This window comes from Rosa chinensis, chromosome 2 (genome assembly GCF_002994745.2).
Source record: "Rosa chinensis cultivar Old Blush chromosome 2, RchiOBHm-V2, whole genome shotgun sequence".
NCBI lineage: Eukaryota > Viridiplantae > Streptophyta > Magnoliopsida > Rosales > Rosaceae > Rosa > Rosa chinensis.
In genome coordinates this window covers 12,163,289-12,299,575 of record NC_037089.1, presented here as the reverse complement: position 1 = coordinate 12,299,575, position 136,287 = coordinate 12,163,289, and the positions used below count along the sequence as shown (strand labels likewise).

General features: G+C 39.6%; 11 protein-coding genes, 1 long non-coding RNA gene and 1 pseudogene across 15 annotated transcripts; 8 read left to right on the top strand and 5 right to left on the bottom strand.

The window, feature by feature from the left end:
- The first annotated feature begins 10,030 nt into the window (after positions 1-10,030).
- LOC112188971 lies at positions 10,031-12,195 on the top strand. Its single transcript, XR_002931660.2, has 4 exons — positions 10,031-10,223; positions 10,308-10,370; positions 11,222-11,304; positions 11,382-12,195. It is a non-coding gene; the product is annotated as an uncharacterized LOC112188971 (long non-coding RNA).
- A 16,401-nt stretch (positions 12,196-28,596) lies between these two features.
- Positions 28,597-33,179, bottom strand: LOC112183706 (probable methyltransferase PMT27). Its single transcript, XM_024322055.2, has 8 exons — positions 31,553-33,179; positions 31,304-31,453; positions 30,646-30,916; positions 30,440-30,550; positions 30,156-30,330; positions 29,794-30,066; positions 29,505-29,699; positions 28,597-29,010 (listed from the first exon to the last, which is right to left on the bottom strand). Exons 1-8 carry the CDS (start codon positions 33,008-33,010, stop codon positions 28,794-28,796), a joined length of 2,850 nt encoding a protein of 949 aa, XP_024177823.1. The 5' UTR covers positions 33,011-33,179; the 3' UTR covers positions 28,597-28,793.
- A 16,204-nt stretch (positions 33,180-49,383) lies between these two features.
- On the top strand, positions 49,384-53,632 carry LOC112185696 (protein SHORT INTERNODES). Of its 2 annotated transcripts, XM_024323972.2 has the most exons (3): positions 49,384-50,634; positions 51,210-51,593; positions 53,292-53,632. In XM_024323972.2, exons 1-3 carry the CDS (start codon positions 49,917-49,919, stop codon positions 53,357-53,359), a joined length of 1,170 nt encoding a protein of 389 aa, XP_024179740.1. In that variant the 5' UTR covers positions 49,384-49,916; the 3' UTR covers positions 53,360-53,632. The 2 variants fall into 2 exon arrangements, with proteins under 2 accessions (XP_024179740.1, XP_024179741.1); XM_024323973.2 differs by lacking the exon at positions 53,292-53,632 and having other exon boundaries at positions 49,385-50,634; positions 51,210-51,934.
- Positions 53,633-59,283: 5,651 nt separating this feature from the next.
- On the bottom strand, positions 59,284-65,141 carry LOC112185833. Its single transcript, XM_024324156.2, has 13 exons — positions 64,985-65,141; positions 64,732-64,890; positions 64,402-64,650; positions 64,192-64,311; positions 63,988-64,068; positions 63,499-63,594; positions 62,906-63,001; positions 62,483-62,536; positions 62,173-62,376; positions 61,964-62,089; positions 61,559-61,624; positions 60,775-61,074; positions 59,284-60,195 (listed from the first exon to the last, which is right to left on the bottom strand). The coding sequence occupies exons 1-13, from the start codon at positions 65,045-65,047 to the stop codon at positions 59,725-59,727; spliced, it is 2,085 nt and encodes a 694-aa protein (XP_024179924.1). The 5' UTR covers positions 65,048-65,141; the 3' UTR covers positions 59,284-59,724.
- A 913-nt stretch (positions 65,142-66,054) lies between these two features.
- Positions 66,055-72,461, bottom strand: LOC112185834 (protein MICRORCHIDIA 2). The gene is made up of 17 exons (XM_024324158.2): positions 72,108-72,461; positions 71,965-71,999; positions 71,814-71,892; positions 71,643-71,732; positions 71,028-71,103; positions 70,604-70,682; positions 70,374-70,502; positions 69,475-69,573; positions 69,120-69,227; positions 68,886-69,035; positions 68,592-68,684; positions 68,176-68,227; positions 67,983-68,094; positions 67,292-67,421; positions 66,633-66,721; positions 66,455-66,497; positions 66,055-66,322 (listed from the first exon to the last, which is right to left on the bottom strand). Exons 1-17 carry the CDS (start codon positions 72,385-72,387, stop codon positions 66,200-66,202), a joined length of 1,767 nt encoding a protein of 588 aa, XP_024179926.1. The 5' UTR covers positions 72,388-72,461; the 3' UTR covers positions 66,055-66,199.
- Positions 72,462-73,104: 643 nt separating this feature from the next.
- Positions 73,105-75,255, top strand: LOC112185836 (protein WALLS ARE THIN 1). The gene is made up of 6 exons (XM_024324161.2): positions 73,105-73,463; positions 73,599-73,661; positions 73,763-73,879; positions 74,112-74,529; positions 74,716-74,867; positions 74,958-75,255. Exons 1-6 carry the CDS (start codon positions 73,222-73,224, stop codon positions 75,118-75,120), a joined length of 1,155 nt encoding a protein of 384 aa, XP_024179929.1. The 5' UTR covers positions 73,105-73,221; the 3' UTR covers positions 75,121-75,255.
- Positions 75,256-88,575: 13,320 nt separating this feature from the next.
- Positions 88,576-95,985, top strand: LOC112183704 (protein WALLS ARE THIN 1). 2 transcript variants are annotated; one of them, XM_040514145.1, is made up of 7 exons: positions 88,576-88,708; positions 94,118-94,185; positions 94,305-94,367; positions 94,454-94,570; positions 94,821-95,232; positions 95,386-95,537; positions 95,641-95,985. In XM_040514145.1, the coding sequence occupies exons 1-7, from the start codon at positions 88,598-88,600 to the stop codon at positions 95,837-95,839; spliced, it is 1,122 nt and encodes a 373-aa protein (XP_040370079.1). In that variant the 5' UTR covers positions 88,576-88,597; the 3' UTR covers positions 95,840-95,985. The 2 variants fall into 2 exon arrangements, with proteins under 2 accessions (XP_040370079.1, XP_040370080.1); XM_040514146.1 differs by having other exon boundaries at positions 95,611-95,707.
- A 461-nt stretch (positions 95,986-96,446) lies between these two features.
- On the top strand, positions 96,447-98,437 carry LOC112183703 (annotated as a pseudogene).
- A 949-nt stretch (positions 98,438-99,386) lies between these two features.
- LOC112187690 (protein RTE1-HOMOLOG) lies at positions 99,387-101,631 on the top strand. Of its 2 annotated transcripts, none has more exons than XM_024326576.2 (3): positions 99,387-99,539; positions 100,264-100,548; positions 100,938-101,631. In XM_024326576.2, exons 2-3 carry the CDS (start codon positions 100,279-100,281, stop codon positions 101,349-101,351), a joined length of 684 nt encoding a protein of 227 aa, XP_024182344.1. In that variant the 5' UTR covers positions 99,387-99,539; positions 100,264-100,278; the 3' UTR covers positions 101,352-101,631. The 2 variants fall into 2 exon arrangements, with proteins under 2 accessions (XP_024182344.1, XP_024182345.1); XM_024326577.2 differs by having other exon boundaries at positions 99,388-99,539; positions 100,261-100,548.
- A 4,009-nt stretch (positions 101,632-105,640) lies between these two features.
- Positions 105,641-107,725, top strand: LOC112186870 (thioredoxin H-type). The gene is made up of 3 exons (XM_024325415.2): positions 105,641-105,816; positions 107,127-107,249; positions 107,356-107,725. Exons 1-3 carry the CDS (start codon positions 105,727-105,729, stop codon positions 107,497-107,499), a joined length of 357 nt encoding a protein of 118 aa, XP_024181183.1. The 5' UTR covers positions 105,641-105,726; the 3' UTR covers positions 107,500-107,725.
- A 254-nt stretch (positions 107,726-107,979) lies between these two features.
- On the bottom strand, positions 107,980-113,696 carry LOC112186869 (beta-galactosidase 3). The gene is made up of 19 exons (XM_024325414.2): positions 113,301-113,696; positions 113,058-113,153; positions 112,836-112,948; positions 112,631-112,697; positions 112,446-112,538; positions 112,102-112,245; positions 111,818-111,906; positions 111,614-111,719; positions 111,437-111,524; positions 110,995-111,113; positions 110,751-110,915; positions 110,415-110,593; positions 110,097-110,206; positions 109,902-110,011; positions 109,650-109,760; positions 109,453-109,566; positions 109,166-109,368; positions 108,726-109,062; positions 107,980-108,629 (listed from the first exon to the last, which is right to left on the bottom strand). The coding sequence occupies exons 1-19, from the start codon at positions 113,472-113,474 to the stop codon at positions 108,483-108,485; spliced, it is 2,565 nt and encodes an 854-aa protein (XP_024181182.1). The 5' UTR covers positions 113,475-113,696; the 3' UTR covers positions 107,980-108,482.
- Positions 113,697-126,083: 12,387 nt separating this feature from the next.
- LOC112188663 (ribosomal RNA small subunit methyltransferase, mitochondrial) lies at positions 126,084-127,580 on the top strand. The gene is made up of 2 exons (XM_024327826.2): positions 126,084-126,566; positions 126,654-127,580. Exons 1-2 carry the CDS (start codon positions 126,174-126,176, stop codon positions 127,374-127,376), a joined length of 1,116 nt encoding a protein of 371 aa, XP_024183594.1. The 5' UTR covers positions 126,084-126,173; the 3' UTR covers positions 127,377-127,580.
- A 166-nt stretch (positions 127,581-127,746) lies between these two features.
- Positions 127,747-132,889, bottom strand: LOC112188662 (3-epi-6-deoxocathasterone 23-monooxygenase CYP90C1). The gene is made up of 9 exons (XM_024327825.2): positions 132,390-132,889; positions 130,996-131,326; positions 130,704-130,853; positions 130,302-130,571; positions 129,111-129,200; positions 128,940-129,018; positions 128,607-128,713; positions 128,342-128,472; positions 127,747-128,233 (listed from the first exon to the last, which is right to left on the bottom strand). Exons 1-9 carry the CDS (start codon positions 132,647-132,649, stop codon positions 128,143-128,145), a joined length of 1,509 nt encoding a protein of 502 aa, XP_024183593.1. The 5' UTR covers positions 132,650-132,889; the 3' UTR covers positions 127,747-128,142.
- Between the last annotated feature and the right edge of the window lie 3,398 nt (positions 132,890-136,287).

Here is a 136,287-nt window from a genome sequence, read left to right as displayed (position 1 = left end):
CAAAGCAATGGCATCGGCGGCTTTCAAGTAGGGACTCCTCAAGGGGCCATTCCTCTATCACCTCAACTACAATCATCCAAATGCGGTGTATGACCACGCTATGAGTGAAGCGGTCATTCATGCCCAAGCAGAATTCATCACATATGGAGAAACCCCACCGCCACCAGCAACACCAACAAACTTAACACAACCCTCCTCCAGTCATCAGGAGACCGCTGGCAAGACCCCTGCCGCGCCGCTAATTGACAAGAAGAGGGAGTGGCAACAGGGCCACTACCAAGACAAGCGGCAAAAGGACCAACACTACAACAAGGGCAACCGCCCGTCCCATAGGGATAACCACAACAAACAAACGGAATCCTCTCAGCGGTATGCAGTGTTTACAGTCCTCACAGCCTCATATGAGGAAATATACAATCAGTGCAAGGATCAGATCCCACCGCCACCCCCGGGAAGATACCCAAAAACGGGAAAACCAAGAAACACTGGCAGGTGGTGTAAATACCACGAGGACAGCAGTCACAATACCAACAGCTGCAATGCTCTCAAAACGGCCATTGAGACCTTGTACCGTGACGGTAAGATGGAGCAATTCAAGGTGCGCCAACCACCACCTGTGATCGCCAACGTTGAGCCCTTAGGGCGCATCAACACCATTGACGGCGGGGCTCCGATCACCAGCATGTCTCACAGGGCAAGGAAGGGCTATGCACGGGCTAATCACCCAAAAGAAGTCTGCAACATCCGCTACGAAAGATCCGCCAAACTCCCAAAGTCTGGTTGGGAGCCCATTACCTTCTCAAAGGAGGAGGAACGCGGAGTGCATCTACCCCATGACGACCCATTCTTGGTCGACGCCATTCTCCACAGATGGTCAGTGGGGAGAATCCTGGTGGATAGCGGGTCCGCTGTCAACGTCATATTCAGCGGTTGCTACAACCACCTCAAGCGGAACAGGAAACTACTCCAGGATCATGAGCCATTGCTCAGCTTTTCCGGTGACGTCACGCAACCGCTGGGTTCTGACTACATGCGGCTGACCATTGGCACTAGCCCATGTATGGCGGAGATACATATAGAGTTCATAATTGTTGAATGTCTCAGCTCGTATAACGCCATCATTGGCCGACCGGCACTCAACAAGCTCAAATGCATCATCGCCGGGTACATGCTTCTCATGAAGTTCCCCACACCCAACGGCACGGGCTGTGTGAGGGGAAGTTAGCAGTTGGCACGCGAATGTTATTCAGCGACTATAGCACGGTCAATGCACCGCCATGAAATCCTGACGGTGGGAACCCAGGCACTGCCACCAAATATCTTCAAGGACCCTAGGGATGACGAGAAGAAATATGTAAAAAAGGAGCCAGTCAACCCAGAAACATCATTGAAGGTTGTCTGCATCTCAGACGAGCACCCTGAGCGGATAGTCCGCATAGGCGCCCAATTAGACCCAGAGGTAGCTGCGGAACTCACTCAATTCCTACGTGACAATGCTGTCGTCTTTGCATGGTCATACGCAGACATGCCAGGTATCTCCCCGGAAATCATCACGCACAAGTTGAGCATCAAACCGTCCTTCTATCCTATCAAACAGAAGCGGAGGGCCTTTGATGAAGAAAAGTACCGTGCAATTGGAGAGGAAGTTGCCAAGCTCCAGGGCATTGGGTTCATCCGCCAATTCATCTATCCCCAGTGGATTTCCAACCTGGTTATGGTCAAGAAGCCCAGCGGAAAGTGGCGGATGTGTGTCGACTTCAAAAATCTTAACAAGGCATGCCCAAAGGATAGTTTCCCACTACCCCGCATTGATCAACTGGTTGATGCAACCGCCGGACATGAGCTCCTTAGCATGATGGACGCTTTTTCCGGCTATAATCAGATCAAGATGCATCCCGGCGACAGGGAATGCACCACTTTCACCACCGACAAGGGCCTATACTGCTACAATGTTATGCCTTTCGGTCTGAAGAACGCCGGCGCAACTTATCAACGACTAATGAATGCCATGTTCGCAAAACATCTCGGAAAAATAATCGAGGTCTACGTGGACGACATGTTGGTCAAGAGCATAAAAGCAGCGGACATGTGGCAAACCTCAGAATCATAATAACCATTCTCTTGGCCTACGGTATGCGCCTCAACCCAGAAAAATGTTTCTTTGGCGTCACCGCCAGCAAGTTTCTGGGTTACATCGTCAGCGAACGAGGCATCGAGGCTAACCCGGACAAGGTACAAGCCATCCTCGACATGAAGAACCCTGAGTGGAAGATACACGTCCAGAGCCTCCAGGGCAAGTTAACCGCCCTTTCTCGATTCATCTCCAGACTCACTGACAAGTGTGCCCCATTTTTCAAAGTCCTCAAAACTACTCACAAGAAAGTCATCAACTGGAACCCAGAGTGTCAGGCGGCGTTCCAGGGCTTGAAAGAATACCTGGCGGCAGTCCCACTCCTTTCCATTCCTGTGCAAGGAGAAACACTGTACATATACCTAGCGGTATCGGTATCAGCAGTAAGCTGCGCCATTGTCCGGCGTGAAGGCCAGGAGGAACTCCCAGTGTTCTACGCCGGCAGAGGTATGAACGGAGCAGAAACAAGATACCCTCCCTTAGAGCAACTCGCTCTCGCACTCATCGTGGCCGCCAGACACCTCCGCCAGTACTTTCAGGCCCACACAATCCATGTATTAACCAGTCAACCGCTGAGACAGGTAATCCTGAGCACTCCAGGCTCCTCAGCAAGTGGGCCATCGAGCTCAGTGAGTTCGACATTGATTACAAACCAAGAACCGCCATGAAGGGCCAGGCTGTGACAGACTTCATTGCTGAACTCACCGAGTGTCAACTCGAACCCAGCAGGGAGAGAGAACCCGGAACGGAGATGGTGATTGCTGAAGAGCCGGCTCCCCAGCAGTCAAACTGGAACCTGCATGTGGACGGCTCCGCTAGCGCCAAGGCTAGCGGCGCCGGAGTCATCTTAACATGACTTGGGGGGATGAACGCGGAATACGCGTTGAAATTCAACTTCAAAGCTTCAAACAACATGGCGGAGTATGAAGCACTCATCGCCGGCCTACTCCTCGCCATTGACTCAGGGGGCGACAGTGTCAACATCTTCAGCGACTCTCAATTAGTCGTTAACCAGGTCAACGACAGCTTCCAGGCGAATGACCAACAGTTAGCGGCATACTTAGGGTACGCCAAGACACTGCTCAAAAAATTCAAATTTCACACCATCACACAAATCCCCAGGGAAAAGAACGCCAAGGCTGATTCACTGGCAAGACTGGCAACCGCTCAGCCACATCAAAGTCCAGCAGACACAAGAGTTGAGTGTCTTGACAGGCCCAGTATTACAAAAACCCTGGCGGAGATCTTCAACATTGAGGTCAATCCCAGCTGGATGGACGAGATTATCGAGTACAAGCGCAACGGGACATTGCCAGAGGACAAAGTCAAAGCGCAACAGCTCAAGTGGAGGGCAACCCGGTACAACATCCAAAATGGCAAGCTTTACCGACAGGGATTCACCCACCCCAACCTCCATTGTTTAACCCCAGAAGAGGGAAAGGTCGTGCTGGCAATGATACACTACGGAGAATGCGGAAACCACTCGGGCGCCAGATCCTTGGCCAATCGCACAATGCGACAAGGCTACTTTTGGCCTACACTCGGTGATGACGCCCGACGGATATCGAGATCTTGCCACAAATGGCAACAATATGCTGGCCTCCCACATGCACTGGCGGAACCACTGTCAATCATCATCGGTCCATGGGTTCACTCAACGTGGGGCCTGGACTTGATGGGAAAATTCCAAACCGCCAAAGGCCAGTTCAAATACATCATTGTTGCTATCGACTACAACAGCAAGTGGATAGAGGCAGAGCCACTGACGGCAATAACTACAGCCAAGGTAATTCACTTCCTCTGGAAGAACATCTACTGCCGCTATGGTGTCCCACATACAATCATTATAGACAATGGCACACAGTTCAACAATAAGGAGCTCATATCTTTCGCCGCCAACCTTGGCACCAAAATGAGGTTTGCATCTGTCGCTCACCCCCAAACCAACGGCCAAGTCGAAGCAGCAAACAAGATAATCAAGAAGCTGCTAAAAAAGAAACTCGACAACGCCAAGGGTTTATGGGCGAAGAAGCTTCCGGAAGTTCTATGGGCCATCAGGACGACCCCAACTTCTGCCACTGGCGAAACTCCTTTTTGTATGATGTTCGGAACTGAGGCTGTCCTACCTGTCGAGGTAACCCAACCTACAGCTAGGGTCGAAGGCTACTACCCAGAAACCAATAGCGATGGCATCAACCTTGACAAAGACCTCCTAGAGGAAAGACGACACAAAGCCCATTTGCACAATCTGCAAAACAAGCAGCGGATATCGCGTTTCTACAACACCAGGGTCAAAGCCCGGAACCTCCAATTGGGGGACTGGGTAATGAAGTAAGTAATTCCACCGCCAACAAAACTCCGCCTAACTTGGGAAGGACCATACAAAATTATGGAAGTCGTTAGCCCCGGCACTTTCTACTTAATGGACAAGGCTGGCGTCACAACGACCCGCCCTTGGAATACCGAACACCTTCGGTATTACTACAAATAGTCATGCCGCTACCCAAGAGCATCTCGACTTAGCTAAATTTTTGTTCAACATTTAGCTAAGAGAAGCTACCCAACGGGTACTACCCCACTTTTGTAAAACGCTGATCAGTCAGCTATCAATGAAACGAGGAATTATTCAAACCATTGTTACCAAGTCTGGCACTGAGAGCAACTGGTAACGCCAGCAATAGTCAGCGGACCACGTTCGCTACATCGTGCATTTGGACCAATCTTAATTCCTTTAATGTTTCATTGATTGACAAAAGAAAACTCAAGTCAAGACTCTAACGGTACAAGCATATCATGACAACAAAATTTCCAAATGTCACTTCATATACGTAGGGCTGGGACTCCCCACCCAAAAAATATTCATTACAAAAAAAAAGAAAAAAAAATTTACGCCTCAGCGGCTACAAACAAGGGGGAACTCAACATCAACATCAAAGGTTGGCACGACTGCCATCAGCGTCTTCACCTTCGGCATGCGGCGGCGGATGTAGGCGGCTTGTTTGGTCAGACCCTCGAGCGGTGGGACTGGGAGTCTCTATAGTGCCATCCGCCCGGGTATGGGCAGCCAGAAATCCAGCACGAGACACCTCCGACTGAGTGGGAGGAGGGGTCAGCTGCGAACCATCCGCCGGACGCGCGCTGCTTACCCCACTACCCGAGCAAGCACAGTCAACCTGAGAGGGGGCCGTACCCTTTGCCGGCGGAGTATTCTTAGCTGGCGGCACGGCAAGCATGGACGTCTTCGCCCAATCAATGGCGCCTTTCTGCCTCAACATCTCTACGTTGGCAACGACACCAGCCTTCGCCGCCTCAGTCAGCGCCTTCTCATATTCCGTCGACTGCTTGAATGCCTCCACAGCGGCAGCCGCAGTACAACTTCCCTCAGCTCCCAGGCGAGCGACTTCACCCTCCAAACTCTTCACCTCAGCCAGTCTGGCGGCAGACTCCCGCTGAAGGATCTCAACCTCCTTATCCTTGGCAGCCACCCGATCTTGCAGCAGGGACACATCTTGCTCCAGCTTGGAGACATGATTATTCAGCTCCAGGTCTCGCTCAACGGCGACGGCCAACTTGCCACGGGCATCTGCTGCGTCACAGTTAGCCTTGGTCAGGCGCGGCTCCACGTCCGCCAGCCTGTCCTGGGCCGCCCCCAGCTCCCTCTGAAGACCCGTCACCTCCTCCCTGAGCTCCCGCTCGACCCGAGGCTGTTTCGACGCCACCAAGAACATCTCGTGCAGTCCAACAGAGAGATGCCCAAAGGCCGTGCTGAAGGGCGATTGGTCAACGGCGGTTGAGCGTACAATCCCCTCCAGGCCGCCGAACCCAAGCCGCTCGCAGAGGTGGTAAAGAAAATCCCGCTCACCAACATTCAAGAACTCTGTGTACGCGGCGAAAGAGTCCAGGTCGCTCGCGGGCCCCTCTCTCTCCGCATCCACGGGAGCCTTAAGCGGAGCCTGTCGTGCCCTCTTCTGCTGGCTGGCCCCAATGGTTTCCACATCATCCTCCTCTTCCCCGCCAGAGTCATTTTGACGGCGCTTTCGCTGAAGCACCCGTGTGCTTCCAGTGGGAGCAGGCCTTGATCCCCTCAGCGGCGGCTCCAACCCCGCAATGGTGACGGTCTCCGCCGGCCGCACCGCTTTCTCCTTGTGTGCCCCACGCAGGGTGGCAGGCGCCCTCTCTTTCAGTAGCACAGCCCCACTAGCCGTACCAGTCCCCGCCTGAACGACGGGCGAGCCGTCGCTACCAAGATGAGAGTGGTGCGGCATAGGTAGCACCATGGGAACCTCGGACTGACTTAGCGCCAGTGTTTCCGGATCAACAACCGTCTGCTGAGCCGCCAGCCCGGAGGAGTACATGCTCGCCAAAAAATCATCGATCTCAGCACGATCCATGGCTTTAGCAAAGGCGTCCCGGCTCACTTTGTTACCCGGCGGAGTTTCTAGAAAAAAAACAACGACTTAGCCTGGGGCAAACTTAACTAAGGCATACTGTGGCGGAAACTACTTACCAACGGCACGAGTCAATTGTTGATCAACCAACAACTCCCAACCAGTGAGAAGGCGAAGGTCCAGAAGATTGTGATTCCGCCAACAGCCTCTGATACGTGCCACGCGACACTCTTCGTCACGAGTCAGGTTATAGCACAGGCCCGCTACAAAAAAAAAAAAAAAAACGTGAAGTAACCTTTAGTACAAACTACAAGGACTCACAATAAAAATCACCAACTTTGGTCAGCAGAGACCGACACAACCTCGGATAGGCTGAAACTCCGACTTAATCCTAAACGTCGGTTCCCCCTCATTGGATCCCGCTTGGTATTCCCACCCCGCCGTGGCAACACAGAAGGTACCCCGCCAATAGGACATGGAATCCTTCATATTCTCAACAAGCTTGGGCGCCCCCTAGCGGCGACTCAAGTTCACCTGCCCTCGGCAACCTTGGCGCTTCACGTACACTAGCTCGTAGAAGTGTAACACCTCCGCCACAGTTGGCCCCTCACAACCAGACAAGTGCCATAAAGAGTTCAGCGCCATCATCAAACGCCACATGTTGGGACAAATCTGCCCAAACGCAAGGCCAAACTCGCACACCAGAATTTGGAGATTTGGCAATAGTGGAAACGACACTCCTTGGCGGAAGATCGCCTCGTGCACGGTGGCATGCCCCGCTGGCAAGATCGAAGCCTTTTCATCCGACGTCGGAGGGCGCAACTTCACTACACCTGGCAACCGAAATATCCACTTCAACCGGTTGACGGCAGCAACGGTCATCGGCCCTCCTGCTTCGTCGACAGGTGTGCCGTCACGGAGGACCCACGCTGACTCAGTATCCTCCCCATCCAACTCTCCCCCGTCAGCGGAGCAGCTAGCAGCATTATTACTCGCCAACCGCTCCTCACGCCTATTTCGGGCAGCGACAGCCTCCCCCGCCCTAGAACTCTCTGGACGAGAAGCACGGCCCATTGCTACTTCCCCGGGTATGGTTTGTAGCGGCTCGATCTCTAGCGGTTCTGGCAGTGAGGTTCCTGCAGGGGCAGACGGACGCAACGAGTCAATAAAAATTCTATCCGCCACGCTGAACGACACGTTAGACCCGGAGTCCTCACTGCTTGAAATTTCTACGACGTTAGCCATCCCAAACCCTAAAACCCAAATCAGTCAATTCACACAAAATCTAACCTATCCCTGTGTCAGTTGCATCAAAGAACATCAACAACAAGTACCCAGAAAATTCCAAAACAGGAACAAAACGCACACTCAACCCAGATTCGACCATCTACCAAATCCCTAAACACCAACTCTCTGCCAAACACCGTAAACCTACCCCCAAACTTCACTTTACACACTCGGAACACACCAGGGGAGAACATATCATACCCCAAAACAAAAACAGCAAAACCCAGAAACTGGCAGTAAACAACACAGATCCAATGAAACAGGAGTGGGATTCGAGATACCAACCTCAACACAAACTCTGGTCCGATCGAGAGCGCCTGTCTTCACCGGTGAAGATTTCGTCCCCCCAAGTTCGATAACTCCACAGAATCGTGATAGTCTTCTTCACAAATCGCAGACGAACAGAGCTTGAAGACAACGACTCCGGTTTGAAGTTTTCGCAAAAGTGTCAAATCTCGCTAAATTCCCCCCCCCCCTTTTTTATGTCAACATCAAAGAATTCTAGGCCGTCCGCTAAAAAACGACATTATGCACCAGCCGTACACGTGTCCCACGTCTGCACTTACTCTCCGGATTAACCGAGGCGACGCCTCGGTTACAAAATCCATAATTACTTGCATTAATGGCGAGAAGACGGGCAGCCTGAGGAGACACGCCTCCACAAGCTAACCCTTTAGAAGCCAGCCACGTATCGACCACCTTCAGACGAAGCTTCTAATGGAAATAACTGGCAGAAGGAAAGATCACCAAAGGGACGAAGTCTCCGCTAAGCGAAACTCCGCTAGCGGAACTTCTCCCTTGTCACCTTCCAAGGGACGAAGTCTCCGCTAAGCGAAACTGCGCTAGCGGAACTTCTCCCTTGTCACCTTCCAAGGGACGAAGTCTCCACTAAGCGCAACTCCGCTAGCGGAACTTCTCCCTTGTCACCTTCCAAGGGACGAAGTCTCCGCTAAGCGCAACTCCGCTAGCGGAACTTCTCCCTTGTCACCTTCCAATGGACGAAGTCTCCGCTAAGCGCAACTCTGCTAGCGGAACTTCTCCCTTGTCATTTTCCAAGGGACGAAGTCTCCGCTAAGCAAAACTCTACTAGCGGAACTTCTCCCTTGTCACCTTCCAAGGGACGAAGTCTACGCTAAGCAAAACTCCTATAGCGGAACTTCTCCCTTGTCACCTTCCAAGGGATGAAGTCTCCACTAAGCGAAACTCCGCTAGCAGAACTTCTCCCTTATCACCCTGCAAGTGAGGCAGCTTCCGCCACCCGACATACCTTAGGCGAAACTCCCTTCTGTTGAACAAAAATTGCACACGGTGAGCGTAAATGTCACCCAACATAATTTCACTTGTATTCATTAAAAGAATAGAGTTTTAATTAATTCGGGTTCGACCGATTCAAGACAGAATGTGTCTTTTAATTACAATCCCCATTACAAGGAAACACCCTTTGATTCCTATTATGAAGAAACCAATTGTAGGGATGTGTGTGTTTGTTTATTTTTATGGCTGCACCCGGATGTCTGAATGGGTTGCCTACGTACCCTGGGAGAGGGATCAAGCCATTCGTAGTTCAAGATTTCCAATGGGTGAATGACCCATTGGAGGGTATGGCTTTTTGGAATAGGAATAGTGTTTGGACGAATTTGGTGTGAATGAACCAGGGATTCGATTTGTTTTGGATTTGTTTGGAAATGCTATGACGTTTTCTGGTGTTTGGCAGAATTTGACTGATGAGGTCAGGGATTCGGGTTGGATGAACCAGGGAGTCAGAAATTTTGTTTGGACTTGCGGTTGCATCTAGTGGGTCGCTAGATTGCCTACATACCCTATAAAGGGATCAAACCGTTGTAGTTCTTGAATTTGTATTTCTGGTGTTGGGAGAATTTTTGTGTCGACAGATGTACACATGTATATATATTTTTTGAATCCGTCGAATATATTTCTTCTGCAGACGCAGGAATTTAATTTGGGCACCCCGATCTGTTGAATATTTTACTGGGCCGTGTGAATGGGCTTTTGTGTTGTTGATAACAAATTTAGCTGGGCCCAAACATCAGGATAAACTGTTCGAGAATGGGCTTCCGCAATTCAGCAATATGACACCCATCCTTTTTATGTCCACCCCCAATTTTAAACCCGGTGGGTCTCCCACAAGTCTGAAACTCCAGCCCAATAAAAGGAGCCCAATCTGTGTATCCTAAAGAACGGCTTCAGGCCACGCAACAGCTCCTTGTCCTCGTCCAAATCGATTTGATAAGGCTGAGAGAAACCAGGCGTGATCATATGCTTGAGCTAGAAATCGAATTGGAGATGGGCACTAGCTACTTTAATCCGACCTGGAGAAGGAGCCTTGATGTCCGACTCCATACAAATAGGGAACTGATCATCTTGATTCTACAGTGTTCAACAGAGACTCGAACTGGGTAAGACTCCTAACCTTCCCCATCTCTTCTCACTGGTCTTCGATAGAATACTGACAAAATCCCCAATGTCTTTTGCTGCTGTAGGTTCAAAGCTTGGCCGATCTTGATTTGCATGCAAAAGCAAAACTGGGTTGACTTCTCAATCTGGTACGACTGCCTCTGTGCCCATTCAAGCAATCGCTTGTTGTTTTACTTTCTTGTTGACCATGCACCACCGCAACATAAACCATGTTTTTGTCTTCTTCTTGATTGAAAGACAAGCACGGTTAAGCATTGTATTCCTGAGTTGTATTCGATACCAATAGCATTGATTCTTGTACTCTTTTTTCTTTTGATGGCAATCACCTTTTGTACATCACCGCTTCGAAGATTGACCTTGCTGCATTTGTGTTTGATCGTTGCCACCATGTCCTACTTTGATCGTCACCACCATTCACTACCGCTTCACCCATCAAACTTATATTTGGCAGCCTTTGTCTTCTTTGCTTATGACATAAAGCAAATTCAAGCTTGAATAAATGAAGCCATGTTTTTGGCTTTTTGTTAGCATGATTCCAGAAACAAAGAAAAACAATTAAGTTATGTTTGCTCCTAGCTTGCATCCACGGTTTCAAAGTAGCATATAATTAAAGTTTGCCATCATTTGTCTTCTAGCTAATGCATATTCAAACAATTTATGTCTTGACTTCAAGTGGTCTTCCTACTGATCACTCATAGCTTTAAAGAGACCAATTAATTAAACATGCCTTCATTTGTCTCTATACGTAAAAAAAAATGAGATTAGCCCCATCTTGTTATTCGCTTGCTGTACACATCACCACGTCAATATTGCTAACCAATTAACTGGACCTGCTACCACAGCACCGCTTCACCACCGCATACCAGCTTTATAATCAAGCTTGCCTCTTTTGTCTTGTTTGTTAACTAAATTACTACTTTCGTGGACAAAGAAAGAAGTTCAATTAATTAACAAATGTTTTTTTTTATTTGGTGTGCAGACTCGGTTGCTTCGCTACTGCTCAATTTCACTTCACCACTGCCTCTGTATTCAAGGGGCAGATCGACTTGTTTAGTTGACACAGTGAGTCTAAAATCTTTGAGCGAATGTCATTCTGAGCCTACGACTTTAAATTCCTCTAAACTCCCTTCTGTTTGCAGGCTGCAGAGAAGATCGGAACCAAAGATTAAGGGTGAGGCTCTTATTGATTTGCTTGTTACGGTTGGTGTTTAGCTTGGTAGGAGTTTAGTGTTTGTATTTCTGGTTTTGAAAGTGGTGGAAGAAGAAAGGCAGAAGCAGGGGATTGCTGAATTTGCAGGGAGCGAAGATGGCATTTTGTGCAGACTGTTCTTTTTCTTCTTTTTTAGCGTCGGAACTTGCCGTTCATGAACGACTTTATGTTCCTGTGCTAGGAATTGCAGCAGCTAAGTGCGTTGAGACTCCGGCCGTTCATGAACGACCATATATGTCTCAACGGAGGAGAAAATCACCATGAAGTTGGCCGTTCATGAACGACCATGTATTTCTTGATAACTTAAGAGAGACTCAACAAAAGAAAGAAGGTTGTTCATGAACAGCCTATCTTTTGTTGACAGCAAGCATTCCGGACGATGTATTTCTCTCTGGGTACAGCAAGGATGCGTAGTATACCTGAGCGTCGTCTTTGGAGCTTGAATGGTTGCCGGATCTGCTTTGATTTTGGCAGAACTTTAGCTTCTTGCTTGATGATTTTTTTCTACTCTCTCTCTCCGTGTGTGTCTCTGTGTGTATTTCTTTCCATGTTATTGTCCTTTTATAATAGTATAGCTGCTCCTCAGATAACTTTGCCTTCCGCAGGACTTGTAACTTTGAAATTTGAATGACAAACTTTGAATTTTGGATAACAAGCTTATCTTGTATTTTGACCAGCAACAATCCCGAGTTTGCTTCACGTTTGAAGTCTTTTTCAAAGCTAGTAAACTTTGACTGTCAGCATATCTCTTTTACTTCATTTTGAATGGCCTATTTTCCGTTTGAAATAGTCAAGGCTGTAACAACATATACAAACCTATCCATGTGGGATTTTGAATGTAATTCATTGCAAATGTATTTCTTTTTTTCTTTTCTACGGCAACCAAATATATATGCAGCAACCAACCTCCTTTTTTTTAGTTCAACAGTTGATCACAACTGCTTTTTTTTATATCTCAACACCTTCCCATCTTGCAAACTGCGTATTTTGCTGAGCACAACACCACTCACTAAGATACCGCAAAGCACGTCCCCGCGACGTTGCTTCCTGCTTACTACCAGCGGGGGGATTTCCGCCAGCTGCGGCTCCCGAGGCAACGCCTCATTCTGTCGACGACCGCCACGCGGCGTTACGGCAGATTACGTCCCTCCGGGGCACGGGGACTTGTTAACAGTCTACGACGGCCCTGATCAGGCACGTTGACCCCAATCACTTGGGTACTAAAGATTGGGCTCGCTACCCAACACCCTCTGCTCCGTGCAGCTCCCCCTCAACAAACAATTTACCGACCATCCAGAGGTCCATCTTAGCCGGGGAGCGGGGGACTCCCTGGGGGGCCTAGCAGGGGTCCACCCGAAAGGGTATAAAGCGTTTGCTCAGTAAATCCATGGCTGACAACGCACTGACGCTAATTATGCTGTTGCAAGTCTAGCGGAAGGTAACGCTTCAAACCGCTGAGCAACTCCCCAACCAAGATTGCCCTCCTTGACTAAGGACTTGGGGGACTTGTACCTACTTATGTGCATTTGCAAGCATAATTAGCTATAATGAGCTATGCTCATAGTACCGCCAGAGGTACAGACTCCCGCCAAAGGAGTGACCTACAAATACACAGCCAGGCGAGCTACCGCCTGAGCCTCGAATCGCCCCCAGATCACTGCCAACGCGCCGCCGCGCGCCATGCCAAGAGGGCCTCAGAAGCTCCTAACACTGGGAATCGAAGCACATCAGCCGCACATCGAAAACAAGGAGGAGATCAGCCTTCTTCTCATCTATAAAAAGTTCTCTTCTCTCTCCTCATTAATTACGTATTGACTACTCATTTATTGTTAAGCCGTCTATATGCATCGACTAACTTAGGCATCGGAGAAGTGAAGACCGCCCAACGCGGTCTCCCTCTGACCCTGTCTTTCATTTGAGAGCTAGCGAAGATCATCAAGTCCTCAGAGTAGCGGTCCGCCCACCGGACCCGCGTTAATTGAAAGTTCGGCTACCGCCGGACTTTGAGCATTAACAGCCTCCATCATTCTACTTCTGTGGACTGTATTGTGTGACAAAATTTTAGTGTCTGCCATTTAAAGAGATGGAAGATACATTATGTGCATTGTAGGGTGCAGAAATTAAGAATAGTCGGATTTTTCTTTATATGCTCCTATTTTAAGTTTTTTTTTTTTTTTATCAAAGAAGAACTTCATTAATAATGAACTTGTTACAACGAGTTTTGGGCAACATCTCTAACATAAAAATAGCTACTAGACTTCACACTGGAACTCTAATACTCTATAAAGACTGACTGAAAGACCCAAAAGGCCCTGACTCTAAAAAAGCCATTTTGCCATACGGTGAGCAATTTTGGTGCCATCGCGTTTCACAAAATGACAACTACAAACTTAAACAAGACTAAGAGAAAACTTGCACAACAACTATATGGCAAAGACAACATGCACAGGAACAGTGAATCCTTGACATTCAACTTTGTCAACACTAACTCGCCACCCAGGGTCCACCGGACCTACCCTTGATCGACCAAGCCTACACTCGTTGTGACTTCGAACCCGACCAAAGTGAATTGCTGGGTCGTCAGACCTGGGACTAAAGTAAACCCAACACTGTCACCACCTTAATGTCAACACCGTCAATCCACTACTGCTCCAAATCGCCATCGCCTCGGACCCGAAACCAGACAGGGCCAACCCACTAGAAGGCCAAGGATGATTGTCTATGCCACAGCCAAACTTTTTCACCATCGCTGCTGACCCAACTCCAGAACATGAACGACCCTCCAAACGGCCAAAGAGAAGATTGTCTTTGCCACAACCTGCAATGCGCCCAAACCAACCGCTAATACCTAACATACCTTGGAAATGATTTATTACTAACAAAACAAAACCAAATTAAAACCGAGCCCACCCATCCTCATCCCCGCCATTGCCGACTTACCATCAACAGCCCTCTGCCATCAGAATCGCCTGACCACCACCCTCCACCCTCTGCCACTAAGACCAGCATTACCCCGGCACATACCTAATACAGCTTCCACCGACTTCCCCTTGCCACTGTCGCACACCCACCAATGTCCAGTCACCACCTCCATCTCTCTACTATTCAGTTGGACCAACACAGTTGATCGCTTGCAATCCCCTAAACCTGCTGCTCCTCTGCAGGCACTCCCTGCCCCGCACTCTATCAACCCAGATGTCCAACCCACCAGATCGGGTCTGGGAAGACGCACAACAGCAACCCAGAACAGCGCAGTCGAAAAACCCTCGCCTCTGACCTCGTTGGATCCGGCAACCACCGAATGTCGACCCTTCACCCCTATCGTGCCACCACTCCCATCCCACTGGCAACAGCAGCTCGATGCACCTACTCCACAAGACCCTGCTGCACCAGATCGGGTCTGATCCACAAAGGCTGAACTCAGCCTCCCTAGGATGACAAGCAACGCAAGGACAACAGTCCCCGTACCTTCCTGTCTGACAATGACACCCATAGGGCTCCCCACTAGACTGATCTTGAAAGACTTTTGAGAAGCGGCAGACACCTAGGGTTTTTTTACGTAAGTGGTTAGGATTTTGGTTTCCTATTTTAAGTTTTTTTTTAATCTTATTACAATATATTACTTATGAAATATTGGAAGAAACTAAATAAGTAGTATATCCTTTCAGTCCACCAACATCATGTTGAAGACCACCTATGTTAAGGGCTCTAATTAAATTACCAAATGTGTATTGAATTCTTATATGAAGATGCCCAACATGTTGAAATAACCAATGAAAAATATAGCTAGTAGATAACCAAACGAGTTGAGTTTAGTGATAAATAGATATGTTGCTAAGTTTAGGTGTGCCAGTTAGAGATTAGGGTATAGGGTTTAGAAATTTAGATATGAAATCAAATGAAAATCAATTATTATATCATTTGAATGTGTCTTGTTACATTGTTGTACACTTGGTTTTCATGAAAATTTCATTTATAACCTACCTAGTTGAGATGAATCATACAACTTGATTAATTATAGTTATGTAAAGAGTTTTGCTATTGGAACCTCAAAATTTACTCACTTAACCTCTATGCTTTTTGCATCTCTTATCAAATTTTCAAATACTAAATTTACTCAATTTACTCACTAAACCTCACTAAAGTTCCTCAAATAACCTCACTCATATAATTTTTGCAAATTATTATCTTTTAAAATAAAATATTTAGTCTTTTCAATTATTTAAGTACTCTATAAATCTTAATTACATATACATTTCTTAATCAAACAACATGCATAAATCTCTTTTCCAATAAAATAAAATAAAACCAAACACAAGATATTGAGTTTCAAGAATTAATTTCTAATCAATAAGAAAATAATATGAACTATTCTATTTTTTTTAATATTTTTTTTCTATTTAAGCTGTGCAAAAAAGATATATGAAGAAATCATTTTTTTAATGTTTATTTTTTTCTCTATTTTTTGTACCTCATGATTAATTATTTAAATATTTTTTTAGTTTTTTTTATTGCTAGCTAGCTCTCTCTTTTTTTCCTTTTTATTTTGCAAATATAATAGATAGACTTAGATTTAGGTCATAAATCATAATAGGATTTATTTTGTTTTTCCTCACCGTTATGCGTTTAACATATATATCATACATTTTTATGTCACATGATCTTACTCATATTTTTTATTCTTATTGAATATATATGAAAGTTTTAATGAGTATCTAGTGAAATTGGAAAATGAAAATAGATAAGGAAAATAATAAAGAATGCAATCTAATATTATTGAATTGGAAAGTCTACATAAAATAAATATAATATTTGTTTGGTATCATTATTGTCCTTAATAGTCATTTTATAATAGGTTATATATGTCATTTTATAATTGGTAATAGAGTGAGGTCAAGTGAGCAAATTTAGAGGTCCCAATAGAAACACTCTTATGTAAATCTTTGATTTTCTCCAAATGTCTCATATATATAATTGTACTTGTACATCTCTTTGGAATGGTGGTCTAATAATACAACGATCGGATTGTTCCATTGACAAAACATCCGTTTTTCTACAATTTGAACAGATGGAACTGCCTCAGTAACAATATTGTGAATTGTTGGAATCTATACTGTGTGTTCCCATTTTAATTTTTATATGATTATCAATAATAAAATAACTTAATATGAAATATTGGAAGAAATTAAGATTTTTAATAAGATTTTTATAATTAATTCAGCTATCTTCGAGAATTCACCACATCTAGTTAAAACTAAGCACCTTTAAAGGGGACAAAACGAGGGTTTAATACCTTTTTTTTTTTTACCATTTTAACGGTTACAAGACTCTTCGATAAAATAGGCTTCCTAAGCTAATACATTATATCATAATTTCTTTGGTAGGGAAGAAGATAGAATGTTTAATGCATTTTCATCTATATGTATTATTCTGTTGAAGAAAATCAAGTTTGTGTGCCTTATCAAACTAGGAATAGTTCCATAATTGTAATAGGAGAGAATGTTCTAGAATTTCTAGTCCTATTCGGAATAGTTTTCCTTGTAATGCTAGAACATGTACTTTGTAATACCTATATATAGGGCTCCTATTCTCAAGATTGAATACACAATTCTCTTATCAATTTCTCTCTAATTCTCTCATTCTTAAATACGTTATCAGCACGAGCCCTATGTTAGCATTGAAGCCACCCTCAAGTGCAAGAGGTACAAGTTATAGAATAGGGGATTAAGTAAGGATGTCGAACCCACGAGGATTGGTAAATCTTTTCCTAGCTAGGGAAAACCTAAGGAAAAACTAGAAGAATATGCAAATGTACAATCACAAACAAAGGCTCACAAGTGAACCAAAGTTCATGGTGAGTATGTGCAAGATGGTGTGTAGAGATTTGATTTTGACTTTGAGATTGGTTTCTATTCAAATTGAAACAATGAAAGCAAGTACTATAAACTAAGCTAAACTAAACAAGTTGTTATCAAATGGATAGGAGTTAGGGCATCGGGTTTCACCTTTTGCCTCCCTTGCAAGCATTAAAGCAATTGAATATGAATGATGCAAAGCTAATTGTCCAACTACCCTCTTAGCATCCGGATAGGACTACTAAGGCTTAAACCCCTTTCATTTTATTAACTCTAACCAGATAAGTCTAGAGCTAACTACCTAGAGACAAATTCAATTACCGGATAGGTCTCAATCATTTGCCCCTAAATGCATAAAGCTTAGAGTTTTGGTAACCAAGCAAGCAAACCAATCCTATCTCTAGGTGATTTAGCTCACTACCCTCACATGCACACATGGTGTGCTTTCATGCTCCCTTTTTGCCTAAAGGTAATCAATCTCTAGGAAAAACTTCATGTCATGGCAAACACATAACTCAAATTGATTAGGTCTAAGTAATGCATTCAACTATTGACTTAGCATGTGAGAATGACAATATGAATTTGCATCAATTTATAAACAAAAGCATCAATCCAATGAAGCTTGGCTAGGGCTTTCAACTAGTTCACTACTCACACATAGCTAGATACACAAGCTTCAACATTCTATTAAACATCAAATACATAAAGAGATAGGGAGTAAAGGGTGACTATTGATGATGCCGGAAGAAGTGGTGGAGATGGGTCTCCAAGAACATGATGTGGTGGTAGTCACCTCCTTCTCCTTGCTCCAAGCTCTTGATATTGGTAAGAATAGTGAAATTTGGAATCTCTAAGGTGAGTTGTGGTGTTGAGTGGTGGAGGAAATGGAGGATGTAGTGGTGGAAATGGAGGTTTTAGAGGTGGAGATGGTGGTTTTAGTGGTGGAAATGGTGGTGTCTTCTCTAGAGAGAAAATGGATCTTGGATAGGATGAAGATGATTGAATGGAGTCAAGAAATGCTGAAGAATTCGTCTTTGGCCTCTCTTTGATCAGCTATTTGTGTCCTCTATGGTCCCAAAGTGTGCAAGAGATGCTCTGACACCATTGTCCCCCAAATGGTCCCAAATTGGCAAGGTGACAAAAGGACAAGGTGTAGGGAGATATTTGAATTCAAGTGATGGGAAATTCTCACCACCTTGGTCCTCCTTTGCTGGAGAAAAGACCCTCCATGAGTGGCGGCTCGTCAGAAAAGTTTGTCGGAAAAGTCGCTGGAAAAGTCGATTTGCAATTTTCTTCCAATCTCTGTGTCTTCTTCCCCTAGCTTCAAATCTCCGCATTTCAAGCCTCAAATAGTCATTTCATTCTCAATGCAAGGTTTCCTACAAATAAAAGGAAATGGATTAAAAAGGGCAAAATAGCATGGAAGACAAATCAATTTTCATAATTATGGGACACAATTGCATAAGTAATTTGTGACTCAACACCCTAACCACAAGAAAAAAAAAACCAAAGAGAAAATCTTCAAAGCCGCTGCTGCCTCCACTTGCCGTGCCGCACACCCTTGCAGCCTTCTTAGACCGCCCCTACACCTCTGCTTCCCCTGCAGCATCACTGCACGCCCGCTGCCCCTGCAGCACCACCGCACTCCTGTTGCATCATTCTCCTCACGTTCCTGTGCATATCAGTCCATTTACAAGCCCCGAAAAGTCTAGTTTGGAATCTCTGATCAAAATCCTTTCTTCATCAAACTTGTTCACCTCTGTCTCTTCTATCTGACCTCCAAATTTTAGCCCTTTTGGAGTTGTTTTGAGACCTGTACACCAATAGAAGTGGAAGCTGTTCAGAAGAGAATCTGCTCCGAATTTCAACAAGTAAGTTTTAAATTAAAGTTTTTGCTTTTGAAATTTAAATTTCTTCTTCTTTTTCCTCAGAGACTTGCAACCTCCCTTCTTCTACATGCCACCTTTCTTATAACGTAGGTTCGATTCTTGAAAGCGGAATATTGGGGATTCACACTATACGAACTAAGAGCGTTCGTGAGCATCGAAATTGTACTTACATAAGTATTTGCAAGCATAATTAGTTATAATGAGCCACGCTCATGATACAGCTGGCGGTACCAACTACCGCCAACTGTGTGACCTACAGAAACACAGCCAAACAGGCTACCGCCTGAGCCCCGGCTCACCCCCAGATCACATGCGCCACGCCAAGTTAGCATCAGAAGCTTCAGAAGCTGGGAATTGAAGCACATCAGTCCCACATCGAAAGAATGGAAGAGCTGAGCCTCTTCCCACCTATAAAAGGTTCTCTCCTCTCTCCTCATTAATTAGGCATTTACTACTCACCTATTGTTACTCTGTCAATATAAATACATTGATTAACTTAGGCATCGGAGAAGAGAAGACCGCCCAACGCAGTCTCCCTCTGATGCCCTTTGTATTTCACTTGACAGGTAGCAGAAGTCATCACGTCATTTGAGTAGCGGTCCATCAGACCAGCGTTAGTAAAGATTAGGCTACCGCCCAATCTTAAACATTGACATTGGCAGAACCTCTCCCTTTTCATCTTGCAAGCAAGACAGTCTCCGCTAAGCGCAACACCGCTAGCGAAACTTCTCCCTTTTCATCTTGCAAGAGAGACAGTCTCTGCTAAGCGCAACACCGCTAGCAGAACTTCTCCCTTTTCATCTTGCAAGCGAGACAGTCTCTGCTAAGTGCAACACCGCTAGCGGAACTGCTCCCTTAACATCTTGCAAGCGAGGTAGTCTCCGCAAAGCGCAACTCCGCTAGCGGAACTGCTCCCTTTTCATCTTGCAAGTGAGACAGTATCTGCTAAGCGCAACTTTGCTAGCGAAACTTCTCCCTTTTCATCTTGCAAGTGACGCAGTCTCGGCTAAGCCCAACTCCTCTAGCGGAACTTCTCCCTTTTCGTCTTGCAAGCGAGGCAGTCTCCGCTAAGCTCAACTCTTCTAGCGGAACTTCTCCCTTTTCATCTTGCAACGGAGAGCAACTCCGCTCACTGGACCACCACCAAGTTTGTCCCAGCGACACTGCTTGCCGCTTACTATCAGCAGAGGGACTGCCGCCAACAACGATTCCCGAGGCAACGCCTCGTCTTGATGACGACCGCTACGCAGCATTACAGTCAGGCTACGTCCCTCTGGGACACGGGGACACGTCAATAGTCTACGACAGCCCTGATCAGGCACTGACCCCCGCCACTCGGGTACCAAAGTTTGGGCTCGATACCCAACACCCTCTACTCAGTGCAGCTCCCCTCAACAAACAATATAAGGACCAAACGGAGGTCTATCTTAGCCGGGGAGTGGGGAACTCCCTGGGGGGCTTAACAGGGGCCCACCCGAAAGGGTACAAAGCGTTTGCTCAGTAAGTCCATGGTTGACAACGCACTGACGCTAATTATGCTTTTGCAAGTCTAGCGGAAGTAACGCTTCGAACCGCTAGGCAACTCCCCAACCAAGATTGCCCTCCTTGACTGGGGACTTGGGGGACTTGTACTTACATAAGCATTTGCAAGCATAATTAGCAATAATGAGTCACGCTCATGATACAGCCAGCAGTACCAACTATCGCCAACTGTGTGACCTACGGAAACACAGCCAAACAGGCTACCGCCTGAGCCCGGCTCACCCCCAGATCACCGCTGACGAGCCGCCACGCGCCTCGCCAAGTTAGCATCAGAAGCTCCAGAAGCTGGGAATTGAAGCACATCAGTCCCACATCGAAAACATGAAAGAGCTCAGCCTCTTCCCCACCTATAAATGGTTCTCTCCTCTCTCCTCATTAATTAGGCATTTACTACTCACCTATTATTACTCTGTCAATATAAATACATTGACTAACTTAGGTATCGGAGAAGAGAAGACCGCCCAACGCAGTCTCCCTCTGACGCCCTTTGTATTTCACTTGACAGGTAGCGAAAGTCATTTGAGTAGCGGTCAGCCCATCGGACCAGCATTAGTAAAGATTAGGTTACCGCCCAATCTTAAACATTAACAAAAATATCACGGACTAAGAGTGTTCGTAAGACTTCGGACTAAGAGCGTCCATAAGCATCGATTTATGACCATATAAACATCATTGTTTCGGTCTAATCCAGTTATTCTTGGAAATCGATTTCTTGGTAGCATAAGGTCGAAAATCTTATTTATTAGTTTTCGTGGAAGCATTGACTCCGAAACTAACTTGTTCTTGTTTCATCTTTCAAGATGTCAAACACGAACAAACTCGATTTTGTTCCATTGGATTATGCAGGCAAAGGATATTTAGACTGGGCCATTGATATGGAGACCCATCTTACTGCCCAAGATTTATTGCATAAAATCCAAGAGCTTTGTCCTACTGCAACAGCTCCAGACCCTCAAACTGAGAGAGATAATTTCATGGAACTTTTTTTTTTAATAAACAGAGGAAAAGCCTAGACGGCTCACCCCCTATTGAATTTTATTTCGAAGAAAAGTACAAAAAGGAGGAGGGGACATAAAACCCAAAACTCTTCCAAAGAAAACAATTGGAAGAGAAAACAAATGATAAATACAAGAAGAAAGCGTAACTAACGAACACAAAAATTAGGCAACCCCAAGGAGTCTTTCCGACAGTGGGAACGAATAAGATCTGGGGCTATGTCCCACCATGTTAAACCAGTAGAAGAGAGACCCATGTTAGCAAGAGCATCTACAACTTGGTTGCCCTCACGATAGATGTGTGAAGAACGAAAATGCATCTGAGAGATACGATGCAAACAATTATGCCACTCAATTCGTCGCTACCAAGGTACTAAGTGAGGAGAATGAAGGAATGAAAGGACAAGAGCCGAGTCCACTTCTAACCATATATATTTCCAGTCCCGGACCCAAGCTAACTCAATAGCCTTGATGACTGCCATAACCTCCGCTACCACAGAGCTTGGAATATTAAGATTAGAGCAAAAGGCACCCATTATACCACCTCTGAAATCTCTAAAGATGCCACCATAACCCGCACGACCCGAAGAGCTACTCCAAGCACTGTCAATGTTAATCTTTACCCAACCAAGAAATTGAGGATGCCAATTAACTTCGACAATCCGTGGAGCCCTACGAGGCTTGCAGGACACAGGAAACTTCTTCAAAATAGTAAGATCTTGAACAAAATTGTACATGCAACCAAAACCAAGTCTATCGGAGGAGCTAACTTGCCCTTTAATTAATCTCCAAGCATTATTCATGTTGGCCTGCACACCATCAAACTTAGCTCGGTTTCGAAAATGCCAAATGGGCCATAATAAAGCCACAAAAGCGATGAGCCATAGCTCACTTACCTTCATGAAACGTCACATGGATAGTGACCTCCAATTTGATTTCATAAATGAGGATAGCGCCATAAAGCTTTGGCAAGCGCTTCGTGAATAGTATGGCAATGTTCGTGACTCCATCCTTCCGAATACAGAAGCAGAATGGAAATATCTTCGCTTCTCTGAATTTGACACAGTCATGCAATTTTATTCGGAAGCCCTCCACATCAGAGCAATGATGCGTCTCTGTGGAAAGACTATCACAGAAGACCAATTGATTGAGAAAACCCTCAATACCTTCACTGTCTATGCTATGAGGTCCTCTGATTTATTCCGGACTCATGTAAATGCTAGCGGATCACAAGTTTTCAACAGCTTATTGAAGCTATGGTCACTGCTGAAAGACATGGCAATGAGCTTGTGAAAAGAGAAATTGATAGGCTTCAAGATAGCCATCAAGAGCATCATCCTATGGCTAGAGAAAGTCACCATCGACGTCATGATCCATGCGATTGAAATGCTCATGAAGGTAATCGCCCAAGGCAACAATCGCACGACCGTAGGAGGCGTGATTTTGAGGGACGAAGGGTTGGAAACCATGGAGCCAACGTTGGCCATGGTCATCACTTTCAAACGCCACCGGTCTTAGGGACCATGCATATTGTGCCAATGCGCCTCAATCAAGGGAGAATCCTCTTTATGGTGTCTATTTATGATATGGAACGTCTAATCAATAGACCTGAATTTGCAATGTACCTAAGAAGGTAGCCGCATTATGGTGATCAAGACATCGAGTTCAAAAAGACTTTAAATCTGGCAATGAAGACAAAATGCCTCAGATTTTTATTCAGAATAGTCTTTTATTTTTCCAAGAATTATGTAATAGTAATTATGCCTTAATCAATAAAATGACTTATTAGATTCACTCTTTCTCACCAGGCCCATCCAATTGAGTATGATGTCTAGGTAACTAGTTTGAGATTAGTGGTACTTAAGTGAGCCTCGATCCACTGACATCTCTTCCTGCTTTCCTTGTCATATTTAATTGGAGTTACCCAACGGATTGAGTGACTACGATTTGTTAAAGTTTGATTTTCTTTTGGATTAGATTTTGGTCACGAAACTTTGATGTAATCATTGGCTATTTTATTAATAAAATATCGATTTATTTTATCTTATGTCGTGGACATATTTTTTTTAACTTTATTACTTTAAAGATATAAGAGCCAATGGTTTTCATGTGGAAACACATTGTGAGAATGGACAAGAGTTCATTTGTATCACCTCTAATGACTACAGACATAAAAGAGTCTTAAAGAAACTTATGTGTCGATCTAGTGGGTTGCATGCAACCACTATTAGAATAATTGAATCCAATCATGTTATGAGAGATAATTTATGGGAGTCCGACACATATAGGCTTTGGCATGACCGTTTAGGACATCCAGGTCGTGATATGATGATCCGTATATTAAAGACTTCACACGGACATCCATTTTTCAGAACGAAAAGAAGTAAAAATCGAATTTTGTACTCCAAAGGAGCCTCTGCACCTCACCGAGCCGTTCACCCCCAAAATCGGCCTTCATGTGCCGGCGCCGCGGTCCCCCTGCGGCCTAAGAGTGGCCTTGACGCCACCACTCTTTCAACTCCAAATCCTACGTACTCCTAAAGTCAATTGTGACTTCGTGACTCAACCAAAATCCTCATTGGTTGTTTCTAAAACCCATCATTAGTTCTGCAAAGCCTGCTCTTTAGCAAAATTAGGATCGAGACCATCCTTTGCAAAGGACACTACAGAAAATATATCATTCGTACAAAGAATCCAAGGTGATATTTGTGGACCTATTCAACCACCTTGCGGACCATTTAGATATTTTATGGTGTTGGTTGACGCATTGACACGCTGGTCACATGTCATGCTATTGTCCACAAGGAACGTTGCATTTGCTAAACTCCTCGCCCGAATTATTAAGTTAAGGGCTCGATCACCACCCTGATCATCCTAGTAAGTCTATAAGACTAGACAATGCTGGGGAGTTTACATCAAAACTTTTGATGATTATTGCATGTCCATTGGGATTGAAGTTGAACATCATGTTCCTCATGTTCACACCCAAAATGGTCTCGTAAAAGTCGCCATTAAACTACTACAAATGGTCGCTAGAGCATTGGTAATCCGCACCAATCTCCCTATTTCTACTTGGGGCTATGCAATATTGCATGCAGCTGTGCTTATTCGTCTGAGGCCCATTGCCACTCAACCCTTCTCTGCGTCCCAGATGGTGATTGGGTATGAGCCTGATGTCTCACATTTATGCATATTTGGGTGTGCAGTTTATGTGCCAAATGCGCTGCCACAGCGCACCAAAATGGGTCCTCAACAACGATTAGGTGTTTATGTTAGATATGATTCTCCAACGATTATCCGCTACTTAGAACCCTTGACAGGCGATCTCTTTACCGCTAGATTTGCTGATTGTCACTTTGATGAGATAGTCTTCCCGTTGTTAGGGGGAGATAAGAACATAAATGTTCAACAGGAATTGTCGTGGTCTGTCCCCACTATGTCTCATCTTAATCCCTGAACCGCACAATCCGAAATTGAAGTGCGGAGAATTCTTGATCTTCAGAACGTAGCAGAATAGATGCCTAATGCATTTTTTGATATCGCTAAAGTGACGAGATCACATATACCTGCTGCAAACGTGCCTGTAAGGATTGATGTCCCTAAAACTAGAGGACATGACGGCATCTCAAAGGCACCTGAGTATGGCGCCAGCGTCCCCTCCCATGGTGATGTTGTCGCTCGGCCACGGCTCCTGCCAGGAAGCGCTGGAGGCTCATAGGTTTGATGGATTCTAGCCAAAGAAAGAAAGCGAGTTTGGCACAAAATAATCCATTAATCATCGATGTAAATAATCCATCTCATGACGATATTCCGGATTATGGTTATGTCCAAGAGACATCATTGGGGGTCGCTCTAATGTCAGTACCAATTCCAGAGAATAGAAAGATCTCCATGAATTGCACTAGTGTACATGAGATGATGGATAGACATTCTATGGCTATTGATGATGCATTTACATATCATGTTGCAAAGGGAATTATAGAATATGATGATATCGAACCTCTCTCTGTCGAAGAATGTCAACGAAGAGCGGATTGGCCTAACTAGAAAGATGTGATCCAGGCTTAATTGGATTCACTAGCAAAGAGACAGGTATTTAGGCCTATAACGTAGACACCCCCAAATGTAAAACCTATTGGCCATCTTTGTTAGAAATCATAATGAGAAAAATGAGGTGGTTAGATATAAAGCCCGCCTCATGGCGCAAGGATTCTCACAACGCCTTGGAATCGACTACGAGGAGATGTACTCTCCCGTAATGGACGTTATAACGTTCAGCTACCTTGTCAGTTTGGTAGTTTCCGAAAAAGTTGACATGCAGCTTATGGATGTGGTTACAGCATATCTCTATGGGGATCTAGATTCAGAGATATCTATGAAGGTTCCAGATGGACTTCAATTACCCAAATCAAGTGACTCTAAACCACGGAGCGCGTATTCAATAAGATTAAAACGCTCACTATATGGGTTAAAACAATCAGGACGGATGTGGTATAACCGTCTAAATGACTACTTGACTAGGAAGGGAATATTAACAATGAAATATGCCCATGCATGTTCATTAAAAGAACAAGTTCCGGATTTGCAATCGTAGCAGTTTATGTCGATGACATGAACCTAATTGGAACTCTAGATGAGTTAAAGGAAACTGCTAAATACTTGAGATCCGAATTTGAGATGAAAGATTTGGGAAAACACGGTTTTGTCTCGGTTTAGAACTCGAGCACCGTAGTGATGGAATTTTAATCCATCAGTCTGCATATACTCAGAGAATTCTAAGGCGCTTTAATGAAGATAAAGCAAAGCTTGTGAATACTCCCATGATTGGTAGTAGTCTTGAGCTCGGAAAAGATCTGTTTCGTCCAAGGGATGAGGACGAAGAATTATTAGAGGCCGAAGTGTCCTATTTAAGTGCAATAGGCGCATTATTGTACTTAGCTCAATGCACAAGACCGGACACTTCATTTGCAGTGAACTTGTTAGCTCGACATAGCTCTGCGCCAACACGCCGCCATTGGATTGGTGTAAAGACAATTTTTCGATTCCTAAGATATACGATTGATATGGGCCTATTTTATCCCTATAGAGAGAAAAGGAATGACGAAAAATTGGGATCAGATCCCAAGAGGAAAAGTGCCACCGTCAATTGCATGACCGCAAACCAAGGTGCCGCCGCCGTCCATGGTGGCCGGTGTTCTCTTCCTCCCCTCCATCAAAACAACAATGATGTTTTGATGAGTTTTGCTGATGCAGGGTACCTCTCTGACCCTCACAAAGGTCGCTCCCAAACGGGTTATGTCTTTACCATGGGAAGCACTGCGATATCTTGGAGGTCTACAAAACAGACCCTTATTGCTACTTCCTCAAATCATGCAAAGATTATTGCTCTACATGAAGCCGTGCGTGAATGTATATGGCTAAGGTCTGTAATTAGACATATTCAAGGAAGTTGTGGTTTGAAGTCTACCACGGATGAAACTACATGCATTTATGAGGATAATGCAGCTTGTATTGAGCAAATGAAGTTGGGTTTCATCAAGGGCGACAACACCAAACATATATCGCCTAAGTTCTTTTACAATCAGCAACAACAATCGCTTCTAAAGATTGAAGTGAACCAAATCTGATCAGAGGATAATGTAGCAAACTTATTTACTAAGTCGTTACCTAAATCCACCTTCGAGAAATATGTGAAGAGCATCGGATTGAGAAAGTAATCCGAATTCCCACAATTGTAGCAATCAGGGGGAGATATCGACATCAGGGGGAGTTATGATGTCTACATGTTCGATCTCGAAGAGTGAAGGACGTGTTGTACTCTTTTTCTCCTCCTCGAGCTTGTTTTTGTCCCACAGAGTTTTTCACTCAAGCAAGGTTTTTAATAAGGCAACAGATAAAACATCACCACCAAGTTTGAGCCGCACAAAGGGGAGTGTTGAAGGAAATCAAGTTTGTGTGACTTATCAAACTAGGAATAGTTCCATAATTGTAATATGAGAGAATGTTATAGAATTCCTAGTCCTATTCGGAATAGTTTTCCTTGTAATGCTAGAATATGTACTTTGTAATCCCTATATATAGGGCTCCTATTCTCAATATTGAATACACAATTCTCTCATCAATTTCTCTCGAATTCTCTCATTCTTAAACATATTCTTCCTTTTCAGTAGCAATATGTTGGAGTTTATAATGGACATATAGTACACTTCTAAAACTAAGAAATTGCTGGAGCTAATTACTAATGTACCCACCCCTACCATCTAATTGTAATATTTTTATTGAGGTCAAAAATTCATTGAATTTGAAGGTATAAAATTTGCCAAACACTAAGAAAACTTGAAATGTTTTCATGAGGCCAGAGTACATCCAGACGATCGAAACTAGTAGTCACAACAAAAATGACAGGGAAGATTCCATGCATTAGTGTGAGTCTTTACAAAAAAAGTTTCAACTCTATTATAAGTTTATCATCCTCAGGAAATGGAAGCTTAGTTTCTTTCCCTAAGACATGTAGAACAAACAGAAACCTGGGGAAGTTTAAGCATTTTGCAAGCTTACCAAACTCGTTGTTGATCAAAAGCTACATTTGTTTGTACATATAGGAATACATTTCTTATACAAAGGGTTAAGTGCTTAGTCTACATTATTATGCATCTCAAAATTGTTATAGACTCGAAAATATCGACCCTTTCTTTCACTGCCGTAAATACTTCCATTGTAATTACATATATCATGAATTGAAAAATCACCCCAAATTTTGTGACTGAAAAGTGACAAATGAATAGATATGCTTCTTTGAATTTGGAAGTGTACGTTTTCAATGATTACATATATCACAGAATTCCGTGCAATTAACAACGTACATGAACAAATATTACACCTATCATGTTCAATTCACCTATCATGTTCAATTCAGTTGTTTAGCAAAACAAGATTGTGAACACAATTAACACAGTGCTAGAAAATAGATGTAACTTCACCAGTTATGGCCTACAAAACTTTTAAGGATCGTAACAACATATATATAAGAGCCGAGCTCTCTTTCTCTTGTAAATTGAGGTTAAGAAGTATCTGCCGATGTGGTTGGCCGCCAATTGCCTTTCTGTGCACTAAGCATCCCTTCTTGGTTTTTGGAGAAGGTTAAGTGAACCTCCCAGTGCAGGGACTTCAACAAGTTCTCAACCTCCCCAATTGCGTTGGATTCATCGCGGACGATCAATTTGCCTCCCGGCCTGACAATCCGATCAATTTCTGCCATTACCGGAGGAAGTCTGCACCTGTGAAAATTCGACCATACAGCTACAACTAGGTTAAAATGTACTTGGAAAGATAATCATGCAGTAAGAAAGAGCTTAATTACGCATAAGGGTAGTGTTCTCTTGTTAGGCAATCTCGGACGACATAAGAGGATTGTGACTCTAAATAACAAATTAAGGAATCCAAGAGTGGAGCAATGGGGTACATTGATTTTAATTAAAATTGCAAACTTCGTAGTAAACAGTAATGTGGTTGACGAACTGTCCCGAGAAGCATTCAAAAAAATAAGACTACTAAAGTACTAATTGTCTAATTCACAGGCCTGTCCATGTCGAATTTCATAAGCTTTTACACTCCCCCTACCGATAGACGCCGCTTAATGGTACAAAATTCCAATCTGGCAACTTAAGCATTTTATGTTATATATCAAAAAGACTGTGTGGCAAGATATAACATATATCCCAGTTAACCATGAAATTATAACAATAATATTGTAACGATCGATTAGTTATACCTCTTTTTGAGCGAAGAAAAGAGATGATCTGCATGGAGGAGGTCATAGGTTCTTGGGTAGGTGCTAAAAGATTCACACCAATCATGATAAATTCCAAAAAGACCACGTTCATAGATGATGGGGAGAGTATCTGCAGAATCTACATTCACCACATTCATCACCCAGACCTTAAGATCCTTGAGAGCGGCGGCAAACCTGCACTTTGTATAAATTTTTCGGTAGTTTTAGTCACCACTTAATTAATTAGTCGAGTTCATAGAATTATGTATGATCAAGATCAATTGCGTACCCTCCATAAACCGCTCTCATATCCATGACATTTCTGACTCCGGACCAATTGATACCCAAACTTTTCATGTAACTGTTGTTGATCACACGTTTCCAGTGTTCATAATCTCTTGCAAAATCTTGGGGTGCTGGTTTTCCATAAATACCCATCCGGGAGCTGTTTAACCAGTAAGGAGGAGTTTCCAGTCGATTAGGCCAGTTCTCTGGCCATTGAGTCCCTCTCTCAGATTTGTCAACAGGAACCCTGTGCATACATGCCTGCAGAGGTACATACCTGAAAATGTATATATTTCATTAGCAATTAGTTAATACAATGAACAAGTAATTAGGTGAATAATTGTCTGAACTTTATTAGTTAACAACCAGGCAGCATTGGGATCATCATCGGTTTTGCACATAGGAGGTTGCTTTTGCTTTCTTTGTTCGTAGCATTGGTTCGAGGTTGGCTTGCGGTAGATGGCAGCCGCAACTAAATTTACTTTGTTGTTCTTGATCGTAATAAGGTCCCAACACATAGACTTTGTTAAGGCAGTCATTTCTACGTATAAAATCAAAACATATATAGAAGTACATTTGTCAGCATGCAGTAATGCTAGAAATATATCACCAAATTTGTTCATCGAATTTGGTTGTTATCCTATGCATACCTTTCCATATTTTTTTATCTTCGTCAAGCTTCCCATAAACAGGAGTGGCTGACCAAATGAAGTAACCCCCAGGCCTTAAAACACGATTCAACTCCAAAAGAAGCATTCCCCCTACATATTACTTGCAATTTAAGAAAGACTTTTCATGCTTAATCATAACATAATTGAAGGCAATTACTAAACCACGTAATTATGATGGACAGAACCTTCGAGGTGCCAAGGCACTCTGCAACGTGCACAGTGGACGGCATCAAAGACCCTGCTGGGGAAGGGCAGCCTCTGAGTACCCATGACTGCTGAAATGGCTGGAATACCCCTTTCCAGGGCAAACTGAACTTGAGCTTCATGCTCATCTTTGGGTGCAAAAGACATTGTAAGAACATCTCTGTCAAAGAGATAACCCCCAAAGCTCGCAACACCACACCCAACGTCCAGTATAACTCGAGTGTGCTTTCCCCATGCGAGATTCGGTACTGCCTGCATCAATAAACAACATTAATCATCCGTTTCTTAACAATTGAACATAATTTTTATGCTCCACAAAATATAGGTTTTTCCTCAATCTATAACATTCGCCAAGTTTTTCCTTAATGTGAATACAAGATGCTCGATAATGTGTTTAAGAGTTTGAAGTATACAGCAACTTATTTTTCAGCGACTTGAACAAAGATCCTGAATCCAACAGTACTAGAGAGACAATTACACTTACTGTTCCACACTCCACACACTACTTAACCAGTAAAGGCTACAATTACCGTAATAATCACTCAACTCCTTGATGAATGAGATAGCTAAAACTCCAATTCCTTACGTTCAAAATACAGTAACGTTGCTGTTTCATTTTGTTAAACATGAGATACTTACGTTTTGAAGGAAATCAATGTAGAGGAGAGCGCCATGTATGAATTGGGTCCCACCACCAGGAAAAGTCAAAAACTCACCGGACACCTTAACCCAGTTCTGGTGTCCCTTCACCTCCGCCAGCAATGTGTGCGGTACATTGTGATACCATATCTGCCGGACCACAGCTAAAAAAGTTACACACTCGCACATCAAACCCTAACTTTAAAGTCAAGTTACTCAACCATCCAAATCCAACGGTTACATACGCACCTTGTCTCTGCTTTTCGGCCACTGGATAGACGTCTTGTAACCCTCCGGATGTGGAACCAGGCAAGTGGGACCCTCCTGCGGACAATGCCTCTCTCGATGCTGGAAGTGTTTGGTAGAACGCAGCTTCTTTATAGCCTTCTCATTGTCCAAACAAGGTATATAATCAGGACCTGTAGTCACATTGCAAAGCTGCCACGTGTACCCGTAGATGCTATCTTGACCCTCCTTTTCGTCCTTGCGCCTCTCCTTCTCGTTCTCCGACTGATCCGCTTGAGTCCTCCACGACTTCTTCGACTCCTTTGACTCTTTCGGAATGCCCGAGCTGTCCCCGCCGTTGAGTAGCGTTTCGCCCGAGTTGGACTCGGTGCCCTTATTGTTTTGATCAGCTGCTGCATTACCTTTCTTTCGCTGAGGGTAAGATTCTTCTTGTTGCTGTTGTTGTTGTTGTTGTTGTTCTCCTTGGTTTTTCTTTTGTTGATTCTGGTCAGGTATAGTTGGTAGCGTTGTGACATGGTTTGTCTCGTCGGTGTATTGTTGCGGTTTTTGTTGGTCATGATGCTCTTGTTCCTGACTATGTTGTTGATGCTGATTCTCCTGCTGCTGCTGCTGTTGTTGTTGATTTGACGAGCCTTGAATATTATTCTGGGACTCCTGTGAATTTTCATTTCTTTCAACACCTAGCGACTGCTCTTCTTGTTGTTGTTGTTGGTGCTGGTGCTTTTGTGGTTGCTGCTGCTGCTGTTGTTGTTGTTGTTGCATCTGAGTTTGATCTGCATTCCCCGGTTTTTTGTCCTGAAAAGCTTGAGCATTATTATTTTGCTTGCTATTATCGGAATTTGTTTCTGCAGGTTGCTCTTGAGGTTTGCTTTCTACGTCTATTTGATCATTTCCACCGCTCTGGCCGCCGTTATTGTTTTTTTGTTGGTGGTTTTTCTCGTCAGGTTGATCATCAGCAGTGATGATCTTCTCTTGTGTGGCGGTTTGTTCAGCTTGTTGGTTTTCAGGTATAGTGGTTTCCTCAGATAACTGTGCTTGGTTAAGCTCTTGCTGCTTCTGATCCTCTTTCTGTTCTTCAGCTGCATCTTGCTCTTGTTTTTCTCTGGACGTCTTTCCCTCGTTGATAGCAGCAGCATCCGATTTGTTAGGCCCATCATCATTTTTTATGGCATCGTCCGGAAGATCACCGGGATTGTCTTCAAATGCCTTGGGTTTCTCATTGTTATTATTGTTATTCTCAGCGGCTTGTGTATTGTTTTCATCCGAGGAGGCAGTGGAAGTGACGGTGTTGGTTCGAGCCGTGGTGGTTTGTGTTGAAACTCCAGCGCTGGAGTAATTCATCATCCACACACCAACCACACACAGTGCTATGAATCCCATTACCATCACGGTTGATGTGTAAGAGCTTGAAGAAGACGACCGCTTGTTACTGCTACTGCGCGACCTATTCCCCAACGCCATTGTGCTCTCTCTGAAGTGTTTCTATGAAAGAGAGAGTGAAGATGAACAAACGAAGAGAGAGTAGGGTTTGATCAGTTATGGTTTTTGGGAATAATCTAATTGTTATCCTATGTGAGGGAAAGAAAGAGTAGAGAAGAGAAATTTTGGCTATTTAGTTTGTGGTGGAAGAAGAAAGTAGTGAAATTGGTAGAGCTTTAGAGACAAAGAGACGTATTCCAAGTTGGAATGTCTCAAGATCCGAAGGAGTAGGAAAAGGGTAGTTGTCACTGCCATGCATGTGGAGGACTTGATTGTCGAAACACGACCATTTCCCATGCAATGCGGGTGGTGGGCTTTATTCTTATTGTCCTTACATGAGGTCAACTTTGAGTTGGGCCTTGGGTTTGTAGCCCGTCTGATAAAGGTTAATGTTTAATGTACTTTGGTAAATTGGATCTTATATATTCGTCTATTAATTGAAACTCGCTGTATAGGCAATTAGATAGACACACACGTATACACTGCACTGCAGGTCAAATTGAAGATCTGAAGTATCTGGTTTTTATGTTTTAGTCACTATTTGGAGGGATGAAAGTCTCATTTAAGGTCAAAATAAAATTTGAAGGCAGAAAAAGTGTTACATCATTTGAGGAGATAAATAAAAGAAAATTAAGTGCGTCTCACGTCATCTAAACACGAGTTTTTATAATAATCGAGAATCCTTGTCCAAATCGATATTAGCTAGATCCCTTGGTCTATCAAAATTGCGTTTGTATTTTTCCACTTAAAACCCCTTAATGACAAACAATAGACCAATGTTATTGGAAAAGACTCCCTACAAATTAAGCTAAGATTCATCCAGAGTTAAAGTCCCCGACGTAAGTGGAGGTGTTACTAGCTCTATCACTGAAGCTATAAAGCCTCAAAACAGTTGCTCAATCCTTCACATGATGTTACCCCGATTGCATGCGTCATGCGATGTTTGATTAACAGGATACTAAATACATCTTAAACAGAATACATGCATTTAACCTGAAATATAGAGAGAAAATGATCGAATAGATTGAAGATGCCATTTAATTTGCCAGCTGAGTAGTCAAGGTACGTAGGTATGCACATCTTTCAGGTCCCATTTATATCAGAGAAAGCTTTTTTTTTTTTCCTTAAAGACACACCATGCTTGCTTGAATGAAATCAAGTACTCCCTCCAGGCCCGTCCTTAACACACATAGGTAGCCTCGTGATCTCCTTAGGCTATTGCTATAGCTTAGGAAGTTAGGATAAGAGAGTTAAAGAGGCAGTGACTGGCAACGACGACCATACCTCCCCGGACCCCAATATTCAAAAGGCCACAAAGCTTTCTGAAACCCTAGCTAGGGCTACATGGGCGCTAAAATTCCAGTCCATGAGCGCTAAGCTAGCCATAGACTTGCGTTTGCATATGATTACTTACACATGCATGCATCCCAGGTGACAGCACCACCTTTAAGTTGTAAGGGGTCCTAGTTCATTTTCAGCCAGTTCTCTCTCGGCCAGTTAATCATTTAGAGCTAGCTAGCTAGTTAGTCCCGCCAGAACTCGACCACCTTCACGAGCTTCGCTGAAGTAGTACTAGCTAGCTAGTTTAGGTCTTTTTACTTTGGTTGATTGGGCGGAGAAGTTTTTGACCGACAGTAATGAAGCTTGCTTAGGGTCAGCAACATTTAGAAAGAGTCTAATCTTTTCCATTAAGCTAACGCAAAAACACTGGATTTTCCATTAGAAAGGTGACTTCTAGTTATGTTTATGAGGGGCAGGAAGTTAGTTATTTATTTATTGATCAATTTTCTTCACGTTATTGAGACTATTTCAAAGTATGTCATGTTTGTTGATAAAGAAATAAATGCCATAACTCGATAGATTGAGTTATGATAGTCATAGATTGTGTTATTATAGTAGCTTCTAAAAAGAGTGTTATATATTTGGTTAGAAGAAGCTTGTGTGTTGTGCTCTTCTATTTATGTTAATAACATATGAAGACCTAGCTCCCTCTTCAAAATATATGTGTGTGTGTGTTGTTGTTGTTGTTGTTACATGAGTTTATTCAACTAGGAAAAGGAGAATCAGTTGGTTGTGCAACCCTTTGACTTGAATTCAAGCATCTCGAGCAACACGTACTGTTCTGAGAGCATTTAAATTTGATCAACATTGTCGTTGCTTACTTGCTTCTCTCTTTGAAGGTCAAGCCCTAGCCTAGTAAAGATTTACAACATACATGTCCGAGGACCTGAAGAAAAATGATAAATGGTAGCACGTCTGCTGATCGAGGATTATTGTAAGAATAAAGATTTCAACGATGCTTGATTTAACTTTATACTTCTTTGAACTCAAAGACAAAAAATACAAGGAGTGAATCAAAGGGAAAAGGGTAGCTAGCTGTAGAATTTATACCATCCATGATTCTTTGCATAAAGAAGTAAAGAACTATCTGCAAGACGAAAGGAGTTTGATATATGGTTGTATGATAGTGAAACCTATTATAAAATAATCTAAAGGGGGTGTTGTGCCAAAAATTTATAAAATAAAAGGATGCATGGCGAAAGTTTGATGTTGCCATATTACTATTTTGGGCGGTGCATCACTTTCACCATGCCACTGAGAAGGATATATTGGATGGTATTTATGCTCTGCTTGTCCAATCGAGGCAACTTCAAAATGATGAAAGTTCCATAGGGGCACTTGCACCATGTTACCAACATGATCATCCTTTTTCTCTTCTTTTTTTTTTATCTCAAATAGCAATAATACTACAATTGGAATTATATCAGCATACGAAATTTTAATCGCTAAAAAAATCTGGAACTACTGCAAGAAGGTGTATAAAAAAGATTTGAGGTTTCAAATATATCGATCACATTAATGAAAGTATTTTATCCTCTGGCGTCTTTGTACCACATCAAAGAAACAAGTTTGTCAACTTTTTCTTATATCACTGCATGATTAATTTTAAGCATATTATAGGGTTGAAAACTTTGTTACACATACACTCCCATCTCATGAAGGCTTCCCTCGATTGTTAGGTTTAGAACGTTATTTTTATTTTTTTCTAATATGAAACAATGCATGTAGTATAGTTTAGTACTATGAGTTCAGTTTTTTCGATGACAGAAATAAATACAAGAAACTTTAAAAACAAAACTTCTACTATGAATTCAGTTGGGTTCTTAAATTAGAACAATTTTTAGTGGCTTACTTTATACAAGAATAAAAATCACAACAAAAACTTTTATGATTAGAGGTCTCAAATTGGGTTAGGCAAAGCTCAAGTGGCAAATGTGGCCCTTTTGTACACAATAATTGCAGCGTCCGTACATAAAGTTTAAGATAAACCATGTTTAATTAATTAATCACGAGCAACTTTAGAACTATGTTAATCAAAAGAGATTCTCTCTTTCTGCGGGGCAAGTGTGTCTCCATATTTGCTTGCATGAGCTTGGGGTTAGAGGGAACCCTTATTCTTTACATCCTTTCAGTCTCTTCATACATATCTTTCGTAGCTAAAGCCTAAAGCTTTGGGTGTCAAGCACAACCTTATAGAAAAAGCAACATATATGCTATGTTGTTCGAAACTTCAAATCCATATTTTGGTCGGAGAGGGTAGACTTTAGTAAAAGTTCTAACCTTGGGGATTCAAGGACTAATGTAGAGGAAACCATAACTTTTCTATAAAAAGTCTTGTGTAGTTGGAAAAACAATCGCAGTTTTGTTTGGAATTAAGCTGGCACACGCTTATGAATTCAGACTTAGATGACATTTGAGTATAATTAAAAAACGAAGACCCAAGCTAAATGCTGTCATGCATGCAAGCAAAAGAATATTTATCCATAATAGGTTTTGAATGAAGAATTCTAATGGACCCCTGTTGATTTACCAATCTGACTTCTACCGATACTAATACTTCAACATCCACAACACATAAAAAGAAGCACAAAATAACTAAAATTATAATTTTATATGAAGAGAAATGAAGATTGTAGGTGATTGTTCTCGATGATAATGGTTGTAGAGCATGAAACCGACCCTTATTTCCGAAGAATAAAGGACCTCTCTCTGGACCAACAAAACAAAATTGTCTGGAATTGTTGATCAAATCTGAGGAAATTAAAAATGTGTTAAAGGTGGATTTTTTTTTTTTTCCAGTTTATATGCAGCCATGTTTTAATATCAGTGCCCACCAATGGGGTTCAAATTAAATACTTCATCATTTCATGTATATATGCACAGTTGATATAAAACAATGGATGTCCAATCATGGGGCTCCGACGTAGGTCATAATAGTACGTACCCAGGGACGTAGCTACGGCAAAGGCTGTATGGGCTACAACCCAACCTTTATTTAGTCCAAAATACCTTCAAGTAGGGATAGATATGTAATAGCCCAGCAAAAAAAAAAATTTATTTGCTTGGAGTTGTTGTAGACGATGTGCTGGTACATTCCATGTAGCTTTTTCCTTTTTTCCCTTCACTTTGGCTCTTCCCCTCTCCCCTCTTGGCTTAATGAAGTATTTTGTAGATCAATATAGCTTTCATCAAATGGTTCAACTTCTGGGCACCATTCGCCTTTTTCATTCTCTGAGATATTTTACTACTTATAAATGTCAAGTATACTCGCCAATTACAGTCCCCCCATGTTCTACCATTCTTTATTTCTTTCTTAATACTTTGTGTTTTCATTTTCTCAGTATCGTTTATATCAAATGGTGATTCTTTTTATGCTTCTTAGTTTTTTGGTGTTTAGATGAATTTGTTATGGCTATGTTATGTATATAAATTTGAGTGTTCTTATTTTGTGGCACTTATTATGCACTAATTTGGATTCTAAATTGGAGGCATTGATATTATGTAGGTTTGGCTATAGAGACATCAAAAAAAAGTTTTTGGGCTTCGCCCAAAAAAATTGCCACAATAAATTTAGCCCACCCCATTTTCGAATTCTAGCTACGTCCCTGTACATACCATGGCTTAAAACTAATAGTTGAGTTTGGGGTCCTTTATTCTTGTGTTTTTTGGAAAATTCTTAGTTGGTAAACGTATGAAAGTTGCATGTGATGATTTTGGAAGTGTTGGAGAGTGACTTTGAAATTTATTTTGACTACGATTTAGATTGGCTACCTAATCTTAGACTTTAATTCTCTTGATCAGACTACTTGTTAAAAAGTTTTCCTCTTATCCTCGGAGATAATTAGATTTTGGTTCGTTTTGCTATTTCGCGTGTTATGTTTTCAATTTTGCAAATGTTATCCGTATGTTTTAATTTATGTCCTCTCTGTAAATATATTTCTCATTCAAAAACTAGCTTGTTGATTTTCAAGGTAAATTATGTAATTAAAAGCTAGAAGTGCTCATAGAATTAGGTTGAGTGAATCTACTACATTGACAAAGGAGATCCAAAACTCAAATGTTTTGGTGAATAGTAAATAGATAAAAATTTGTTGGAGAAAAAACTCACATATCAACAAATTTAAGCCTTGCAAAATAATCCGCTTACCTTGTCAAATGAGTTTGTGTTGGAAACTCTTTACTTGGTCTCGAAATCATAACTAGACATTATTCATCCAATTATTGTCTCAAATAACTTATATATCGTCTGTAAATGACGTGTACAACCTAACTTATTTCTCGAAATCATAACTGGACTTTATTCATTCAATTATTGTCTCAAATAACTTATATATCTTGCGTAAATGACGTGTACAACCTAACTTATTTCTTATACAAAATTTATTTACACGTATGGCGAAATGTGTAACTTCTACACTTATCGTTGCCCAATTAATCTTTGGTTTGATGCTCAAGTTTTAGCTTTACATTCCTGATCTCGTATACTTGACATTATCTGTTCGGCTCGACCCTTCAAGTCGGTGATTGATCATTAAGTCTCCTTAGAAATTATTATCCAAAAGAAAAGGCTTTAATTGATGCCTTTAATCTCTGTAGTCTACATATAATTATTTCACATGACACTGTCAAGTGTCAACCACAATTAGTCCATTCTGATGTAAATAGTGATAGTCTAGTGCAACACATAGGTACCAAGATGGGCAAGACAATTAATGTGCCTTAGGCCTTAGCTAGCTAAGTTAATTAGTACTTTAGGCATTAGCTAGGTTTAATTTTTATAGTGTGGGGATGAACATTGATATAACAATATAACAACCACATGTATATCTGTGACATAACCCCTTCGATCCTCCTAGCTAGCGATGGACTCACGGAGTTGTTTCATCTAAGGACGACCAAGAATTTTTGTGGGACTATGAGTTGTCACTTGTGCCTAAGATTTACTGAAGTCGCTGTTACTTAGGGCATCATGAAACTAAGCACTTTAAACTTTATCCCTAAGGTCAGAGACGCAAAGTGAAAATGACTGATCGAAGCTTTAATTGGAGGGACATATATATAGTTATTATGAATATGAAATTGTGTTTCTGTAATGGATGATATGAACACCTAAATAATTGATAATCGGTGATGCTCGACAAACATACATATCAGCTGTATTTTTCAACAATAAATTTAGTCAAAATTTGGAATCAATATTTTAATGTCCCGTTGGCTGAAGCAACTGGAGATTCAAACACGAAATCTCATATGTAGGGTTGATGTTATTCACTACTAAATCTACTAAATATAGAACTTTGAATTTCATACTTGCTAGTGATGTCAATGATTAACTTAAAATTTCCGTCATACATTAAGTTGTTTTGGGCTTAAGATGAAGTTGCTTCGGTTTTTGACCTTGATAGAGTAATTTCTTGGTGTTTATCATACCCTTCTACATGGTATATTCCATCGAATATTAATTGTTGTGTGTTTAAATTTTAATAAAACCTAGACTTTGAGAGGGAAACCCTAAACCCAAAAAATTGATATATTGATTCACGTAGCATAAACGTACTCTTAACTTGAAATGGAAAATGCAAACATGATTTCATTGAGCTGATTTTGAACTGCCACGGACGTCTGATAACATAGAGCATCTATTGACTATTATTAGCTTCTATTATTAATCGATAACAAAAAAAAAAAAAAAAAAAAGCTTCATGCTATTAGCAAAGTAGGCAGAATTTTAAAACCCAATTATAGTGGTCCTCTGGTACTATTGGTGTGAAAACAGTTTTAGTTAGGCAACCACGTAATTTCTGCTGATAATTGTGTGCTGATTATTAACAAACGTGAATTAGATGACACTTAACTGTTTAATGAATTTTGTCCTTTAAAATCCTAGGCCAAGTTTTAATTAGTTAGGTACAAATCTTACCTTATGATCGTAGAAAATATACGCATGTAGTTAATGTATGTCCATATTAAAAATAAAATAAAAAACTTTAAAATCATGATCCTTATAATTTCTACTGGTAATTGCTTGTTGATCATTAACAGGCATGAATTATACGACACTTAACTATCTAATGAAGCTTTTCCTTTAAAACCCTAGGCCTAACTTTTGACTAGATACGTAGAAACAAATCTTACCTTGTGAAAATGTACGCAGTTAATATATGTCATATTCATAAAAAAATAAAAATAAAAAACACCTTTGAACTCGTGATCCTTGTAAATATATATGCCGGTAATTGCGTGCTTATCATTAACAAGCGTGAATTAGACGACATTTAACTATCTAATGAAGTTTTTCCTTTAAAACCCCTAGGCCTAACTTTTGATTAGGTAGCTACAAATCTTACCTTGTGATCGTAGAAAATGTAAGCAATTAATATATGTCATATTAAAAAAAAAAAAACTTTAAAATCGTGATCCTTATAATTTCAGCTGGTAATTGTGTGTTGATCATTAACAAGCGTGAATTAGACAACACTTAACTATCTAATGGAGCACTTCCTCTAAAACCCTAGGCCTAACTTTGGATTGGGTAAGAACAAATCTTACCTTGTGATCGTGGAAAACATACGCAATTAATATATGTCATATCGAAAACAAAAAAACTTTACAATTGCGAACTGTATAATTTATGCTGGTAATTGTGTGCTGATCATTAACAAGCGTGAATTAGAGGACACTTAACTATCTAATGAAGCTTTTCCTTTAAAACCCTAGGCCTAACTTTTGAATAGGTACGTAAGAACAAATCTTACCTTGTGATTGTGAAAAATATATGCAGTTAATATATTTCATATTCAAAAAAAAGAAAACAAAAACTTTAAAATCGTGATCATTATAATTTCTGCTGGTAATTACGTGTTGATTATTAACAAGCGTGAATTAGATGACACTTAACTATCTAATGAAGCTTTGTCTTTAAAACCCTAGGCCTAACTTTTGATTGGCTAGGAACAGATCTTACCTTGTGATCATGGAAAATGTACGCAATTAATATATGTTAATGTTTAAAAAAAAAAATCTAAAATCGTGATCCTTATAAATATTTATGTTAGTAATTACGTGTTGATCATTAACAAATGTGAGTTAGAAGACACCTGACTATTTATTGAAGTTTTTCCTTCAGAAACCTAGGCCTAACTTTTTATTAGCCAGGTAGGAACAAAATCTTAAAATAAATTGAGCACTTGAAAAAGACAAATATCAATTTGGTGTATAGACAACAATATCATCTAAAACATCTAAAACTTACTATAATGTTCTTTTATTTATTTATTATTACATTGGAAGATAATTGAATTAATTCTAAACGTATTCTCATTTCTCAATCATCCCTCATCACTTGAAGTAATTCTAAATGCGTCTTTTCATAAAGATTTTGTTACATGATTGTTAGAGTTACGTTAAGAGATGGTGGGTTTTGAAAATAACGACATTCGGAGCCTCATTTTAGCACTCGATTAACAATGTAGTATCTCATATCAAAAAATGAAATATCTTTCCGACTTAGTCAACTTAGTTATGGGACCAAATGTCTAGTCGACTATTCCAGTCACACTTCAACAGTAGCACATCCCTTTGAACACAGAAAAGATATGAGAGAAAGATATGGGGACCCAAATTGAGTTCAACATCATCCACTAGTTATGAGCTTTGGGGACAAGCAGCTCAGAGTCCCAGCTGATCTGAAAAGATCACTGAAAACGAATCGAGAAGGAATGTGTTTGGGTTGGCCAGAGCAAGAGGTTGGGACTCAGATCTCTCTGGACCTCCATATATTATCGTCAGGCGGCAACCAAATCTTTTGGGCATTTTTTTGACTTCCCCCCGGATCACATGGGATAGATTTCACATACTTATTGCTATGACACTGACTTTATCCCCCTGTCTCTTTCTATCTCAAATGGGGAAGAAGAAGAAGTAATTAGCAACCTAGAAGTAATTAGGGTTTCTTCTAATCTGTGCAGTGCAGGTTGAATGAAAAAGAAAGCCAGCTTGCCCAAAAATGGAAGTTGGATAACAACAATTCTGAATAAGACTAGTCTATTGTTAGTTAACTTTGGGATTTGGGGTATTGGTTTTTTTTTTTTCCTGGGGTATACCTTTACATTCCCTTGCCTATCTTAGCTTAGCTCCCATTTAAAAAAAAGAAAAGAAAAACAGATCGGAATGGGAGCGCAGCCAGCGACGTTTTCATTTTCACCAATAAACTAACTGGATGAAAAATTATTAATACAAACGCGTTTTTGTAAAGAGCGACTGAAGAAGAAACAGAAACACAGAGAGCTACAGAAGAAAGGAAAAAGTTCCTCTCTCACTGTTCTGTTCTGTTCTGTTCGACTCGTATTATTCATATAATGGAGAGAGAGAGAGAGCCATAAAGTTGATCCAGTTGCTAAGGTGGTAGTCAACCATGGGAACAAACGCAGGGCTCGAGAATGACAGAGAGACAGAGCAGAGAGAAAGAGAGAGAGGGAGAGAGGAGAAGGTACAACAATTATTGGGACTCGCACACTTGCTTCAATTCCCACCACACAAACCCAAAAACAAAATCCATTGGAACAAGCAACAAGAACTATATGCCCCTTTTTTCTTAATTATATATTTTGGGTTATATACTCTGCAGACTCTTCCATTCCGGTATGTATGCGCGTGGCACAGAAAGAGTACAGTGAGAGATCTTCAACTAGATTTATGCTAGCTAGATTTCTTTTTAGATTTTTTTTTCTTTTAAATTTCGTTTGACTCGCGAAAATAAAATCAATTTCTAAGAAAATTTTATGGGAAAGACAAATAAATTTTCCACTACATTTCATTTCCACTGTTTGGAAACATTAGGAAAGCAACGGAAAAATATATGTTTATTTCCATTTTAGTGTTTGGTTTGTGTAAGAAAGTGAAACTGAATTATACTATGTTTTATTTATATCCTCGTATATTAAAACACAAATCATAAATTTTCAAAATAAAATTATTAACAACAATTTTTAACAAGGATATAAATGTATTATTATCATGTAATTAATGCACATTTAATGCTGTAAAAGTGAGAAGGTAAATGAATCATTTAGAGGATGAGAGAATTCATTTTCCCTCATATTTTCCCTTCTCAAATGAAAGTTGTTCATTTCCTTATTGACACCAAACATAAGAAAAGAATACATTTCCTTTCCCAAACCCTCAATTCTATAAACCAAATGAGACCTTAAGGTCGGTGAGCTGTGATATGTTAGTAAGTTATAATTTAAACATTGTAAATGTCATGGGTTCGATTCTCACTGATATACATAAGGATGTGGTGGGCTAAGGTTTAAAAAAAAAAAAAAAGGCCTTAAGGAAGCAAATGAAAATCACAAAATAGAATCTTAGTTATCTTTCTTGAACATAACCAAAATCAATAGAAACATCTATCATAATTTCTCTTGAATGTGTTTGAACAATAAAATCTTAATTACCATTTATTGAGCATATTACAGATAAACAAACTTTGTTTTACATAGCAATTAACAGACATATATGTTTGGAACCATTCTGTGCCTCTAGTTCACGTGCTTATCTATTAGTTCGGTTAGGTTTAGCCGTTTAGGGTAGTTTTATGTTTATCAACCATGATTTTGACAATTTTGTGGGTGAGAAGTAAAAAAAGCAGATAATTCGAAATACCACTTGGAGAGGTAAATTCGTGGCTCAACTTATTTGACTACCTACTTTTGACAAATTTGATTTAATTCATGTTTAGCTAGTCTTTGAAGTATCTTTTACTTACGAAATTCCAACTATAATAAGTAAGCATGTATTGTTTTAAGACTCTTAAAGATGCTCTAATAGAAAAAATCAGAAAAAAGTAATTCGTAGTAGTTAAACAACTGTAATAAGAAAAAGTTGACAACGACCCTTAATTAGAAAACCTTTTTATTCCCCTCATTTTCACTTCTTATCTTCACTCATGTATGGCATGGCAATAGGAGTTATGCATTTTTTTAGTTTTCTTGACGTTATAATATAAGAATACATATGAGAATATTAGAGAGATGGGCCTCTTAAATGTGACTAGATTGTAACCTAGCCCGGGTGCAAGCAATAAATTAATTGGTCCAGCTCCCAGAAACTTCAGTAGGAACAATCCCACATCAGAAATTTAGTCAACACCGACCTCTTTCAATTCAAAAGCTTCAAGTAAGGCGCTATCAGACGGCTTCTCAATGAGCACCGAAATCCAATTTCTGAAGCAGCACGTACTGTTTTGGCTTTGAAGGAGGAAGAAGAAGAAGAGGAAGAAGAAGAAGGAAGGAAGAAGAAGAAGAGGAAGAGGAGGAAGGGTGGTCCAGATTTCTATCGCCAATATTCATCAGCGGCTCTTCAACCTGTGACAGAAAAAATCTAGTAGGATGGAGACGGTGAATCGACCGGTTTGTACTGAATAAGAACCATGAGAGGTCAATGTCCAATTTGACCTTATAAAAGATTATACTTTGGGAGAAAATAATTCGCTATTTTCGCAAACTGACGAAGATGCCATTCACTTTCAGATGACGTGGCTTGATGTGACTGGGTGCAGTCAATCGAGTGTGTTATCTGTATGACCAAATTCGTCACGCAAATCAAAAACATGGAGCAAATATAGAAAAATAGTTAGGCGGAATAATGTCTGTTTTTTACTCTTATATGATGTTGTTTTGTCCACGTGTAATTAAGCTTAAAACTTTAGGTGAATTTTAAGTGTAAATGATTATAGTAATTTGCTCGCGATTATTTGGTGTAGTAGTGTAATTCTCTGTTTTTTTTTTTTTTTTTTTTTAACATTAGGGAGGTCTTTAGTTAAATTCCAAGAGTTGAGAATAATCAATTGTTGTGTGATAGAAAATAATAGGGTTTCTGAGTAATTAGTCGATTAGGTTGGTTAGGGGTTAGGTCCGCTTGACTCATGGATGTCATCGGTGATGACAAACCTGTAACGGAGGTTGTTAATAGGGAGGAGAGTGAGGAACTTATGTTCACCACCAGTCATGCCCGTCTTATGTGATCTTGATTTATGAAATAAAATGCTTTTTTATTCTAAAAAAAAAAAATTCCATTAAACTACTTACTACAATTACTGAAACAAGAGTGAAGAGTCAAATGTGATTACGAAGATAAATATATATTTTTTTTGAAATAACAAAGATAAATGTTATTGATCAATGGAGTTGTATATTCTCAAAGCTCGTTTATATTATAATTTGTTATGTTCTCAATAATCTTATATTTATTAATTTACGATCGAGTTTCTATACATGTGACAGTGAACTTATTCATTTTTGCATTATAAAAGTAGTACAAAACATTGTTGAGTATATTTTGAAGAACTCGAAAGGAAATGAAATTTTTTAATTTTTTTTTAATATATGAAGTTCATCATCAGGAGAGAAATGAAAACATATATGTACGTATGTAAGATTGTAAGGGCAACTGTGACCTGTTGGTAAGTTATAATTCCAACATTATAAATGTGATGAGTTCGATTTTCACTAACATATGTAAGGGTGGGGTGAGCTAAGAGTATTTAAAAAAAATACATATATGTACGTAGAAATTATTTTTCAAAGTAATTTGGCACTATATCTTTGACAATCATACTTTTTTAGCAGCTTTTGATTAGTTTAACTCTCAATACATGCTCTTGTTAGAAACCTCTATTTTTACCTTGAATTTCTAAAGAAAACGCATCTAAAGATTAAAATTTGTAAATAGGACAAAAATAGGAAAGGAAGTGTAAAAACTACTCCTGTTTATGTTTGCATCTCATTAACGACATTGAATTATTAGATGTATGAATTTTTTGTGCAAGAATCATTGTATCATATTTTTTACCCTTTCAATCTTTGACGCAGTGTTGATGCTGTCGGATCACATTGATATTAACATGTGGTTTTTAGCTCATTGATGGGAAGTATCGATCATGCATGCAAAAGACCGTAAAAGAGTGAGTGATGCTGCTAGCAACTTGGGGTAGTGCTACAATCTTATAAAATTACTTGTCCAGGGAACTTGTACTTAGCCATTCGTGTCCCACTAAACTTGCCATATCATCATCCGGACTCGTGACTAGAGTTTTGGTTTAGTGAATAGGATATTTTTTTGTTTTCTTTGTTACTGACATACTGTGCATAGAATCGAAATTTTTTATTGTAATGAAGTTCTCTATATTTCCTTATGACATGGGCTAGTCGTGCCCACGGAGGCAGAAATCATGGATGAGAGTCTGGACTCTAGATGCGAGCAAAGGCAATTAGATGTGAGCAAAGGCAAGGAAGTGATTGCCGGCACTCTTGAGAGTGCCTTTGAGGAGGGTATTGTGCGAGAACATGAATAGATTATGGTTAGTTTGTTTTAGAGCTTTTCCTAATAGTGTCAAGTAACTATTTTTTTAGACTTATTTTTATGGTGATGTTGCATTTTAGGTTGTTTTAGGGCTATGTAAGAATGACTCATTCTTGTCATATTCCAGATTTTGGATGAGCTATTTTTTTTGTATTGTTACATACATATTATTAATAATAAATTGACACCCACTCCCAGTTACTAAACTCAATCAACAAATTGCATTACTAAACGCAACGCTCGCTATGAGATATTAATAATATCTTCGTGTGGAATAATCCTAACAAATAATCTCTACGGTATAATAAAAATTTTGTGACGCTTTAAAGTGAGTAAAATTCCCAATGTCTATTAACAATAAATGTTCGTCAAGTTACGAGGAAATGGATCAAAGGCTACTTGAATTATCCAAAAGCTTTATGAATTCCATATTTATATTTTTAACCAATTGACAAACTAACAAGATGAGCTACTCATGATCCACCATCCAAGTCAGATCTTGAAAGATTTTCTTGTTGGTTCTATATTAATTTTAGAATTTCTTGATTACCCCTAATTGTATTACAATTTAATTTTTATTTGCAATAGATATTTATTTGAATCCATTCAGTTGGCTTCATGCCACTTTTCATGTGACCATCACTAAAGAGAATCAAAGGTAACAGTCAAGTTGTGCAAACAACTTTTCTACGTAATTCTCAATTGTTAAGTGTAACTAATTAACAACTATCATATCATATGTAATTCTAATAAGCGTAATTTTGTAATCAAACGTACGGCATTTATACATATAAGTGAAGTAAATATAAAGGCAAAGAGTAAACATGAGTTGAAAGAAAATGTTATATGTACTCTTCTAAACCCACTCGATTGAAGTTGGTCGAAAATTCTTCTATGCACTAGCATAGATGTAAATGGGCCGGATTTTGATTCCGACCCGCTTCAGATCTGTGGTTATTGGACTGGTTTGGATAGAAAATTTTGATTCGTTGATTCGTAAATGATTCGAATCCGTTAACCCGTTTATTTAATGGATCAAATACGAATTTAGGTAGATCCGATCCATTAATGATCCGGCCTGTTTTCGTAATAATAAAATATTATTTTTTATTAATATATTAATATTTTTTTAAAATATAAAATATAAAATATTTTATATTTCAAATACAAATTTTTTACAGAAATCTAAGGGACAGTCCATCACCCAAGATTCTAAGAAGTATTAAGAATTTTGATAATGTAATTCTACATTTGGTAATACTTTTCATATTGTTTTAATATTTTATTAATATCTTATGAGGTATCATGATATAAATTTAATATTACTATTTAGAATTATAAACGGGTCGGATTAGCGGATCGAGTATCGGTTAATCTAGCGGATACAGATTTGGATCGAGCTATAAATGATCCGTCGGGTTAACGGAGTGAGTTTGAATCAATTTTTTTTTTTAAATAAACGGATTTGGATTTTGGTAGATCCGATCTAAATCCGGTCCATTTACAGGTCTAGCAGTGTAAGTGATCAAGCATCTATTAGGTGATTTCAATTGTTAATATTTGTGACCAATAATTTTTTTTATAATAAAAAAGTACACTTTATGTTATCAAGCTGTTTATTTATGTTAATGTAAGTGCATATTAATGTTTTGAATCCTTTCTTTCTTAAAATTAACTCAAACGATAAAAGAATTGAATACAAGCCTAGTTAAAACTTAAAAGGGGTTTAAGACTTCAAGGTGAAATTGCAAAAACCCTACGGTGGGCAAGTGAGCCGAAAGACGAAACAACCTCTGAGTGAAAGAGTCAACTCCACAACATGGTCCCCCAATATCTCTTAATCCTCCAATTAAAAAAGCTTTGGGTAATTAGTTTAAAAATTAAACCCCGTAATTAAAATAAAACACAAATTCGAAAAAGAGTACGGGAAGGTGGCGCTGTGTTCCCTCCTTATTTTACCCTAAATAGATGTGTCTGCATTTTCTAGAAATACGACAAAATACCCCCTCCATTTCACTGCCCAAATCTCTCTACGTCCATAAACTAACAATTAATTTGCAGCTAAACAATAATTTAGCCTTGCTGACTTGGTTAATGCTTCACTGGATAACTATGGACGGTGCTCTTTCTTATATGATAAATTTTGGAGGGAAGTAACAATCCGATTTACCGAATTACCCTCGTAAAGACACACGCCCGTAGAACAGTGGTGGAGAATTTGCTTTACAGCTAAACCATGGTGTAATTTTTTTTTTTTAAATTTTTTTTAACCAAACAAAAGGATAAACAATTTTTGCCTCATGTGAAGTGAAAAGAAAAGGTAGAATAAAAAGCGTGGGATGATCTTTCAAAAAAAAAAAGCGTGGTATAAAAAAAAAAAAAAAAAAAGAGGGGGGGGGGGGGGGGGGGTGGTGTGGTTTTAATTTATTTACGCGTCGAGAATAAATGGGGTGAATATTAATAGAAATAGTGACATTAAAGAAAAGTGGCGGGTTTTCCGGTGCAAAAGGACGAAGGGAGGCAAAAAGCTGGCGCCATTACACGTGGCGTGGGCATTGACCGTTAGATGAGCATGCGAATTTAACAGTGATAGATGGGTCGTTTTTTTTTTTTTTTTTTGGAGATGAGATTATGACATCCATAGCGAAAACGAAAAGAGAAAGTGAGTGTGAGAGAGAGAGAGAGAGAGAAGAAGAAGAGGAAGGTGTTTTGTTATACAGTCAGAGACACAAGAAAGAAAGAAAGGCAGTGCTTCTCTGCTCTGAGAGAGCTAAAAAGCTCATCAACACCTGCAGAGAAATCAGAGAGAGAGAGAGAGAGGGACTTAAATTTTGGTGGTGGTGCAGGAAGAGAGAGAGAAGGCATGGCGGCGTTGCAGAGGGAGATGTAAATTCCAAGTCTTTAATGCTACTATTATCAATCTTCGAAGAAAATAAACAAGACTTAAAAGCCGCGAGTGCGAGATTCATTAACGACGCAGTAACCAACTGAGCTACAACATCTGTCTCGCAATTACAGCACACAGACACAAACTCACATGCTGTTGTTGTAAGCTAGTTAGAAAATTGTGGAAGGAAAGATATTTGAAATCGAGGGAGATCAGTGAGGGCGTGGAATTGAGCAGAGAGAGGAGGGCGTCGTCTGATATGGATTTTCGGTTACAATTGGGGGCCGGGGAAGAGAAGCAATGGCTGGATTTTTCTCATTAGGCGGAGGAGGAGGAGGAGGTCGGAGCAGTCACAACCCAGAAAGCCGGAATCAGAATCAACCGGAATCAAGTGAAATTCCGCCAGAGACGTTGTTTTGGTACAAGAATGAAGAGGGCATGCCGTTCAAAGGAAGCTTCGAGCTATGGCAGCACCAGCAGCAGCAACTCCAGCATCACCAGCACCAGCAGCACCAGCTCCAGCAGCTCCAGCTCCAGCAAGATCTGTACGCCTCAGCAGCTGCTCTAGGCGTCGGTCCCAGCAGCATCAACGTCTCCGATGAGTCGTCGTCGCGGCCCTTCATGATGATGAGACCCTCCTCGTCCGGCGGCGGGGGAGGAGGAGGTGGAGGTGGATCGACGTCCGGGAGCACGGTCAGCTGTCAAGACTGCGGCAACCAAGCCAAGAAAGATTGCGTGCACATGCGGTGCAGGACGTGCTGCAAGAGCCGAGGGTTCGACTGCGCGACCCACGTGAAGAGCACGTGGGTTCCGGCGTCGAAACGCCGGGAGAGGCAGCAGCAGCACCTCACGGCGCTGCAGCAACAGCAACAGCAACACACTCAACAAGAAGTTCAAGTGATCCGCGGAGGCGGAGAGAATCCGAAGAGGCTGAGAGAGAATAGTAACAACAATCCGAATAATCCGAGCTCCAATTCTTCTCTGGGCGCCTGCACTCGCATTATCACAAACACGTCAGGTACTACTACTGTAACCAACTGTTTGTTTTTCTTTGTTTAACTGATGAGATCGGGTGGAGCGGAGCAAGGAATATAAGAGAGATGCATATACAGACAGAATTTTTCTCTGAAAGGGTTTTTGGAAGGTAGTGCAGTGTGACTGAGTGAGTGATCAATAAAACCCCCAACAACTACTGAGAGAGATCATATCTATTGCGTGTGAAGAGAAGAAATCGACCTCCATTATAGTAAAACACCATTCCCATCAGCTTTTCTGTCTTTCTTTCTTATCATTCCTTTACCTTTTCCAAAACACTGTTGTTCAGTCTTCCTGACGATTCGTTTCACAGTGAGCTGAGGAAGAAAGAAACAACAAAACTATATAATTCGCATCAAAACTATATAATTTCTTGGGCCTCCCTCTTGATTTCTGTGTTCATGTGTGTTTCGCGTTGCCTGCTTTTGGGTTTTTTGTGTCCTTTCGTGCAATAAACAAATATACGATTTCTCTCTTTGTTTATTTATTTTAGAAAAATAATATTTATGTTGTACAAATCTAACTAATGTATGGTGCTGGTAAAATACATGAATGTAGGGTTGGAAGTGGGGAATTTTCCAGCAGAAGTGACTTCTCCCGCAGTGTTTCGCTGCGTGAGAGTAAGCTCCATCGACGATGACGAAGATCAGTACGCATATCAGACGGCTGTGAACATCGCCGGCCACGTGTTCAAGGGAATTCTCTACAACCAAGGCCCCGATACTAACTATAATATGAGTACAGCTGGTGAGAGCTCGTCTGGTGGTGGAGGAGGCGGAGGCGGAGGCGGAGGTGGTGGAGGAGTCATTCAACCCCTTAATCTCATCAATGCGGCGCCCACGACAGTTGGCAGTGGCGGTGTAACAGTGGCAGCCGCTTCAGGTTCTGGGACGTTAATGGATCCTAATTCTCTATACCCGGTTAACCCATTCATGGCTTCGGGTACGCAATTCTTCCTACCACCAAGATCTTGATGGTCATTTGATTGATCAAAACAAACAACATTCTTCTTCATGGTCCTCTTCTTCTTGACTAGTAGCTACTAGTACTACGACGATCAAGTCGTCGTCTCATATTATGCCTTGTAGTGGGATATGACACTCACCCATTTGAACTAGAATAGGAGTAGAGAGAAAGAAAGGAAACTGAGGTAGAGTTTGAGAGAGGAAAATGATGCGGAACGTGTTTGTTTTGTTGACAATTTCCGATCCAAGTTAGCTGCTTAATTATTTAGTTCAAACATGATTATGATCATTATTAATTATTCTTCTTCAGTCGTGCAATTATTTTCTTGTTAGCCTAAAAGCTTTCTTTTGCTTTCTTTATAAGTACTTTGTTTTTGTTGAGTGTTGAATTGTGGTGTGTTTTCCTCTCTTGGATTGAATTCCATTATACTTTTTGGTTGGTTTTGAACTTAGGAAGCTGCTTTTTTCCTTATTGCCCGTATATATGTTTGCTGGTTTGAAAAATTGGAAGCAAACTTTTGCTCAAGTATATAAAGTCTTTTGTTCACAATTTTCAAGTTCAAAAGGTGGAATCAAGTCTATCTCATAGTTCAGTATCTTTCGCCATTAATTTTTAATCGTAAATTACATAGATGTGACTTTCATGTCAAAACTGGAAATATTGGTTAGCCCTCATCTACTGCCACGGTTTAATGCATATCTGCATTCTGCAGGAAGGTATAGTTGAAGAAATGCTTCAACTTTTAGGATTTTGCACACTTTTCTAAATATATTTTCCCATAATATAAACTTTTGCTGTTGCAGCTTACTGCATGAAAACTTAGGAACCGTGAACAGACCAGAAAATTGAAGGCGAAATTGTGTCTGCATTTTTTGTTTCAGTTCCTGATAGATATCTTTTCTTATGAATGCATTAGTTGTTAATGTTTTCTTTTGAACATTTTACTTCAACCATGCTTATTAATCTAAATTGTAATCTCTGGTCATATATCACAGGATTTAGTACCAAAATAACATTAAGGTGGGTTGGGGTCAAATTATTGAAGTTATGAAAGCTAAACAAATGCTATACTACTGTAAACATGCAAGCCTTTTATAAATGTTCTAGTTTGAGTAAACTTTTATTTATCTTAAATTTTTTGACCTGATCTATGTTTGAGATAGTGTAAATAGCCAAGTCTGTCCTATCATCATTTTTCAACTTTTCCCTAATTTCCTTAACTGACTGAATAAAATGATTGTATATTTGTATGCATTATTGAAATTGTATATGGAAACCTGAAGAGTCAAGATGCTTTTTGCAAGCCTGTCTATTTTTGCCTAACTATTCCTAATGGAGGCTGGGGGTTTCATTTGACTGATTAACTGTAATTAGGTTTGGGTCAATGCATGGCTCAATATCTGTCTACTTGTTGTATATTATAAGAGACATTTAGAAATATATACAGTTTATTACTAGAAATTAAGTACCTTCTATGATGATGATTGATTATAAGGAATCTTGGTGCAATTTTGCTTTCCTACTCATTTCTGAGCATGAAATCCTAACTTACCTACCTTTTGATTAGAAGAGGCAACAGTGGATATGCAACTTCTTTCTTTGAATAAATATTAGTCATCAATAAATTTTGATCTAATGGTGGTTGGCATGAATTTTCATGCACATTGGTAATAGGAGATCATAGCTGGAATTTGCGCTTGAGATCTGCACTTCCACAAACACCAACATGCGAACAGTTTTGAGTATATGGGCAATCATACAAAACTTGTAGCATTGCTAATCCTCACAAGAAACTTGTATTCGGAAAATTTAAGTGACTTGTCGTGGTGGTATAGGCTAGAACCAACATGTCTCTGTGTGCTAGGGTTTTGTAACTGGAGTGTGGTTGCTCTTTGAGATCTTAGGAAAATGTATATATACATATACTTAAGGTGTTTGTCTTCCTCATTTTTCTTTCATTTGATTATAATGGCTTTTATATATGAGCTCCCATATATGAGTGCTTGGCAGGATAGGTAAGAATTGGTTAGCAAGAATTGTAGTGGGAATATCTGCATCTAAAAACCAGGAAGAGTGTCTGGAATTATTTTTCACCTTATATGACATGTCCCTATCAGAATAATTGAATATTGAATATATAATTGGTTATATGAGAAACACTCTTCCCTTGATTAGTTGGTCTTCATTTGGTTTGTTTCTTGTAAAGTCTTTTAGGTGATAAATAATGATTTCTACTCGAGTTATCTGATAATTGAAATGGTAATTGATTTCCTGTGCATTTATATGGAATTGTCTTTACGAGTAAGTAAACGAGGACCATCAAGCGGTAACTCAATTCATAGATTGCTGTTGATGTCAAGATAATGTAGAAATTACTTGGGTTAACATGTTTTTCAGCCGTTGATTGATGCATATCTCACCAGCTTGAGTGCATTTTTTTGCATGCGATTCAGAATCCATTTTGTCCGTTTAACTTTACTTCACCATGCTCTGTGTTGTAGTACAAATCTTTTGTCCGATTAATTGCGTTTTGGCTCTCCTGGATGATATCATATGTGTTGCTTTTTCATTTTTTGAACTTGTATAGTGAAAAATGCTAGATTTGCTATTTCGATTTCATAGATTTGTTCTTCTAAAAAAGAAAAAAAAGATAGAAAAAAAAAAGATTTCATAAATTTGTTTAACAAATAATGTGTCAGCGTTTATATGCATATTTTTGGTCGACAATTGTCACATTATAAACTTGATCAATCTTATAGTGAAATTAGGTGGCAGTTGTTTCCAGCACCTAATAACAGCTTGAATAGAAAGCAAAATGTGTTGCTACAGGGATGCCATGTGATGCAGCTGTTTCACAATGGCTTCTTTCCCTAGAAGAACCAAATTAAACACAGATTTATTGTTGGGATTCCATAGGTAAAAAAAGCTTAAATGACAACTGGTAAAGTCTAAAACCCAAAACCAAATTTATTTCTTGGCTGGTGTTGGTAAAAAGATCTTATCACAATTAAGACTGATACTGGCAAAAGAAATTGAATTGAAAAGAGAAAAACAAAAAGGGTGGAAAATCATCCATTCCCAATGCAAAAAAATTATTGAGGCTACTTTACCAGAAATAATGATGATGAATATGACGCCCATATTTTTTGGCTCGAAAAACTTCCACTCAGAATCATGTTTCCTTGAGCAGCTAGCTAGCCAGCACAAAATAATATTCCAATTCCTAGAAATGTACTTGTCGGGAATTGAATCATCCATCCATCCATCCGTCCATCCGTCAATTCATTTTCTTTTGTTACTTTGGGAATCATCATCAACTGTCTTCGAATCTCCATTGTGCTTCTGTCGGTGCCTAATTACCCTCCCATCAAAGTTTTACTACCATTCAAGCACATCCCCCACATATATTGGTTGGTTTTAGTTGGTCCAATTTTTTATCATGATTGTGTTAAAGTAATTCCTCATTGACTAGGTATATTTGGACTATGAACATTGTATATGTAGGTGTAGAAGCGCCTTATAATTTGTTTTCTAAAGCAGGTTTTGTAAGGACGAATTCAATCGTGAACTAGATATGGCGAGCACTCTTTCCTTTGAAAAACTAATCCAAGTGTCTCTAATGTACCCTAGCTCAAATTTTGACTGATTTAGAAGTTTAGACATGCATGAAATGTAACAAGAAAATGCAATTGCCATCGAGTCCAACTATATAAACGGTAGGTTATTGGCACCGCAACACGGTGGAGAGATTGCAAAAACTTGCGACGTCATCCCATAATGTCAAAAGAAACAATAAATCACTAAACAAATAGCTTCTGGATTATCAGTGCACTTACCTAACTAAGGTTAATTTTTAATCATGCTTCTTCTGAACCAATTTAATCCTACCAGGGGCCTATGGTATGCAGCGTTACACAACTGCATCAAAATGTTCATATCTCAGATTCTCAAGTGTGCCTATAATTAGTCAGACTCTTCCAATGCTGTCATCACATCGCACGTCTGGGCTACAAGATGTAGATTATGTTCTTGACTCCCATGCAACAGTGAGCAATCCTACCTCAGCATAGTCAGAATTGTTCCTGAAACCAGCAGACCTCATCAGCTTAGCCAGTGGGCAATGTATTTTTATATAAATAGATCCATATGAATGAGCTAGGTTTCTGCAATGTCTTTTTTTGCAGAGAGGCACTGTTTGGATTTTTCTTTATTTTTCCAGAAAAAACACAGACGGGTTGCCTAGCTATTAAGCCACAGGCACCGCGACCAATGAGGCATGCATTCAAAGAGAGCAAGCTAGCATAGCCCCCTCTAGGGTTTGTTATGGTAATTACCATAACATTAGGGCAATAGGAAGCAGGCGGGTTCGGCATGATTTTCCCAGCTCTAGGGTTTTTAGGGTTGTAGAGCTTAGAGTGAGCCCAAGAGAGACATGATGTTTTTTTTTTTTTTTTCCCTGCGTGGTGTGGGTATTATTGTAATCGTGGTCCCAAGTTACGAAGCAATCTTATTGGACAATCGCCTCTGCTTTGCTGCAGAAAGTTTTGCTTTACTTGACTACTCTAGCTGTTGAGCTGTTCCATTCCAAGCCCTATTTTTTTCTGGCTTCTGAGAGCGAAAGGAGTAGATGAAGCAAAATTGGGTTTATCCCTAAGTTGAAAGCAGCCTGAAAAAGAAGGTAGCTCTGCAACTGAAAAAGGAGGGGTTAGGGAGGAGCTGTGACTTTTGAGGCACATATTTATTTTCGTAGAGACGAAAGCTTTGTTTTATCATCTCATGAATCGTCTCTTCAATGGCCCAGTAAATATTCTTCTGGTTGTAACATCTCCAGACCAAGCCTTTACTTTTAGTTGATTCATATCCCACCAAGGAATTTCAAATTATTACTGTTCTCTCATCGGATATCTTACAAGAAATATATTGTATCAGGACTCAGTCACATGCTCAGGGACGAATGAAAAAGAAAAAGAAAAAAAAAATGTTGCTCAAAATATCAGGTTAAATTGGTTCTGAAGCTTCTCTCATTATGCAGACTATTACCGCAAAATTCAGAAATTGGATTTTTTTTGTTTTTAGATTCTCAGATCAAATGCAAAGATCAGGTGAGCTTATTTTTCATTTTCACTACCGAATAATTATGGATTCTAAAATGCAGTTATGAAAGTGAAACTTAATTTCTTATAGAAAAATGCTGGATCCCAAAAATAATTACCAAATTTTGTGGCAGCTGACATGTAATCACAAATTTTCATCTTGTCATTATATTAAATTAAATAATTTACATATTCAATTAAAAAGATGTTTTTAGATAGAAAAGGTTCTCTCCACCATCGTCTCCTACTCTCCCTCCTTCTCTTTTGTGCAGATGTTCGTGCCATGGCTGTAGAATAACAAAGCAGCCTCATATTTTATGGGGAGTGAAATCCACACTTTCCATTTTACAATCTATACTCCATGTTTCTTTTTTTTTAGTAACTTATATTTTGTGTTTACTAACTTAAATTTTATCTTTTTATGAGAATTTTGAACAAAAAATGAAATAGGGGAGTGAAATCTTCACTCCCCTATTTTTTATGTTCTTTATTTCAACTCTATTATTCCAATAGAACAAGGAGACGCAGCAAAACTTGGATTGTTAGGGCATTTGAAGATCGATCTTGGGTAGATGAACAAACGAATAGATCCCCTCCCGCTTCCTTTATCTTCCTGGTTTCTTCTTTATCCCTTTCAGGCTTTCAAGATCGTATTATCAAAATCAAATCATCAATATTCTAATTCACTAGATCCTTTTTTTTTTTTTTGAGTAAAAGAGGTCATCCCATTATGTAATTCAGCAAGCAATACAAAAACGATTCACCCCTATGGGGTCAACAGAAAGAACCGTTCCGTAGAAACTACTACAAAGTCACTCCTAACTAAAAGAGCAAACAAACTAGTAATCTCCTAGCACACCCACCTTTTAGGATTAAGCCCAAACAAAGAAAAGCAGAGCCCCGAAGAAGATTAAAAAACCCCAATGGGGACGATGAGGTCTCTCTTTTCTTTGCGATCTCTCCCGCTCAATGAAAGAAAAAAAAAGGCCGCCCATCATTCACAAATGAATGAAGGCCCAAAACTAAATTAAAATTTAAAGACAAAACTACTGCTCTGGCCCAAAACAGAACCCTAGCAGCCCAACACCAGGCCCAACTAAAACACCTAGGGCAAACCCTAGATGAGACTGCAGTCAAGCCGCCGCCGCCATACACCACTCCGAAGTTTGACACCGGCACAACCACCATCACTGATAGCATCTTCCTGAAGACCACCACCCATACCAGCAAGAAACCTGGACAGAAACGGATCCCATTCTAGCATAAGATAACGAACCCCACCACCATACTCGAAGCCCAAAGTCGGCCTGTCATCCACCTCTGCCGGCAAAGAAGAATCGAGAGCACCACCGATCCTGTTGTCCTCCAACAGAAACGATCGATCCCAGCCATGCCAGAGAGCGCTACCATCAGCCGGAAAACTCAGCCTCTTGTAGTCCAAATTCCATATCCGAGCAGATCCATCAGCTCCCCAACATGATCCAGACACTACAGCCCAGGACTGCTGTTGACACCAAGCGCCGCCATTTGTTTCCCCCACGAGCACACCTCTGTAGAGCCGGTCAAACACTATATCACCATCACTTCTGCCATCAGAAGCTTGAGAGAGAGATTTAGGCAGATTTCGACGGAGGAGCCCGTCTTCACCACCACAGTTTGGACCATAGAAGGAGGCAAAGCCATCCTTCCAGATCGAAAGTACACTGCCTCCACCAGCAAAGAGAGGAAGCGGAGGAGAAAGCTCTCTTTCGAGAGTCATGGATTGTTAAGGATTTAGTGACAAAGTATTTGCGCTCCTAATTCACTAGATCCTTAGTTTTGGGTATTTTATTTTAATAAGGATAAATTCGGAACACACTTAAAATTTTATGAGTTTTGATTGAGCTGCTCCACCACAACGTGGTATGTTTGTCCTATGTAAGAATCTCTCCACCTGAAAACATGATAATTCCAAATCAATCAAATTTTAATTGTTAGATCTCAGATGCGTAAATTTGATGTGATCATCTAAAATAAAATTCCAATCAAATTGATTGAATTGAAAAGACAGATATAATATTGATGTGTTGTAGAAAGATTTTTCTTTGAGTTTTGGGGTCTTTATTAATTAAATATATTTCTGAAAACAAAAATTTAATATGTAAAAAATATAAAGTGTGTCAATCTAATGATGTAGAATGTGCCACATCATTCGGTATTAAATTTGATTGAGATTTTTGAGATCTCTCGCATCACTGGTTCAGCCGGCAAAATGCTCCACCCAAAAAAAAAATGAAAAAAAGAAGATATAAAGGACACATTTTGCTAACGAAACCATTCAGCGGCAAAATCCTCATCTATAAAATTTTGGGACACCCTTTTTAGACGAATGAATTCTCGGAAGCCTCTTAAGAAAAAATTAAAAGCGGACACTATTCAGCTTACGAATGAATAGTCAATAAGAGTCTGTCCTCGGGACAAAATAGCCAGACCTGAAGCACAAAAACATATTCTGACAACGTGAAGAACAAAGCCGGTAAATAGTACAAATACATATTCTACAATGCTATCCAACTGCATTGTATGCACTTTCATAAACCCAAACTAAGATGATCAATTCCAGAGTAAGGAATCAAGCATTTCGACGATAAGCAGCACACTTACGATAAAGGTGGCATAGTCGAAGTGAACACAGAATACTGTAATTATATACCAAAATTTTCTATATTTCCCGTAAGTCTAAATATGCTGTTACATGAAAAATCTGACGAGTAAATGAACGGTACAGTTCTCTATCACAGCGAACATAGGGAAGCAACTAAAGCTAGTGTACGGCAGCTTGTAATATCCTTCATACCCAGAAGATGGGAAATCCTTGATGAGATGCTGTTCCCATGTTTAAACGATATACCCCTCCACCAGCTTATGCCCATTCTGAATTTGTTTATCGAAAGAAGAAACAATGAACTCGTCTAGCTTTCATCAGGGCTGTGGCAGTCTTCAGATGAATTACTAGTATGAAAGCACAACTACTTTCACCGACCAGATGGACGAGGTTTGCCCTTTATGGAGTTCAGGTGTTGGGTGACAAATATGACTCCCATCACAAGTATGAGGACACCAACTAGTATGCTAAAAAAGAGGGCCCCTGGTTGCCTGGTCTGAACAAAACCATACACCCCAGTTGAGGTCACGAGAATAAGGTCAGTGAGCCCGTCGTTTGAGAAGTCCTCAGCAATCAGGGCATGGGTAGGTGGTGCTGGAAGCTCAAGGGAGGTTAAAATACTTCCTCCAGGTGATATCAAGATAGCCTCTTGCTCTCCAGCTGCAAGGATCACTTCCTGATTGTCATGGACACGCAAGGAGAATGCCTTCAGTGTAGGGACCACCACAGCAGCTTCCATCATCCCCGCTGGAGATGGAAGATTTGACCATGTAGCACCCGTTAACAGATGCCAATTCCAAACAGCACCGTGCCCGTGCAAGCCAGGTGAGTAGGATGTTACCTGAGAGAAATAGAACTTTTAGGATGCCAATTCCGCATGAGAAAACATTATTCTGTACCTTGCAGGCTAACAAATGAATTTTTCAAGTGATCCCTGTGGAGGCCATTTGATTTATTGAGATTTATAATCATCCGAATCCATCTTAAAAGAAATTCATAATAGGCATAATAAATGGTGACACATTGGAGATCAATGAAAATTTAAAATACAACCCAAAATTTTCCCACCATTATGAAGAGTCCAGCTACTGTTGGAACAATATGACTATCATAATGGTCAAACAAGTATTTGCTCAGATGAACGAAAATTTAGAATACACCCGACTTTTGTCCCACCATTGAAGATTCTAGCTAGTTTTGGAGCAATATGACTATCATAATGGTGAAACAAATATTTACTCAGAACAACAGAAATTTAGAATACACCCCCACTTTTGTCCCAATTTGGTCAAACAAGTATTTGGTCAGATTGTGTCTTCAAATGAGAACTGAAGTGACCTTGATTAGGTAATCCAAACAAAGATCCATTTCAAGATGACCATAGCAAGAATACAAAAAGAACCTAGAGTAGCATGCATACCTCACCACGATTTGTCAAAAAGACAACATCACCATGGCTTCCCTTGCGGTGCCTATGGCCATCATTTCTTGGGATGAGAATTGGCGTTGCTACTTCCAATGAAGCCAAATCAGGAGCTCGACCATAGCTTCTAGAATAATCTCCATGTTGGAATAAGTTAAAAACTGAATGATGACATATAGAAGCATTAAATAGTTGCTCTCGCACAGGTACACCAGAGGTTGCAACAGCCCAACAAGGACGTAGCACTTCCATGGATCCACTAACAACAGTCTGCTCAGCGCCATTTCCACCAACAGCCTGAAGAGAAGAAACATATTATCTCACACTTATCACAGAGATTTCAGCCATAAGAAAATATACTTCAAATATGTAGTCACCATATAATTGCTTTTCATATGCAACACAATTTATTCCTGTGTATGCTTTATGGTGCTCCACATCCACTTAAAAACATCAACAGCTCAGATATGGACTCTGAAATTTATAAATGTGGGGGCAATTGACTCTGTAAACTAGCATTTTTCTTGGTTGTTGCAATCACTTATCGTAGAATGTCTACAATTTTGCTTTGGAATCAATATTATCCATATAATTGCAGGGCATAATTAAATAGAGTAATATGAAATATTACTTGGCATGCTCTATGTACATCAAAGAACCTCAGAAGAAAGACACCAAATCCTAACATCCAGTGAGCAATTCACATTCATTTTTTTGGCTGTTCAAAACAAATTAGAGTAATTGACAAGAGACCAACAATGGAAAGAAAAGAAATGTGCACCTGGACATGATCTAGAACTCCATCACCATTTACATCTGCATGAAGACCAGCTTCTTGAAGATTAAGCTGCAGAGATCAATAAATATTTTGCATTACACCCTGAGCTAGTTAATGCCGGTATTACATAAACTTTCTACAACCCAAGCATCGTTTAACCAAAGAAGCAATATCCAATTGTCAGATATAAGCAGGAAAGGTGTACCTAAAATCAACAAAGGATATCCAATTAAATAAAAAAAAAACAGAAAATCAATAAAATAACAACTGAAGGACTGAGCACATTAAGGGTATTATAGGTACAATAAAACAAAGAAAGTTGTGTTTATGGGTATTAGACCATACTATTAAAGTATTAAACGTTGAATGTGGCACTACAAATGAAACTTGTGTGGGGTTTTGGTTTACCTTGCAAAGAGTGCGACCAGATGCTAAGTGAACAGCTTCTATTCCTTCTTTTTGATGAGCCACAACCACATTAGGGACCCACCAAAGTTGAGTGTGATTTGTGATGGTAGGGATGTATGGATGTGGCTGCATCGCAAAATAAACAGCTTAAAAAGGAAGTTCGTATATACAAGCAACCCATTCCGCACAAGAGGGTTCACAAATCTCACCTTCTTGGATTTTGCTGAACCAGCGTACTGGGCAGCTTTTCCAATTATGTTTGAAATCTTTTTTGTCGAGTCCTTTCCAGGAGGATGATTTTCTTCAGGCTTATGGAAAGGGTAGTTGATACTCTTTCCAGCTGATTTCTTCAATGTTTTCCTTTTGTGCCTCCGAAAGTGTGCAAGTTTCAACAAAGTATCTTCTCTTCTATCCTGATAATGACATGTAAATTCACAAACCAGTCACGCCATCAGCAAAAATACAGTAAGCTGAACAAGGGTGAAATCAATAGGATAAAAGACAGCGTTGTTAAAATACCCAATGATGTGGCATAACTCCGAGGATTGATTCTCTGAATTCCCTACATGCAAACTACAATTTAGCATGTATCAGGATGCTTATCTCACAGAAATATAACAACAATTCTATATGAAATGAATTCAGTCCAAACAAGAAAGAACCCAAAATATTTATAGACCAAGATGAATAATCATCCTGAAATAAGATGTGTTGTGGGTGTTCATGCTCGAGATCCAACTCTCTGTGTGTGTGGAGAGAAGGGAAGAGAGAGAGGGAGGAGGAAGAGAGAGAGAGAGAGAGAGAGAGAGAGAGAGAGAGAGAGAGAGAGAGGGGGGGGGGGGTTGGAAGCATATTCAGATCTGTCACAAATTAGAATTCAAACAAATAATGAAATTTTATGCTTCACAATACTCAGAAGGCATGAAGAGATTCACAACATACTTCTCCTGGATGACGACTGTTCAAAGCCTGAACATCAAGTTTGTAGTTGTGCTGCGGAATCAACTGTGATGCATCTGAAGAATGTGCTTCAATATTCTAAACAACCAAATAACAGGATCAGATACTTGGCAAAAAGATGCTTAAAGAGCTCAAATAATCATAAGGTGAAATATATTCCACAAATTTTGTAAAGGCACTTTATCCTTTGGAGTTTTCCTATATTTAAGATATATAATTTCCCATTAGAGGGATAAAATTCTGAGGAGGAGCTGAAGGATCTACACATTGAAGCTTAAATTATAACGGTTGCTTAGTTACTACTTAAAACCAAACACATACTAAACATAGTTCCAACTTTTTTACATTCAATAATTCTCCATGAGACTATGACTTACTCATATGAGATCCAAGTTGTAGAGATAATAATTGAAGAAAGAAAGGAGGTAGAAAGACCTATCCTCACAAGACATAAATAGTACTAGAACTCCAGAAGGAGCAGAGACTCCCTAGTTCAACATTCCTTTAGCTATAACATTACGAAGGAAAATGCCAAAACAAAAAGTATATAAACACAAAGTAATAAGATAACTGACCTCATTCTTTCTAGTCCATCTAATTTTGCCAGAACCACCGGCAAAAGCATATAGTGCAAAATGGCGTAAATCCACAGTTCCTGAATTTTCAGATGCCTAAGAATGAGAGAGAAAAATGAAATCAACAAAATATTCTACAATTAATAAAAAGCACCCAGCTCGTATTATTGGTACATGTATAGCTCAATCTATTTTAGGGGACTAAAGAGCTGGGGGCCCAAAAAATGAAAAATAGGCACATGCCACTTAAAGTGAGGAGCAGACAGTAAGCAAACTACTGAAATACAAAAAGCACAGCTCATGTATTTAGAGGCCAATAAGGGAAAGGAACATGTATATTGATATTCCTTAAATCAAGAAGAAAATGGTCAAGTAATTGGAAAAGTACCAAAATCACATTATCTACACTAATCACAACATCAATACTGAAAAAAAAAAAAAAAAAATTAATAAACACTTCCATGCAAAATCAAAAATATATTTTTTTACCTCCTTTTCAGTTAGATTTCTTCTATGCTGGTCAGCACTTTTCTCTGCCATCCCAATTTCTTCAAAGGGATCTAAGGAAATCTGCAAAAGGCAAAGTAAATTATTTCTACGAGAATCAAGAACTGATCAATTTTTGACAATTCATAGTCATCTTGATGAACAACTACAAAGAAGAGTATGATGAAAACAAAGTCGGCAACATACATGAGGCTGCATTTCCATCCTTCCGCCAACAATCACCAATCCAGAATCCCCATGCTTCAGAGTGTAATTGGTTATCGAAATGGCAATCTCCCTATGGTGAGCATTATGCGGAAAATCCTCCTACAAAATGCCAATAAGAGCACACATGTAAATAAACATCATCATCATATAACAGATAGTCAAGGTATGAACAAAGTTGCAGGTACAAACCTGCAAATTAACATCCCACAGCCTTTTGAGATTAGAATCGAAGCACATTACAGACCAGCCCGACGTAACAACCACCAAAACCTGCCTGGCTATCTGCCCTGGCCTCACTTTCTCTATAACTCCGGTGGCCATCGCCACCGCACGCCTGCCGGAGGAAATTCGGATTTTATCTGGCAAAAGGCTGACCTCAGCAAGAACACGAGCACTACTGAATCCCTCATCCACACGCCTACTATGAGGCTCCAGAATCTAACAGTGAATAGAGGTTATCAGTGACAGTGAAGCGTCGTAGTTGTTATGAGATTAGGTTAAAGAGTGAGAGAGTGAGACCTGGATTTTGGCGTCGTGTGTGGCGACGAGGACTTCTTTCTTGCCGTCGCCGTTGAGATCGGCGACGATCGGCGGGGGGAGGCGGTCGGCTTCGTACTTGATGGGGTAGTCATCGGTGAGGTGCATCCATGCCTCTCTGAAGGAGAAGTCGCCCTCGTGCTGAGAAATTTTACAGGAGGCAAAAGTCAATCGGAGAGAATTGAAGAAGATAGAAATGAAAAAGTCGGTGAGGGAGTTAGGGTTTTGGGCGGACCTGTAGAGAGAAGAAGATAGCGAAAGCGGAGAGCATGAGAATGGCCAAATCTCGCTTCCTCATCTTGAACGCTCCAGTGACAACTCGCAGAGCCAAAGCTGCTCTCTGTCTTGAGACTAGGACTTAAAAGAGTCTTATAGACCGTCGTCCAGTCCTCAAACGACAACACCTTCTAGCTGCCACGTTGATTAATGCGAAAGGCAAGACACGTCATTACAGATTGAGGACGATTATTTTATTTATTTATGATCGGGTGGAGTTGAAAGTCACTTCAATTACGTTAGCGAGTTAATAAATACACCCATTCAGCTGCAGCAAGCACACAATTTCAAAGGCTACTCAATCCTGCTGTTGGCCACAAAATGATAGGAGTTAAGACTCAAAAGCTCTAGACAATTGGTACCACACCTGGTGATTATTTTTTATGTGAGCTTAAAATATATATATATATATATATATATATATATCATGAACTAATGAAGACAGAATTTCTCAGCTCAGATTTCTTTCGCAGAAGATGAACATGAACTAATGAAGGTACCTTGTTTCAGAACTTGTTTCCAAATTCCAATCCCAGCTCAGTTCTAATCCCAGCTCAGATCTCTCTTGCTCTAAAATTGTGGATGAAGCAGAGAGAGGTAGGGCGGAGGCTAGTCGGCTATCTCGAAGCCATTGTTGGATAACTTGGATTGCTGAAAGAAAGCGGAGTAGAGAGAGTTTTAATTTTGAGAAATGATTTAACGGGTTCCAATGGGACTAGCGGGTTTAGCACGACCCGACCCGTTAATTTGCGGGTTTTTGGCGTGCAGGCTTTTTTCAGCACGGATTAATAATTGGACAGGTTCGTGCAGGCTTTTAGCGTGCGGGTTTTGTGCGGGTTAGCGGGTAACGGGTTCAAATGTCAGGCCTATATATATGTGAAACTTTAAGTCTGAGATGTTATTTTTTATTTTTCCACATATAGTTATAACGGCGATTGACCAAAATTTTCTACGTCAATTACTCCCAAAGTAAACATCACTTATGAGCATCATTTTTTGCAGTTTCTGTAGAGTTAAGCAAGCAGGGGAGGATGGAAGCCGAGGCATGGAATCGCATTATATTAATAGCGACTGTCTGGTCTATCTACACGCTAGGATGAGAACTGTTAGATGAGGTTCACTCTCTGTTACGGTTACAAAAAGTTACAGTTGACAATTTTCGGATCATGATCGGTTAGGCATTGGTCTGGGCACTACGATGCTGCGTTGCCTTTTGCTTCCTCTTGATCTCTAGATATGCTGCAAGTTGATCCTTCTTCCTTTTGGCAAACTCTAGCTCCTTCTTTAGGTTGTTAATCTGTTTTATTCCCGAAACAAAAAGCAAAACCAAGTATCGCATTAGACAATTGACTCGAAGAATATGCTGTTCTTATTACCAACTGGAAACCATGAAACAAAAAGATGTGATTCGGCTGCAAGTTATACATACCGTCTGCTTCAACTCATCCTCCTTCTTCACATGTTCCTCATACCTGTAGCAAAGGGATTTTCTTGGGTTCAATGCAACAACAACAAAAGCAAAGGTCCTAAACTTCCATCAAAACCTGCCTGGTGAAGCTAGAGGTGTTCGTAATAAGGATCTGTTCAGAATAAAATTAACTGCATACCTCATGAAGAGTTGTATATTTTCCTCACATATCTCCTCAACTGACATGCCCTCTGTATTGCCATCAGACATCACTACTTCTTGTGGACTCTGCAACGGTATTCAACAATGCTAAGCATTCTGAACTTTAGGAAAATTAAAAACAAGAACAATAATTCTGAAAATCAGAGTGCTTAAAAGGGCAAGGTCTGTTGTTGGTCCATTGCCGATTTTACATGGCATTATTAATTAAAAAATAAAATACAAAATAAAAAGTGCTCATTTGAACATGAATGTGGTAAGACCTGCTGCCATGCTAAACCTTCAAGTGGCTATGCCCATGTACTCAATTTTTAAGGATATCAAGTGATAATTGGTTGCCAACACACTGGATAAATATTCTTGTTTTCATTACTTAAAAAGTAGAGTTGTTTCAACTAAAACTTGTTTCAGCACATTGAAAAACCTGACAATTAGTCATAGACAAAATGAACACCAGCAACTCATCAACAAAATTGTCTCAACCATTTGAACCATCCATGGCAAGAACCATGAATGTCTCTGACCTAAGTTGATTGTATAGATTCAGATAACCAGGGGTAAGACACTATCAGGAATGAAATCTTTGTATTGTTTACATGCTGGCAAATAATTTTGAAAACCAGTTCAGTGTCCACTTACATGCTGCCCATCACTCGTATCGACATCAATAGGTGTTGGTCCCCCAGAAGATTTAACAGCACGTTCCCTGTGCAGCTTAAGCTCACTAGGAATAAGAGGTTGATAGCCCACAAAGTGACAATGGCATTTCCTGTCTTGTCCAGAAAATTCCAGTAGTCAACGAAGTGTAAAGATGCATCATAAAAATATGTCAGGAAATCACATCACAGAAAGGAAGGAACAGCACTAAACGCGTGTGTGTGGCACTAAAACGTGTGTGTGTGTAAAGATGCATCATAAGATTGTACACATGTTTCTGATGCATGACCTACTTCATTCATACATCTGATGCTTGAATCGAAAAGGGATACCACATTTTGCTTCCACAAGCCAGTCGTTTCATGTATGTATAGACCTTAGTGGCATCAAGCTCCAACTCTTGGAATTGAAGTTTCTTTCCTTGGATCACTTTAAAATGGATGAAGGCTCCATTAACCTTTTTTTTTCTTTTTTCTTTTCTGTTTAACTCAACACTCACAGCTTCTTTTTAGAGGATAATTTATTGACCAGTGTATTTTACTCATTTATTTATTTATTTTATTTAAGTTGGGATCCTCAACAATGAGAAGACGAGAGTGGATGCCACATTCAGGAGGCTATCACAAGCTTTTCCAGACATAGTAAAATCCAAAATTTTGAAGTTTTAACTCACCAATAATCCATTACCATTTGTTTCAGCCTAGTTTCGAGACGGATAAACAATGACGATCTCTCAAAGTCCTGCTTATCATGTGCTGGCTCTATAAAGTTTGCTTCAAGAATTCCTGTGATATGTACATTTACGCAATAAGGAACTGAATGCTCAGAAGCATCTACAGTGTGAACGCAGAGTAAAAGAATCATACCAATAACACCATTCCCTTTCGATGAACCATCAGCGGTGACCTTCCAGAAGGGCTGCAAAATGGTGAACAAACTCACTGCATTAGTAAACTAAACGGAAATTCACTGGTCTGCAGTTACAAAATCCAGAGCATTGTTATCATGTTTCCATCTTGGGACTTTAATAAACAGATTCAGTCTTTGTAGTAAATATGTTTATTGAAGTCCCAAGATGGAAACATGATAAATTCTGTGCGACTGATATTTAAATTCTGGATATTGATTTTCATGAATCAGAATGGCATTCACTACCAATCACATGGTACCAGCCTAAACCTTCAAAACCTCCCATACATACATGATTCAAGAAATATTAATTTCCAGTGTGAACAACAACAAACAAATAAAGAGAAAGCTTACTTCAGCACTATCAACATACCCTGATGAGGCGATTTTTATGGTACACATTGAATCCACTAACTGCAAGATCAGGTGCCTCTTTTGCGAATCCAATGGTTGTTTCCACTGAAACCTTTAACCAGAAAATCAAATCTTTAAAATTCCTTATTTGTTTATCTTTTCAAAATAATAAAATTTGCAATGTCTTCTATTCCGACACTTAAGAGTACAGGCTTTATAACCTCAAGTACACACACACACACATTTCTATATTGCATGGAAGAAGAAAGAAACTAGCAAGGATTGATGCATCTCTCTGAACTATGAACCTTACCTCTTTTGACATGGTAGCTAGCTGAGGCCTATATGTTATCACTTTTACATGTATCAAGTCATCTTGAATATCATATTGCTGTACAGATTTTCCCCTTATAATGACTTGGAAGTTTGTGAATTTTCTGAGGTACAGAATGGAAGCATATGCCTGAGCAAAAGAATAACTATTAGAATCATCTTAACCAACAAATGATGCTGAACAAAGAATAAGAACTTATTGTGATAAATTTACCCTCAATGAATAGCGGAGACGATATGACACATGGTTTTGTAGGTCAACTGTTTTTTTGTTTAACTTGGTCAAATTCCCATGGTTAGCTTCATCTCTCAACCGTATATCCTATGTCAAAGATCAACAAAGAGCCACAAATACTATCAGAGAGTCAACAAAAAGATAAAATGCTTTCAATCTAAGTCATAGTCACAGACTATCTGTGATTTCACGACAGGTTTACTCCCTCCAACCTTTGAAATTGAAAGTATCATATCCATTGTTAACATTCATCTGCTAATTTTGCAACCCGAGATCCAGCTAATATAGTATACCACTATACTCCCTCCAACCTTTTTCAATTTAGATAACATACCTCATCATCATCATCAAAACTCAATTCATATACGCCTTCATCATTTAGCCACAAGTTGTATATGATTATTTTTGTTCCATGAGCTCCAATGTCCTCAAACTGGCAAAATACATATAAGAAAAAAAAACATAAATAAAAATAAACTGTCTAGAGAGATTTTGAAAGTGACCTAAAAAAAGAAAGCAGTGTCATATGAAAGGCTATTAAATTATTTTGGTTAAGCAGATTGCACTGTATGAATGCTATTGTGGGTGAAGAACTCAGCTGATGGAATCATGGCCAGTTGGAGAAGTTAGTATAGGCACTAATAGGATGGCCTTCCAAAGGTTAGATATTAACAACTATCCCTCAAATAAGAGGAAAATGAGCATATGTTTCTCCTGCAATAACACAATGGGACTGTTCATTTAATGTATCAACTACTATTGTGGTTGAAGAAGAACAGGAGCTGATGGCATCATGACACATTGGACAAGTTAAAGGCACTAATTGGATGGTCTTAGAAATGTTAGATATTTACAACTATTCCCTCAAAGGATATCAGAGTAACAGGAAGATGAGCGTAGGTTCTCCCTGCAATACCACAATGGGATTGTTCCTATCCGTTCTAATCTCTTAAGGAAACATGAGCCTGCAGTGAATGGGCAACTAATTATGCAAGAAACAACACGATAAATCTACAACATATGTAAATGACCCCTTCTAATTACTATATAAGAGTAGACGCTCCACATTTTTCAACTGGAGTTGGTTTGAGTCATCAACCTTATTTCGGTGATGAATACAAAATATTAGCAGGATTTTAGAAGAAAAAAGATGAGGGAAAAAAAAATCTCTCACTATAATTTCCAATGAAAACAACTGTATAATATCTATGAAAAGCATAAAATTTAACATACCTGTTGCAAGAGATCTTCCTTTGATCCAAAGGGTGACCATTCAAGGATTGTTTTCAAATTAGAAGACCAGTCATCCTGTGAGCTATAAATTATTGGTTGAACCCAATTTCCAGAGATGTCAAAATCAATCTGCAATTGAAACCAAACTGAAGTGTGAATTGCGGATACAGATTTATATTCAAGGTTTAAGAAGGGAAAAAGAAGCTTAATTTTAATAAGCAAAAAAATACCATTGGAACAATAACATCATCCTGCCCAGTTCTCCGTAGGAACGTATAAGATAAAAGTCCAATACTCTGGGTAGCTTTGCTAAAAGACAGTTGTAAGAGCAAAAGAAGTCATAAAACACTCAAATTATTCATAAAAGAGGTCTATTACTTTGAAATGATGATATGTTTATGCATTATTCTACGTAAAAACTTTTAGCAAATGCAAATATGCATGAGGGGGGCCTATTACCAATTGTTCTCAAGTTAAATTAAAGCTTTCGAACCTTCAGTGTTAGAAGGCTCGATGTGCTGATCAACAAAGTTAGGCATAAGGTTGTGAAGATGTGTGGATGTAGCAGAAAGAAATATAGTAAAGGTTGGGGGATTGATTGCCTCAGCCCTCAGGTACACTTCAGATTTGGAAGAAAACAGAAACTTAAAATACCTTCCATGAGTTGCACAACTGAAAACGATGGCATCAGCACCTAGTCTCATAGTACTTGTCTTGAATCCATTACCATCTGAAAACAAATATACTTGTCACATTTCAAGGCGAACACAAACATACAAATGACTTGAATGACCCACAAATAGAAAAGTTTATAATCATGAACTAAACCTAGAATGCATTAAGCATGTTTTACCAAGAAGATAATCACGAGGACCTCTACAGCATTATAAAACAAAATTATTTGTAGGTTACACAATTGGGGTTAACACTTGTGCTTCCAAACCCTCTTTGACACTAGAAACCTCATTCAATTAAAGCTGAAATGTTTTCAATGTTACACTTGTACCCAACATCTCATTATATAGTCAAAAAGTGCGGTTGGATGAATTTCTCCTCAGTTTAGACTCTAGAGAGCAAGGGTACTGTTTTAGATTTGGCATCATCTCTCCAGCAGAAACAAAAGAAATGCAAAAACGTAGCTTGATATGAGGTTGCTTGAACATAAGTCCAACAACAAGAATCACTTTGTTGAAAATAAACACATAATGCAAACGACACTCTATCAAACTAAGCTCACGGCTAATAAAACAAGAAGTTCGTTGTGATTACATTGCCCGATGGTTGTGTTTGACTTCTTTGTAGAATAACCCAAGCTCATGCATTTGCGGAGACCTTCCGGATTCATCCCACCCCCATCATCTGCACAAAAACCATTCCATTTCAAATCTCCTCACACTTCTAAACAAGCCGCATCTGGCAATTAACACAACGAAACCATACCTCGGAAAAGTAATGCCGGAGAGTTGTCTTTCTTGAGATCAATCTTATCCACACTGACAAAAGTTGCCCCATTTTGTATCTAAATTAAAGTTTAAAGATTAGTTTCTTATCTTCATTCATATTCAGAAGCATGCAATGCATAAAAGCCTACCTCATCAACACCATTGTCCAACAGCTCAGCAATGGCTGCAAATAACAAGTTCATAAATAAAATTTAAAAAAAATTGAAAATTGAAAATTGGGCAGGTTTCCTAAAACCAATTTCCCTAATAAAGCAAAACCTTAAGGCTTTACCTCCAAAAGCCCACTTATGCGAAGTAGCATTGGAATGAAGAAACTTGGGATGGACTCGCGCGTGTTCCAATTGCCCTTTCGCCAGAGACGGCCGCTTGGAGGGGCCCACAACATAGTCGCCGGCTTTCCAGAAGCTACGTGAGGTTAGGGTTTGCTGCCCGACGGGCTCCGCCGGCGGAATTTTCTTCGTGATGTTCGGCGTCGCGGCGGCGTTCTCGTCGTCGCTGCTGTCGAGCTCTACCGGAGCGGCGGGAGCTCCCTTCGATTTCTGGGTCGACATTTCAAAAAGGGTCTTAAACTTCTAATCACAGTAACGCAGCACATTTCAGGTTACGGGTTTCAGAATTTGGAGTAAAACGCTGCGTTTTGGGATGAAAGAGTCAGGGTGTGTTCATCACTTGGGCTTGGGCCGCTTGCTTGGTGCTTTCTGTTTTTTATTTATTGAAATTCTCCTTTCTGTTTTCCAATGTCCCAAATTTGATTAATTTCTTTTCTCGATTATGCGGTCATACTTCGAGGCATGCTAAATAATTTTCTCGGTATTATTCTAATTTTATTATATGTTCGGAAGGAACAAACTTGTTAATTTATTTGCAACGCACACATTCCAAATTTTCCAATCATCCATTCTAGCATCATCCAACAATTCATATTTGAATGTTTGTATTTTGTAAACTTCTGGTAAAAGCAGATGTTACCCTTTCTATTTTTTTTTTTGTCTGCATGCATCAATATTTATAATATGCTAAGGAACATATCTTGAGAATCAATCCACTGAAGCTTGAAGGACAAGTAATTGTAAGATGCTTGTTGTCATATAGGACAGCAACTGAAACTCTAGTCAATAGTCATAGTCATTGCTGACTCTCATAGTTTTGTATTTTCATGCCTCTGATGTCTGAAACAGATTTAGTCAATAGGACAGTCAAATAAGGCATGTGTAAATGGAATACTCTGAATAGTGTTTCGTCAAACAGTCTTGACATGTTATATTATTAGACACTACAGTGTTGAACTCTTGATTATAAATAGCACCATTATGCCTTTGAAGTCTCAACCATTTGCCAAATACTCCTCGATACTCAATCCTGTGTAATTTGGAGTATCAGCTACAATGGCTGATGAGGCTGGTTCATCATCAAGTACTAGTAGAGCTCATGGCAAGAGACTATGGTGTATGATGACTGAACGTGCCCGGATTCACATGGCATTGACTGCCCTGCAGTTCAGTTATGCAGGGCAACATGTCATCCTCAGAACTGTGCTTAACATGGGTGTAAGCAAGCTTGTGTTCCCAGTTTACAGGAACATCATCGCGCTGCTTCTGCTCGGTCCCTTTGCATACTTTCTAGAGAAGTATGACGTAGTTAAAGCCAAATTACAAAAAAAATCATCTTAGTATTTTTTTTTTTTCAGTCTGACATTATTTATATTTTTGAGCTCCTTTATCTTTGCAATACTGGCTAACATGCATCTATGTTGTCCATGCAGGAAAGATAGACCACCACTAAATTTTGGCCTTGTCATGCAGTTTTTCCTCATGGGACTTCTTGGGTATGTTCTTATATATTATCGAGATGCACCAAAAGTAGACATTGTTAGGAATTAGTAGTTGAGACTGCTAGCTAATTGATTCCTTTTTTGGTTGTTGTCAGGATCACATGCAATCAAGGATTGTACCTCTTGGGTTTGGAAAACTCTTCGCCAACATTTGCTTCTGCAATAGAGAATGCAGTCCCTGCAATTACATTTTTCATGGCTGCACTATTCAGGCAAATATTGTTCCATCAGTCTTGTAGCAATTCGTGCTAGCTCATTTGTATATGCTTCTGCAGGAAGCGTTTTGTTTTCTAGTAGTTAAACGCTTTTGTTAGGAAAACATAGAACTCATAAACACTTCTCAACTAAATCTTCCAAACAGTATCAGACTTAAAATGCATTTCAGACTTAAATCTTCAAAACTACTGCCAGACAGAACTCTAATCATTATCACATGTCTTACAGAATTGAACAAGTTCACTTGAATAGAAAAGATGGCAAAGCCAAGGTGCTTGGAACTCTGGCTTCTGTTGCTGGAGCCTCAGTCATAACCATTTACAAAGGGCCAACAATTTACGGACCCCCAAGTGATTCACAATATTTAAACCAATCTTATTCTCTGTTCTCATCATTTGGAGATGCCAAGGAGAAGAATTGGACCTTGGGATGCATATGTCTAATTGGTCATTGCCTGTGTTGGTCTAGCTGGATTGTGCTACAAGCACCGGTTTTGAAGAAATACCCAGCTCGCCTTTCAGTCACCTCATTTACTTGCTTCTTTGGCATTCTGCAATGTTCTGCAATCGCGGGGATTGTAGAGAGAGATTCCCAAGCCTGGCAGGTCATCCATTCTGGTGGTGAAGTTGTTGCTATTCTCTACGCGGTTAGTGTGCAAACTAATAATAGCTAGATGAACCATATTTTTAGACCACATTATAATGCGACAATTGCCTAATGTAGTTGGCTCAAATCAACTGTCACGACCTTAATGATGTGATCTGAAATTTTTATAGCAATTCATAGCATGTAACAGAAGAATGTGAGGAAGTATTTATGTTTGTGGTTGCAGGGAGTGGTGGCTTCAGCAATGGCATTTGCATTACAGATATGGGTGATTGAACGAGGAGGCCCAGTGTTCGTTTCAGTGTACCTGCCTCTACAGACATTACTGGTAGCTCTAATGGCCTCAGTCATTTTAGGTGAACAATTCTACTTGGGAGGGTAGGTTTCATTCTGCTAATTAACCTAATATATTCTTGACTAATTTCTTAATTTGCAACTGATTGGTTTTTGTTTGTTAATGTACTTCAGCATTATTGGAGCAGTATTGATCGTAGCCGGACTCTACCTGGTGGTCTGGGGGAAAAATGAAGAGAGCAAGTTTGGCAATGAAAATGGTGAAATTCACCGATCAATGCCTGCAGATGAACAATTCTCTCTCTTTCAGTCATTTCTCGGTTCCTCTTCTAAGTAGTTCAAGCTCATGTATTGCTCCTATTGGCTCATTGCCTTGTCTTTTTTTTTTCCTTCTTCATTCTGTAACTTCTAAATTTCCCTCTCTGTAACCTTTCATTTTGAATATGTGAAATTATGGTATAATTGTTGTGTTTATTCTTCTACGGCCAAACTGAAGGATATATATGTACAAGTACAAACTACCTACAGCTAGGTATGAAAGGTAAATACAATAGTATAGCTATGTATGAAAAGTAAATATAATAGGCCATACAATACGACTGTACGTATTAACTACACAAGAGATTATGTCAGTACGTTGTTGGAATAGTTGTCAAGATTTGCTGCTACTCCTTACTGTATGTACGTATCTCATGCTAACAGAATAAAACCACTGATGATCCCAGATGCATGTAAAATCTTCTTTTGTCTGGATACACGTTAATATCATCTATTAACACGTTTTAAGCTACAAATATCTTGTGATGTCAATAATTCACTATGAATAGCTACAGTACAATTAGCTGTATAAACGTACAAATCTTGCGGTCCAAGTAATTGAAAGATGCCTTTTAGTTTATTTCAACTAATTTCATAATATAGGACAGCAAAATGAATTGAAACTCTTTATTCACAGTCATTGCTGCCAGAAAATATAGGACCACATGCATGCAAAAAAAATACTATTGATATTTTCTAGTAAAAAACTCAATCATATGGAATCACATGTGAATGCTATACGTACTCCGTGCATTTTACAGTTGGATTGGGCAGAAAAGTAGATCTAACGATTGAAAAATTAGGCGTATGGTAGTGGCTTCTCATTATATATAGCATTATGGTTCCTCACAAACAAGAATGTGACAACACATGCATATACTTCTAAATACTGTTTTGAGTATCTGTTAGAGATTTTATCACAAATAGTATATGAAGTATATATGGGTGATTTTACACTTTGGTGTATGAACTTTGAAAACTATCAGAATGGTATATGAACTTTGCATTCGAATACCAAAATGATATATGAGACTAACACCGTTAATTTTGACCGTTAATTTCTACTATTTGACTACTGTTGGAAATTTGCAATAATTCTATTATACCATGCAGATAAACAAAAACCTTTCTCTCCTAAAGACTAGCCTTCAACATGCCACAATTCACCTGACGACCTCTTGTCTAAGCGGTTACTAACAGGGCGGAATTACTGCTGCCTTAATGAAGAACAATTCTGGTAAATGCAAGATATGTTTAAAACTATTTGCAGTCTTTCAAACAGATAAATAAAGATAAACAAAATTTAATAGAACATAAATTTTTGTGACAATATACTGGGCACACACTTCAGAATTTATTTATTAAACATAAATACAAACTGATAAACCCAGAGTCTCACTCTTGGGTAAACAGCGAAACGCTGTTTAACTATTCATGACTGTAAAGACTTACTTGGAAAAAGAGTATACTCCACACTCGGAGTTTTTAGGAAGAGCACACTGCTATTGCTACTATTCTGGCTTTCTTACTCTTTGAGAGAATATGATTCTGCTCCATTTTTCTGATGCCTCTTAAACTGACTCTAAGGCTCCTTTTATAGGGAGCGGAACTCAACTTAGAATTCAAAACATTAAAATGTACAGGACAACTCCATTATTGTCTGCTTTCGTGAGTGCTCTTAATAATGGAGGTCGGTTGGCGAAAAGCAGATTCCTTCAGGTGAAATGTTTTTCACCTTGTTCTTTTCTGAAAAGCAAAAACATCTTTAGAAAAATCCAAAGTTGCTTTCAGTGCTTTTTACACCTGCTGCTTCACATGTTTTCGTCTGTTTCAGAATTGTGGCCTAGGACAAGAGAGTTGTCATCCATCCTAGCTTTAGCTTCATTATCTTCTACGACTGTATCTGCATACATCTTGTAGTGGTTTTTAAAGATTCTGGATCCATTGCAAGCATGCCAGCGTAGAGTCAATTTCTTTTCTCTTGAGAGACGAGAAAATGTCACTACTAATCACTTTAGGGTGATCGTAGGAGGTGATTAAGATTTTTTCTCCTGTTGCCAGGAATCTATTTTCTTTATCTTCTTCGATGATCTTTTGGATATAGTCTAGAGACATGGCCTTCATCCAGGGGATGCTTGAGTTCGGTTGGCCATTATATCCCACACAGGCAGGCTTGAGATATTCTCCTTGTATAATCCTCACATAATGATATGGGAAAATATATTCAACTTCACCATTTCTGTTCTGAATCCATTATGGAGGAGTTGATCTGAATTTCAGCCTGAGGATACAATCGTTTTTCCCTACATTTTTGACTGTATTGACTATGATGAGTAGTAAGCCCTTGAGATCATCATTGGTCTTCGTCCAAAGATTATGGACAAAACCGTTTTCAACAAGCCAGAGCTTGTGTTCTTGAGGATGTTCACTCTGAACATTGACCACATATCTTCCAACATAAGGTCCAGGGATGATAAAGAGAGTTGGAGGCAATGAGGCAGAATTCTGACTTCCAATGAGATTATGAAAGTCATACCATTCTGGTTCTGTTAGTGCTAAAACAGGAACTCTAGCACTTTCAGTATCTTCAAGATACTGAATTCTTTCATTCTGGACAGCACTCTGTTGTGTATTTTCTTCAAACTATGGTTTAGCATTTTCATGGAGTTCTTCAACTAGGGCAAACAGAGCTGGGAACATGATTCCACTATTTCTTTCCTGAAAAGCAAATAAGAGGTTATCTAAAATTGCCTTCTGGTGGTATGCTAGCCTCCTGCCAGTTCTGAACACAGGATCAGCAAAAGTGTTTAGTTCATAATTAAAAATATTTATAACTCCGGTTGGAGTTGATTTACTTTTTGGGAAAGCAACAAACTTCAACGGTCTTGATGAGCCTTTACCGTCTGTCGTTTGAGACGGGATAGCCAATCCTTTACCCTGAGATTGATCAGTTGTGGCTAGTCCTTTTGGACCTAGCAAAAACCTTTTGAGGATTTTTTTTCCTTTAGGATCCTTAACAGTTTCATGTTCTTTCCCAGTTCTTCTATTTCTGGGATTGTGACCTTCATCGTCATCTCTTCGACTGAACATTGCCATTTCTCTGGTTAGGGCGTCTAGAAGATAGTTCTTGTTTCCTGCAATCAACTCAACATTATAATATATTGGTTAAGAAATAATTGCCAGTTTGCTAATCTTCCTCTAGCAGCAGTGTTAATGTTAGAAACCGAAGGCTCTAATTTAACGTTTAGAGAGAGAGAGTGAAGACACGATATATAGTGGTTCGTTTCCCGCTAAGGCCGGAAACTACGTCCACTTGAAGCTTTTACTATGTGTCGGGCCTTGAGGCTCAACAAGATTACAAGAGTTGTAATGGGGTGATGAGTAAGTGGGAAGGAGTCCTATTTTATAGGGAAGGGAGGCTCCTTCCTTCACTTGTTTTCCAATGTGGGATACAAAAACAACTATTCTAGTCTAGAAAGTATGTTGTTAAGGTTGGGAACTTGGCTTCCCGACAAGCTCTTGAGCACTTCCGACCATTGTGGCGTAGCTTGGACGTCAGGCTATGGGATGCATATCGTCGTTAGGTCCCACCATGGCTTGTGGGCCCCCCACGAGGGTGTTGTTTATGTTTGGTGACATAGATATTAGCCTTGTTAGTAGAGGTATCTACAATTCCCCGAAGTCCCCAAGTGAGAGGAGCTTCTTGGTTGGGGAGTTATAAACACGATGTCATCAAGCATAAACAATGTCCGAGAGGCGCCTAGCCCCTACAAGTCCCTGAACTCCGTAAGCAAGAAGAGACTCGTTAACCTGCATAACAAAGACAAGAAAAATGAGCATATGTAGAATGCTTGTTGTATTGGGCAACGTACGTGAGTTGCATTGATATGCATTGGCATATCCGAATGTACGAGGTGCACGATACATGTTAATGTATATATGTGAATGGTGCCGAGTACGATCGGTTTATGACATCTGAGATCGAGAATGCACATGATTGTGTAAGCATAGTAATAATAATCATATGAGGTGAATATGATGCATAAAATGAGTGATGTGCGCAAGGAAATGAATGAGGTTGAGTTGATGAGGTTACACCCGTGAGGCATAAGTTGCATGAACGCCGTGAATGCGAGAGTTTGTAACTCAAACGTGGACGTTTATGTTAGTTTGGTTTTAGCTCGTATTAATGGGATGCGGAACGAATTCGATTTGTGGCAAATGAAAAATGGTAGAAGAATTCAATGTTCCATTAATGTGTATTATGTCGAGGAGACACGAATGTAAAGCTCGGGAATGCCGGGAAGGCAAGCGAGTGGAAACTCGGGGATGTCGAGAAGGCAAGAGCTTTAAAGCTCGGGGATGCCATGAGGTATTAACGGGTAACTTGTAGGTGATGCCTTGAGGCATGAGCGTAACCGTTGGTAATTATGCTGGGCCGTATGTACAAGTCCTCGAAGTCCCCAGTTAAGGAGGGTTTTCTTGCGGGGTTGATATCAAAGCGTAGCTTTGTGCTGTTTATCGAGCATAATGAGTGCGAGTGCGTTGTCCATCTAGAATTTTTGTCGGAGCGAACGCTTATGCCCTTTCGGGTGGGCCCCTGCTAGGCCCTCCGAGGAGTCCCCAACTATTGGTTATAGACCTCCGTATGGTCGGAAAATTGTTTGATGAGGGGAGATGCGTTTGAGCAGTGGGCGTTAGGTGACGAACCTAATCTTTCATACCCAAGCGTCGGGGGTTAACTGCCGGATCAATGGCTGCCATGGGCTGCGTTAACCTGTCCCTTTACTCTTTCCGGAGGAGAAAATCTTGACTGCAATGCCGCGTAGCAGTCATTGTCATTATGAGGCGTTGCCTTACCGCTTGGCGGTTGGTCGTAGACCACAGACTCGTGGAGTCTAAACCCGTTTTAGGTATTTTTCCCGTATGGAGAGTTTGACAAAGTATGGTGCCCGGAGGCTAGACAATATGTTTACATATAGTGTATATGTAACTCTTGCTAATTGTATGAAGGACAATAAATGAGCATAGCAAGTAATATATGCGGATCTTATGACCATGTAACGTGCATAATTTAGATAGTTGTAAGTGTAATGGGTGTCCATATAAAATTTTTTGGAGTAGCTCCCGGTGAATAGTATGAAGCATTGTGAACTTGAGGCTTAACTAAAGCATGTTGGATATGTTCAAGCGAGTTGGGTTGTGTTCGAGCAAGTTAGGTGTAATTGAGCGGGTAGGCGCTATGCGAGCATGCGGGGCTTGGCCCAAGCAAGTCGTGGCCATGCTCGATACCCAAGCGAGTCGTAACCCAAGTAAGTCGTAATCCGAACAAGTTTAACTAAGTCATAAGTGTCACAACATTTCAAGCATGGCATAGTTTGTTTAAGTGAGTATCACATGTTTATTTAATTAGATTGCATTTAAATAAAAACATGGTATAGGTAGCATGTACTTGTAGTAAAGTTGCTAATAACATTTTTTGCATTGTTGTAAACATGCTAAGGTTCTTTGAGATATAAAGCGTGGCAATAGAGTGTAGGTGTAGTAGGTGTGCTACCAAAACATATAACGCGTGTTATAAGCATACTTTAAAAAGTCACAGAAGCATATAAATGCATATCAAGTGTGATATGTTTGTAAGCATGCTTAAAAGTTATTTGACATATATGAAGCATGACATTAATTACCATGGCAATAGTTCTAATTGCAAGAGCGTAAAAAAGAAGATATAGTTACTTATCTTATGCCGATTTGGAGTGAGTTGGAGTTGGAGTTGGAATTGATATAAGTACCCCAAATCATGTTGGAGTTGTCCAAGCATGACGCTCCATTGCTTTGGCGAATAAGGTATTTCGGTAAAGTGCCCAATCCATCATCAAGGTATTGCTTGAATGAAAAGCACTACTCAAAAGAGGTAGTGGGAGTTCCTTGAAACAAATTGGATGACTTAATATATATAAGCTTGTAAAATTGTCAATATGAAACAGATTGTTTATATATGCAGCTTATGTGGTAGGTGAAGCAAATATAAATCACATATAGAATGTGTTTGTATGAAAATAATGTGCCTTAAAAAACTGGCAGCTAGCGAATCAGGCCACTTAATGACATTGTATCAAACTATCAATGAAGAAACAAAGAGTACTCGTGGATGCTAGCAATGCTTCATGATATGCAGACTTTGGTAATTATGATATTTGATATCAATCATGAGGAGGAGTAAAGCAGTATGGGCAGAGAAGAGACGAGATTGGTGTGATCATGTTAGGAGTTATGCTTGACTTATATTCCAATTTGAGTATGATATCAATTATAAGCCAAAATGCAACTTTGTAACAAGTATAGTAGAAAGATTACATTGGTCGCAGCCCTCGAAACATATTGTAGTTTTGACTTAAAGAAAAATGGTGATAGTGATAAGATGATTATGAGCATGTGAGATTAGCATTTGTCTGTGAATGCTTGTGCATGCTAGTATATATGATTACTCGTTAACTATCATGATGTGCTTGCACATGCACAAGAGAGAAGCTGTCACAATTTCTAATGTTATATTGTAATATGAGGTAGCAACTAGTTTGCATAAGATAGAGACTTATCATGCTTATTATATGAACTGGTTGAAAGCACACTAACTGATATTGTACATGCATATTTCTGAGTAATTGCAAGACGTGTGAGTAAACTGTGCAAAGATGAAGACAGGACGTGGCGTCCATGTAAAATCAGCAAGTATGTTTGTGACAGTCTACTTCGAAAATTTATGAGATGTGAGCAATCTCATGTGCCAAGTCTTTGCATATTAGAAAGACACATATAGACACAACAAACTAAAAAGACACGTCTACATGGCATGCATCTTTAACTAGTAAATAGTAGCCCTTCGTTTAGCAACAGAAACAGAACGAGCTATACGAGTATATAGCAGTGACCAAAGGAAAACAAATTGATGCATAGGGACTAAGATTGTGGGTGATAATTGCACAAGGAGCAACAAACGTATATAGGCATGCATCATATGATTATTGATAACTTTGAAGAATGGCAAGAGTATAGACTTAGCTCATGCTTGCTCGTTGAAGATTGTTGCCGGGAGCAATGTATTGCTGGGATTTGGGGGCCTCTTGAGAACTCATTTCTTGCTCTGTACAGAAAGATAGTAACGAGTGGGTGTCCAAAGAGGATGTCTGGGTGTGAAGAGAAGGTTTTGGTGTGCAGCAAACAACGTTCTAGCAACTCGCGGAGCTTTGCTTAGTGGAGTTGCAGCTTGGCGGTTGCTGATTGATGTCGTCGCTTGGCGGTTGACGGACCGCTGATCGATGAGATTCTCGACACTAACCAAAAGCTTCATGGGTGAGGACCATTCTCTTCGACGCTGATCGAAGAAGAAGTTTGGAGTTCCGCCACAATTGACGCTCTGCCACCATTGAAGTCCCGTCACAATTGACATTCCGCTATGGATTGAAGTTCCGCCAAGAATATCTGCCAAGAAGTTCTGTTAAGAAGATCGAAGTTCCGTCACAAATGAAGCTCCGTCAACTGTTAAGTGTATCCGCCCAGAAGATTGACTTAACGGTTCCTGTTCAACAGATTCAGAACCGTTCGTATGCATTATTGTAAATTGCAGTTTTGAATGCCTTAACGATCACCAATTTGGCTGAAATTTTGTAGAGATGATCTATATATTAGGATTTAAAAACTGAACGGTTAAGATGTAAATGTGTGATCGAAAAATGGGGAAAAATGGGAAACCCGTACCTAATCCTTAGGTACGGACGACCGCACCCAAGAAACGTTGTGTGTGTGTGTGTATATATATATATTTTAGTTGAGTAATTAGTTTTTCTTTGGTAGATGTCCAGCATTATTGGGAGCAGTGTTGATCATAGCAGGACTGTACCTGGCGGCGTGGGGAAAAAGCAAAGAGAGCAAATTTGGCAAAGAAATCAAGGTGGAACCTTCACCAGTGCCATTGAACATTGATAATCAGATTAAATATTATTCTGAAGAAGAAAAAGAATCGTCTCTCGTCCAACCATTGCTCCCTACCTCTTCAAAATAGTTCAGCAAATGTATCGTCTTCTGTTGTCTATATATGCAGTTGCTTTTTTCTATTGTTCAAAGAGAAATTTTAAATACACACCCCAAACTACTTAATACACATCCCAGTTATTTTATATTTCAAATAAGATTTTATAGGTAGGTTAAATGACCAAAATAGACATCTATATATTAAAAGAAAAATAATAATAATAATAATCATATGTTCCTTATATTATTCTATAATTATAAACACAATGAATTTCTATACATGGCATCCTCATTTAAAACAAGAATAAAGTTAGAAACCATCTAATTTAAATTTTCCTTAAATGAATTGTAATTAAATGGGGTGAGATACCATGTAATTTAGCATTTCGAAATCAATAACATTAAATGTTTTTAAAACATATCGCTTTACTCCCACTTTTTAGTTCATTTTTTTATTATCTAAAAGTGATTATTAGACAATTTATTATCTAATATAAAACATCACATGTATAAAACTTTGTAATTGTTAATGTGTTTCACCATCCAATGACAACTTCGTAGTTCCGTCATTGTGGAGAAACTACTGATACAATTTTGGTTGAATGTTTGATCCATCTGCACCCCACTGTTTTCTTTCCTTGAGGTTTTGGTACTAGCTCCCATGTATCATTCTTCTCCAAAGCTTCCATTTCAACTTTCATTACTTTAGTCCATTTAGGATTTGCTAATGCTTCCTGCACTTTATTTGGAATGACAATAGTAGACAATTGAAACACAAATGATTCATTTGACTCAGATAACCTGTGAGTTGACACATGGTTACTTATGGGGTACTTGGCTTTGGCTTTGGGATTTGGCTCATACTAGAGTTTAGGTTTCCCTCTTGTTGTACGATTAGGCAAGTGATATTTAGCGCACACATTTGTTTCGGTGTTGGGTCTTGTGTCAGGATTAACCTCACTAGGTATGATATCACTAGACTCACAAATAGGGCTATGCTCATCATTAACACTACCTGATTTGATTTCAGGATTAGAACTTACCTCAGGAGCATCCTCATGAGAAATAGGGACCGATATTGTAGGAGTAGGGGGTCTTCAGCTGAATCTGGCAACGCTGAATTCTCATTTCCAGTTGCTGGTGCTTTTGGTTGATCATCATTTGTTGTTGGCGTTTCAAGATCTCTTTGAGTTCTTTCTTGTACAACAATTCTTTCCTCTATAACAATTCCTGGTACTTCTAATGAAGAAGACTGCTTTTCTCCAGATGTGCTCTCCCCCTGAAGAGAAGTCTTTGGAAAAAAGAAAAACTCTTGCTCACAAAATGTTACATCCATGGTAACATACACCTTCCGGGTAGAGGGATTATATCACCTATATTCTTTCTGGGTAGAACCATATTCCATGAAGACACACTTAATTCTCAGCACAAGCATCCAACTTCGTTCTCTGATTACGAGGAATGTGTCTATAAGCCACACAACCGAAGATCTTGGGTGGAAGAGTATGGAGTGGTGGTAAGGTAAAGAACTGGCCAAGAGCTTCAAGTGGTGTTTTCGGACGTAGATGGTCATCCTCCAATGGTGCTTTAAGGGCTTGTGTGGGCAGGCGATTTAGGAGATAAATAGTGGTAAGTATGGCATCACCCCATAGATATTCTGGCATGTGGGCTCCTATGAGCATGGAACGGGCAACTTGAAGGATATGCTGGTTTTTTCGTTCTGCCACACCATTTTGTTGAGGAGTTTGGGGACATGTGGTTTGGTGGATAATGCCATGGTTGTTTAGGTACTGATGGAGGGCATGGTTTACATATTCACCACCATTATCTGAGTGGAAGACTTTGATGGGAGTTTGAAATTGGGTTTGGATCATTTTATGAAAGATTTGAAACACAGAACAAACTTCGCTCTTATGCTTTAACAAGAAAACCCAACACATTCTTTACAATCATCCACAAATAACAGGAAATATTGCATACCAGAAGGAGTAGCTGGACAAGGTCTCCATACATTTGAGTGGATTAAGTCAAAGGGTCTAACACTGCGAGAATGGCTGAGTGGATAGCTAGCGCGGCGGCTCTTTCCTTGGATGCATATTTCACATTGAAAATCAGACTCCTTGCAAGTTGTAAACAAGGTAGGAAGTAAACTCCTCAGGTAGCCAAATGAAGGATGACCCAATCTCTGGTGCCACAGCAATATGTTTTCTCTCTCTTTGCTTGTTGAAGTACTCTTCTGCACATGGTATACTTCACTAGCACAGAGATCACCAGCATCTATCATTTTCGTGTAGTACAATCCCCCCTTCTCAATACCACGACCGATAATTTCTCATGTGAGGATGTCCTGAAAGACGCAACACCAAGGATAAAAGATTACACAACAATACAATTGTTTAGTAATTTGATGCACAGACAACAAGTTATTTGACAAGGAGGGGACAACTAAAACTGTATCCATATTTATGGATGGTGTCAATGATACCGATCCAGCACCAGTGATAGGGAATGAGCCACCATTAGCATTAGTAACAACTGACCGGTGAGCGGGAGATGGTTTTTGGATGACACTACGATCATGAGTCATATGATCAGTTGCACCAGAGTCAATTATCCACATATTTTTCCAATTAAAGTCTGAAATTTTTAGAGCATGGCCATGTGTACCTGAGTTAGCCTAAAAGGCTGAAGCGAATGCATGATCATGGCAGAAGTACTGATTTACCTCATCTGTCATCGAGGACATTTTAGAGAGAGACATCTTGTTGGTACAAAAGATATTCCCTCACAGCTTTTGATTAAGCTGCCCTTTCGGGTTTTCACCTCAACCAACTCCTCTCTCTCTCTAAACTTTTAAATAAATAGATGCAGCGTGGCTTTAAGTTGCAGGTCGTGGCCGTCGTCTGAGGCAAGCAAAAGAACTCCTGAGTTCACTGGTTAGTGGCAGGCGGTGACTGAAGGTCCGGCGTGGTCGGATCCGGCACTGGAGATCGAGCACGTCTCCGATCCTTCTGGTTCTGGTACTGGAGATCTAGCAAGCAGCAAGGTAGGTGCTATCGATGCCGTCGGCGTTACTAGGTTTAGTCTATTGCTCTTGCAGACTAACTGGATTTGGTATGGTGCCACATGTGATCTGCAACCTTGATGTAGATGCAGGTTGATGATTCTGCAATTTGAAGTTTAATTGCAGAGGATGATTAATGCAGGTGGATATTTGGTATTTGGAAACTAGTTGCAGGCCGTCTGGTATAGGTAGTGGGTATGTGTATGGGTATAATTGCAATCTTATTCTTCTCAGGTGAAGAATCTGAGGGTTAGATGATTTCTGGGTATTCTTGGAAAGATACGGGTATGGTAAGATCTGGAAAATATAGCGAATAACTCGTAAAGGTATTTTGCAGTGGAATTATGGTATGGTAATCTAGATATGGTTATCGGTCTCAAGAGCGTATTGCTCTGATACCATGATAGATATTGGGTAATTTCAGTATATTTCTATTTACCTTACACTGAGGTTTAAATAGGATTACAAAACATATACAAAAGGTAAGCATTCAACACCTAGACTAATCATTTCAATGATTACAATCAATCACCTATGATTACTAATCAATCAATCTAGAATTACCAGTTAATCATTCAATCAACATTAATCCTAATTGGAACAGCTCATGCAACAGGATTCACATGGCTTTAACTGTTGTGTAGTTCATTACAGGAATGCTACCACACTGCTTCTGCTATTTCCCTTTGCATACTTTTTGGAGAAGTATGCACATCATAACAAGAAACTAATATGTCTTATGCATCATTATCCATATGATCTATGCCTTGAAAAAACTTATTAATATATCTTTGTCTATGCAGTAAAGATAGACCACTACTGCATATTTCCCTTGTCATGCAGTTTTTTCTCCCGAGACTTCTTGGGAATGCTCTTGATTAATCCTCGCATTGGGCACATACACTAATTGCAAATCCCCAAGAAGGAAGGCTCAACCAAAAAAGCCCACAAAATTCTCTAGGCAACCAGACCGCCCGACCGCTTCTCTGGCCACCGCCCTTGGCTGGAGAAAGAACATCCCTGCCCCACCAACACGACGCCCCTGTCGCCACCACTGTCACCAGCAGGAACGCATAGCTCGCCTAGACCCCAGGCACTGATTTACTCACCGTCTGCTGCTGGATCACCCCCTCGATCTGAGACGCAACAAAAGATTTCGGACAATCGCCACTCCAGCGCACCTGGAAATGAGGCTGAGCATCAGCCTCTCTCAAGCCCCTCACTTAGCCACACCACCACCAAACCAAAGCCTCACACTAGCGACTTCAGTCGTGCCCAACTTAGCCAAAGACGCCCAACTCTCGGTGCAGACCCGATCTGGGAAGGCATCGCAGCGATGGCTTCTTCCCATTGAATAGAGATACGGTCAGAATGGATCTAAAAATGAGAGATTGCCATAGGCTGAGATGTGAACCACCACCCGATACAGGGCATGATAGGAGTCATGCGCGAAAGAACCGACACCGAGGATAGTTCCGAAACAGTACTCTATCGATGATAGAGGAAAGTATAGAGAGGCCGAAGGCGGCGCTCTCCCAACCATAGCAGAGCAAGCCTGCTAGGTATTTTCAAGTCAATTTATATTTACTTATTTAGATTGTACATGATAATTAACGGTATTGCTACTAACATGTATTATAATTAATGGCTGCCTTGTCTAACCTAGGGAGGCGGCGATCCATTGTTAAATGGTCACATCCTCTTAGTAGTAGGATGAAACTGAGTGTCGTTGAATTTCTTTTCAGGCAGAAACATAGTAGGAAAGCTGTCCTTTTGGTAATTATGCTTTGTTGTAATTAAGTTATCTTTCCGGTATGTCACCGCTATGTCAAAGCAAATGGAGTAGCTAGTAGCTGTGCTTTTGGTAAATATGCTTTGTTGTAATTAATTATGCTTTGAATACATGTACTCTGTAGAAACTCCTGATATCATTTTGGGGACGTACTCTTGATGCATATTATAATCAGAGGTTTAGGCTCAATGTCATTTTAGTATTTCCCCCTTTTAAAAGGAAATATAAAACGAATTAATGACACCAGCTTTACCCTTTTATATTTCATTTTAGATATTTTTTTGGTTACCTAATTAAATTCATTAATGTCATTAATTCACCCCCTAATATCTAAAAGGAAATATATAAATGATAAAGTTGGTATTGCAAGAGTATGATGTGGCAAGATATATTGAAAAATTGAAAATAAAATTTGTATTTGCTTAGATGGCATATGACATCTAGAATTTCTGGCCACAAATCTTAGCCCCCTATGACATTGCCCTGTATAGAATTATTGTTCCTCTCAAACAAAACTGTGCCCATACATATACAGTATACTTCCAAATCCTGTTTTGAGTACCTGATACAATGGCTGATGAGGCCGGTTCACACGGCAAGAGAGTGTGTATGGTGCCTGAACGTGCGAGGATTCACATGGCTTTAACTTTCCTGCAGTCGAGCAATGCAGTGCAACATATCGTCATCAGGAGTGTGCTTAACATGGGTGTAAACCAGCTTATTTTCTGACGCAGTCGGATTGATAACTAGGTTTACCAGCAATAAACCTAAGCAAAAGATTCTGGAGTCCACCAGAGATAAAAGAGAATAATCTCAATTTAATTGATAAAAGATGAAAGATACGTTCTGCAGCCGCTTGCGGCTGCATAAATAAGAGAAAAGTACCCTAGGGCGACTAACAACGAAACCCTAAGGCCCATGGATAAAAACGAAAACAATCCAAAATTAACTAAGAAAACCAAAAACGGGTAAAATAGAAAAATGCAGTTTTGAGGCCCTAAACGACCCCGAAAGCCCGAAAAAGGTCACACGTCGTGGCAAAGCGACGAGTTTGGTTTCTGGCGCGATTCCCTTTCCGAAAAGCTAAAGTGCGTCCCAATCGGACTCCGGAGGCCCAATTCACGTCTACTAGTCACTTTTCGGTTTCCACCTTTAGCACGATCCAATTGTTCTTGAAATTGGACCGCCATCTGTTCTACATCAGTCTCCTCCACCTCCGAAGAACTCGACCCCGAGTTCTCTTCAGGATAAAGAGGCTCATCTTCACGAAACTCATGCAGATCAGCAACATTGAAAGTGTTAGAGATGCCCATTGAATCTGGAAGTGCAACAACATATGCATTATCATTGATCTTCTTCACCACCTTAAAAGGACCATACTTTCTGGGCTTCAACTTGTTATAGGTACCAACAGGGAATCTCTCCTTCCTCAGGAACACCATCACGTCATCACCTTCCTGGAACACTTTAACTCGCCGATGCTTGTCAGCTGCAGCTTTATATTTGGCATTAGTTTGTTCCAATTTGGCCTTAGTTGATTCTCGAACAAACTGCACATCCTTGGCCAGGCTTTCAGCAGCAACACTAACACCAGGAACTTTAGGAAGCTTTACCAAATCCACCACATGTTGAGGAACAGCCGTATAAACTAAGGAGAATGGGGACTTCCCTGTTGCACTATGTACAGCACTGTTATAAGCAAACTCCACCTGTGGTAAAGCATAATCCCATTGTTTGGGCCTATCTCCACAAACGCTCCGAACCATGTTACCCAAGGTTCTATTAGTAACCTCTGTCTGTCCATCAGTTTGAGGATGAGCTGTACTGCTACGGTTCAAAGTTGTTCCAAACATTCTCCACAAGGTAATCCAGAAATGGCTAAGGAACTTGGTGTCTCGGTCAGAGGTAATGGACTTGGGTACTCCATGCAAACGAACCACTTCTCTGAAGAACAGTTTAGCTATATTAGAGGCATCAGCAGTCTTCTTACATGCGATGAAATGCACCATCTTAGAGAACCTGTCAACTACCACAAACACTGAATCCACTCCCCTTTGGGTACGGGGTAGTCCCAACACAAAATCCATAGCAAGGTCCTGCCAAATATCATCAGGAACAGGTAAAGGTAGATAAAGACCTGTGTTTTGAGACTGACCCTTAGAAACCTGGCAGGTGTAGCACTTCCTTACGATAGTTCCTGCGTCCTTCTTCAACTGTGGCCAGAAATACCTCTCCTCAAGGCTAGCAATAGTTTTGTCTCGGCCCAAGTGCCCACTCAAACCCCCTCCATGCAGATCTCGAATCAGCTTTTCTCGCAATGAAGAACTAGGGATACATAACCGATTGCCTTTGAATAAGTACCCTTCATTCACATAAAAATCTGCAACTGCATTATTGCTACTGCATTTGGTCCAGATCTCCTTAAAATCAGTATCTTCTCCATACAACTCCTTCAAAAGCTCAAACCCCACAATCTCCTGAGCTAAGGTGACCAGCAAGGAAGCCCTCCTACTCAAAGCATCTGCCACCCTATTAAGAGTACCAGATTTATGTTGAATCACAAAAGGAAATTTCTGCAGAAAACTCACCCACCTGGCATGCATCTTATTCACAGTTTTCTGACTATTAAGGTACTTCAAGGCTTGATGATCCGTGAACAGTACAAATTCTCTCTGAATCAGGTAGTGCTCCCATTGTCTCAATGCTCGGAACACTGCATAAAATTCTTGATCATAAGTACTCCACTTCTGGCAAGCGTCACTCAGCTTTTCACTAAAGAATGCTACTGGTTTCTTCTCTTGTGACAACACAGCACCTACTCCCACGCCACTAGCATCACATTCAACCTCAAAAACCTTATCAAAATTAGGAAGAGCGAGAACGGGTGCAGTACAAAGCTTTTCTTTGATCAAGGCAAAACTCTTCTCTTGTTCCTCTCCCCACTGGAATTTGCCTTTCTTCAAACATTCAGTAATAGGGGCAGTAATGGTACTGAAATTCTTCACAAACCTCCTGTAGAAGGTAGCTAAACCATGAAAGCTCCGCACCTCAGAAGCTGTCTTTGGAGCTGGCCATTCTCTTATAGCCCGTACCTTCTCTTCATCAACCTGAATGCCTTCTTCTCCAACCACAAATCCCAGAAATAATAACTTGCTGGTGCAGAATGTACATTTTTTTAGGTTGATGTACAGTTTATTCTCCTGTAAAGCTACCAACACCTGCTTCAGGTGTACCAAATGTTCTTCTTTGGTCCTGCTATATATCAGTATATCATCAAAATACACTACTACAAAGGAACCTATAAAAGGGCGAAGAACCTGGTTCATAAGCCTCATAAAAGTGCTGGGTGCATTAGACAATCCGAATGGCATAACCATCCACTCGTACAAGCCATCCTTGCTCTTAAAAGCTGTCTTCCATTCATCTCCTGGCTTGATTCGAATCTGGTGATATCCACTTCGAAGGTCTATCTTGGTAAACACTTTGGAACCCTCTAGCTCATCAAGCATGTCTTCTAAACGAGGAATAGGGAACCTGTACTTCACAGTTATCTTATTAATGGCCCTGCTATCAACACACATCCGCCATTGATTGCCCTTCTTAGGAACAAGGAGGACTGGAACTGCACAAGGACTCATACTTTCTCGAATGAACCCCTTTTTCAACAAATCTTCAATCTGCTCTCTCAAAATCTCATTCTCCTTGGGACTCATTCGGTAATGTGGCAGATTGGGCAAGCTAGCTCCAGGCACCAAATCAATCTGATGTTGAATGTCTCTCATAGGTGGCAGCTCATTGGGTAACTCATCCGAGATCAGCTCTTTAAATGCCCCCAATATGTTCTGCACTTCCTTGGGAATCACCACTTCTTCCTTTTCTGCAGACAACAATCCTTTTATCACCACTGGACAGAAAACCTCAGATTCTTTAAAGGCCCTCTCCATCTCAAGTTCACTGCTAGACAAGGTCAGGAAACTCTCCACTTTCTTCACACCAGACTTCTCAAATTGACACACAGGAGCCATAGCAATTTTATGGTTATTCCACATAAACAACATCACATTGTCCCTGCCTTTATAAGTCACATCCACATCAAATTGCCAAGGTCGTCCAAACAAAATATGACAAGCATCCATATCAATAATGTCGCATAAAACTTCATCTTTATAATGCTTACCAATGGTTACCGGTACTTTGCAGGATTCAACAACTCGAACTTGTGGACCTTTCTTGACCCACCCGAGGGAATAAGGTGTCTCATGAGGTTGCGTAGGTAACTGCAAATAATCCACCAGTTTCTTGGCCACAAAATTTTCGCAGCTTCCATTATCCACAATTAAATTGCACACTTTGTTATTAATGGAACAAAGTGACCTGAAAATATTGCGCCGCTGCCCTTCATCTTTAGGACATAGTAGAACCCGCTGCAACACAATATTAATCTTCTCAGGAGATTCCTCCTCCGCAAACTCAGCCCCATCATAATCGCCATCTCTTCCAACTTCTTCTTCATCCTCATCATAATCATCTATAAGGGCAGTTTGTCTCCTCTCAGGACACACATTAGATCTATGCCCAGGCTTGTTGCATCTATAACAGACATCTCCTGTAGGTCTAGCATAAGGATTATTAAACCTCTGATTCGGGGCTCTATTTTGAGCACCACTATAATTGTTAGAACTGCCCGCGCCTTTAAAAGGGGGATTAGAAGCTTTAAAGGCGTTTTCTGCTCTCTGCAGCGTAGTTGTACCCTTGGCAGTTGAGGCATTAACCAAATCTGCACTCCTTTGGTAGTTATACCTTTGGAAAGAAGAAGCTCGTGAAGGTTTCTCCAACAACTCTGCTTTCAATGCTAGGTTTGTAACTTCGGCCATAGTATGAACAGTTTGTAACCCAATTCTCTCCTGAATGGAAGGCTTCAACCCACTGATATAGCGAGCCACCTTCTGGCCTTCAGTTTCTCCTAACTCGTTACGCTCTGAATAGCGTAAGAACTCAGCCGTATAATCAGCCACCGTCCTAGTTCCCTGGACACATTCAATATACAGCCTATATAGAATCTGCTCATAATCATCTGGCAAGAACCTTTCCATCATCAACTGCTTCATTCTTCGCCATGTTCTAACACCCTGCTTCCTCTGCTTCCTTCGAGTGTTCTGCAACTTATCCCACCATACTGCTGCAGTACTCTTCAATCTCCAGGCTACATGCTTAACTTGCTTGTGTTCAGGCACTTCCATAATCTCAAAGAACCTGTCCACCTGAAGCTGCCAATCTAAATAATCTTCTACACCCAAATTGCCCGAAAAGAAAGGAATTTCGGCCTTGACTTTGTAATCCTGGTCAGCTTGTCCATGTTGTTCATGTTGTAAAATTTCTTCTTCAGGTTCAGATTCTGATGTATTATCAACAACTTCACCACGTGGAGCCCTAACTCGCTGGCCTCCTTCCCCATCTCTACGCTGATTATTGTTGTTGTGGTTGTTGTTGTTCCTCTCACCCAACAATCCACGAATTTCTCCGATCTGATTATTCATGGAATTGATGGCAGCGGTAAACGCTGCTGTAAGGGCTTCAATATCTGATTTCGTGACTTCACCCATTGCTACGAAGGTAAATAAAAGAGACAGGGAAGACCTGCTTTGATACCACCTGACGCAGTCGGATTGATAACTAGGTTTACCAGCAATAAACCTAAGCAAAAGATTCTGGAGTCCACCAGAGATAAAAGAGAATAATCTCAATTTAATTGATAAAAGATGAAAGATACGTTCTGCAGCCGCTTGCGGCTGCATAAATAAGAGAAAAGTACCCTAGGGCGACTAACAACGAAACCCTAAGGCCCATGGATAAAAACGAAAACAATCCAAAATTAACTAAGAAAACCAAAAACGGGTAAAATAGAAAAATGCAGTTTTGAGGCCCTAAACGACCCCGAAAGCCCGAAAAAGGTCACACGTCGTGGCAAAGCGACGAGTTTGGTTTCTGGCGCGATTCCCTTTCCGAAAAGCTAAAGTGCGTCCCAATCGGACTCCGGAGGCCCAATTCACGTCTACTAGTCACTTTTCGGTTTCCACCTTTAGCACGATCCAATTGTTCTTGAAATTGGACCGCCATCTGTTCTACATCATTTTCCCAGTTTACAGGAGCATCACCGCGCTGCTTCTGCTTTTTCCCTTTGCATACTTTTTGGAGAGGTATATATGCGCTTAGTTACATCACTTACATGAAACTACTACATTCGTATTAATCGTTATTAATTCATCTGAATCTGCCTTGAAAATGAATACTTACTGACATGTCTTTGTCTATTCAGAAAAGATAGACCACCACTGAATAAATCCCTTGTTATGCAGTTTTTTCTCCTGGGACTTATTGGGTATGTCCCTATGTCCTAAGTTTATAATAGTAATTAGCAGATCATTGTCTAGCTAGGTAATTAACTATTTTTACTTTGTTTGGCAGGGTCACCTGCAATCAAGGATTCTACCTCTTGGGTTTGGAGAACACATCAGCCACATTTGTTTCTGCAGTAGAGAATGCAGTCCCTGCAGGAACATTTCTCATGGCTGCCGTATTAAGGCAAACAAATCATCGTAGCACTTTTGCTGAAAACCCTCTTTGTTAAAAATACATAAAAACTTGAACTATTAATTTCTTGCAACGCTAGCTGCCAAGATTAAGCACTAATTAAGTTTCTTTGGCGCTTTTAGATGTACTGCCAAAGAGGCCATAGCCCCTAACATGAGTAGCTAGTTTTGGTACTAGCTACTACTGTTGTTTTCTATTCATGGATTATTGTCATTACTTATTATACTTGGATATATTGCAGAATTGAACAAGTTCACTTGAATAGAAAAGATGGCAAAGCCAAAGTGCTTGGAGTTCTGGCTTCTGTTGCAGGAGCCTCAGTCATAACCTTTTACAAGGGGCCAACTATTTATGTTCCTCCAAGGACTTCACCTTCAGGCCAATCCCATTTGCTCCTCTCGTTATTTGGAGATGCCAGGGAGAAGAACTGGACCTTTGGTTGCATTTGTGCTATAGGTCATTGCGTATGTTGGTTTAGCTGGATTGTCCTACAAGGACCTGTTTTGAAGAAGTACCCAGCTCGCCTCTCAGTCACCTCATTTACTCTCTTCTTTGGCATTCTGCAACTTTCAGCAATTGCAGCGTATGTAGAGAGAGACTCTCAAGAGTGGCAGATCCATTCCGGCAGTGCAATCTTGGGCATTCTCTACGTGGTTAGTTTCCTAGCTCAAATGCATGCACACATACCAGTAATGCTAGAGAGACCAATTTTGAAACGACTCGATGATCCCAAAATGTGATCCCTTTAGCACTTTGTAGTAGATGTTAATTAAATATCTTAATTTTGGTGTGGTTGAAAAATGCAGGGAGTGGTGGCTTCAGCAATGTCTTATGCAATACAGCTATGGGCGATTGACAAGGGAGGACCGGTGTTTGTTTCAGTGTATATGCCTCTACAGACGTTACTCGTAGATATAATGGACTCGGTCATTATGGGTGCACAATTCTACTTTGGAGGGTAAGTTTTTCAGTTTCATCTGCCTCAATAACCACTAATTTTTAACTATATTCTTAACTGCTACATTTTTTAGCTGATTAGTTTTTGTTTGGTAAATGGCCAGCATTGTTGGAGCAGTGCTGATCGTAGCAGGACTATACCTTGTAGTGTGGGGAAAAAGCAAAGAGAGCAAATTTGGCAAAGAAATGAAGTCGAAAACTTCACCAGTGCCATTGAACATTGATAATCAGATTAAATATTATTCTGAAGAAGATAAAGAATCCTCTCTCGTCCAACCATTGCTCCCTATCTCTTCAAAGTAGTTCAGCAAATTTATTGTCTTCTCTATTGTTCAAATAACATAAACAAGATGCATTTTTGCAAATGTTCAGTTTGTTGACATTAAGCTGATCCAGATGTAAAGCTTTGGTATCCAAAGTTAATGGATCAAGTATTTGCAGCATATATTCATCACAATTTGGCATACTAATAGACCTTACCGGTAATTTGCTTCTTTCTTCTTCTTTTTTCACTCAAGTAGGACAGCAAATCAAACTTTGAAGTGAAAAATCGTTGCTGACACACTCGAATTGGCAATATTTCATGTCAGGCAAAATATTGGCACATGGAAAGAACAAGTACTCTCTTGAACAATCCTATTATAAGCTATGTTGTCAAGAGCTCAATCCCATGGAATGAGGTGTGAATATTAATTTGGTCCCATGGAATTGGAATTATGCATAATGAGTGCCTATATTGTATAAATCACAAGAACTCTAAAAATGTCTAGTGTATGCCATCCGGTTGGATTCGGTGAAAAATGAGGTCTAATAGTGTAATTTTCAGAACATGGTAGAAGCTTTAACTATAAATACCTTTATATGGCTCCTCTCAAATAGTAATTTATCATAGTTTTGGATATCTGCTGCAATGGCTGATTTATCATCAAGTGTAGCTAATAAGAGAAGATTGTGTATGGTGCCTGAAAATGCAAGGATTCATATGGCTTCAACTGTCCTTCAGTTCATCTATGCAGGGGTACATATCATTTGCAGAACTATGCTTAATATGAGTGTAAGCATGCTTGTTTTCTCAGTTTACAGGAATGTCACGGCGCTGCTTCTGCTGATTCCATTTGCATACTTTTTGGAGAAGTATGCACAGAATTACAAAAAACTACTACATTTCTTAGTTATCATTATCCATCTGATCTATGCCTCGAAAAGACTTACTAATATATCTTTTCTGTGCAGGAAAGATAGACCACCACTGAATATTTCCCATGTCATGAAGTTTTTTCTCCTAGGACTTCTTGGGTATACACTTGATTAATCCTCAGATTAATAGTGATTACTAACTTATTATTGACCAGATCACAGTGTAGCTAACTCATTTGTTTTGCAGGGTGACATGCAATCAAGGCTTGTATCTCTTTGGTTTAAAGAACACCTCCCCCACATTTGTTTCGACAATAGAGAATGCAGTCCCTGCAATAACATTTCTCATGGCTGCCTTATTCAGGCAAACAAATTAGTCATCTCTGTATAATGTGATTAATGTCTAATGCCCTTTTGGCACTGCTTTCGTAGAACTATTATTTGCTGAAAACTCTTTTTGTTAATTAGAAACAAAATTCAGAAACTACTTTCAACTATTTCTTCCAGTTCTGCTGAACTCAAGTGCTAATAAGCTTCTTCGGCTGGATTCTGAGAGTACAGCTAAAGAAGCTTGCTCCTAACTTGAGTGGCTAGTTTTAGTAGTATTATCTGCTACTTACTAATTAAGTGACTAATGTACTGTCATGGCCATGGTTGTGTTTCAGAATTGAACAAATGCACTTGAATAGAAAATATGGTAAAGCCAAAGTGCTTGGAACTCTTGCTTCTGTTGCTGGAGCCTCAGTCATAACCTTTTACAAGGGGCCAACTATTTATGTTCCTCCAAGTACTTCACCTTTAAGCCAATCCCATATGCTCAACTCATTATTTGGAGATGTCAAGGAGGAGAATTGGACCTTTGGTTACATCTGTGTAATAAGTCATTGCCTATGTTGGTCTACCTGGATTGTGCTACAAGCACCTGTTCTGAAGAAATACCCAGCTCGCCTCTCAGTCAGGTGTGTGTAGAGAGAGATTCCCAAGCCTGGCAGTTCCATTACGGCAGTGAAGTCTTTGCCATTCTCTACATGGTCAGTTTCCTAGCTCAAACTAGCTAATAACATAGAACAAATAATGCTAGAGATAACCACAATGGTGATTACAGAACGCGCGCAGTTGGCACACATAATCTGAAAATGTGATCCCTTGCAGCATTTTATAGTGATATATGTAACATAAGAATGTGACTAAGTGACTTATCTCTCTGTTGTTGAAAATGCAGGGAGTGGGGGCTTCAGCAATGGCGAATGTAATACAGATATGGGTGATTGACAAGGGAGGACCAGTGTATGTTTCACTGTATCTGCCTTTACAGACGGCAGTTGTAGCTGTAATGGACTCGCTCGTTTTTGGTGAAGAATTCTACTTGGGAAGGTGAGTTTATCAACTTCATCTTCCTAATTAAGCCAATATTAGCTCTCTGCAGCTGAGCTGATTGTAATATCTGTTTGGTTAATTGATACCAGCATTATTGGAGCAATGTTGACCATAGCAGGGCTGTACCTGGTGGTCTGGGGAAAAAGGCAGGAGAGCAAAATCAAGGTGGAAACTTCCTCAATGCCAGGGAACATTAACAGTCTGATAAACTATTGTTCTGGGGGAGAAGAACCCTCTCTTGTTCAAGCATTGCTCCCTACCTCTGCTTACTAGTTCATGTCATGCATTTATTCCCTCTGTAGTATAATTAAATGTTTTTCCTGTTGTTCAATAAATGTTTGCATTGTTGCAAATGTTCATTTCTAGACAAATAAGCTGATAAGTGATATAAAAGCTCTGGGAATTCTCTTTCAAAGCCCATGGATCAAGTATTTGTAGCATATATACATCATCTAACTTGGCATACTACTACGATTCTAATCAACATCTTCGATAAACTCGATTTCATTACATTACTATGGATGATAAATATCAATAAACTAATAACCGACTTAATAATCTGTGTTCGTGATACTAAATGCATACCAATTTCTCATGAGTCATGCCCATATCAAAAGAAGCGCAAGCAGCTTGCCACAAATGTAATTTTTTACCTTTCTTATTAGTAAACAAGATGTCCGATTCTTCTCAAGTCTCACCCTCCTCTTTTTGAGAAATTTACTCTTCTACTATATGAAGCCCATCCCTAATCTATATTATTATTAAGAGAAGAGGGTTTGTTAGCCAAAATCTAAAATTTTGACATAAATAACCCTAGAAATTTAATAAACTTTGATAATTAATTAAATTATAAGGACAGTTATGACATTTACAAAATATCTATACTATTATTAAGAGAAGAGGGTTTGTTAGCCAAAATCTAAAATTTTGACATAAATGAGCCTAGAAATTTAATAAACTTTGATAATTAATTAAATTATAAGGACAATTATGACATTTACAAAATATATTTTTATTAAAAAAATAAATAAAAATATAACCCACAACCCACTTTTCTCTCCCATTATCTCTTCTTACAATAACCTTTTTTTTTTATTTTTTAGAAATAAAAAAATACTTGCATATGCAGAGCATGTGAGCAGAAAACTAGTATCTATTAGATGAACCACAAAAATTACACTCCCATAACCAAATCGTGTTTATGCAACATCACGAAACAATAAATATTCATTAAGAAATAATAATTTCTTATTGTATAATTCTGAAAAAAAATATATTCCTTTCCAAAAAAAAAGAAAAAAAATATATATGAAAAAAAAATAAAAGAGAAAATAAGTGGCTTGGCTTTTTAAGCCCAAAAAACAAGAAAAGCTAACCAGGAAGAGGATATCTAGTTCCCGGTTCCAGAAACACAAAAGATCCCAACTTCTGTTGACCCAAGTTACCCGGCTTCATTTCCCCATCAAAAACTCCATTGCGCATCTAAAAGGTACCACTTTTCTCTTCATTTCCTCTGTCTCTATGATTTGTGTTGTAGTTTCCTCTTTCTGATTTAGCTTGGTTCTTCGTGCGCTACAATTTTAAGCAAACCATTCTAGGTTGTAGGAGGATGAAGCTTCATAAATAGTTTCATTTAGGATTGGAAAATGATGATCTTTAGCATAGTAAAGATGAACCCTTTAACCCTATTTAGCTTTTGACTTCCAAATTCCAAATTTATGCTTTGTTTCCCAAATGCCGAGATTTTTTTTTTTTTTTTCAGTTTCTTGTGTTTTGATATGTTGAAGAGGTTTATTTGATAGTTCAGTAATCATAGCAGGTGATTTTTGTCTTCCAAATTTGTTTCCTGATCCCATTGGGCAATTTTGATTGATTATCTGCTGAAATATGCTGCTTGTTCCTATTTGGGGATGGATATGATTCACTATTTCATTTCGGAAGGTCATGGAGTAAGAACCAGAATGGTCTGTTTCGATGAGACAAGTGTTCTAGTTGTCTGATTTAGAGACTTTAAGAAATTTTATTTGGCATGCGTGGCTGGTTTAATGCTTGATCATAGCACGGTCAGGAAGCATTTCTTTTTATCTTTTGGAGAATGCAATTTGTACGTTCAGTGTGATCAAACTTGATGCCTTTTATTTCGGAAGTACCAAGATTTATATAAAGTAGTTTGTGTATCACGAGTATCTAATGTTTTTGAGGCAATTCAGCAGTTTCCAACTCTGGCAATGGAAGCAAATGGAGACTCTGAGCACCACATGATGATTGATGGAAGTGCTTTACCGACTTTGCAAATTGACCCTAAAAGAGCCCGGTTTCCATGCTGCATTGTGTGGACACCGCTTCCTGTTATTTCATGGTTGATTCCTTTTGTTGGCCACATTGGCATCTGCAGAGAAGATGGTGTGATTTTGGACTTTGCAGGACCCAATTTTGTGTCCGTGGATGACTTTGCTTTTGGAGCACCAACTCGCTACATCCAAATAAGCAAAGAAAAGGTATAGATATCCTGCTTTTCATATCTGAACCATGGTTTTGGGTCATCTGTAAAAACTGTCATAAAACTCTTTCTGTTACTGGCCGTCCACCAGCTACCAACATTGCATGTTTCTTAGTTGGGAGAGCACTGATCAATGGGTACTGTTCTCGTTGCATCAAATAGAAGAAGCATAAAGTTACTTAAAGCCTGCTCCTTGAGCAGGAAATCCGTTTGGATAACTTGATTTGGTGCAAAAAGTGTGACTCATATGAGCTCGGATCATTTGTTCATTGTTGCAACTATTTTGTGTATAAGAGCTGCTTTCTAAGTCCAATATTATTATTTTTATTCTATTTTTCACCTGCTCATTGCTCTCTTCATTTTACTCATTAAAACTTTGACAAGCAGTGTTGTGCTATACCCTGTCCATCTGAGCATGAAGCAGTGTTGCATGATGATCCTGGAAGAGACATTTTGACATGGGATGATGCACTTCAGAAGGGCACACAGGAATTCCAACACCGGTCTTATAACCTTTTTACCTGCAATTGCCACTCTTTTGTAGCCAACAGCCTTAACAGGTTAAGCTTTCGTTCTGGTGGGTGGAATGTGGTGAACCTCGCAGCTCTCATCTTCCTTAAGGGTGAATGGGTAAGCGTAGGATCCATGGGGCGATCTTTTTTGCCATTTTTAATAACATTCAGTGTTGGACTTGCAATAGGAGGTGCAGCCTTCCTAACTTACTTAGGATTCTTCATCGCCTTCCTTGTTGGTTGGTTCCTTCTTGGTACTTACTGTTTCAAGAACTTGATCCAATTGTAGATAACATTATGTGGTATCGACAGACAAAATCTTCGGTTTGAGAAACCCTGTGATTTAGATATAGTATTGGCTATTACCAGCCAGTTCTGGATATTTGTAAAAGCCAAGTACTGAACTTCCGAGTTGTGTTTCCTCTTAAGAAGGTATTTGATCTTAGAGCTGAAGGTTCTCCCATTTTGTAGTTTCTAGTTTTGTATTCACATATCTGACAGATGTAGACTTGCTATGTGTACCTTTAATGGTGAATATTATTTCTTAGAGTAATTGTTTTCTTCTTCTTTATGGTTAGACTAATGACATTTTTGTTCACATGAAAGAAGAAAAACATTGCCTACTCAATAGTGAAATCTCACTATATGATTTGTCCCCTCTCCTTCAGATTTATCTCTGAAGCAAGTAAACATGCAATATGATGGCGCTGATCGATAAATCGTTACTATTATACGATTCAGTATTCCATTAGCTACTAGCAAGTCTCCAAAAGGCTTGAGTTCTGGGATAGCACATTCATCAGTTTATCGGTCCTTACCAAACATCTAACATTATAGTTGATGTATCAACGATGAAGAAATCAAATTTTATACCACTAAATTTACACAATAATCACTTTAACTTTTACAAATGACAAACTTATGTTGCTAAACAATGATCATGGGCCCCTTATCTAAAGTAATATGATCGAAGCATGTTCTACCTCGTATGTCACTTTTGGCTTGGAAAATTTTGCGTGGTAGAATTCTTTCGGAGGATTATCTTCAAAAGCGCAGAATTTCATTGGCATCCTATTGTGTTCTTTGTCAAGCTAATGGTGAATGTATTTAGCATATTTTTCTTCGCTGCCCCTTTTATGCATCAGCTCTGTTATGGACTTGATAAATTTGGGCATTGTGGCTGAGCGAAGTCAACAGTTGCGGGAGTTATGGATTGCAGGCTTTTGTTCCAATCTTTGGTTTATCTGGCAATCTAGAAACAAGGCCAAGTATGATGGTTATCTTTCTGCAGCTCCTCAAGTTTGCGCTTAATTAGTGGTAGTATTAATGCTTCAGGTCAATTGGCAACCGTACTATGTTTAATACATGCCAAGAGCTTTGTATTATCAAGAGATTTGGGGTCTCATGCAAGCCACATCGTGCTCCGCGTATAAGTGAGGTTAATTGGCATACTCCTTCATATGGTTGGATAAAAATAAATATTGATGGTGCTTGGAAGAGTGCCTCTAATCTTGCTAGCTATGGTGGTGTCTATAGGGATTATAAAGGCACTGTTATAGGTGCCTTTTGTTCTAAGCTTGATATTCCAAGTTCAGTGGTTGCAGAGGTTATCGCAGTCATCAAAGCAATTGAATTGGTTTGGTTAAGAGATTGGAAGCATATTTGGTTGGAGGTCTACTCAACTCTTGTTATTAATTTTCTTTGTTCCCCATATTTGGTACCTTGGCAACTAAAGGTGGAGTGGGAAAACTGCCTGCATCGAGTCTCTCAAATGCAATTTCGGTCGTCTCATATATTTCGGGAAGGAAATCATGTAGCAAATACACTTGCTAATTATGGCTCATCTTCTACTGAGTTTATCTGGTGGGACTCAACTTCTCCATTTGCCTCATCTTTTTGTAATAGGGATATGTTAGGTCTTCCTTATTTTCGTTTTCACTGATGTCTTCTCATTGTGATTCTTATATGCAGTTAGTTTTAGTGCTTACTGCAAACTTGTAATCTTTTTTCTTTCCTTTCAATAATTTTTTTTTTTAAAAAAAAACAATAATCATGGGCATCAAAACGAATAAGAGTATATTAAAATTGTAGCACAATTGGTAGAGCAATTATGTGATCTTGGTTCAAGTCCTTAGATTATGATAATAATAATAATATTTTAATACATATGAGATCGAGCATATTGAAATACCAAATTGGGGATGTAGCTCAATTGGTAGAGCAATTACAATGCATGTGAAAGATCTTGGTCCGACTCCTTGCGTCTCCATTATTATTATTATTTTTAATTTATTGGAATTTTCACTCCGTTAATTTTTTTTAATAGTAATAATAAAAATAATATTTAAATAAAAATAAGATCGAGTATGTCAAAATTTCAAATTGGGGATGTAGTTCAATTGATAGAGTATTTACAATGCATGTATTAACTTTTTGCGTTTTGGTTGGATTTAGCTCAATTGGTGGAGCCATCTTAGGCCTCATTTGGCTCGCAGAAAGGAAATCAATTCTTTAGAAAATCCTATGGGAAAGGAAAACAAACTTTCTAGTAACTTTCTTTTTAAGGAGAAAATATATGTTTGTTTCCATTCTAGTGTTTGGTTTGTGTAAGGAAATGATACAAAATATTACTAATATTTCATTTATATCCTCATATATTAAAATATATATCTACACAAATCTCATAAATTTTTTAAATAAAATTTTCAATAATAATTTTCAATAAAGATATAAATGTACTTATACTATGTAATTATTGCACAATTAATATAGAGAATGAGAGGGGAGAAATCATATTTTCCGTTCTTAAAGAAAATTTGTTCATTTCCCAAGCCCTTAATTTCGCGAACTAAACAAGGCTTTAGTTCCATTTTTTGCTACTCCATTGATTTGATTTATGGATCCTTGACCCAAAGCACCAAAATTGGACAAATTTATCTCACTTACCACAGTAACAGATTTTTATCCCCTGTTACCCAATTTAACGTAGAAATACAATTTTACCCTCAGTCAATTTAATAAACTACACATATGCCTACGATCTCTCCCTCTCCCCCCTCTCTCCTCCGATCTGAAACTCTCTCTCTCTCTCTCTCTCTCTCTCTCTCTCTCTCTCTCTCTCTCTCTCTCTCTCTCTCTCTCTCTCTCTCTCTCTCTCTCTCTCTCTCTCTCTCTCTCTCTCCACCTCCTGCCGGCGTCAATTCTCTCCCCGATCTCCAACTCTGGCGCGGTTCGACCTCTTGCCCAGATTCCGCTGCAACTCGCTGGTGAGCTCGACAGCGTCCAACCGCTGTCGCGCTGACAATGATGACCAGACGACGTCATCGATGGCCTCCTGTACGCCTCGCCGGCGTGGGTCGACTCTTGCCCAGATTCCGCTACAGCTCGCCCAAGCTCAGCCCCGTCCAACCGCCGTCTCGTTGACAACGACGACCATACGACGTCTTCGATGGCCTCCTGGACACCTCGCCGTCTCCTTGGAGTCGCCGATGACCTCCTGGACGCCGCCGGTGCTCAACCCAGGCTGTGGCAGAGGAGATTGGTGATTAGGTGCCCAAATCAATTTCTAGCTTTCTTTTTTTTTTGGTAAAATGGGGGCAGAAGGCCCAGAATGGAAGAAGGAAAAAAAAAAAAAAACGGTTCTATTGGGCCAATAAAAGTGTGTTAAACGTCTATTAGGGGACAGTAGACGTTTTGAATTGATGTAATCTTTTCTTTTTTTTAATTAAAGTTTTATTTGTTTAAACCTAGGGAGATTAGTTTCCATTTTGGCTACTGAAAGTTCTATTGGGAGGTAATAAACCTTTATTGCCCCTCTATTGGAGGTAATAGAGGTCTTTTGGGGGGCAATAGACGTCAATTAAGGGGAAGTAGACTATTGGGGGGCAATTTTAGAAAAATCCGATGGGCGGCAGCTAGTGACCAGAATCCGACGAAAGTTGGCTGGAATCCCGAGACTAGTTACCGGTGACGGGCTCCGGCGAAGTCTCCTATGGTTTTTCTCTCCTCTCTAAGCAACAAAGGGGTGAGAATAAAATGGTATTAAAAAAAAAAAAAAAACCTTAATGGGATATTAGGGAATACTTTCTTAGTGTGTTTTGATTAAGAGAGAATTAAAAAAACTTAATGGGGTAAGTGAGAAAAAAATCTCTAGAAATAAGGTAAATGGACAAAAATCCTTGATTTTATCTTAATGAGATTTGAGTATAATGATATTGACAGATGTCATGGATTTATTAGTCTCAAAGAACGGTGCAATTTACATGAACAATAAAAATGACATGATATTCGGACTTCTAAGTCACCTGTCTGCTCTACAAATCTAACGGTTAAAAACTAAAAACACTAAGACCCATAAATCTTACCGTGGACTTAACCGCACCAAGTCCACAACAACAAAAGCACCAATTTACAGCTGCAACCTGTCTAGCTTCTCGTACGTTGCATGGGAATCTCCTCTTTCGTGCATAGTACTTATCGCCCCTGGCAAATTTGTAATTAACGATAATTTCAAGGGCATTCTCACCGAGACAAAGAACTGCGGCTCTCTCTTATATAATACAGGGTGAAACGGAAACAAAGGGTCTCTGGAAACCCATAGAAAAGGCTCTGCGTTTTTGTATCGCTTGGAATTTTGTGTTTGTTTCTGCAACAAAAAGCGAGATATGGCAGCAGAGGAGGGACAAGTCGTCAGTGTCCACACTGTGGATGCATGGAACGAGCAGCTTCAGAAGGGAAACGACACCAAGAAACTGGTATAATTCTTGTTTTTTTTTTTTATCACTCTGTATTCAAAAGTTGGTACCTTTTGTTTTGATCTCCATGTCGGATTGATCTGGTTGCTGTTTTTTTATGGTTTTGGGTAATTGGGTTCTGAGATGTGATGAATCTGCGTAATGGGTTCCGTTTGGTTTCTGATTGTTTGATCCGATTTGCGTGCTTGTGTCTAGATTTATGATTCAATATTCTTGATGCTATGTATATATGTATTGTTAGGCTGATTATTTAAGCTGTGATTGAAATTATAACATAAAAAAAAAAAAATTAAAAAAAACGATTGGAATTTTACTATAGGCAAAGGGGGTGTCTCTGTTAGATGTGGGATTCTGGTTTGCATTCTGATCATGACCCGTTACAGTTAGAGAGCGATTGCTTTCCTTGTTAATTAGGTCGAGGAAAGTGGACCTGTTGACCAGAGTATATTTAGAATTTATCTGCAGCAACATGTCTTTCTTTACCGTCGTTTTATGGCCAAAAGTAGAGGTGAATAAATAGATTAACAATGCAAGGCAGACCTTTTACCGTACAAGTTTTGTTATTTGGAGCAGACAAACGGTCAAACGACATATCTGTGCAATTTTTCTTGTTAGAGGAATATGCCAGCATTAGGATGATAGTTGTAAGTAACCATATTTCAGAAGCTTTGTTGTACCTCTATGTCTGCTAGTTTAAAATGGATTTACTTATGCTCACAGATGACAAAGGTTTTGACTCTGGCTTACGAGTTGTTATATGGTTTATTCTACAAATGGCATGGAGATTTTTAGGGCTGTTTACTCTTGTTAGTGTCGCTAAAAACCCTCTTTTTTGTTTCATCCTAGCACATCAACTGTCCCTTTCATGAATGTTTATAGTGATGGTACTTCAATGATCTGTAAATACGAAACTCGTATTAAAATGTCATATGAAAGTCCTTGGGTGGGTTAAAAAGATGATGATTCTATGATAACAAGTACATTTTAATTTCTTCAGGTTAAGCATTTGAAAATATTACAATTTTGGTAGTCTTCTCATGTACTCACGTGTGTTTGTTTGCAAATAATGTAGTCTTATAGATCAAACCCTAATTCTCATAATGAAAGTAAGCAGAGATGCAATAGGCCGTGGTGTGTCTTGAGATAAAATTAGTCAAGAGTGATAATGGGATAAGATATTGTATGTTTTATGCAAACAGGAATCGATGAGAGGGACAAGATTTGACCATGCTTATTTTCACATGGTGAATTTCTGTTATTTTCTTCCAATTCTTGCTTTGCTCATGTACTGAGCTCTACCATTGATGCAGATGGTTGTTGATTTCACTGCTTCATGGTGTGGACCATGCCGCTTCATTGCGCCATTCTTGTCAGAGCTGGCCAAGAAGCTTCCAAATGTCATCTTCGTAAAGATTGATGTGGATGAGTTGAAGGTAATCGAACAACAAAGATTGGCTCTTTCTAAGATTAAATATGTTTTAGAGTCAGTAATCACACACTAAGAAAATAAAGCTCACTTTCAGTTGACCTTTTTTGTAGTCGGTTGCCCAAGATTGGGCTGTAGAGGCAATGCCGACCTTCATGTTTCTGAAAGAAGGGAAGATTGTGGACAAAGTGGTGGGAGCAAGGAAAGAGGAACTGCAGCAGACTGTAGCAAAGCACGTAGCTACTGCTTCTGCCTGATTATCAAGATCTGCGTTATATTATGCCTGTAGGAGGCACAAAGCTTATGATCATCGCTATATAAATCTAGACTTTTATATTTAACCTTTTGACTTGTACAAGTCTGGTGTGGTACTTGTGTTCTTTTCATCTGATTTCTGCATAAATACATCTCTATCGTAGCTCTTCTCATGGTCTGAAAGATTTCTACTTGATCAATGTTATAGTATAAACCTTTTTACTTGAATGTGGAGGTTCTCTTTGAAGTGTCCATTTCGATCCAACTCATCTAAGTGAGTTTGAAATAAAAATGAAAGCAGGAATTTTTAAAGTTTTCACTGGGATTGTTAGCCTTTGGCTCAAAGTACTAAACAGGTCAGTGACTAACTCCAACGTTCAGTTTTTCAGTTTCAAGGATTGTAAAATATGCCATCATAAGGGAAGCTCTGTATTTTGCCAACAAAAAAGGAAAAAAGACGAAGGAAAAGAAGGGAAGCACTGTAATTGAAGTTCAATTTTTTTTCACTGCACAGTAAACAAATTGTCATACTAGGATCCGCTCCTAACATGAACCTGAGTACCTAATTGGGGTTATACTTGTTCCCCAACAGTACATGAACAATACAATCAATCAACAGAAACACAGTTTTTGCACCGCCCAACTGCCCATATCCCCGGTTAAAAGGCCGAGGACCAGAGCGCCGGAGCCCTAGGGCACCTAAATTGTAGGACCCCAAGGAAACTACAGCTCACCTACTCGACAATTACTATTTTGCACAGGTCCATTAAGCTCACTTAAATTACAAACTACTTGCCTTTGCTCCAAACACCCTTAACCAGGAAGAGTAGTAGCTATCAGAAGAAAAAACTATGACACTCCACCTAACTAAAAAACTATCTCCGTGTACTTTACCTCTTATTCTTCTTCTCTGCTTCTTTCACTTGCTTGCTGTGGTATATAATTAAGTCATTAGGTGCAACAGTTATCATAGGATCTTTAACTACTAACCCCTCCAATTGGGTTGTGCAGTTGTTGAAGTTGTAGGAGCACAAACTGCTTCAACTGAGAGGCGCTTCAATACCTTCGGACATGGATCTCCAAAGTTACTGTTGGATATGGTGACTGCACATCTTTGCTTCCCTATGCACATCTGTGAGAACGCAAGAGATGAAAAAAAAAAAAAACAGTCAGGAAATAGTGTAAGAATTCTAGTAGATTGTGAAAACCGGATAGCAATCTTAAGTACCTTCTCTAGTACAGAATATGATGTCGAAGCATGGCAACTTCCTTGCTGGTAAGTTCCACAGGTCCCGAAAGGTGTGCCAAAACTAGCGAATTTAATGGAAGAGATGGACTGGCCTGGGTTACACTTCAAGTGAACCTTGGGGCTGTGAAATTCTTCTACCTTTCCATAGCTTTCAATGTGCCAGTTCTTTATTGTTGGATGGAACTCAGCAACGTCAGCACAGACAGTGCTCACAGATCTCTTTACAATAGAAATTCTTGAAGGATCGCCTCCAAGTTCCTCAAAAATTACCAACAGATTTTGCATTGGCTTTAACCAAGACCGAGGCACATGATAGCTGAAAAAGAAATTCACATGGAAGTTAAGGGAAGCCACTAGATGTGTATGCCCTACTTGTACACTACAATCCTTGTAATAAATCTTCATCAATGGATACTTACTATCTTTGTGTGGGTTGACCACAACCTGTTTGACACTTTGTAGGTCTGAAACCTCCAGCATAACTGCACCCATTGCAATCACCATTAGCAAATGCAGTCCAGTATCTTCCAATACTCTGCCCGTTAATCCATATCTGGCCTTTTCCCATTCCCTCCATATCCAAAGCCAATGGCTCATCTCCGTCAGGTGCATTGAAAAAGCTCTGCAAAAGTGATTTAGAGTTTTAATATTCCCATTCACCTGTTGTCCATTACAACATTGAGTTCCATATTCCTTTGTCACATACCTTATGCCAAGTCAATGGCTGCTGTTTTTGGGCAGCTAATGATGCTTGCAGCCATTCAACAGAGGAAATACTATTTGGAGATACAAGGCTCATGGCTTCTCCTTTCAATCCAACCTGTAAAAGTAGCAGGGATAAGCGAAAAAATGGTTCTTTGAATTGGCACAAATATATTTGATTTCCTAAGTAAGATCACCTACCTGGTAGGTCCATTTCTGCCAAGACAAGTCCCATTTTCCCTGGTCAAGTCCATGAAGTGCAACTGGGCCAAGGATTCCTGTATTCCATGCTTCGTAGTGTCCGCCCACATTCTTCAATAAACAAAAATAACTTTATGTCACACATTTAAGAAGAAGAAGAAGAAGGGTAGCCCGAGTACAAAATGTCAGGTTTGTGTAACGAGGTTATTACATCTACATCAAGAATTAGTAAAGGTGGGATAAGGTACTAACTGGCAATCCAACAGCAACACTGAGCAGCGCAATTTTGTTGGTTCCTGCACGTAGATTGACTTTGCCGGTATATGTGAATTTCCTATTCTCCCTTGTTCCAAAGGCAGAACCTGTTATTGTATATTTAAATGTTAAAGTTTTCACTACTAATCAACTAGGATGATAATAAGTGCAAGAAGCATATCAAAACTCTACCTGAAAGCTGTCCATTAATGAAGATGTGCACAGCATGACCTGTTGACTGAACAATAAGAGTTGGGAGTTCCCCTCCACGCAGGAAGGATTCAGATGAACCAATGTCAACGCTGCAAGCACATTGGAAAAAGAATATAAGTCCCACATATTAGGTACTTGGCATAGACCAACTAGAGCAAACTGCAACTTTTGAGAGCTTAGAAGTCACTGCCAAGCCTATTTTCTGTAACCTAGAAAAACTTTCAAGAAAAAGGATAGGCAGATTGACTCTAGGAAACTGTGGAGATAATATAACAGTTAGCCTGAGGAAATTCTCACCTAGTTATGTACCACAGGTAATCAGTAGTATCCCTTGTAACATTTATCTGTTCCAACAGACCTGGAGCAGTGAACGTTGAGCTGTCATCTAGAGATGTAAGATCTTCATCATATGTCTCCCATGATAGCGTCTCAACATTTGTTGGCAACATTTGCATTTGTGATGTTTGAACTCCAACCTAAGTAGCAGGAACGAAAAATGTCAGATTTATCTCAGAGATTTTGAACCTTTCAATGCTACAAGAAAATGAAGTGAAGGAAACAAAAGCTCATTTTGATAAGTATGGTCTGAGATTTCTGCAAAGTAGCTCATGTTCAGAGAATCGAAATTAATACCTTTGCAGTGTTAAAGACTACATTTCTGCAATCAGGAAGGATACTGATTGACCATGGAGGCAGGTTATAGTGCATGTTATTAAACATCACCCTTGCAGCTGACTTGGAATTGTGGTTCGAAAGAAATGCTGCACAATCTCCTGATTCTGAAGTATACACATGAGCCTGGAAAAAAAATACCTAGAGTTAAACAAGAATTACTGGTGGAACCACCTAAAAGCTAGTTTAGGAATAGAAGTAAAACCTGTTGAAAGTCCCCAAGTGAAGTGATGATTGGATCAGCTGAAACTAAAGCCCGTTCACACATCTTAATAGACTTATGAAGCTCCTTCAAATGACCATACTTTGGCTGCCTGATTAAACCTGTCAAGTTTTAGAGCGGAGCAGTTAGCTACATTCTCCAAACCTATATTGTGATTACACACAGACATTGGTTTGCTTAGGAAAATACTGGTAAACTCATCATTTTTGCAATTTTAGTCATTGTCATATCGAGATTGACTGATCGGGTACTGAAAATCTGTACATGTACAGATCGTCAGATGCCTAAAAGAGTGCAACCAGTCATCAATACAACAAGGACAAAACCACACTAAACCACTAGGGGTTGGTGTTTGGCACGATGTTTCAAGTTGTAACTTTTTGATCAACTCCTTGGACAAAAGCACATAATTGTTGGTTCTCACCATATTCATCTAATGGAGCATCATAGTCGTAGCTGGTAGTGACGAAAGGTCCCCCTGCTGTGCGTCCAAAGTTGGTTCCTCCATGGTACTGTTTCAGTTGGGAACACAGGAATTCAGTTTCAATATTAACATTGCACACTTTCAGCAGCCTCAGAAAATCAGTTAGAGGACACTGACCATGTAATAATTAACAAATGATCCTCCGTTCTGTATGAATCTGGCCACTGCATATGCTAAATCTTGAACTGGTCGTTGGTGAATTGGACCTCCAAACTCCGTAAACCTTCATATTTATATTGACAGAAAGAGTTAATAGTTGTATTTTCAATTGCAATAAATTAAAAAACTTGAGGTCCCAAGCAAACAAGCAGAACAAATTACCAGCCACTCCAGGCCTCTGTCCAAATCGTAGGCTTGTATGGTTTGTTGGGAGAGAAAGAATCACAGTAGAAACCATTACATGTGTTTATCTGTCACCATCATTCACAAAACATTAATAAAACCTCCTCCCATAAGTAAAATTAAACTTATAAGAGACCTCCTTTAACAAAGACCCCAGTTACACAACTAAAAACTTGAGGTCCATTGCATGAGAGTTGACTAATAAGGAAAATGTATAACCAGTCAAGCCTAGATCTGCGGCACAAAGAGTGTTAAATGCTCACCACTGGATCTGGAGCATCTTCTTCCTTGCACATCACCCATGGGACCCCAGTTCCCAACCCAACAGCCATCTCTGCTGCCCAGGTCATGTAATTATGTCCAGCAGCTCCAAATAACTTGCTCTGTACTCCGTACTCATTCTCAATCTGAACCCCGAAACACAAAAAGAAATAGAACAAACAGATCCTCATTATCACCCGACTCAAAATAGTTTAATTCACAACGGTAGAATGAACTAATGAGTTCTTCTCCATATTTCTTGATACAGTAAAAATCAAGAACATAAACTCACACATAACTACAAATTATCTCCATATCCCAATAATAACCCAAAATGCTCGTCTACCTGTGATAGAATAATGGGGCCTCCCTGGGACTCGAACAATTTTTCACTCTTCATCAGTCCCACAATCTTCTCAGTAAACCCTTGCATTGCCCTCTGCAACACCACAAGTGAAGAAGCTCCGTAAATTCTCCATAAACAGGTCATGCAACATAATCAAGTAAATGATAAAAGTAAATATAATTAACCTTGAAAGGCTCATTGTCTGTTCTAAAACTGATGCCCGGAACATATTTCAGCCAAACAGGAAAACCCCTACAAATCACACAATGAAAAAAAAAAATCAGATAACTTTTACTCAAAAGAAAAAAGAACTGGAAGTGGAAAATCCTCAAATCCTCAACATGCAAAACAAGAAGCGAAGATAGTTAGATCCAGAGAGAGGGGAAGTACCCAAAATTCCACTCAGCACAAACATAAGGCCCAATGCGAAGATGAGCATAGAGCCCTGCTTTCTGTATGGTCTTCAGGAATCTCACCAGATCATACCTCCCTTCAAAATTGAACTGAAACCCAACAAAACATAGCAAACATGCATGGTCAGAAAGATAAATGACTAACAAAAAGAGTAAGACAAAGTAGCAATTGCTGAGAGAAAATGAATAGTAGTAGTACATTGCCAGGGGTAGGTTCATGGCCATTCCAGAACACATAGGTTTCAACCACATCGAGACCTCCATCTTTTGCCTTCTGTATCAGATCCTCCCACATCTAAAACCAAAGCCCATTATTTCTCCATTAAATCAGAAAAATCCCAGAAAAAAAAAAAAAAACAATAAGGGGAAAGAACACATTTTTGGAAAGAATTGCTAAAATCAAAGAACATTGAAATTTCCAAATGGGGAAAGATATGGGTACCTCAGGAGTGCTTCTGGGGTAGTGTATTGAACCAGACATGAGGATTCTCCTCTGCCCATTAATCACAATGGCCTTCCTATCATAGGTCACAGTACACTGAACCAGCTGATGAAACCCCAAGAACCAAACCAAGCCCAAGAACAAGCACAACTTGTAAACAGAGTTGGTTTCCATTTTCAGCCTCTTCTTCCCACTCTCCCTTCTCTATTAACCAAAACAGAACTCAAAGCAGAGAATCAATAATGAAATGTGTAAAGAGAGAATGCGCAGCAGCTAGTTCAGGATTGTGGAGCAGGAGCAACAAAGTCCATTACTTGTGTTTGGACTCCACACTCACAGTTTTCTGGGTCTCTGAGCAGAGCTCCAAGTCTATAATGTACACTTATATATAAAAATAATAATAGCTTTTTGGAAAGGAAGAAGAAGAAAATACAGAGTTGTATTTTCCTTTAATTTTTTGCATAAGCTTTTTTGGTTGGGAGTGGAGGTGTATTTATTACTTGGTTGCAAAAATAGTAGTATACAGACAGCTTAGTTAGCTTGGACTTTAGACTCCATCACCACCACAATTCATAATTCATGTGCCGACGGTTGTCACTGCTTGGCTGAAAGCTACGCAATGAGTGAGCTCTAACCCGTCCAACAATCGGAGAAGGTAAAATGGCCAAGGTCAAAATGTGACGACAGTTCTTCGAGTAAAATTAATGGGGTAGGGTTTTGACTGTTTAGCATGCGTAACCCGGTTTTGTATAGTCACTAAAGTATGCTTTTTGAGATTATTTCAGTACTACACTTTATCTTTTGGTCAGATTTAGTTAGTAACTAAAATCTTAGGGTTTCAACACTTTATATAGATGGGGACATTAGGGTTTCCACCCAACTAAAATCTCACAATCTCATATACTACTTGTTAATAATATCTATATACACTAGTGCATTTCGATTATCTGATCTACAACCAAGACGATATGTTCGATAAAATGCTTCAAGAAAATTGAGAGTTAGCATGTTTTTATATATTATAAATCTAACAGAATATCAAATTATTCTACCATGTTAGGTCAATTGTACCGTCCGATTGAGTTTTTCACCTAACTATTAATATGGTAACTCTTATTTTACGCAATATGAATTACACAATCAAGTTTTCTCAAATGGCAATTTCTTGTTCTTTTTCTAGGTAATCAAGGCTGAGCCATGTGTAGCACGTACTACATTGGAGGGTTTTGACTCGCCAATGTAACTAACCAACTATGACCTCAAGGGCCTAACGGTGATGCAAGAGTGAGAAAAGGGTAGCTGAGCAAGGTCTCAGTTTGCTGCTCTTGTCCCTGGGGGCTGAGGAAGACATGTGGCGACCACCGTGGCATCTGCATGTGAATACTCTCCTCCTCCAACCCTTTTGCCCTTTTGGTTCTTTACTTTTGGGCCGTCGTCATGTGAACCCGAAGCTTCATCTCTCGCTCTCTCTCTCTCCCTCCCTCGATCACCCACATGTGACATACATTTGCTCCTGTCAATTTCTTGCTTCACATCGACACCAATCTCCGCCACCTTTTTTGTCCCAGTCTCTCCCCCCGTATTTATTCAGCATGAGCTTCACCCGGTAGATCTGATATTCCTGTCGATCACAGAGACTAGGTGTCATTCAAGCTCCATGCAAGAAGCAATATGTATCTTATATGTATTCTGTATTATATGTATATCCATTTTATGTTGAGCTAGCTGGCTGGGATATGGTTCCAATTTGTTAAAGTATATATGTGATGCCTAATTCTGACCCAGGTTTCCATGTACTTATAAGTAAACAATTTATCAGCTGTTCTTCTTCCGAGGAATGTGCCGAATTGTACTACTTAATTGCATCTGGGAACTGAAATACTACACTGAGCTCATGGTCAAAGACTCGAAGCTAATGAACACTTCTGGCCAAATTTACTAGCCTATACTCCAACATTCATCTTGCAATCTCACCATATGTGTCGGTATGAGAAAAAAATTTCATTCTTTTTGTAAAATGAAGAAGTCCACATATTAACTTGCATTTCTTACTAAATCTATTTTTCTTTCAATGCAATTCATTAAATGCACGTCTTATTTTTCTCACTCAATCTATTTATTTTTTAAGGTAACAAGCTTCACGCACCTTGCAATGTATCATTCAAACTTATGAATATCACTATTAGCCAAAAACATAGCTATTCCTATGATATTATTTGTATTTATGCGAAAGTCTATGGAAGTGGAAAAGGAATTACACAAAAAGTGATTTATTCTCCTTACTTTTAACAAAAAGTGAAGGATAGTTCACTAGTTTTATTCTCCTTACTTTTAACTACTATACATGAATGATGAATCCACTAGTTTGTTACCAGCCATTACCTTTAGGGTTTTAGCAGCAGCTAAGAAGGTTCAAAACCCTAGCTAGTTTTTGACTCCTAGTTCGTGTATCTAGCAAAGCACGATTTTGCCAACTAGATTGGACAGATAGTTTGGCGCGCAGATATGGCGCTTCTTTCTTGATTGACGGAGAAAAGGTCGCTCACCAGAATATCATATCCTCCAATAAACTAATAGCCGTTACAGCTTTCCTTTCTCTTTTGGTACGTAGTACTGTAGTAGAACAATATGGTCCATGGAGGTACCTTTAACCCTCACTTATATATAAAACCTAAAAAACTAATTAACAATCAAATGTGGCCTGCTAATAAATTTGTTTCCATCATGAAAAAGATCATGATTATAATAATCCCATCCTCATGTGCTCGTTAATTATAGTAATCCGTTAGAGCTCGGCTAGTAAACATAGTCAACACTCAACAGGGTTTTAGTGAAAGGGTTTAGTCATAAGCTAATAAAGCTATTGAGCATGTGTCTCCATGTGGGTCATGTTTAGTAAGGTAATCCTCCAATTAGCTACCAAGAAGCTTCTCTATCTACCTCTTTCCGTTGCCTTTGGTTTTCGTCTCCGATTCTCTGTGATCTAACTCAGCCGTATTCACAGGCGTGAACGACGGAAAAGATGGAATTGAGTATTCGTTGGAACCCTAAGACCATGGGCCCTCGTCGCACTGACCACTTGAATCTGATTAGGTCAACCAACCTTGCTCGATCACTTCTTCACTTATTGTTGTTCTCATGCAAATGAATTAACCAACTAGCTAGCTAGTTGGCCTTGGAGTTAGTAGATAACGGTGTGGATCGAAGATGGCGCACGATCCTATGTGTTAATGAGTTAGCAGCCTCCCCAACTCTTCTAGCTAAGCACAAATCAATTGCATCGGACCCTGTTCAGGTGATTAAGTGAGCCGGTGCAAGATCCCAAGTTGATTTTTCTACCCATAAAAACTATTTTAACTGGACTTTGAAACCACAACTGACTCTTCAACACATAGCTTTAAAGCTGTGAAAATGTACTTAGAAAAGAAATTTAGGAAAATGTAGAAGTGTGAGAACTTTATATATATATATATCCAATAAGTCTTAAAATGTCACATTTCAGAAATTCATAATGAGATTTTGAAATTCATAATATATAAATTTCTCTCCAACAAAATTTAAGCTGAAATTTGACACACATTTCTAATTTGATTCATCCGAAATACATCATTAAACGATTGTCATTATAAAATTAGAGTTACTAATCGATCAACTTCTTTCTCAATCACCTAACTACAATAATTATAAAGTGAAAAATAATAGGGTTAATTACATATAAGTGCATCTTTGATTGTTTTTTTAGCCATAAGGCCACCAACTAGTTTTTTTCCCTCATAAGGCCACTAGACTAAAAAAGGTGTTATATTTTGGATATTAAAAATCAACATATTTACATAAATGCCACTAGAGTACAAAATCAACAATTATTCTCTCTCTCCTCTCCGGCGAGGTCGCCGACCAACTCCGGCGGGTCTCCAGCCGATATCCGGCGAAGTTCGGCCGACCTCCGGCAAACTTCCGGCGACCACAAAAGCTACTGTCACTGACACCAAAAGATATTGTGGCTAGCAACAAAATCTACTCTTATGAGATTTCTAGCCACCTCCGGTGAGGTCGCAAAAGCTACTGTCACTACCGCCAAAAGCTACTTTGGTTAGCAACAAAAACTACTCTGATGAGATTTTCGGCAACCTCCGGCGAGGTCACAAAAGCTACTATCACTAGCAATAAAAACTACTATCACTAGCAACAAAAGCTACGCTGATGGAATTTCCGACGAGGTCACAAAAGATACTATCATACGTAACAAAAGCTACTATCACAAACAAAAAACTACGCTGGTGAGATTTCCAACAAGGTCACAAAAACTACTGTCACCAGCAACAAAAACTACTGTCACTAACAAAAGCTACGCTTTCTAAAACCAAAAGCTACTATCCATATCAACAAAAGTTACTGTCCCCAACACCAAAACCTACTCTCACCAGGAATAAACACTATTGTCACCAACACCAGAAAACTACTCTCACCAGTAACAAAAGCTACTATAACCATCATCAAAAGTTACTCTCAACAACGCCAAAAGCAATAAACAAGTAGAACAAAAGCTACTCCCATATAATGAGAAAACTATTCTCAGAGACTAACAAAGTTATGGAAATGTAAATGATACAGCTAAAATAAAAAAGCTACTGCAATCGGAAAAAGAAAACAAATTCAATGATATAAAAAGTATGCAGGGTTCAATAATGATATAATTATGTAAAAAGCTACTTTCATAGTTGTAAAATGCCACAACCATAGTTGTGAAAATCTATTACAATAGGTATAGAAAGCTACTGTTAATGTGGTAATGCTAGTGTCATATTTCAAATGGCCACCATTGATGTTTCTTCTTGTCAAGCTCTACCACTCTACGCTAACCTTAGGCCTTTTTTGCCACCTTCAACACTAGACTTCATTGCAACATTTCTTAGCTGACCGAATGACCTCTTGGTCAATGGAGCCTTCACTATCCAAAATTGACATGATTTTCATAATCTGGCACTGCAAATGCAAAGGGAAAGAATTCAGGAACAAAGATACAACAAAATGTACAAAGCTACTAATTTTCTAAAAAGCTACTGATATAGGTACATAAACCTACTATGACACATGTACAAAGCTCCTTGACCAGTAATAAAAAGCTACTGACAAAGAAATTTATTGCACAACATCATATGATGATTGTCCATGTTTGTCCATGTTGATAGTGCAACACAAATCTCAACCAAGAAATGGTAGAGATACGAAATCAGAAACAAAAGAAAACTAAGTTTCATTTGATCATATGTGAAGCCTTTCCATTTATGGATATGTACACAACTGTTCATCGAGTTTAATTTTATTCCGGCCATCAAGCAACTTCACCCAAGTTCACTAGATATTAGTCAATCACTTCATTGGCTGCAAAGTGGTTGCAGTCTTATATTATCAATTTTTTTTTTCCATTCATTGAACTTTCTTTTACTTTTTTTCTTTCCTTATCTCTTTACACACACACACAACCATGTACACATAGCAGAAGGAAGCAGCGTAGAAACGAACCATGCAGCCATTAATTTCATACAGAAATGTAGACAGAAAAACCTGAGTTATCTCCTAGGTGTATAGAGGGCTCCCAAAAAATTCACTACCAGAATCCAATAAGGCACACTGAAACCATACAGTTTGTCCAGGAAATGCTATTAAGAGTGCAATTACTTGCTTATATATGAAGATAAGTCATGTGAAGCAAATTTGAGTAACCTATTTCATCAATGCAGCTTAAGCTATAAAAATGATAATATCCAAAGCTCGTTGTTCAATAATCTACTATAATTTTAAATTTGAGTTTTTCCCCTCAGACGGGTCAAAACTTTCATGAACCGGACAGAATGATACCCAATCTTTCAAAGTGACCAAAATGGTACCTGAACTTTCAAAATGTGGCCAAATGGATACCTCCGTTAAATTTTCATCACTTTACCGTTAGTGTAGCCCATGTGCCGCGCATGTGACTGAAAATTAAGGTAAAAAGACCATAATACCCCTAAATTTATGATCTGATATATTTCCACCCTGTCTCATGGTCTACCTCTAATTTTCCCTCCAAATATTCCCGCCAAACTTATATCTTTTTTTTTTTTTTTTCTCTCTTCTTCTTCCCTTTTTCCTGAGAATAATCATGTACCTATTTTCTATACAACTGAACATATCATTTGAGATGACCTCTGCAATTTCTTAGAAGAAAACAACTTCAAATTCTGCACAGAAAAATGAAATATAATTTCAGTAATGATGCCATACCTGGATTGCTCCTTAGCAATTCTTTCCTGCACGATGCAAGCTTATTGTATAGAAAATAGGTAGATAATTATTCTCAGGAAAAAGGGAAGAAGAAGTGGAAAAAAAAAAAAGATATATGTTTGGCGGGAATATTTGGAGGGAAAATTAGAGGTAGACTATGAGAGAGGGTGGAAATATATCAAATCATAAATTTAGGGGTATTATGGTCTTTTTACCTTAATTTTCAGTCACATGCGCGGCACATGGGCTACACTAACGGTAAAGTGACGAAAATTTAACGGAGGTATCCATTTGGCCACATTTTGAAAGTTCAGGTACCATTTGGTCACTTTGAAAGATTGAGTATCATTCTGTCCGGTTCATGAAAGTTTTGACCCGTCTGAGGGGAAAAACTCTTTTAACTTATTGTGAACACTAATGCCAGCATAAGCTATTTTAACATATCTAACTCACCTATTTCATCAATACAACTCTAGTCCAAACTCAAACAAAACTAAGCAGCACTGGAAAACTACCAAAGCTATATGACGAAGAGTAAAAAACAATGGTATCCGAAGCTTCTCAGTCAACAATCACCACCAATTTCAACTTGAAAAGTGAAGTTGAGCTCGAGAGATAAGGAAACTTTACCAAGTGAATGTCCCTTTCGAGTGGGCCCGCCTTTGCTTGATCGACAGTCATCCTCTCCATGCGCAACAACAACGACTCAATTGAGCCTTCCCTGCCGAAACCCTAGCCTCCACAGAAGCTCCCATTGCCAGAGCTTCTAGAAAAAACGCAATCGCAGCCGTGGATTGAGACCGGTTCAGTGGCCGCCGTCGAAGGCGAGCTGAAATTGCAGGTGTCTGAATCGAGGTGAGAGCAATGGCGGTGAGGCATGGGAGCACGAGAACGCTAGGAATGTCGATGGCCGAACACCGAGAAACGCCTACAACGCTCGGATCTACACCGAGAATGAGATCCAGAAGCACTCCAACACCAAATTCAGAGAACAGTGACGTCGGCCTTGTTAGTGACGACGACCGAAGCTTGCTCGCAATCCTTGAACATCTACACGCACTGGTGGAGCGACGCGAGCTTATTGGCACCATGGATCTTTGAGTCGCAGGTCAGACACAGGTAAGGCGGCGTCGTTTCGAGGTTTTGAAAGCTTAGATCAATTGAAATCTCACCAGATCGGAAGCGGTGGTCGCCGGAATCAGAGAGAGGAGCGTCGTTCCGGTGGTTGCAGGAATCGGAGGCGGAGACCAAAGGCGTGAAATACTGTGGTCGAGGAGAGAGAGAGAGAGAGAGAGAGAGAGAGAGAGAGAGAGAGAGAGAGAGAGAGAGAGAGAGAGAGAGAGAGAGAGAGAGAGAGAGAGAGAGAGAGAGAGAGAGAGAGAGACTGTGATCGGAGAAAGAGAGGGGGGGTAAGGGCGTAGACCGATGGGAACTAATTGGGTTTCTTAAGAGGGAGGGTAAAATTGTCAGGAATGAATTATTTTGTGGAAACAAGTGGCCTTATGTGTATAAAAAAAATTAAGTGGCCTTATCAATAATTAAAGTTTCAAAAGATCACTTGTGTGTAATTTTCTAAAAATAGGGTTAATTTTCTAAAAGATCACTTGTGTGTAATATTCTCCAACCATTAAAGCTACAATGACACGTTTATAACAATTTAGTTTCTCACAATCGACATCGAATGCGCCTCTTTATGAACATTTCAAGCTTCATTTTGTGGGCAATGTTTTTATGTAATAATATAAACAGTAGGGGTTAATTAGTTGTTAATTACAAATTAACAGAATCAGGAAGAGAAGTACAGTAGATATGTTAATTAGTGTCAACTGTCTAAGTAGCTTGTACAGTTGTACGTACCCTATGAACAAATCAATAAATTTCCAACAAATCCACCCAATAAAAATACATTAACAAAGTAGCTAGTGCATATATATATATATATATATCAATTGTTTAGGACGCAAATTAGGGTCATTTTCACATTATAACTAATCCAGCCTAAGGAGCTTTTCGACTGCATTAATCTTTGGTTACATTAAGTAATAAGCACAAACGTACTATAAAGATTAAGATCCCCACTACTAGTATATATATTAGCTCGAGGTAGCTAGGTTAGCTAAAAAAGCAGTCAGAGCCCAATATTCCCTTATCACTGTCTTCATTAATCATTATTATTGAAGCACAAGCATATATGAATCTAACTTTGCAGATCGAGAAGAAGACTACTGAAAGCTTTAATATTTTGGGTATATATGATATGGGAAACAACTACTATAGGGTTCTGTAATATAATCTTGCACCATATGCACGTCCTTGTCTGAGCATTACCATTACGTACCCACCACCGTGAACCACCATCATCTACTTCAATTCATATATGGCCGGATCACCGCTACGTACCGCCAACCTTTTCCATTCCTCTCGATCTGGATCTCATATCTATATCTTTCTGTGGCACTCCCATTAATGATTGAAAAGACTACCATGGATCGAATGGTGCTATAGGTTTAAAACGTGATGCTCGATGTTAATTAGGGTTCGTATGGATGCATGTGTGAGTAGTGTACGTGTTCTTTGTTTCCGTTACTTTTGGCATTTGACGGTGGCCATGTATACTAGAATGAAGCTAAATTTGTGTTACATGTGTAACAAGTACATACTTACTTTGAGTTTGTCCTTCTTTATTTGGTTTACATATGTAGATCTAAAATCATTTCAAGGGGAAGGATTCAAATTTAGGGTTTTGGCGTAAGGGTGAATGTTCATCTCTTTAGTCTGTATTTTCGTTTGTGAAAGGTAATGTCGACCATGTATGTCTCTAGTTCTTTATTTATTTATTTATTTATTTTGAATTGTACGGTGGGATAGTTAAAGAAATAAATAAAATAAGATACATAAGAAAAAATTTATCTACAAGAAGAATACTTTGTTTATACACTTTATTAGTTTAATAGCCGTTGTATTTTTTTTTTTTAATAAAGGACGGCTGCGGCTGCCTTCAAGGTTTAATTAATGAATTTGTCGAATACAAAGGGGAAATATTGAGCCTAAACCCCTAATTACAATAAGCATCTAGAGAACGTACTGAAATATTATCATGAGTCTCTACCAAATAACTGTATTCAACTAAACATCAACTAGAAAAGAGCGCTCTAGTAGCGACTCTATTTACTTTGACGTAACGGGAAGATAATTAGATATGTAACCCAATTACAACGTAACATAATTACCATATGCACAGTTTTCCTACGATATTGCCGCCGGAGGATAAATCGACGACACTTAACTTTACCCTGTCACTAGGTGGTAGCGACAATTTAACAAAGTAAAGAACTTGCTGCCTACCTAGAGCAAACAAGGCACTTTGAGTACACACACAAACACATAGCTCGACTAGCCCTAAAAGATACATGCATGGACTTATTACTCGCCAAAGGCGAGACAATACTAACCAATTAAAATAACTAAAACCAAAAATTAAACAACCAGCCCAGACTCGGGCCTAAAAAAGTACCCAAACCCAATGCCTAATCCAGGAAGCAGGAGATACACTAGCCGCCAGCCAAGCCTGATAACCGTTGCATACAATTGTTTTGTTTGTAATAAGTGTAATAAAATATTACAGATAAATTAATGATAACCGTAGAATTGTTATATTTGTACTGAATTGTGACTTGTGACTGTATTAAATATTTATATTTATAATTTTATTATTTCAAAAAAAAAAAATTGATGATCCTTACTATTATTGACTATCATGTCCATCAGATCGACGTTCTTAATTCTAAGAAGTCACTTCAAGATGCAAATAATTGAGGGGATTATGCGTGTCCGTATATCAGGCTTGGCCGTTTAGGACAAGCTTAGCTTATGCTACGGAATGAAAAGACCGTACACTAACAGCCGATCGTGTTGACCCTTTACGTGGCACAAAGTGCGGTAACGTGGTGATGGTGGTGGGTCCCACCCAGGAATCTGTCGGTGCACGTGGCTGTACCGGATTATTGCACAGAGGTTCTAGATTGCGCGCCGTTTGGGCACCGTTTTCGCGCCATCATGAGCTGTCGTTGTCTGATTGGTTAAGGACTCTCGTGATCCTTCTTCTGTTAAAGTCGGTGGGAAACGACTCCGTTCGTTCTCGTGTGGGAATCTGCTCTCTATGCCACGCGCCGTCGGTGGAATTGTCAGTGTGTGGAAACTATGTGTGGGAACTTGATTGGTTGTTTAGGAAGGTGCATGTCACGCGAATTGTGGTTGCGTCTTGTGCGGATGTCCAGCACTAACGGTAAAAGATGGACAAATCAGAAAGAGGATCTTTGTTGGATGCTGTGCTTCAATGTAGCCACGTTAGCTTTCGAAGTTCTAATCGTCTATAGTTTCATTAGGTTGTAGAGCACTTCTGCCCAAGAGAATTTGACGTTCCTGAAATTTGTTGTTGATAATGTTATTATCACTTGCTTCAAATATAGTAGAATTTTGAAGTCATCAAGAGGTGCAGATTCGACATATCTAAGCTGTCATTGATGTTTATCAATTCGTTTTTGTCGATAAATCTAGTAATGAAAAAATATACGTTGAGGACAATTATAAATTTATAATTAAATATTTGTAGTAAAAATATTTACTTATATATGTTTTATCTTACGTTTCTAATCTGATATGAAAATGACACAATCTCTTTTATGTATTGTGTATCTATATCAAGAATCTCAAAAATTTGAAATGCTTGATTGTCTAGTAACTATTAAGTAAACTGAAGAGTACATTGTCATGATAATCTAATATTATCTAAATCGTATAGCTCAAACCAACCTAAAACCAAACCCAAGAGCCAATATACGAAGTCAAACCCCGTCCACTTAACCTTCGAGCCATAATCATAAAAAACCTAAATCTTAACCTTGAAGCTCTTATTTCCACTAAATTAACCCTATAGAACCTAACTTCCAGAATCTCATTATGCGTATAAACAATCTTTACGAATCCTAACGACTCTTAAATCCTATCAGTCATGAACAACTACCAGTATATTCATGCTTAAGCAGTTAATCACTTTTCATTCCACCCATCAAGGCCAAAAAGGAAAAGGCAACTAAAAGGTGTAACTAGGAAACTCACTCACTACATCCAAGCAAGCAAACAAAAGAACGGTAATTTGATTACGTCGTTAAAACAATGATTAACAATCACATGAACTCCAATCACGATAAAAGTGAACTAAGAATGTGGCTACCGAACACAATTTCTCGGGGAATTTGATTCATTAGGATTTGGCACGCGCTTTCTGCAAAGACATTCCTTCATCTTCAAGATTTACTTGGATAGTGTTCTTTTTGAATCCATCATTATCTCGAAGACAAATCTCCTTCTTCATATGGGACCAAGGTGTTGGCCTCCATTATAATTCTTAAGGTTCCATCATCCTTGGCATATTGGCATTATAACACCAACCCCCTCTAGAAACCAATCAATTTGTGCAAGCTCCCCAAAGAACACAACACCCGTTATAAAGTAGATTGGATACCTCACTTTAATTTCTTTATTTTTCCTCTTTGGAGGGCCATAAACGAAAAAGATTAGGGCAAATGTACGGTCGTTGAATTTGCACTTTGGCCTCAATATTTCCCTATCGACAATGATATAATTGTGCAAACTCATCATACATTTGTAGAAATTGCGTGGCTCAATATAAGCTAATTAATGAAGTGAAAAAGAGTAAATCCTAAATCTTATACGGAAGTTATAAACAACAATCTACCTTATATAAATAAGTGATCGCTCCTCGCATGAATATTAGTCGGTTCATGTTGGTCTTTTAGACAATAGTACTAGTTGGTGCATCTTTTTGTTCATAGTATGTAGAGAAATAAAAAGATAAAGAATAGGAAAGAGCATATATAATAATCTCTCTCACAAAACTATTTTAAGCGCATATTTTGATCGGAAGCAACGTAAACCCAGTGTCATCATCAATCCGAACGTTCATCATCTATTAATTAAACTAGGGTTCCACTTAATTAACGGATCAGCACATGCTAACTGCCATAATGTGGTTGTTTGCTTGTCATTCAAAGGGTTAACAAGGAACAAGAAGAACACCATAATCAGTTCCCTCCAAAACATAGCAAGAACCAATCACTTTTTACAAATAAGAACAGACAAGTAATGAAAAAAAAAAAAAAAAGCCCCATAAAAAGAAACCCTAACCTAAGCTTGAAGCAATTATTATGAGTATTCCATGCTTTCATTATGTTCCTCTTTTATCAAAACTTTGGGTCGATAAACGTTACTATCAAGCATCGTTTCTTTCCTATAAACATGACAAGCCTTCACCATAGCAATAATAGTCCAGTCCTTTCTGTCGGTGTCTAACCAGCTTGAATACTTAAAAAACCTAAATAAATAAAATATTTAAAAAAATTCCCAGGAGACTTCGGGCCTAATAAGAATTGGGCCTCTATTGGGTAGCCCAAGACCACAGTCTTCCCCGCCTTTTCTATACTCTTGGGAACGAAACTCCCACCACCCAGTAGCTGAATTTTAAAATCTCAACGGTCAATTGCTTCCCTGAGAAACCAAATTAAACCCTAGACGTGAAACCCACACATGCTTCGATTCTCAAGCTCAATTTCTAGACTCATCCTAAAGCAATATCCAGTTCGTTTGATTCACGCTAGGTCCAGAAATCGATGCTATCCCGATGGAGAAGACGATGGCGATAAGGCTCGGAAAAGAGAGGCGAACAAAGATGGGTATTTTCAATTGTACAAGAGCAAAGGCCAGCACCTCTTGACTAATCAACGCATTCTCGACAGCATTGTTCGGAAATCGGATATTAAACCCACTGATACTGTCCTAGAGATCGGACCCGGCACCGGAAATCTCACCCTGAAGCTTCTGGAAGCTGCAAACAGCGTTGTGGCTTTTGAGATTGACAAGCGGATGGTGGAGGTTCTTCACAAACGCGTTGCAGAGCGCGGGGTTGATGATCGGCTGACGGTAAGTTGAGTGCAGATAACATGTTCGATGAAATGCCTGAATGAATGAAATGCGGGACTGAGAGATTTTTGGTGATTGGTTTTGCAGGTTGTGTGTGAAGATGCGTTGAAGGCGGAGTTTCCGGAATTTGATCTTGTTGTGGCGAACATTCCGTACGGGATATCTTCGCCTCTTGTGGCGAAATTGGTGTATGGGGAAAGGCGGTTTCGGAGTGCCACGCTGCTACTGCAGAAAGAGTTTGCGAGGAGATTGTTGGCTAAGCCTGGCGACTCGGAGTTCAACCGCTTGGCTGTGAATGTGAGCCTGGTGGCGGATGTGGAGTTTGCCATGGATGTGAGTAAGAGGGAGTTTGTTCCTTGTCCCAAAGTGGATTCGTCTGTGGTTATTATTCGTCCGAAAGCTGAAGTTCCAGATGTTAATCTGGACGAATGGTGTGCTTTTACGAAAGCTTGTTTTGGCAAGAAGAATAAGACACTTGGAGCGACGTTCAAGCAAAAGAAGAAGGTGGTGGAGCTATTAGCGTTGTCCAAATTGACAGAATTAAATGCCGAAACTGAATACTATATTGGTAGCAACCCCGTAGGCGATGAAGAAGAGGAGTGTTCATCTGCTTGCTCGGAAATGGGAGGAGCTAGTTCTTTCAAGGAGAAGTTGATGGGGGTTCTAAAATCAGCTGATTTCGAAAACAAGAGGCCTTCGAAGCTGTCGAATGACGAGTTACTTCATCTACTTGCACTATTTCATCAAGCGGGAATATATTTTTGTGATCGGTCCAAGAATACAAGTGTGGTGATTGAATCATTTGAGTGATCCTTCTAACAGATTATAGCTACTAGTTTTGCTATATGTTTTGTCTTCTAGCAGTTTCATTCATTAGTAAAGGAAATGTTTCTTCTAGTTTCTAGTTTCCTTAACTATAAGGATGTCACTTGAGGCTCTCATCTCCCCTCAAACAGTAACACCAACACATGCCAAAGCCAAATCATGACCAAACTCTCATGAATAAAATGTCCAGGATTTATGGCTTTCAAAATTAAAATCCCTAACAGCTTATTACAATCTTACATATAATATTTGGAGTTAGGGGTATAAAGTAGTTAGCATGCTATTTTAAACAGAATTCCCGTAACAGAAAGTCCACATTAAAAGCATTTTCAAGATAACATGGCAGATTTCCGGCAAGAGAAATTTCCTTTTGTTATGAAATTATGGTACCATAGTTTGGCTCCACCAGCTCAATATTATTGAGGGATGGCACTGGAGCCCCTATGCAGAATAGGGCCAAATTTCGGAGTACAGTAGTTATCAGATCAAACATCAAAATTAATGGATTGGGGACTTAGAGTTGGACTCATTCATCATCCACTTGCATCCAATTTTTTGAGAACCAAGGGCCCAAAAGCACCTGCAATTGACAAAGATGGTGACACCAGAGCTAACACTAATAATAGAATAGAGCCCATCCCCGATCCACCTCTATTAGGCTGTCCATGGCTAGTTGGCTTCAATGATATCCCCATGATTGGTCTTAGCTTGAGATATACTGTACTGAATTTCCTTGATGAGCTAAAGCAGATCATGTGATCGTGGATGTGATTGAAATAGGGAGCTTCCTCTTCATCTTGACAGTCGGAAAGTGGATAATCTCATCTTTCTCAGCTACCCATCTGCAAGAAAAAGGTACCCAATCAGCTAACTCTTACAACCTTCATCAGGTTTTCAATTAGTAACATTAGGTTAAGTTCGAGAGCCATGTTTGTTTGAGCAAATCTTACTTATAACTGGTGACAAGATGATGAAGGAAGATTGATAATTCGAGACGAGATAGTTCCAAACCAGGGCACAGTCTCTGTCCTCCACCAAATGGTGTAAAACTAGTACTATAGTTTAAGGCAGCTTCTCCCTTCTGCAATGTCAAAGAAATTAATATGTAATTATGTATTATATGCATGATTAGCACACATGCAGAGACACAAAATTAGGGTATAGCATCAAATCCAGAAAGTGAAGTACAAAACTAAAAAATGAACCTATATTTACCTCCCATCTCCATGGATTAAACTGATATGGGTGTTCGTAGTTCTCTTCATCCATGTGGACAGAACTAAAAGACGCCAAAACACACCATCCTTTTGGAATCAAATACCCTGTAAGATTCAATATAAAAATCGTAAGCAAACTCAAACTGCTTGCCCTCATGTACATGTAGATATACATTACTACATAAAAACTATGAAAAATACTACTATACTCCGGTATATGTTCATACTCTCGGTTTTCTACTGTTTGGTCAAGTCAAAAATCATATCTAACAGTTGGAAAAAAAGGTTACATTAAGTATTGATGTTCTAAGAGTGTAAAGAACATGCTGACCTTTAATTTCAACATCTCCGGGAGCTTTTCTCCAAATAGCATTGATAATATTTGCCATTCTAAGAGTCTCACTTATCACCTTCAGATCCAAAATGGGCACCCTTTAGCAAAAATAAAAGCAAGGAATGCAATATTATGAACACTCTACAAATAATGCATTATGGGACTCACATTTTGAGTAAATGGCAAGGACATGTAATCGGTCCACAAATAATTTTCCGAGGAATCAACCTTCTGCTTCTTCAATTCCATGTTCTCCTCCTGCACATACATACAGTAACATGAAAACGACTCTCACTTCAAAATCAAAGCCAGAACTGGACAGATTGATTCTCAGTTTCCTTTCACTAAAATGAGCTATCATCACTTCAATTCTTAGGCATACACGGAAAGGTACTTCTTGTAGAAAAACAGTAATACTACTAAAAATAAAGGAGCAGCTTAGCACTACAGCTATGAGTTTTCACACACTTTCTCAGCAATTCTTAATGTCAGAAGGAAACAAATGGTTTCTTATCACTAGTACTTTGATGAGTTTCTCATCACTGTTAGGTTCATCTTCCACTATGACGTTCCTTCAATAGATTCCATTTATATTTGCCGACATTCGGTCTAGAATTTGCAATATAATTTTTACCACTCTTTCTGACCTAAAGTGAGACTCGAACTTAAGACGGTAAGACCCATATATTTAAACAGTCCTCTCAATATTACTCTAATCAAAGCTCTTGTAGAAGAAACTCACTTAGCTATGTCATGATTCCGGGCAAAAATTTGTACAAAATTAACCTTCATATTATGTCACTATGATACAAAGTGACGAACATATTGTGTCACCATGATACAAAGTGACGAACAATATCTGTCCCAAACCATAAACCCTAACATTTCATATCATTATTATTATTTTGTGAGTATGGCTTATTTTTCACATGTTATTTAATAAAAAGAAAAATTAAAAAAACACGGCCACTGATATAAGGTCCATTAGAAATATATATAAAATTTTTCTTTGGGTAGGAAAAGGACTTAGTGGTTGAAGTCTCACAGGAACGAAGTTAATAATAGTGGTCCTCCGCCTGTCAGCCGTACGATCCACAATCGTACGGCTACAAAGCCTCCACACTCTCTACTTCGAGAGGAAAGTGGGGCCCCATTTCCACCGCCCTGCGTGTCCAACTCGTACGGTGCCATTCGAGTGTCTAATGAAAAACCGAAAACGACTTTTCAGAAACAGAGGAAGTCAAACACTTCAGAAACGCCAAAGTCGGGGGCCCACCCATCCACCGTCCGGAACTAAATTCCGGCCGTCGGATACTAAATAATACGCATTTAGAAGCAAGCAGTAGATCGATCACGTACCCTTAACTTGTCTAGAGCGACGGGGCTGTCACTGAGGTACTTGACGGCGAGGGTCATGGCCATCGGCACCGTCTCCTCTCCCGGAATCATCATCTCTATGATGTTCCCGGCGACGTAATCCAACGGCAGGCGTTGCGCGTCGTTCGAGTCGCAGCTGTCCCTTAACAGCGCGTCCATTGCGTCACAGACTGGTCCTCCTCTCTCTTGTGTTTTGGCCTTTCTCTTCTCCTCTACTATTTTCCCTACCATCTTCAACAGTCGCTCCCTAGCCTGCACAAAAATGTTTATATATACATGTGTGTGTGGGTATATAAATATACATAAATATATGTATATGTATATGTATGTGTTGGGAATTGAAACTAAACCCTAAATTGTAATTTGTAAACCATGTTGTTGTACCTTGAGAGATTTGTAGAGCCTAGTTCCAGGGAGCTTGATAGGTAAGCAGATCAAGCCTTTGATGAACTCTTCAAATTCTCTCTTGAGAAAGTTCAGATCTTCACCAGGACCAATGCTCATTAACACTCTAACCAGAACTTCAAAGGTGATCTAGAAAACCCAAAAGCTAGTTATTGTTAATTGTTCTGCTTGCTGTCGTATTAAATGTAATTGCGGTTTATTTCTTGTTATGAAAAGCATGATCAACAATCTCATAACCATAACATGTTTTTATAGTGGATGAGATATGGACCTTTTGGGTTTCGTCTTGGATGTAAATGGGGTGATGCATGTGATCTGTCCAGCCAGCCAAGTTGAGCTTGACAGAGTTTTCAATGTCTCTGGTGATTCTTGCTTTGAATTGTGGGGACTTAAGGAAGCCGCCAATGAGTCCATGAACTCGCTTGTGGAGGCTTCCGTTGATTTGGAGAATAGAGTTTTTTCCCAGAAGTTCTTTGATTGATTTTGGATAAGCAGGAACGAAGGTGTTGCCATGGTTTTGCAATACCACCTTGTTCACTTCAGCATCTGTGGACACTATGATAGGGGTTCCCAGAATGTGTGTCTTGAAAACCTTCCCATACCTGTATAAAGAGAAATTTGTTTAACAATTTCATTAGCTTGCTACACACTGTTCATTGAATAGACTAGGGTGAAGTACCGCTCCCTGCAGGAGCAATAAGAAGCAATAATATTTGAGGTGGAGTCTAGGAGGCCTATATAGTTAGTGTAGAGCAGGCTTTTTTTTCCTTTCATTTACTTCTTTGGGGCAGTTCCTTTTTCACTCTTGGTTTTCTCCTCTCTTTCTATTGTCACCATCCGTCATGAATGAACAAATTCCATTCTTCTATATAATTCTTCTTTTACCATGTCTTGGTAACTCTCAAGGACCATAGTAATAATTTGTTTTTGCTCGTCCATTACCATAGTAATCCAAGCTAAACTACTGTTAGTACAGTTAGTTGTTTCTTTAATTCTAGCTTTGCTTCATCTCTCCTTTTCTCGTACATGTTAGATGGTTCCCTTTAAAAGCTACCTTTAACCACGGAGAATCTCTATACCACACGAACCCATCAAGACTAACAAAAAAGTATCTATTTGGATGTTTGGTTTAGTCAAGTAGCTTGATAGCTTTGAGGGAGAACACCAATATATCCTTACAAAGTGGATTAGATACTCAATATTCCTGCTACTTGCTTATTCGCTACACACACACACATCATATATACTGACGTATCCATCTTCATCATTGACAGCATAAGCAGGAAGATCGAGATCGAACATATATATCTTTAATTTGACCCATATGGTTCTAAGGAAAAGATGCTATGGTTGTGATTAAAATATTTGAACACTTTTACATAGTATAACATTAAGACCATAATCACATGATTAACATGATAATGAAAATAATGGGATATGGAATATATTAAAGCATTTCTATGATTCGATCTATACGGAACATCAAGGGTGAAACTATTAGTTAGTTTTGGAAGAAATATCGGAGATTTCATGTTTTGGGAAAGAAGGTATAATTAAAGGGCAGGGAGATTGATTCAAAAGAGGGAAACGACAAATGGAACTGAAGAAGGTATGAGAAATAAGCAGTTCGAAAATGATGAGACTGAGAGAAGGAGAGAAGCTTACTGAGATGTGCGACTTTCCATGAAGCTGACAGGTCGAGAGGTGTAGCCACAAGCAATGAAGTCGAGGGTTTCTCCTATCAAAGGCCAACCTAACCTCCCTTTCGGAACTTGAGGACGACCTTTAACATATTGATCTTGGTTCTCCTTCTCCTTCTCCTCCTCCTCCTCCTTCTCCTTACTCTTATTAGAACTACTAACAAACCAGTAATAACATATTGATCCCACAACAATTCCCACTAAAACCCAACACCCCGTAACCATTTCTATCCTCACCTAAAACAACCCGGTTTCTCTTTTCAATTCTATGTAACCCTAGCTAGCTTGCTGTCAGCTTCTCCCTCCATGCAGCTGGTTTGCTGTGTATTGCAGTGTTTGTTCTTCTGCTATATGCGAGAGAGAGAGAGAGAGGCTTGGTTATTGACAAGTCAATGGAGAAAGAAACCAGCTAGATTAGCTAAGCTTGTTGGGGTTGTATATATTTGTGGGAGTGAAATAAATGAGAAGGGGGATAGGTATCTAGAGTGACAGATTCGGAAGATCTAGGGCTTTCAAAACAATCATTAATGAAAAGGCAAATTGGGTGCACCAAACGTGACACGCCTTCTTCACTTTCTATTCACACAAATTAGATAAAATCGGCCAAATGAAAAGAAAAGAAAAACAATTAAATTATGGATATCCAATCGGACAAACACAACTCACAAACCCCACAGAAATGAAAATAAATCACCCTCTATCAAATTTTTAAACAAAAAACATTATGACACGTTTACTTACTTAGAATGGAAAACAATCATGAATCGGAGACAAATGGAATGAGAGAAGAAATGAATCGGTATTGATTCCGGAGGATTAATTCCTAAACCCATCTCCCCCCTTCGTAATCAAATTCCTGAATATTCAGGAATCGATTCTTGATAAATATGTGGGACCTACACCAATTCGGATTCCTTCATGTGTTAGTAAACACATGAATTCTTTTACCCGGAATCATTCCGATTCCTTTATGTGTTAGTAAACACAGGGATGTTTTTACTCCGTAATCATTCCATTTCATTCCAAGTAAGTAAATGTGCCCTCATATTTTACGATTGTTTCTGGACATGTCAATGCATTAGTTTTTCATCCTAATTTTTTTTAATCAAAATCAAAACGATTTCTCATTAATCTCATTAATACTCAAGTTAGAGTAATATATTACATACATTTTCACTGCCTTGAAAACAGAGGACAAATAAAAAAAGTGATATATAAAATAGTATCACTCATTAAAGACATCCAATGCTCACTTATTAAAAGCGAGCCTGTGTTTCGTAAAAAATAAAAAAAAGAAGGAAAAAGTCTATGAACTATGAAATATACATAGTAAATAGGCACATAAAAACACAAAAAGTGTATAGTTCCCTACAAAAAATAGGACATAGGGAAGCACCTAAGCTAATACTAATAGGCCTAGGCAAAACCTGGGCCCAATGCACCAAGCCCATGTGTGAAAACCAAGGAAGCCCAGCCTCTTTCCTCTCGCCATAAAAACCAATGCCGTCGTCACGCCGCCTGCCAATGACACCCACCGACCCGCCCGCCATCGTTAATGACCGGCAAACACCGCAAGCCGCGACGACCTGTCATCTCCAGCAGAAGAATTCGCACCAGCATCGATCGGGTTTCTCTACAACGTGTCGCACACCAATCATCGATGAGAAGGAGATCTGACTGGTTTCCTTCACCTCCAGCACACAGACTAGATTAGGCACCCGTTTAGCAACACTTGCATCATGTCGACAAAGCACAAAATCCCCATCGTCCCAACGAGGCTCAAGGTCCTCATCTCATCAATGAGGCTTGAGATCCACGTCGCGTTGACGAGGCTCAAGGCTCGCGCCGGTAAGGAGGGCTGCCTAAATTAGTTCGAGGCTCGTGCTGGTAAGGAGGGCCGCCTAAATTAGTTCCATCTTTTAACCAAAAAATAGTTTTATTATTATTATTATTATTATTATTATTTTTTTTTTTTTTTTATTATTATTTTTTTTTATGACTGTGTTAATGCTCAAAGCCCGGCGGTAGCCAATCTTTCGATTAACGCGGGTCCGGTGGGCGGACCGCTACTTTGAGGATTTGATGGCCTCCGCTAGCTGTCACACAAGAGACAGGGCGTCAGAGGGAGACCGCGTTGGGCGGTCTTCACTTCTCCGATGCCTAAGTCAGTCAATGCATATAGGCAGCATAACAATAAATGAGTAGTAATTGCGTAATTAATGAGGAGAGATGAGAGAACCTTTTATAGGTGAGAAGAAGGTTGATCTTCTTCTTGTTTTCGATGTGGGACTAATGTGCTTCGATACCCAACGTCTGGAGCTTCTGATGCTACCTTGGCGCGGCGCGTGGCGGCGCGTTAGCTGTGATTTGGGGGTGATCCCGGGCTCGGGCGGTAGCCGCCTGGCTGTGTCTCCGCAGGTCACCCCCTTGGTGAGAGTCGGTACCTCTGGCGGTACAATGAGCGTCGCTCATTATAGCTAATTATGCTTGCAAACGTACATGTAGGTACAGACTGTTTCCAGGCCGCGGTCAATCCCAAATCAAGTTGATCTCAACAAGGAGTATTTCTCTTTTACAGTTGTTTCTAAGCTTGTTAATGCATTGATTTTTAGTTTAATCAAGGAGTACGTTTCTTTTATGATTGTTTTTGTCAATGCATTGATTTCAGCCCAAATCAAGTTGATCTCAACGAGCAGTGTACGTTTATCTTTTACAATTGTTTCTAAACTTGTTAATGCATTGATTTTTAGACAAATCAGTTCTATGAAATGGCACGTACGTGTTCTTCCAATACAGGAAATGAAAGGATTTGTTTTTTTCTCCCTAAAGTGATCATGTTCTTCCAATATAGCTCGACTTTCCACTTTAGGGTAACTAAAACATTTACTGTGGATTTCACCATATTTTTGTCTATAGTACTTTTGGCATATGTAAGTACAAATTAAGATGGGATGATCAATCAGTATTTATTGAAAAAGATGTTTGTAATTTCACTAATTTGTATTTGATGGAGGAGCTTAAATACTCTGGTCTTGGGAGATGTTCATATTGCGCCGTGCAAGATGAAGGAACCAATAGTGGGGAAGCAACATAATATCAAAATAGCTAGTGCATGGCTACTAAATCAATTAACATCGATTGAAACCCTTTCAGTTTGTAATTTTTTATGCGTGAGCAATAATCGAGTTGTATTAACGCTGTATTGGTAGGGAGAGTGATCCTCTCCTGACCTCTCTGTCTTGCTGAGCTCTCTAATAATCTTTGAAGCAGATAAGAACACGTGTCTTTGTCAAATCTAATGGTCTAGAATTAATAGTTCCTTTGCATTCTTCAGCTATTCCTTAGACCTCTCATGCGCGCTCTTCCAATTTTTTCTTCTTACAACGATTATGTGCCGATCGTAATTTTTTCTCTTCTCTTTTGTTTTTGTTTTTGTTTTTTTTTTTCCTTCTCTGACTTTGTTTTATTTCTTCCTTTGTGGTCTTTCTTTCCTTCATACAGCCTTATGGGCTGTACCAATTATGCCATACTAGCAGGGCCTACCCACTATGTGTGTGGAGAGAAGTTAAAGGTAGTGGAAAAAAATTTCCAGTACAACTATCATATTTTCTGCTTTTTAATTTTTTTATTTTTATTTTACAATTTACTATATTATCCTTATTGATTAATTATATTTAATATTTTTTTTAATATATAAAGGTTAAATTGGTAAAAAATTTCAGTTTTGGAGAGCAAACTCTCTTCTCTTAATAATAGTATAGATATAGTTTATTTACCAGTCATCAACACCATTACATACAACAATCAATTAAATCAAGTTGGATTTGCTGAAATTTAGTATGGAAGAAGTTTGATTTTCTGAA

Excerpts from the sequence above, each read along its gene's own strand:
- LOC112183706 (XM_024322055.2), bottom strand. The coding sequence starts at position 33,010 with ATGGCGTTGGGGAATAGGTCGCGCAGTAGCAGTAACAAGCGGTCGTCT. Across the intron at positions 31,454-31,552 it reads GGCCGAAAAGCAGAGACAAG|ATATGGTATCACAATGTACC; the intron begins GTGCGTATGTAA and ends GTGGTCCGGCAG. Across the intron at positions 30,331-30,439 it reads AGATAAAAAAATATGGAAAG|AAATGACTGCCTTAACAAAG; the intron begins GTATGCATAGGA and ends TTTTATACGTAG.
- LOC112185696 (XM_024323972.2), top strand. The coding sequence starts at position 49,917 with ATGGCTGGATTTTTCTCATTAGGCGGAGGAGGAGGAGGAGGTCGGAGC. Across the intron at positions 50,635-51,209 it reads CATTATCACAAACACGTCAG|GGTTGGAAGTGGGGAATTTT; the intron begins GTACTACTACTG and ends ACATGAATGTAG. Across the intron at positions 51,594-53,291 it reads TAACCCATTCATGGCTTCGG|GAGATCATAGCTGGAATTTG; the intron begins GTACGCAATTCT and ends CATTGGTAATAG.
- LOC112185833 (XM_024324156.2), bottom strand. The coding sequence starts at position 65,047 with ATGAGGAAGCGAGATTTGGCCATTCTCATGCTCTCCGCTTTCGCTATC. Across the intron at positions 62,090-62,172 it reads GTTCAGCAAAATCCAAGAAG|CCACATCCATACATCCCTAC; the intron begins GTGAGATTTGTG and ends TTTGCGATGCAG. Across the intron at positions 61,625-61,963 it reads CTGGTCGCACTCTTTGCAAG|CTTAATCTTCAAGAAGCTGG; the intron begins GTAAACCAAAAC and ends TGATCTCTGCAG.
- LOC112185834 (XM_024324158.2), bottom strand. The coding sequence starts at position 72,387 with ATGTCGACCCAGAAATCGAAGGGAGCTCCCGCCGCTCCGGTAGAGCTC. Across the intron at positions 71,104-71,642 it reads AAACACAACCATCGGGCAAT|ATGGTAATGGATTCAAGACA; the intron begins GTAATCACAACG and ends ATTTGTTTTCAG. Across the intron at positions 69,036-69,119 it reads GTCTCCGCTATTCATTGAGG|GCATATGCTTCCATTCTGTA; the intron begins GTAAATTTATCA and ends TCTTTTGCTCAG.
- LOC112185836 (XM_024324161.2), top strand. The coding sequence starts at position 73,222 with ATGGCTGATGAGGCTGGTTCATCATCAAGTACTAGTAGAGCTCATGGC. Across the intron at positions 73,464-73,598 it reads TTTGCATACTTTCTAGAGAA|GAAAGATAGACCACCACTAA; the intron begins GTATGACGTAGT and ends TTGTCCATGCAG. Across the intron at positions 73,880-74,111 it reads TTCATGGCTGCACTATTCAG|AATTGAACAAGTTCACTTGA; the intron begins GCAAATATTGTT and ends CATGTCTTACAG.
- LOC112183704 (XM_040514145.1), top strand. The coding sequence starts at position 88,598 with ATGGTGCCTGAACGTGCGAGGATTCACATGGCTTTAACTTTCCTGCAG. Across the intron at positions 94,571-94,820 it reads CTCATGGCTGCCGTATTAAG|AATTGAACAAGTTCACTTGA; the intron begins GCAAACAAATCA and ends GATATATTGCAG. Across the intron at positions 95,233-95,385 it reads TCTTGGGCATTCTCTACGTG|GGAGTGGTGGCTTCAGCAAT; the intron begins GTTAGTTTCCTA and ends TGAAAAATGCAG.
- LOC112187690 (XM_024326576.2), top strand. The coding sequence starts at position 100,279 with ATGGAAGCAAATGGAGACTCTGAGCACCACATGATGATTGATGGAAGT. Across the intron at positions 100,549-100,937 it reads TCCAAATAAGCAAAGAAAAG|TGTTGTGCTATACCCTGTCC; the intron begins GTATAGATATCC and ends TTTGACAAGCAG.
- LOC112186870 (XM_024325415.2), top strand. The coding sequence starts at position 105,727 with ATGGCAGCAGAGGAGGGACAAGTCGTCAGTGTCCACACTGTGGATGCA. Across the intron at positions 105,817-107,126 it reads GAAACGACACCAAGAAACTG|ATGGTTGTTGATTTCACTGC; the intron begins GTATAATTCTTG and ends CCATTGATGCAG. Across the intron at positions 107,250-107,355 it reads TTGATGTGGATGAGTTGAAG|TCGGTTGCCCAAGATTGGGC; the intron begins GTAATCGAACAA and ends CCTTTTTTGTAG.
- LOC112186869 (XM_024325414.2), bottom strand. The coding sequence starts at position 113,474 with ATGGAAACCAACTCTGTTTACAAGTTGTGCTTGTTCTTGGGCTTGGTT. Across the intron at positions 112,246-112,445 it reads GCCCCATTATTCTATCACAG|ATTGAGAATGAGTACGGAGT; the intron begins GTAGACGAGCAT and ends TTCGGGGTTCAG. Across the intron at positions 110,012-110,096 it reads CATTAATGGACAGCTTTCAG|GTTCTGCCTTTGGAACAAGG; the intron begins GTAGAGTTTTGA and ends ATACAATAACAG.
- LOC112188663 (XM_024327826.2), top strand. The coding sequence starts at position 126,174 with ATGCTTCGATTCTCAAGCTCAATTTCTAGACTCATCCTAAAGCAATAT. Across the intron at positions 126,567-126,653 it reads GGGTTGATGATCGGCTGACG|GTTGTGTGTGAAGATGCGTT; the intron begins GTAAGTTGAGTG and ends TTGGTTTTGCAG.
- LOC112188662 (XM_024327825.2), bottom strand. The coding sequence starts at position 132,649 with ATGGTTACGGGGTGTTGGGTTTTAGTGGGAATTGTTGTGGGATCAATA. Across the intron at positions 131,327-132,389 it reads ATGGAAAGTCGCACATCTCA|GTATGGGAAGGTTTTCAAGA; the intron begins GTAAGCTTCTCT and ends CTCTTTATACAG. Across the intron at positions 128,234-128,341 it reads CATCTTGTCACCAGTTATAA|ATGGGTAGCTGAGAAAGATG; the intron begins GTAAGATTTGCT and ends TTTTTCTTGCAG.